This window comes from Ruditapes philippinarum, unplaced genomic scaffold (assembly GCF_026571515.1).
Source record: "Ruditapes philippinarum isolate M1 unplaced genomic scaffold, ASM2657151v2 ctg123_1_1_1_1, whole genome shotgun sequence".
Taxonomy (NCBI): Eukaryota; Metazoa; Mollusca; class Bivalvia; order Venerida; family Veneridae; genus Ruditapes; species Ruditapes philippinarum.
Genome location: NW_026864861.1, coordinates 339,246 through 464,526, shown reverse-complemented (window position 1 = coordinate 464,526; position 125,281 = coordinate 339,246). Strand labels below are relative to the sequence as shown.

The following is a 125,281-nucleotide window of genomic DNA, read 5'->3' as shown; positions in this document are numbered from 1 at the left end:
AAATGTAATATATGCAGAATATTGAAATAAATATGTTTAAACTTAAAGTACCTACAAGATACCGTTTAGGACAAGAACCATCAATTCTTGACTTAATTTTTACAAATGAAGATGAATAGATCAGTGATCTAAAATATCAAGCCAGTTTAGGAAAAGGTGACCATGTAGTTTAACTTTTAAATTAATTGGTTGTTAAAAAAAACTAAGACTGATATAAAACCAAACTGCAACAAAGGTAACTTCAACATAATGAAAATTGAATTTAATTTAATGGACTGGTCAGTCATTGACAATATGGATAATCAGTTGTCTTGGAGATAATTTGCAGATATCGTTTCCAATTTCATCGAAAAAAGTATACGAAAAGTAAAAATATCTCCAGGACAAAAGAATCACTATGTCGACAAGGAAATCGTCCATGCCATAAGAAAAAAAGAGAGAAGAGAATGGATTAAATAGAAATACAACAAGAACCATTACACATATAATGATTACAAAATAGCACGTGGCCGTGTGGTTAAAGTCGTTGACTTCAAACCACCTACCCCTCACCGCTGTGGGTTCGAATCCCGACAGGGACTTTGAATTCTTTCATGTGAGGAAGCTATCCGGTTCGTGCCTGAAATAATGCATAGAAGGGCACCTTAGGTCTTCCTCCACCAGTAAAGCTTGAACTTCGCCAAATGACATACTATACTGTGTCAGTGTGACGTAAAACCCAATAAAACAAACAAAAAACAAAATAGCACGTAACAAGGTAGGGATACACCTTAAACGTTTCAAATATAAATATGAGCAGAATATTGCAGATAATATTAAACAAGATCCGACAAATAATTGATAATATATCCGTTAGAAATCAAAATCGGTATCTGGAATCAACATTATCGATATAAACGGTGAGAAAAGTTCAGATGACTTAAAAAATGCTGAGGAATTTAATAGACATTTCATTTCTGTATTTACAATCGAAACAGAGCCAATACCAATAGCATGAAAAAATATAAATAATTTATTAACTGATACTGAAATAAATGAAAACGTCACAATGAATGCCATTAAAGAAAATAATCCCTCAAAATCAGAAGGTCCACAAAGTTGTATTCGAATGTAGAGAAGTACTGTGTTGAGCTTTGAATAAACTCTTTAGGAAATCATTGGACACATGTAAACTACCAAAAGAATGGGAAAAAGGCAAATGTTACGACAATTTTCAAAGTAGTCCTATTAGTGTAACATCAATAATATGTAGGAATATGGAAAATATAATCGGAAATGCTATTGTAAATCATTTAGATAAAATAATCTACTGTGATCAAAATGGATTTAGGAAACGAAGGTCTTGCACCACACAATTCTTATAATGTATTGAAGACTGGTCTATAGCAACATACGAAAGGTATGATTTTGATATAATGTACCTTGATTTCAAAGCTGCATTCGATAAGGTCCCTAAAAGACAACTAAATAATGTCTGGAGCTTAGGTATAATTTATGAATGGACCTTTTTTTTTTTTTTTTTTTTTTTTTTGAAAACAAACAACAAAGAGTAAAGATAAACGGAACGTTTTCAGGATGGCAAACGGTAACAAGTGGTAGTGTCCCTCAGGGACTTATTATATTCCTAATATTTATAAACGATATTCAAGATGCAATTACTTCTACAGCGAAAATCTTTGCAGACGGTACTGAACTGTATTCTTCATTAATCGGCACAATGGTGAAATTCAACTCCAGGACAATATATTTGAAGCGTGTAATTGGGCATGTAAATGGCAAATGATCTTCAACACAAAAAAAAATGTAAAACTACGCATATTTGAAAAAACATATATATACCATGTGATTATTTTATGAAAGACTCTAACAATAATATCTGAAAAATTCATCCAAATGTAATCAAATCTCGGAAAAATATTTTCAGTCCTGTCGTGTTAAAAATCCTCAGTTGAGTCCTTTTAAGGTTAAAATTTCGTAGATATATGTATTCTATTCTGTTATGTTTGTTTGTTTGTTTGTTTTGGGTTTTACGCCACATCGACGCAATATAGGTCATATCGCAACGTTCCAGCTTTACTGGTGGAGAAAGACCTCAGGTGCCCTTCCGTACAATTCTGTTATGTACAGTAAGCTAGGTCATACAGACCGTAAAGAAAAAATACAACATTACGTAAAAACTTGATTGCATCTTCTCGCCCTATTCCTTAAAAAGCAAAACACTTAATATTTTATAACGAAGGATGAACCATAAAACGATCATTGTAAATACCGGATCCGCCCCATTTAAGTTAAAATATTACATTGTTGACAAAGACAATGTGTTTTACCCAGAAGGTATTGTTTTTATATCGTGACTATAAAATTCAGCACACCCTGATCGTTTATGATAAAATGAAGACATCATAAGTTAGTAAATGTGAATGTCAGATACAACATTATTGCCTAATTGAGTGTTTTTTTTCTCTATCAACTTATACTCCCAATTTTGAATGATTTTGTGTTTATAGCCAACAACGAAACAAGATTTGGTTTAAACATATTAATTTAAGAAGTTCTTGCAACTTATATTAATCACTTTCGAGTCCGCTCCCTGGAACCAACCTTTACTGGTGTCATATGAAGAAACATGATCGTGACCCATGGGCTCGAACCCGTGATCCCCGGGTTGAGAGGCAGACACATTAACCACTAGGCTACCGCTCCCCATAGAAACAAGGTAACCATATCAAAAAATCTTGAAGAGATTAAAGGGAAAAGAAGACATTTCAAATTAAAAAAAAAACACGAGCATTTCTTAAACATTTGAAGAGAAGAATGTATTATACGTCATTAGAAAACAGCAACATTACTTGTTATCAATACTTATGACAGCACCTGTCATCAAATGACTGTTAGCAGATCCCCGATCGATCTCTGACCATACCCCAACCTGTACTCAAAATACTGAAGACTATCAATAATTATACCTAGAGCTGTAAAAAGTATGCTGATAGAACACAAAACGTCGACAGTCTGAAAATAAAAGGTTGTGAGATAATCGTAGAGTAATATTCTAAAAGCTTGACGAGGTTAAAACTTAGATAATTTTGATAATATAATTTCTACTTAAAATTATGAAGACTAAGCATTCTGAAGGTATTTATCATACAAAAAGAGCGAAATGATACTTATTCAAAGAGGATTGGGGCTAAATTCAAGAAAACGAAATAAAAATATAAACTCTACGCTCGTTTAAAATTTAAATCAACATATTTAAAAACAAATGACCCGTATGAATCGCCCTACCGAAATTCACAAAAAGGACAGTATTGAGCAAAAGGCAGTGTAATTATGCAAAACTGACTGCGATAATTTGCCCATAAAGAGCCCATCTAGACAAAGATCTAAGTAGTCCTGTTAATGTCTAACATCTTTATCAGGTCATTGAACTTCTTTCGGAAAGATGAAATAGGAAATGATATGAGTACAGAGTAAACTCGGTACAACATCAACCTTTACAACAACAACAACAACAACAACAACAAAAAAGTATTAATTATTGTCAAAGTTAGACTATGCAATATATTTCACCTCTAAAGAACAACACTTCTCAACAACAACAAAAAAATTGTTGTGCAGATTGAATGCGTCCATTTTCGTTCTTTTTCAACTAATTACCATATCCTTTTTGAACAGAACTACAAAATATGTGCTAGAATCTTTATATTAATCTTGATTTGAAATCACGTAAAAACATACATGTACTAAAATCAACTACTGTCCAATCTAAATATTCTCATATTCTTATAATTATAACCATTTCTGTAGGGTTTTAACAAAACTTGCCCCTGTTACGCAATTCTCATACATGTAAATTATATAAGAATAACATATTCTCTGGCGAAACGTTTGAGTGTTATTGTAAAAGGGTTAGCGTTGACTGTATCAGATATTTACAAAGTTAGGTCTGTATGATTTTAAATAAAAGAACTCCACTGAGGAAAAAAGCCTAATATCATAAAACTTTATAAATTCTTACATTGATCAAGTAAAGCACTTAAAATGAATACAGAAAATATGCAAAGGATATTTAAGAAATATACACAGTGGGATTCTTACCACGATTTGAACAATAAACGTTACAACGCCTTTTTTTTGTCCATTTTTGGATCATATTAACAACTTTTTAAAAGCTTTTTTACCTAGAAAACGGGGCGAGGGAATGGACTTGAAAGAGTATACACAAGTTAATGGCCAATACCTTCGTCAAATTGTACAGATATTTTGGGGATATTATCTCAAGACCAATCATATAAAAATACCCCAGTCTACAGTAACTGTTTAAAGCTTTATCCCAGTCAGAAATTCACAGTTATTTTATTTAATACTTTAGACTAATATGTCAAGCACTTTTTTTTTATTAAGCACCCACATGCATTCTATTATTAGGATACAAAATAAATAACCAAGACACTCGATCTAATCTAGAGAAGTTTACATCATTTCATTTATTTTTAATTAGATATTTTCGTGTATAATTTTAATTACATTTGGAAAATATATTATTTACTAAATGTTTACTTCACAATATCCTTATTGGTGCTACACGTGACACTTATGTATTGAAAGGGCAGGTCTATAATTTGAAAACAGATTTAGATATTTCATCTGATATTTTTTTTTTTTTTCGTGAAACTGCGTAAAACATTCTGATTTGTGAAATAAAATTATTTAAATAGGCACAGTCATACAACAATCTTATATGGACAAAAAACTTAAAACAATGCAAAATTATCGTTTGCTACCTTTTAAGAATACATTAGATGACGTATAAAAATTGATCAGATTTTATCAGCATTTTGTAGTCACAATGAAAATATCCAAGTTGCTGAAGGCGCCTTTACTTGAGTGTTATTCACCGTTTCGTAACAATTTGATGAATAACGTTTATCAAAAAGGGATTAATTTTGCTCATGTTAATACACTCTTTAATTATTTAGAGATTTAGAAGTTTCGGAATTGTACCTCTGTCGGTAGATTGTCTTGTTTTCTAATTATTTAGAACTAGTAAAAAAAAAAAATAAACACTGTGAGGAGTATAAAATTATTTGATTTGGACTGGCGTATAAAACGAGGTAGGCTATTCCGTTAAAATACTTCGATGAATTTAATTATTTTAATTTCTTACTGATTATCATAATTAAAATAAATAACTGATAAGACTTTCAAATAAATATTATACATGTCAGATCATTTTGTTCTAGTGAATAAAAATGATATTATAAAAATATTTTGGAAGTTCAAAATTGTAGAACAGTGTAACCGGCTTGGTAACAATATAAACTAATAAAACAGCAATGAGCTGCTAATATAGTTCTGAAAATTCATAACAATATAATAAATAATATAAAGATAGCTGTTATTATCAATGGCAAGAAATTGAGTTTATTCTAAAACAAATGGAAAATAAATTAATGAAATTCCACATTACTATATTTAATTTGGGATTTAAATCATACAATCATTCAGAAAGTCATGCAGCCAGTTTTTCTGGCTTTACTTTAAGGGGAAGATTTCATGTATTCCTGTCCACTTTTTAGTAAGATTGCAAGATATCACCTGTTAGAGAATAGGTAATAAGTATAAAGCTTATACATTTTTGTTACATTTCAAATACATACTATGTAATGTCATGACTGTTTATTTGCGACCGTGGTGCTTGGTCGTCTACATCTCCAGCAAGCAGACAGAACCACAGTGAAAGTATATAAAACGCGAAAAAAAAAAGACACTTTGAAAGCATAAAAATCAAAATGAGCCGCGCCATGACAAAACCAACATAATGCGTTTGCGACCAGCATGGATCCAGACCAGCCTGCGCATCCGCGCAGTCTGATCAGGATCCATGCTGTTCGCTTAAACCCAATAACAAGTAGAGAAACTGAAAGCGAACAGCATGGATCCTGATCAGACTGCGCGGATGCGCAGGCTGGTCTGGATCCATGCTGGTCGCAAACCCATTATGTTGGTTTTGTCATGGCGCGGCTCAAATTACGAGTTTACCTATTTTTTGAAAGGACGTGCCGACGTTACATATGACACACAGAAAGGACATAAGTACTCCAACATGGGTAGACCAAATAAGCGAGGACGTCATAGTGAAAGATGCTGAGGACACATCTTGGTATTTGGGAGGCTACAATGGGGTAATTTTAAATTGTCATGCGTATTTAACTTCTTTTGTTACGTACACATTTGAAAGTTTTTTGAGAGTTTTATAAATACGATATTATATTTATATGCTTTGGATTCGATGAAATGTAAAAACAGTAATCTAATGGATAGTCTTGAAATGGCACAGGTTAACATGTCAAGGTGAATCTAATTACCGCCACTCTGTCTTTTGAAAAGAATAAAAAACAAACAATTTGCATTGTATATTCATTTTTACATTGCTATGTAAATTAAATGTATCTTAAAAAATTAAGTACACTTTTTAACGTGTGTAAAAGAATAAAGTATATTTTAAAATAATGTTAAGGTAGTTATAAAAAGTATGTTAAGATTCATTCATTCATTCATTCATTCATTCATTCATTCATTCATTCATTCATTCATTCATTCATTCATTCATTCATTCATTCATTCATTCATTCATTCATTCATTCATTCACATTCATTCATTTATTCATACATTCATTCATCCATTTATCTTTTTTTCTATCAATTTCATGTGAAATTAACTGTGCATCATTCAAGAATGTAGAAATAGGGTCAGAATCTCAAACTTTTTAATAAAAAATGAATGAATGAACGAACAAACGAACGAAAAATCGAATAACCAATATCTTTTCCTTTACGGGTGCCCCCGGGTTTCAGGAAAAGGAAAAAATTTTTCAACGCTTACACATTTGGTTACCACAGGAATTTCCCATTTTAACATCTTTGGGGTTCAAGGGCCCTCTTTTGACCCACCCGAAAACAAACGGAACACTTTGCTTTTTTGATTTTTTTCCGGGTTTTCCCGCAGTTTTAAAGGTCCCCCTTTGGGTGGGTTAAGTTTTTTAACTTACTAAGCCCAATAATTTTAATAAAGGAAAGGATATAAAATTAAAACAACTATTTAAAAAACCAGAAAACAAACACTTCTGCCCCCTTTTTTAATAATATTGGAAACAAAACAAATTATAATAGGGTAAATACTTCTCAAATAGTAAGCAGTAAAAGAAATTTGACGAAACGGTAAAAAACAACAGTAAAATAGAAGTATTTCTTTTCTTTACTGGTTATTTGAAATTCTTACGCACGAATTAAAAAGAAGTTCGTAAAATAAGTCTTAAAAATGAACTAACGTTGTACTGTAAAATGAGAATTTCTGCACAAAACGTGTTTTAAATATCTTATAACATCTATTTCAGATGGAACAAAATATCGTGAGTATAATTTATTTTATGGCAACGTAGTTTATATATATTTATTCTGTTTTAATGATTACTATTGTCTCAATAGCACACTATCCTTCAACATGTCACCCAGTATGTAAATCCTTGATAATTGCTTAACAATTGACTAACTGCTCGTTCAGGCAACATGTAATATATGTCATCGTCTCGTACCAGATTATACTTAAAATGCTACAAAATTAAAAAAAAAAAAACAAAAAAAAACCAAAAAAAAAACAAAAAACAAAAACAAACAAACACCGTTGTCATATTCATAAGAATGAGGTACTTTATATACACATATAGCCTGAACTGACACAGAAATGTAGCATTTGGTTCTATTTTTAGAAGCGAGAATTGCTAATGGATCTCTTCCTCTACTGAATGTCCCGTACACACAAGACATGATGGACCCTAATTCTGAGTCCTTCAAGAAAATACAAACATCGCTATGCAAAGAGGTAAATTTTACAACACAATTTGTCTTATTGTATAGGACCAGATCAAACCTGCAAGTTTTTCCTGTATTAATATAATTGGTAATTATGGCTGTAAAAGATTTAATATTTTGAGACAGAAATCACTGACAATAGCCATAAAATACTGAAAGCAATGAGTACATGAAAGAAATAGTCCATTATGAGAAGATAGAGATAAATAAGAAGCATGGGTCAGGTTTAATAAATACGTACATGTAAATACTTTTTCCACACCAATAAGAAACAATTCATATCACATGCATTTTCAAAACGTTTATCAAATTGCTGTATGCAAAGCATATCTGATGACTTAATTGAAAGTTACTTCTTATACCATATGTAAATATTGAAAAACATGGCTTGATTTTATTTTTAATTTAGTTCGACATGTCGTTCAGAAAGAGTGCATATGCCGACCAGTTACGAATATTGTCAAATAGAGTCATTGCGCTGTTAGTAACAAAAAATTTATACTTATACTGTTTGAGTAATTGTTATTTAATAATAATAATAATAATAATAATAATACATGTAAAAATAAAAATAATAATAATAATAATACATGTAAAAATAATAATAATAATAATAATAATAATAATAATAAAAAAAAAACTATGATGATGACGATGATGATGATGATGATAAGTCGTACATATATGTAACAGTTGAATAAAATTATCGTTATATTGAAAGCGACTTATATTGATAGTGCTTCATATGCACAGCTCAAAGATACTTCGAGCGTAAAATATAATGTTTATCAACCACATCAAAAATGATAACTTTGTAACCACGCAACCACATTTAACCCATTGACAAACAATCTTTGGCTTAATCATGGCAGTAATATCATTAAAAAAATCATTTTCGATACACAAAAGTACAATTAAAAAAACCCCACTAATTTCACATTAAAAGAATTTGAAATAAAAAGACATATAGGGTAATCTAAGATATACTTATTTCTCGTATTTAAGTGTTTGCCAGCGTGAAGTATAATTACATAGAAATATGATTAGGTATCTATATATCAATAACATGAATTTATATTTTTTCTGTATAAACTAGGCTTGATGTTACCCCTCTACCGTGCGCATGCTCAAACATCACCAGTCCCCTTAGGTAAGTTAAATATTTGCTGCTTTGTGTTGTATATGTTTATATTAATTAACAGTCATCTAAACTGATGTATATAGTTTATTTTTCTTGTACATATAAACATATAATTATATAATTCCTTCTATTACCCAAAGTGCAGTCTAATTATACTACAAGCACAACTTTTATTCTATAACGATTTCACATCTTCACATCTACCCATGAAAAAAAAAAAGATTCTGAAATAAAAAAAAATACATCGATAGCAATAAAATAAGAATATTATCGAAAATTGATAACAGGTTGGTTCATTGACTGTAAAACAAAGGCCACGATCGCAGTTCTAGGCAACATTCAGCCCTAATTAAAAATCATCGCTTTAAAGATGGGCGATCTTTACAATCGCCACATAATTTGTGTATGTATATTGTTTGAGAAGTACTGAAAGATATGTTGTTGGTAGCTATGGTACTTTTATTGAGCATTGCTTTAAAACATTGTGAGATACTTTATTTTAAGATCTAGCAACGTGAGAGCTTATATAAATTTTGGATTTGGTGATGAAATGTACAAAGAGGATATACAGAAGATAATAGAAGATCAAATTCGAAGGATATATGGCATAGATTATGACGTACTGATGATCGACGATTACGTCATTGATATTGCAAGTCACATGGTAGCCACTACGCTCAAACCAATAACTCCTGACCGTAAGTTACACGAAATTCATTGACATTTTCGTAATTTCTGTTGTTATTTCAAGCAGTGTACCATGCTCTAAATGATAAAGAAGCCAAAGAATATATACTAACTCGTGCTTTAATAGTGATTTATTCAAACCGTTATTTTGATTTAGCCTCGTGTGACTGAGGGATTGCCTTTGATGGCTGAGTCAAAATAATTGCAGCCAACTGTGAGATCGTAAGAGGCGACTAAATGGGTTCAAATTACTGGAGTCTATGCATCTCTTGGCTCCAGCAGATGAGGTGGTTTTGACCCCTGATTGATGCACACCAAATCAAAATGAACAAGCATAAACATTTTGATTTAAACTATTAGCAAATGTCATTTGTTAAAAGTACAAATTGTCTCTTTTTCCCAGTCGGATTTCTTCAAAATTGCTTATTTGACTGAATTACTGAAGTATATAATTCCCGATTTATACTCGTTACAAAATTTAAATTACCTTAGGTGAATTACAACTTCTATTAATTATGCTAATTAAAAGTAGAGCTATTTTATTTGTTTATTTGACAATATAGTTTTTCAATTTTCACAAAATGATAGCATGAAACGAGTACCGCTTTAACCATTATAAGATTATTTGTTGCTCTACTATTAATGAAATAAGCATTGCTAGTTTAATTTTACCTCATCTTTGCCATTACTTCTACGTTTTGTGATATTATTTTCAGCCGGTGTGCGGGCAAGTCTTACCATCTGGGTATACAACATGACCTACACCAGTGATCTTGCAGATTCAAATTCTGATAATTTCCAAAATCTTGCAAAACCATTTTGCAATGACGTAAGTTTCCAATCTTTTCGTCTTATTTTTTTTAGTTAAATATTCTTAGTCAATATAAAGTAATGTTTCTTTTATTTTATGTACGACAATCGGTACTGCAGTAACGTATGTGAAAGATTTTAGAGCTAATAAAACACATAGCTGGCTCTTTAGCTAAAGTCGAATATTTAACTATCATTTTATGCACTGCCAAATTCTGAATTGTCTTAATTTTCACTTACAAACTAATAAAATGAAAATTATTTGTTCTTTCTCATCTAACAGTTACGACGGATATTTTTACTGAGCTCTTTGCAGTCAAGATATTATAGTTGTCAAGTCAAGGAGTTCAGGTATTTTATTCAACCCAGTATATTATTATTTTTAAATTATATATTACATTAATTATAACTGCAAATAATTATTGTGAGGAAGCTACCCAGCTAGCGTGCGGAACGTCAGTGGTTCTACCAGGTGCCCGTTCGTTCCTGGAATAATGCGGTCTTCCACCACAGTTAAAACTGGAAAGTCGCTACATGGCTTCTGCTGTGTTGGCCCGACATAAAACCCAACTAGTTGAGTTCTTTTCTGAATTATCTAGCTATCGGACGTACCGTTATATGTCCCAACGCCGCTAAATGTGGCAATTGCCACTAAATGTCGCCAAATCATATGCTTTAAATGTCGCAATGGTAACTTTATAAACTAATTAGATTTATTATGAGTAAAAATTTCTTAAAAGTTATAGTAACGTTTTTATCGCTCGTTTTTATGAATACAAAGTCCTAATTACTAGGCTTTTATAACTTCCTATGTAAGTGAAAACTAACTACGGTCTTAAAACTCCTTAACAGAAGAAATTAAGTTCTTAACTCTTCACATTACAAGTTAAACAGTTTTAAAGAACGGTTCGGTACCAACTCACTTTTGCAAAATTGTCATTTTATTAGATATTCGACCATGCGACCACATACATGCACCGAGGACATGTTGTTAGGAAAATGACCGCGCGACCACATACACGTACCACAGGATTCCCCTTCTTTTACGAGAAATGGACAAAGACCTGCTCGCCCTTTTATTAAAGGGCATACTTCATTTCCTTATTATAATGTTAAGGAGGCTTATTTTCCCACATATGTCTTAAACTCGTTGATATACACAAACGGTTTCGTAAACCAAGCGAGTGGTCAGTTTTCGTCCTTTTAAGTTCGCTTTGACATTTTTTTTATAATTTTGCAATGCTTTACATCCAAATCGCACAAAATACGATTTTTTATTTATTTCTGAGTATAATATTTATCATCATTTGCATATTTTTCTGTTTTAAGTGTCCCAGCTAATCCATGTAACAAATTATATTTTTATGTATTTAGGCCTTTGACCTCATTGGAGTCCCTATAATATATTATCATATATACCTGTGTGTTTCTTTTCTCTTTTGTAATGTGTTCGTTCGATTCATGAATGTATATGGTGTTCAATAAAAAGAAAAAAATCCACAACATTTTACTATTCTTTCTTTTAACAATCGAATTATTCTCAGTCCAGACGAGGCATTTCTAACAAACTGAAAATTGTTATTAATACTATTAATTTACAGAGAGGATCCAGACATTGTCAACACAGATGTGTGGTTCACCGGTAGAGATGTGTTTGGTTTACAGACGTCAGTTAAAAAGATTATTCTTGACAATGCCCGTGTTGTGAACGTGTCGAACACGAGTCGTAAAATAATTGGAACGCTTCTGATTACACCAAAATCTGGAAATGATTCTAACGTGACAATTACTATCCCAGTAAACCCGGAGACCACCATATCACCAACTCCATCAACCCGACCTCCTAAATGGAAAGGTAAGAAGAAGTCAACATATTTGAGGATATGATTAAAATGTATTTTATATTTACATATCCACAGGGGATCTACTTTGGTGGAATTTAACATTGCAAAGATAATGTAATTCATGTCTCTTTTTTTAAAATAAAAAATGCACGTTAACTGCACATCATTATCTATTTTTTTTAGATGGAATGCCATATGTAGAAACAGTACTGAACTTCACTGGCGTTGATTATAATGCATCACTTTGGGACACAAGCAGTTATTTCTTCAAAACACACGCCAACAAGTTTTGCAAAGACGTAAGTATCAACTATAAAATCTTCAGTTGTCCATAGAAACTCACAAAGTCAAAACTGCGGAAAGGAAAACAAATTTAACTGTTTGAATTTAGTTAGAATATAACCTGATAACAGTTTGTTCTTCTTGTGAATGTATCAAAATCAATTCGTTTCAGAATAATGTATACATATAAATGAATGACATTTTCACTAATTTTAGTGCTTCCTAAATTATTCGTTAATCATTACCATGCTAAAGATCTTAAATGTTATTGACCATCTTTCAGTCTGGACCAAACAATTCACCATTTTTAGGAAAAAATTCCAAAGATGTGCTAACTGAATAGTGAACAGTGCAGACCAAGATCAGACGATACGGAAGTGTCTGCTGATCTTGATTTGCACTGCTTGCATGGGTAACTTCAGTGACCAACAGCAGACTAAAGATTAATTAGAAAATTAAAAGGAATCACTTTACAGAACACTGTAATCATTATGTAAAGTTTTGTTTTGTTAGTTGGAGAGAATGATATTGCAGAGCAGCTGGAAGAGAGATTTCTACGATTGCAGTCTTGTGAATATATAGTAAGTAATCTCTTATCATTAACTGACAATGACAATTTCAATAATAATAGAAGAGCGCATTGAATTGTTATTGTATTAAAATGAAAATTCCGATTCAATGAACAATTCAGTTTTATCCTCAATTAATTTATCTTCATTGTATTCGTTTTTGTATTTTCTGATCGAAGATCAGTAAAATACAAAGCAGACATTCAATCTCTGACACAGAATTTCACGACAGACCTAACAACAAGTAGTTCTCAAAACAGCTTAAAACTATCGATTTAAAAGAAAGAAATATTTTAATTTTGTTACAAGTATCCAACAAAATACAACGCATTCAAAGTTTATATTATAGAATTGCCAATAAATACACAATCACAAATTACGCGGATGAATATGATTTTAATCAATGAAAAAGCTATTTTTAGCGATGTCGATTACCGAATACAACACAAATAAATCTGACTGCCGAGTAGTGGAGTATATAAATTCTACATGTCGGTCTGTTTGGGCGAGAAGATTTTCGCTAAATTATTTACTTCAATTTTAAACAGCAGGTTTATCCTGAACAAAATACCTCGAAAAACTTATAAGGATTACAAACCCGAAATGCAATGGAAGTTCTAAATTTAGAATGACTTGATTTTAGTATAATAACTTCTTCGTGGTGCAGGGGTAACGCGCTCGTTTTGTGTGTGAGAGGTCTGAAGTTCAAATCCCACTCAAGACAATTTAAAAAAAAAAGATTTTAAGTGTCTTTGTTAAAGAAGTGACCATGATATATAAGGATAAAGTGTGTCTGTCATAAAAAATGAACATAAATGATTTTTTGTTGCAACTCTAGTTATGCAAATTCCGTATGTATCAAACTCTTTTGCCTTGCAAGATGAATTATAGTACATAAAAATAATTTAACTAATACAGGAACATATATACAGGACGATTTAGATTACAAAGATCAGAAAATACCACAGAGCTTGCAGCCCTTTCATTACTCCATTTGGTCCTCTGTTTTAGCAATGTTTCATATCAGTATTGTTACATTTTTTCCTGGTCATTCTTAATCATTGATATATTATATTTTAGTGTTGAGGATTGAATATCGCTAACGCCGGTGCCGGGGGGGCATGAGTGACGCAGTGCCAGTGCAAGAATGATGTTGCATTATCCCTCATACACAGACTCAATAAAACCGAGTCTACGATTTTTAATTTTTGTTTCTTGTCTTTATTGCTCGCAAGGGCTCTCCTTTTTACCAAAATTTGTTAAGCCTTTAAACACCAATGATCTTTGATTTATACATTGACAAATAATGATGAATGTATGATAACGTACGTTTCAGCCCTCCAGCGGTTGGTCAGTTACATCCAACTTTGAGGACAGTTATCCACATCAACTCCAATGTTCGAACCCCTGACGATCTGATTGACATAATAAAGACATATGGCGACAAGTACATCTTTCCCGGTAACCTTGAAACTTACAGAGTAGGGGATCTTTACATCATTCTTAAAGACGGCCGATTTGATATTTACTCATCTAGTTACGGAACACACACAACGATTGAATATCCGAAGACAACGGCGACACTGATGCCGAGTATATTTACAACATTTAGTTACAGTTCACCTACAATGACGTCAGGGGATACGACAAAGCCACCCGTTTCCACCATTGTTATTGTATACAGTATGTTGATTCATATTTATTACTTGGAACTTAAATATGTTATAAGTACATGTCAGATTGCTGTGATTAAAATGTTGATAACTTATTGATAACACATTTTAAGCATTCTAAGATTACAGTTCATTTGTAGATTATAATGAATATTGTTAGGAACATAACAGATGAAATTATGGTAACAATCGTGTTAATTTCAAAAAACAAAATCCAAAAAAAACAAAAAACAATTACCTTTAGCAATTTTGTAAACTGCAGACAGACAGCAGATATATAGCTATAAAAACCAATATAAGTGTATCACCTAAAAAAGTATGCTGAATTGAACATAATTTGTATTTAAACTTTCATACAAAATACTAAAACACTATAACTATGTGTCATGCAACAACATGCAAAAGAACAAACAATATAGTTTAAACTAATAATGGCCGATGAGTAATTTTTATGAAACCGTCAAAGTACACAAAAATAATGATTTGATTTTAATTTCTACAGATGCCACTGCAGCTTTTATTGAGAGCCAGCTGATTGACTTTACATACACGACTGATTTACAAGACACAACATCTAACAGATTTATGTCGCTGGAAAAAGCATTCTGTGAAGATGTATAAAATGTTTTATTTATTCATTGATTTATTAAAAACATAATATACCATTCTTCTGATGTAAATGTCACTTTTAGGGATATATAGTGACCTAGTGGTTGCGGTCGTTGAGTTCAAACCACTTTCCTCTCACTGCTGTAGGTTTGATCCGCGCCAGCGTTTCTGAATTCTTTCATGTGAAAAAGCTATCCTGCTAGCTTACAGAACTTTTGTGGTTCTACTCAGGCTCACAATTGTGCGTGAATTAGTGCATAAAGTGGCATCCGAGCTCTTTATCCGCCAGTAAAGGTTAAAAGTCGATACCCCCCCCCCCCCCCCCCCAATAAAATAAATAAACGAATAAAAAAAAATAAATGAATAAAAATAAATAAACAAATAAAAACAACAATAACAACAACAACACAAATAAGTTATTAGCTTTATCGGTATCTTTCGTTTACATTGTAACCGTTAAGTGATGAATGTATGAATATTATGACTAAATAATTGTTATGCCATTGTTAATTCGTTTATTTATTAAGCTTTTATAGAAAAACAATTTAAATATTGTTATTTTTTTTTCGAATATTATACATAAGAATTGTCATATATTAATAAAACACAAACATGTTCAATACACAAAACAATAATTTGGTTAATTGGTTTCTTTTACATATTTCAGATTGATAGATTTTTCAAATCTAGTACCCTTCATATGTACTATAGGAATTGTAAAATAACTGGATTTACGTAAGTTGTTGTTTAATGAATTAAAATATATATGATTGATATAAGAATAAACTTATGACCGGTACATATAAGTGTCAAACGAAAAATGAAGAAGAAAAAACCATGTTAAAGTATACCATAATTTCAAACAATATGATTTTGATTTTTAGTTGCAGTATAAATGCAGATTTCATCTTATTTACCTTTATACCTTGAAAGCATTTGTTACTTCTTTCTGAACATCATATTTTGAAAATGTATTTTCTATAGTCTATAATCACTGTTCTTGATTTGTGATCGACAAACTGATTTTCTTCTAGATCGGATCCCAAACTATCATTCGTACTTCAATTCACATCTCCATCAGGGAACCACCTACAGACTACCGTTCCTTCAGTGCTAATTCAGAAAGCCCCAAAGGCTGAGATCAGGCAGATGACGGTTCTAAAGATAGGTGGCCTCAACTTGTTATACCAGCAGATTGGATTTACAGTTTCTGTCACCAATTTTACGTTTGACAGCACTCCAACTATATCTCCTACCGGCACCATTGTTGTTCCATCCACTAGAATTCCAATTATATACAGTAAGGACAGTTACCTTTTAGATACTTTATTATTTTTGGTTAGAGATAAACAAGCAATACAATACCTTTTTTCAGGACAAAGTGTTTGACGATGTTAATTCACAATCGCATATGATAACATGACAACATGCAAAAAAGTAGCTAAGGTTTTTTTTCTTTTCTTTTCTTTTTTAAACTTGATTAACCAGCATTGAATGCAGATAAGAAATTCGATGTTTTCTTGAATTGATTGATACATCTATAGCATTGTATTAAGAAATTGAGATATATTTTAGATATTTCATAAGCGCTCGTTGGCACTCATCAATATAGCAACAAATATTTTTTTGAAATAAATTAAATCATTTTATTTAAATAACTAAATTAAAAGTTAAAATATAAATTCATATTCTAGTATAAGTCTAATTTTCTAAGGAAACAATCAATGGAACAGTTTTAGTGATAATATTTCATTGAATATACAGTTGATAATTATTTGGCGATGTGTTTCTTGTATACAACTTGACTTGATGTTCTTCAGCTGCGGTCCTTCTGAATGTGTTTTGTGATGTCGCCATGGATGTCAGCGGTGGTCTTCAAAACAAAAATTCTCAAGTTTTTCTTCGTCTGCAAAGAAATTTCTGTCAAGAAGTAATAATGAAATTGCCTTTCCTTCATATTTCTTGTCTAAATATAATTTTGGATGATACTTATGTAACTTTAATACATTGTATGGGACATTTGAACTTGTGTTTATAATTCAGATTTTACGTTTGCTTGACATTAGAATGCAAAGCAAATATCTTTTTACAGAATATTCATGTTGAAACAACAACAACAAAAAAGCAAGAAAAAAAAACATTGTTCATTACATCACATCCTTTAAGAAACACAAAAGTTCTTAATTTATATTTTATTTAAGATAACGGTTGAATAGATAAAGTTATGTTAGCCGGTTAATATTTACACTAAATGCATTACATCTATATTCATAAAAATATGTTCATTTACACTTTTCTTTCAACCTAGCGTATTTCATTTCAACTTGTCATTTAATATGTTTTCTAGATAGACAGGTTGTTTGCATTAGAATCTACGACAGCTGATTCTTATCTGGACTGCTATATTACAGAGTTTAGGTAAATTAGATTACGATTAATTCATTGAGACAATACATGTATATATAAATTATGCTAATATTACTGTTACAAATTGCTGATGGGATATATACGGGAGAACATACCCTGAATGAGATAAATATGACATGATATATGAAAATGTCATCATAGCTGTGTAATTTTTGTCTATCATTTTAAACTAACGCAATATGCCATAAAAAACCAAACGGAATTTTAAATTGCACGTGAATTACCCCCTCTACAATGTAGGAAATATTGTTTATGCTGCAGGAAAACAAGAACATTTCATTTATATTTTAACAGTTCTGATGCATCAACGATTAACTTCCACACAATATTTGGTATAAAACCTACAGACTCATTTGGCCAGGCTGCAGTTAATTTGATCCACCGACTAGCAAACAAGGTTATGTTTCAGCAGATAGAGCGTTTAGATATTGGCGGTGTCGTCGTAGAAAAAGATAGCTGCAGCGCGAACATTTACCCCGTGAATTACACACATCCGCAGACGACACTATTTCCAACGTTAACCCCAACATCTCAGGTCATCCTTCCAACAATAGGTAAACCTGAATAATAATTTTATATTATTTCATAATTGGATTCTTTCGTTCAAATTTCTGAAATATTTTTTTTCCTATCTAATTCTTTGATTTTAAGTGTTTAAAATATTGTATTCTATATTTTTTAAAGCTGATTATAGCTGTTACATATCGGTAGAATGTGTGTTTGTATCTTTAATGAAAAATCATACCAAACGAATAAAAAAATAAAAAAATGGTATTTGTTTATCTGAGATAAACTTAGTACCTACAAGAATCCACTGCTAAATTCATACAAAACGAATAAATAAAAAAAAAATAAAATGGTGTTTGTTTATCTGAGATAAACTTAGTTCCTACAAGAATCCATTGCTAAATTCAGATTAATATAAGCTTAATAATATGGTATTTGTTTGGCAATTCATTTTTATTATGCATTATTATATAAATGATATCGGATATATACAGAGACAGTGCTATTAATATGAACATATGCATATTCTAACAACGTTACTGCATCTTTTAAAGAACAAATCCCAAGAAAACAAAACTGTTAATACTACAACCTTTATTTCAACATACTGTAAATATTCACCATTTACTAGTACTTCAATAACGAGTAAGTAATAATGAGAAATCTAAACAGTTTTGACTTAAAACTAAAATTTCTTGAAGAAAAAATTAACAAAAATAAACAACAACAACCACAACAACAAAAGCCCATCCAATCAAAAATGTATACTCTTCACTCTCATATTTTCCTCAGGTCCAGATCATTGTTTACGAAACCCATGTGCAAACGGAGGGACTTGTGTTGATGAACCTTCGTCTTACTCTTGCTTGTGCGTATTAGGTTTTAGTGGTCGTGATTGTGAAACAGGTAATCCAAGTTTTTTTTTTCAAATATATTTTATGTATTCTTGAACTTATTCATATGTCGCCTATTGCGCTTAAATATGCTTTTTTGGAGTTGAAACCTATCCTTAAGTGTACTATAATTTACATTTATGAAATTGTGAAATTAAACAGAAGAGAAAGAAAATCGAAAAGTTCAAGCTTTTGATTTGTGTTTGTGTCTCCAATCACAATCAAACGCTATGATTTGATTGAGCAAAACAGTGTGATTTTATTTTCAACCATACATAATAAAAATTTTTAAATGTGGTTGCTGTAAAATAATTTTAATTATTACATTGCCATGACTATTATATTGCCAAAAATACACAGCAATATTTTCTCAGTGAAATTTAAATGATATTTAATGATAAAAAACGACCATGTTTTACTCAGTTGTACCTGTTGACGGTGGTTGGTCGCAGTGGTCAACTTGGACAACCTGTACTGCGACATGTGGTGGAGGCCAACAAGATAGATTAAGATTCTGTTCAAACCCTGCACCTAAACATGATGGTAAATTGTGCTTGGGCAATCCAATAGAAGCTCGTGATTGCAACACTCAATTATGTCCAGGTAAAAATAATCGTTAAAAGAAATATGTACATTCATTCTTCATGACAGAGAAAAGAAATGAGTTTAAAAAAGAAACAAAACGAAAACGAACAACACCTCTTAGAGCAACAACCAAAAGCATTGTCATTGAGTTTCTGCTCTGCACAGGTCTGATTGTCTGTTTTAAAAACAGAGTGTTTACAACCCTTTCAAAATAATATTGTTGTAAAAATGCCATTCTACAACCTAATAGCTTGCAGCAGCCTAATAATGTTTCTGTGCAATTTTGTTGGATAATAAATTACTAATTTTTGTAGATAGTTCTAAAGAAATGTTGCTTGCGCAGATTTAAAGTAATGCGAAATATTTGTAACAAATTGAAAAGAAACAATAAAGTCAAACATTGTAGATGCCATGTGCCGTGTTACAGCTGTATAAAGTTACCCGTAATCACCTCAGTGTTGTTATATATTTCTGGTTCTTTGGAATCATTGGGCATTGAACATTGAATACCGATTAAGACGGTGCTAGGTAGAGTGAGAGGTGTTGCATTTTTATGAACTGACTCATTCAATTAGAGTCTGCAATTTTTATATAATATTGATGTTTTCATTGCATCCAAGGGATCACCTTTTTCTAGATTTTTATGCTGACATAATGTTTTTTTTATGTCAGATATTGATGAATGTCAAATAATGCCTGATGCATGTGAAAATGGTGGCACGTGTCGAAACACACTTGTTGGTTATGACTGCGACTGTTACCCTGGATACATCGGAGATAGATGTGAAACAGGTAAAATATGAAATATATGTACCTAGTTAAAGACAAGCGTGGTTTCATACTACCGGTAAGAGACAAAAACCATCGTATCTTACTGAACAAACCAAGACCAAAGCGTTAGATGAAAAAAGAACACAATTTTCCTCTTTTCTTTAAAGATGGTGAAGCAAAAAGCGTAGAAATGCCTATAACATTGCAAAAGTCCGATAGGTAGACAAAACACTGATTATTTTTACTTAGTTGTCTGATTCTTCAATATCAGAACTGAAATTATTTTCTAGACATTGAATTCATTTTCTATTTGCTTTCTCGCTTTTTATTTTACTCAATTCGACATGTAAAATATCAATCGTCTAAATTAATGCCACCTTGGAAATTGTCGGTTAATCATAAATATTTCATAACCGTGGAAGTATGATTTGTTTTAACCATAAAAAATCCACTGAATTTTTACAAAGTGGAAAATGTCAATCCATGTATTTTAAGTAACCCTCGAAAATGTCTATCATCTGATATTTTGAAAAAAAATCTTACCAAATTTGTGTAAGTAAATAAAGTATTTTTTTGTGACGAGAGTGCTTGCTCTGTGATAACATTTCATTAACGGTTATGTCCGCATAAGAACAATTATATCTCATATGTTTATGTGCTGAAATATAATATATTTTGTTGTATTTTCTTGTCTAGTTGTGGATCGTTGTGCTTCAAATCCATGTAAGAATGGTGCTTCTTGTACCGGAAGTCAAACTAAACTTTGCGTCTGCACTTCCGGTTGGAGTGGAGATACTTGCGAAGATGGTAAGTCTTAAGACTTAACTATTCAAAAGTGTTCTTTATGTTGTATTTAAAAATAAATTTTTGATAATGATATGATTGTTGTTTGGACAACAATTGTTAGCGCAAAAATACATACATATTCGTTCATCACTCCTAACAACTAATCATTCTTATGTAAATCACAGATGAGGATGAATGTGGACGTGTTCCTAACATCTGCAAGTTTAACGGAACGTGTATCAACGAGTTTGGATCATTTAAATGTGATTGCGTACCAGGGCGAAAAGGGACAACGTGCAACGAAGGTATTTATAATAAGTTTATATACGTAAATTTACGAAACTTCTTTGCAATGTTATGATAATAGGCATACAAAGTAATACACCAATATTCATGATTGAATTAAAAACATAAAAATAGATATATTATCAAACTAATTCAATGCATCATATTAAGTTACCGATTTTTAAAAGGACTTTCTAATTTTTACCTTTTCAAGTATTTAATGATCTTTTATTTTGACTCTAAATAAAAGTAAGATATATCAGTAATCGAAAGGGTTTGGTATTAATTCTCTACATCTTTATGTAATTCTATGATACTTATCAATTCTTCAATAACTTTGATTATACTAAATATGTTTCCATTCACTATGGCCTTGATTGCGAATGTAAAATAAGAAATATGCAATCTGACTAAAGTTCAGATCTACCAATTTCTTACATGTATCGTAGCGTTATTTAAGAGCTATTTTAATCAGATTGAGAAATATGTATCAGTCTTCAAAAATATATATATGCTGGACTTTCATTGTCTAATAACTACAGTATTGTTTAATTTCATGCCTTTACTTTTGCTTGTAAGTTTGATATTATCTATTAATTTCCTAGTAACAGATATTGTTGCAAAGAGTAATACGACTGCGATTAGTAGCATTTAAAGTCGTTTACTTTTCTACATTACAGGTATAGATGAATGCATAACAATAAGCCCATGTCAAAATAATGCCCGCTGTCTGGACACAGATTATTCATACACTTGCGTATGTAAGAACGGCTGGATTGGCAAAAATTGCACAGAAGGTATGATATAGTTAGAAAACGATGAACAACTGGCTTCGGCTTGATTATATATTCAAACGATAGTATTATTAAACCGAAACTTAGAATATAGTTCTGCTGTTCTATATATGTCAATGAAAATGTTTTATGCAGTAGATATCTCATTTTGACGATTCATTATATCTCATGAACGGAATGACTAAAACCGTATTTTTAGTTATCATTTTTGTTTGTTTTCATTGAATTTGTTGAAAACTCCAGTATTTTTCCTTTTATAAAAAATCATATATTCGTATTGCTTTTGAATATTGTAGACTTTACTGCTGTAAGACCATTGTAATGCATGTCCTTATGTACAGCATTAGACCAGCTCGTTTAACGGAACGTGTATCAATGAGTTTGGATCATTTAAATGGGATTGCGTGCGAGGGCGAAAATTATAATGTTATAATGTTATTTATAATGTTATGTTTACAAAATTCAAGATTTTATTCTTTCATCAGGTATATAATATGCATTTGATGAGAACATAAAAGATAACATAAATACAAGTTGCTGCGGTTGTGTGAGATGTCAAAATATTCACTTATCTGTTTTAGATGATGATGAATGTAGTCGAGACATATGTGAGAATGGTGGGACCTGTAGAAACACGGTCGGAAGCTTTGAATGTACTTGTCCGTCTGGATGGACTGGGCCAACATGCGATCTCAGTATGTTAACATGATAAAAGATTTTGAAAATAACTTTGAAAATATTTGTCGTAAATCTTTAGCGAAAACGTAAACTTTTTGAAAAAAACAAAACAAACAAAACATGAATTAAAACATTTTTGGAAAATTAATGTTTTAGATAAACGATTTTGATAAAACTTTGCTGTATAGTTAATAAAATCTTTGACAGAAGTTTGAGATAGAGCTGTCAAAACAAATGATAATACAATATTAGAAAATCACGTTTTAAAAGTAAAAAAATATCAGTATGTAACTTCTAAAATAAGAATCTAAATTTTGTTTGGACAACTCAAATATATCTGGGTTGCACCAGACAAACATATTCTGAAGTCTGAGTTAGTTATTGATGGACAAACTGTTTCTAGTGATACGGACAATCAAAACCAAACTGAAACCAACCTGATTAAAATTAGTTACTGAATAAAACCACGTGTGTATGAACATAGGTCTCAACGTTTGTCAGAATGATTCATAACTGTCTTGGCACTAGTACCTAACGCAATTTGTGTTTTTGCAGGATACAATGAATGCAAAGGAGTTAACCCATGTTTAAATGATGGCCTTTGTGTTGATACAACCACAGATTTTCAGTGTCTTTGTAAACCGGAATATACTGGCAAATTTTGTGAAACTGGTAAGTTTACCAAATGGCCTTGACCGAGAAATGATGAAATTGCAAAATATATCATGCAGGAAAAATTAAACTCTTGATCAGGTCTTACTAATAGATGATGTCTATATGTAGCTGAAATTTGATATGATTATAAATGTGTATTGTCAACCTTAACCCTTTATCCAATACAATTATATGAAGTACTAAGTTACTTCTATGATTACTAAAGCCATTTGCTTTTAACTCTACAAGTCATTTTCTTATATCCATAGTTTTGCATTATATATTTGAAAGAAGGAATTTTCGTAAAAGTGTACTTTTTTCCGGAAACAATGATGAGCCGTCCAATAGTTGCGGATTGACCAAAGCGCTTTGTTACAGCAATATAACACATAGCTCTAGATAGGATTGACCAGTGAAATAGGCTTAAAGCGCTTTGTTTAAATTGTTACGGCAATATAACACATAACCCTAGATGACAAGATAGCAAGCATTTGAGTTTTAGCCACTAAAAATGATCTGTCCTTTCACTTTTTGTTCGTTAATCTAATATCGCGCTTTTCGTTTTCCCTTATAGATGTCGACGAGTGTGAAAAAGATTCAACCATATGTAATGGTCACGGGTTATGTGAGAACCTAGTGGGGGGATTCGAATGTATCTGTGAATTAGAATGGGAAGGAGAGAGATGTGATATTGGTACGTAAAATGCTAGTTATTAAATGTCATGAAATACGCTAGACATTGTATCTTGCTTTAGTTCTTAAACAAGCTATATAATTAGTAGAATCTTTTTAATAAAGTTTTGTGTTGCTTTTCCTACTTGTCATGATAAAGTATTTCTTATTTGTTATGAAATATAAATTGTAATTTTACATTTTAGACAAACGAGCTATATGTTTGGTCCAAATGTTTTGTATTTTGCGTTATTGTTTCCTACTCGGAATGATTAAGTACTGTTTTCTTGAATTATGCCTTATCAATTAATAAATAAAATTGAATAATCATTAAAAGTAATATTATAAAGCCCATACTAGAACATGTTTCTGTTCATTGCACAGATAAATGTGAAATGTCAAGGGTGATGGAAGCACTTTATAGTACACCAGCACAATCTGTTAATTTATAAGCGAGATCGTTAGTAACTAACTCAGTCTTACGGATGGCATTTTATATGCTACTTATAACATATAAACATAATTTATTCTTATTTAATAAGATCACAACGAATGCTCAGATGTTGATCTTGGCCAACTTTGCTTTAACAACGGCGAATGTATCAACCAGTGGGGATCTTATAAATGTAATTGTGCAAAAGGCTGGACTGGAGTGGACTGCATGACAGGTATACTGCAATATATAATGTTTACTTTTAACAAGTTATTTAAATGTTTAGACATGTTTGATTAACATGAATTCAGAAAGTGTATAGATGTAAAAAGGGACACAAACATCTAATTCTGTATTGGTAGACAACGAACAGGTAAAAAGTCAATACACTTAGTTATGCATGTGTAAGATGTTTGATCCAGTTACAATTTAACTTCAAGTTAAGGCCCATTATGCCAAATTTTAAATGCTTTTATTTTTGATATCCAGTTATATTTTTCAAAAGATTACTCAATGGCCAGTTACCTGAGCCATCTTTACTTCTGTTGCTTTTTTTGCAATAAGTACATTCATAGTGATTTAGTATTTTGTACTATTTGTTTATATTTTCTACTTTTATGAAGAATAAATTTTTTACATTTCACTCTTAGTCTATTAACTAAATATTATAAAACTAAAGTTTGCCCTTTGTACAGAAGGAAATATTTATACATTTCTAAAGTTTTATGTGCCTTCAAGTTAAATCAAACTTTCAAGTCTGAAAATATGAAGATATTTCATTTCTTTAAAATTTAAAGTACAGTATTGTAAACCAACAAATTGGCTCTATGTCTGACTCTTATGCAAGGGATCCTGCATTCAGGTCCTATGGTCCCACCTTCATTTTTGCATTCTTTTAAATTAAATCGTTAGAAATATTTTAAGCTGAATCCTGATGTTTGAAGCCCCTGTTAATTAAAATATAATTCATATACTTGGGAGAATTTAGTTTTATTTTCCATTTTGATTGCTTCACTAGGTTATTCAAGTCAAGTATCAATATTGCATGCTATCATTTATTTTCAGATATAAACGAATGTGCAGATACTCCGTCTATTTGTTTACATAATGGAACATGTACAGACACAGATGGTGGATATACATGCAAATGTTCTTCTGGGTGGACAGGGGATCGCTGCCAAATAGGTTCGAATGAAAAGAATTATGTACATCATACAAACTGCACGCACAATGGGGAGGGAAATCATACGTTTTACATAAATCAATTCATTTTATCAATAAATTTCACAATGCTCAAATTGTTGAGCATGATCATGCAATTTGTAATTATCGCCACTATAACGTTGAATTGTAAGTAATTATCTTAACAAAGTTTAATGAGGTAAAAAGTTTAACTCAAAGTCTTAAAATATAATGTGATAATATAAATTACGCTTGGTAAAAAAGTATAATAAAATTTGAAATCAAATAATTTACAAAAGAATACTCAAATAATAATAATAATAATAATAATAATAATAATAATAATAATAACTAAGCCCGATATGAAAGATAGAAGCAAACTTAGAACAATACTATAAGATGTATCTTTTTTCTGGAACAAGCGATTTAATAAAAAAAAATCTGGTTTGTTACTCTCTGATTTTTCTTGTGTTTGATTAACGGAATTATACAGTTTTCGTTGCCGGTTATATAAATGCGCGAATGAGAGAATGAAAAATATGTATAATCGTAAATGGTTTTTTTTGTACTAGAACTTAACTGATAATTTTCCGTTTATAGACGTAGATGAATGCAACACTACATTTCCATGTCAAAACAATGCTACCTGCACGAACAAAGTGGGCTCGTTCCTTTGCATGTGTACCTCCGGGTGGAAAGGATTGCTGTGCACCATAGGTAATAAACATATAAATTTTGTCGAGCTACAACAGAAGGGAAGAAAAAACAAAATCTATGATTTTTTTAAAATTTCTAATTAGTATTCAACTTTTGTAACTATGTCTTTTCTTTCTAAATGTATGATTTGTCTTTCCTGTCCCATTAGATGATTTGTCTTTTCTTTCCATTTGGTTGATTTGAACATAAATATCACAAAGAGCATCAATTTCCCACTTATATCATCAAAGATCTCATTTTTCCCCTCCAAAATTGGATTGTTTTAAGTAAAAATATCTATTTACATTGTGGATAAATAAATTTTCCATATTGATGTCAAGTTTTTTCTGTTCCTAAGGCTTTGTAAATTTATAGTATTTTGTTTGGAAATGAAATTTTTTATCACATGATAAAGCATGACTTTCCAACAAATTTCTTCTTATACATAAAATTCGAAGTTAATTTCTACAAATTCATACTCTTCAAAATGTTACATTACGACGTTGCAGACAGGAACGAGTGTGTAGAAACTCCGGGTATATGCAGGAATGGAGGCACGTGCTATGATGAAGAGGGTGATTACAGATGCGTGTGTCCAGCTGGGCGGGGAGGCAAGAACTGTGACTATAGTAAGTTTGACTTTTATTAATGTAATTGCATTTTCACGATCGGTGTAAAATATCCATACAACAAGTTTAGCTTTATTCGTTACAGAGCATATATTTGTTCTTAACATATATCTAGTTAATGAAAATATAAGGAAGGAAATTGATATTCCACATCTTTAAAGACATCTTGGCGGTTAACATATTTCTGCACAAAGGTTTTAAGCAAAGAAAAATATAATTTTTTGCATCATTGCGATTTGCTTATAAATTACATGTAGTCAATTTATTTCTTTTGGAAGATCTAGTTTATGTTCATGAACCTGCCAGAAAAGTAATATGCACAAGCGTTATACAAGACCTTTCATTGTTTGGCATTTGGTCTTGACAACCTCTTTCACTTTATTTAAGGAAAATTAATATTTAAGTATACATTTTCTTTTCAGGCACGGATCCATGCAATGACATCGTGTGTGCTCACGGAGGAACCTGTTACATAGATTCAAACGGGGATGCTAAGTGTGATTGCACGGCGCTTTTTCAAGGAGATCGTTGCGAAGAAGGTTTTGCTTTATTTAATTTGAATAACAATGCCTCTGATATTTTGACATATTTACTCCTTACATATACATATCAATACATTTCAAGAAAAGAAAGGCTGGCGGTAGCTAGTATACTCATATTACCGCAAGCGAATAAAGTAACGCATAGGGTGACAGACGTGGTCTACCAACATCGAAAGAATTAACTCGCAAAGTGTAGTTGATAATGTCAGTGTAGCCAACCAAACAAAGTTACAATTTATTATCTAATTCCTTTATAATATTTTGAAGTTCGAAAGAACGTGGTTAAAATGTATCTGATTTATTAGCGTTTGTTGCGATGTTTTGTTTGCAGTAACAGTTTTGAGTATATATTACCTAGTACATGTTTCAAATATTACTTCTCTGAAATGAACAAATATTTATAACAGTTGAATAGAAGGCCACTTTGATTTAAACTGTTATTTCTGTTATATGCCGTCGTTTCCGTGTGCAAGAAACTACACTCGTTGCTTAGTCCTAATATAATTGGATCTATAAACAGATTTGAGAGTGTTTCAATAATCTTGTATAGCTTCTAACTTAATCAAACTAAAATGAATGATTTTAAACTAAAACTGTTATTTTTTGCTATGTAAGTCTATAAGTATTATGTTTGATAAACTTGGATTTTAATATACATTAGTTAGTTAAACGAAAACGACCATGAAAAGAGAAACTAAAATGTTTCCTCCCAATTTTCAGATTTTGACGAATGCACTTTGAACCCTTGCTCTGAAAATGGTACATGTCAAAATCTACCAGGAACTTTCTACTGTGATTGTGACGTTGGATATATTGGTGACTATTGTGATATAGGTATGTATTTACTTCTGTTAATTTTACTTTTTAATGTTTTTTTTTTCGTTTTTGCTTTTTGCTTTTGGTTTTGTTGGGTTTTTCGTCTCACTATATATATATAAAACACAGCTTTACTGGTGGAGGAAGATCCCAGGTGGCCCTCTTTACATTATTTCAGACACAAACAGTACCTGAGCATGACCACGGACGTTCGATGAGCTTGCTTGATAGCTTTCTCACATATAAAATCCTACGACGAAATCGCGACTAGAGCCTACAGAGGCAATTGATTTAAAGTCATTTAAAAGCATGACCGAGTAGTTAACGCGTCGGACTAGTAATCTATAGAACTAGTAGTCAGGATTGCTGGCCGGGTGGGTTCAAATCCTAAGAGGGGCTAGACGCTGTTTCCGTGAGCAAGAAACTTCATCCTCATTGCTTAGTACTGTTTGGTTACAGGAACGGATTCGAAAGTGTTTCAATAAGATTATAGCTTCGAACAATACCGAACTAATATAAAGTCGTATTAACTAAAATCATAACAATCATGAATGGTTTATTTCTTATTTTAGATGAAGATGAATGCAAGTATTACCCGTGTGTGAACGGTGTTTGTGTTAATACACCAGGGTCATACCACTGCGATTGTCCTGGATGGACCGGACCTTCTTGCAATATTGGTAAGGCAAACTACAGACGGGTCCACAACAATCTCATGATGATTTTTTTGTGTAATAATTGTCATTATTGTGACATTGGGTTCAATTTTATATTCAACTTTGCAAAATTATTCAATTATCTGCCTGAACCCAAATATTTTTATAACATATTGTTCGAAATGTATTGGTGACATTCAAATTAAAAAGAGTGAGCCATCTTTTTATAATTTAGGTAGTTTTTATACCTTGCCCTTTTCATTTTCATTATCCATTATTGCACAATCACCATTATAAAAGTCGATCTCGTGAAATATACTCAATTTCGCATGACAGCGATAAAAGCATAATGTCACTTATATCTTGAAAATTTATAAAAATTTGACTTGTTTGTTACTTAAAGTATAAATGAGCTTGTCACGACAAAACCAACATAATGGGTTTGCGACCAGCATGGATCCAGACCAGCCTGCGCATCCGCGCAGTCTGATCAGGATCCATGCTGTTCGCTTACAAACCCTATAGCAAGTAGAGAAACTGATAGCGAACAGCATGGATCCTGATCAGACTGCGCGGATGCGCAGGCTGGTCTGGATCCATGCTGGTCGCAAACCAACTATGTTGGTTTTGTCGTGACGTGGCTCAAATATTTCTATTTAGTGGATAATTGACCTTGAATTTTACAGCGCTGCCAAATGTAATTGAAATGTGTTTATTGTAACAATTTATTAATAAAATAATCATAAAAGTTTCTTATCAAATTATAGATATATCAGAGTGTTCATTGTTGAAAAATCCATGCAATGGTAACGGCAGGTGTCAGGAGACTCCTGGGTCTTACAGATGTTTTTGTTTCTTTGGTTACGAGGGACAATTCTGTCAGAATGGTACGTTTTGTTTTAACAAGGATCTTCAGTTTTGAAAATCCTGGTTATTAGATTTTTTATGTGATAATTTACTTATCTTTTTAGCTATGACCTCCATGACTTAGTGAGTTTGGTTGCTGAATCCAAATCACTTGCCCCCTTCCACTGGTGGACTTCAAAACCAGCCAGGGAGTTTGAAAATGTTCACGTGAGACAGCTTTTCAACAAGGAAAGTCGTTGTTTCTAATTAGGCGTCCGATAATGTCTAAAATTAAATACAAAGGGGCAACGAAAGCTCTTCCTTAGCCTCCGTTTTAACTTGATTTCCTTTTTAGAGTTCAAAAATCCATATCAAATCTAAATATATTGCATTGGAAGCTGCATTTTTTTTTTCAAAATGTAAAAAGTTGATGTTGTTAAATAAAGAAGTTATTGCACATTGTGGAATACAATACAGATTCTATTTGACTCTAACACTACCTACTGCAAAATATATATTTTGACTCGGTTAGCGCCTCATCCGTTATACGTTTGACAGCTGTACACTCGTCAAATAGAAAACTGTATTGTATTCAACACTGTATAATAACCGCATGATATATTGACAATTGATGTGAGATTCTTTTTATCACTGTACTAAACACATGAAATTACTGAAAATCAACCTGTTTTCACATTTTACGCGCAATGCCATAATTCCGTGTGTAAATAAAGAACTACAACTACGTAATAGTTATATAACATAAAACAAGCGACGTTATGACATGATATGAGGTTATTATACATTGGAGTACAATACAATACTTATTCAAATATTTAAATGAACGAGTAAACAGATGTCAAACCTATCTTGGACGAGGTGTTATATTTTGATAGTTTGTCATAATATTGCTGCTTAGAGTACAATATGTATTTGATATGGAGTTACGGACTGCGGAATGAAAAGGAGGCTAAATTGATAAGATTTGGTCAGAAATTAATTGTATTAAAAATAATACTGTTCACACGCTGAAAGGTCATTGGTTACTTTTAAAATTTATTTTCCACTACAGTCACTGCAGTGAAACGTGTTTTCCGTATATTCTCTGGTGTCTTGCTGTACTACTTTCTTCTAAATTCAGCCAATAACTTAAGGGAAAGTATTTGGTTTAAACATATTTTATTCGATATATTTACATTCTGATGAACAATATTTACACAATACATTTGGGATTGGACAGAAAGCTATGAAAGCTTATGAGTGTCCTGTCCCAGTTTAAACAATTTACATATATACAGTTCATGGCATTATCATGCACAAAATTCATTTGGTTGAAAATATATCAAAGACATTTTCAAAAAATATGTATTTTGCAATTAATAAATACATGTACTAAATAAATGGTCATGAGAAAAAAAAGCAAAAGAAAAATGAAATAAAATTTTTCAAATCGTAATGTAAAAAAGAGAAAAATGTATATAATAAACAGAAAATTCAAGATTTTTTTTTATAAATACAGGATTTATTTTCATCTTGTTGTATGAAAAAAAAAATCATATTTCACTCGTAGCTTCTGCCACTCATGAAATATTTATTTTCATACCAGTCTATTTATTTCAGACGTCAATGAATGTAAAGAAGAAGATCATTGTAAGAATGGCGGAGTCTGCTGGAATTTACCCGGAGGATACATGTGCAACTGTACCCAGTACTGGACCGGTCCATATTGTGATATTGGTATACAAGATATTCATTTGTATATTATTCGGTACAGAATTAATGGCTAGATAAGAAAGCGACGGTCGCAGATGCGGCTGAAGTATTTCATTTTATCTTGTTAAACCGAGTTCTAAAACTTAAGTTAATAATTGAGATATGTATTTCAGTCTTTTTGTAAAGACACTTAGTTTGTGCAGGTAGTTGGTACTAGCATTATTTGATAAGATAAATCATTCTTTTATGAAATTCAGTTACAATTGTTTCTCTGAATTTGATAATCCAAACGAGTAATTCTCTGACCAAAATATGAAGAAAATACAATTATATCTAAATAATGGTCGAAAAATAATATGTATTTAACATGAATCACAGTTTTATATTGGCAAATTTGAGTTATAAATTACAGATTTAAATGAATGTACAACATTATCGGCACCATGTCTTAACGGCGGAACTTGCAAGAATAGAGATCTCGGATATGATTGTACATGTCCGTCACAATGGAGGGGCCTCACCTGTAATGAAGGTACAGATGTTTTAACCTAGTCTTGTCTTATCTTGTCATGCCAGCTAGGTTAAAAATAAACATGTTTATTCCGCATGCTTAGTCATGCCATCCGTTTCACAAGACATTTTATAATTGGTTATTTGACGAAAGCAAGAGTAAATAGCCTTGCCACCAGTAAAGAGCCGGTCACTCTGCATATCAGATCGATAATAATGTAATCATTTGTACTGTTTGTCTAAACTGTTTGTTATATGATTTAGTTTATTAGTCATTATCTTCTCTCATGTATGAAATCCTGTTTCAACTTAGATCAATCCGTTTTGTATGGAAGCATTGGGAGGGTCACTTTTGAGTTTCGACTTACGGATATTTTACTTTTGACTTTCGACTTTTGACTTTTGATTTGTGACTTACGTCTTATGACTTTTTGCTAACCCATTTTACATGTGCTCTAGAAGCTGAAAGCAGCAACTTTGGTTTCAGGTATGTTTTTAAACGTTTTAAATAATTTCATTCAGATTTGTCATGGAGGAGAGGATGTGTTAAGGAGGGAATTTAATCTTATTTGATATAATCCCATAGTGGTAACATATCACAGACTTTAATTCCACAAGTGTGGCTGTGTGTTTTGTACAATCTTCTATGTTTTTAATATGTTCATCATACTAGTATTAGTGCTTATACATTTTTTGTCCTCATCAGTAAATCTGTTCATGAGTAACAAACAAATAACTGTTTTACAAGTAGACAGGGAATACAAGTTTTACGTCTTAAAATGGCATGGTGCACAATATTAAACATGTATCGCAATTCAGCATTTTATTGAGCTAACACGGAATTAGTAAAGAACGGCAAGTGCAATGTTCATACACAAAAGTACAAAGTTAACTTAAAATTGTAATCGAGCACCATTTGTATTTAGCATATGTCTAATTTTGTTGTATATTTTAACAATTGAGAAAAGAACACTTAAGAATAAACGTTAGAACAAAAGATCCTACTAGCATTTAAATATTTTTTTTTCGCACTTATCAATCTTAAAAAATCGGAGCTAAGAGATTTACCCATTTTATATAGTATGAATGTATAACGATTTAGATAAAAGATAAACCCTTATTTCAGACACAACTACTGGACAAAAGGTAACGAGGATGAAAACCTTGATGTTGATCTGTGTCTTCATCATTATACTGTTCATCATTACCAAAGCTACCGTGCCAAGATACCTACCCACAATCTCTATAACTAACAAAACTCTGCTGATAATAGAGTACTTTCCGGTACAGCATGGCATTACAACGTCATTTAGTACAGTGAATAGACTTTTTAAACTCTTAAATTTAAAACGGCGTAATGGAATATATACTCCTTTTGAGACTGTGTCTGATGTTATAAACAGAGAAATACAAACAAATGGACAACGCATAGAATACCGTACAATATGGTGTAGGTTAATGCTGAATAACCACATGTACGTCAAGGGAGACGACGTCATGGAAATAATGGGAGCGCTTGAACCGGATGGTATTGAGATGCGGAAAGCTCATCGCTTATGCCGACGCGTATACTACGCCATGACATATGGACGGTTAAGACAAACTTAAACCATAAGGATTTTATATCCATGGTGCTGTGAATGGGTATAAACATGGTTAGAGGTTTTGGACTCAAATAGCGACCCAAAGACTTAAGCGATATTTGTGTGTATCTAATGATCTGCATCCGATACAATGTGAGAACTTAAAATTTTGCTTCATGGACCTCATACAAACCGAGTTTGATCGGATTGCACATGAAATAAGGCAACAAAAAAGTTTTTTCTGTTATTTGTGGTAAACCTGACACACTGTTTTTTGTATCAGGTCTGTATGAAACTCACGACTTCGGCAATGCAGTTAACTTGAGAGACGTATATATTTGCAAAGAACATGTTTTCACGCCCAAAAAGACAATGTGAGGAATTCATAGAATCAGCACCCCTTCTTAAGGCAGATCTACAGATGCCATTGGACGCTGATTCAGCGCTACAACTGTGTTACGAGTTGAAAGATTTAATTTTGAGATTAGATTTAATATAAATACGCTTTGAAACGACTAATACTGATTTTTTTCGTGTTATTGATATATACTAGGTTACTATAGGTTAAGTTTAAAAAAATGATGTTTTAAAATCAAAAAGACGATAGTCTACGATTTCACTTCATTATATGGTTATTTTAAGATATTGGTTTGTAAATATTGAGCAAATTACAACATATTTGTAAATTATCATTTCAGTTATAAACACTATAATTTGCACTATAAGGCATTGTAAAATTGACAAAAAGGACACCTGTATGCAAAATTTAAGCAAAATTTACCGCACGGATTTGGAGTTGTAGGCATTATTATGACTCAGAACATATACATTAAAAAGGCTTTTTAAAAGATATACATGTATTGAAAGTCTAAAAAAAATATCCGAGTAATCTCATTTAAACATGTTTTGCAAGTGTTGTTTGTTTAGATGCAAAAAATAACATTCTAGTAATAAACTATGCATGTTAAATGCATGACTATTCTCGACACGATAGAAATATGCATGGTATTGTTTCTCTACCTCACCAATTTGAACATTTTTTATCATTTCCTTCTAAACTTAAAAAATTCAAGTCAAAGGGCTTGTATCAATTTGCTAAATTCTTTCTACAAGTATATTGATTCACTCTGTGAAATATGGACGGCTTTTACCGGCTAGTTTGTAATATATAAAACATTGAAAATGTTATAATTGTAATTTGCTCTTAGATTTTTTTAGCATTAATTAGGCAATGAGTATCTTTAGAAAAAAATTATAATAATAGAAAACGTGCATATTTTTCTATCTTAATATAGCTAAAGAAATCTAAACACATTTATTGTACAAGTTTATCGTCCTTTTAAAGATTTCCAACTCAGCAGCCTGTAAATACTAATTTGTAAAGTTTTTACATCACAATATATGTATGTGCAATTTTGTGACTTTGTACGTTAAATACATGCTGTATTTCTTCTTTTGTTTTTGGCATACGTATTACGAGATTAACTGCACTATATGAATCGACTTCTGGTTGTATCTCTTCTATCAAGCCCTGGTTACAAAAAAAGGCTGCCCCACTAGGGATAGATCCTCGGTCTCCGCCTGACTGGCAGGGACACTTTTCTACTATGCCAAATGTCACAGGGGGAGAAAAGATATGCAGCCATACCGGGATTCGAACCCGGAACCCCTTACAGGGCTAGCTCTGTCCCCACCGAGATTGCATATTATGTACTGAATAAATTCGTACCGTGACATATAAGTTATACGTGTAATTTCAAGTATGTGTAATTAGATTCTAACGTCTTATTCATTCACAACAAATAGCAACCATACTTTATAGGATGTATTATGGTATTTAAAAGGAATATAATATGATTGTTATTTCAAAAAAGTAGTAATTGATCTTTGTAGTAAAATGCTGACTTATTTTTCTCGTTAGGTTTTGCCCTAATGACTTTTACTTATGATTTATCACTTTTTACTTATGACTTTTATCTTTTTGACTTATAACTATTGGCATTTTGCTGTTACTCTTTGCCTTTTGTATAAACATTAGTTTTACTTGATTTTAGATTAATGCAAAATAAGCAAATTTGTGATACAATCACCAAACGCAAGGGAGGACATCAGCCGAGAGTGGTGTTGAAGTCATATGATGTTTAAAATTAGAATTATTGCATTCATATGTTTTTACCATATTTTGATCGTTCTTACGTGAAGAGAATCAACACCAATTGTTAATGTGAAATCATACATGTATGTATAGAAGTTTGAATTCGGGACATTCATTTATACATGCCGTCTTAAAGTAAATAAACTATTCTTGATAAATAACGAATTTTTTTATTCAGATAAAACAGTTTCTTAGCTATTTTCTAGATGTGTACCTTTATTACAAATTTTTATTAACATTTTACATCTTGAAATAGATTATTTAATTTTACTTGTTGAAGTTAGTTCACGGTTGACTGGTATGCTATTTTTCCGTGTTGACTATTAAAGAGGGTACAAGCGTTAGGCATTATAATACATTAAAATAAAGGAGATATATGTACGGAATAATATGTAGTAGTAGCTTTTTAAGGCTTTGTATTTTGCTACAAAGCAGTGATGGAAAATTGATATCTCGCGAGACCGAAGGTCGAGTGAGATATCAATCTTCCAATGTTGCAAGTAGTAAAATACATAGCCTCAGAAAGCTACTACAACATAATTTTTACTTTTGTTATATACCTTTTCGTTTTTAGCAAAAAATGATTTTCATTAAACTACACTTCTATAAGAAATTTCAGAAAATAGAAAAAATAAATTTATGACTGACGGATGAATACGTAATTTATGCAAAACCGGCGACGCCTCTTATAATTTTGGTTTCCGTTTTCTAATGCTATGTAAGACACAGCCTAAGATCAATGTCAAAAATATCCGGCATTTCCATAATTATATGGTTCCGTATTTGTCACTAACATAATACGGAATTTTCTATCCGTTGGAAAATTTATAGGGTATAAAATAAGAATTTAAGAAAACGGTTTTGACACAAATTGACTTGAACTCTCGTGATTTCTACTTCAACTTTGTACTTATTTACATTATCATATTAAATCTGGTCCTGAATGATAAAAAGACATTTTCTCAATTTGTTGACATTTATTATTGTGTTATAGTAACTTTGTTATAACCAAAATAGACTTGCAATTTCCAACACGGAATAAACAGTATTTAAATGTTACAGAGAATTTATTTAATCTATGTTTAGAGATAGTGATAAGTAAGAGGTTGAAATGAGCAAAGTAAAATAGAATAGAATCACTATAGAAGTAAAGCTGTGTGGAAACTAGCCAACTTCTCTAAACAGACTACTCTAAATATACCTCTACCGCAGAGACCACACTACCAAAGGCTTTTACCTTCACGGTCTTGACCGTGACAAGTTGGCAGAGCTATCAATAATTGTTTGGAATAAATATGTTTAAACAGATAACACAAACAACATTTTTTATTCTACAACCGTTACTTTAATTTGTGTTTAACAAAAGGTGTTGTGTCTTACTAAGAAAACAAAAAATGTATTAGATAGGAAAAACAAACTGAATTTGAGCTTCAATTATATTCAATTTTAAAAACAGAGATAAGAACTACAGAAGTATTTTTTTTCTAAAATAGCACACATGCCTACTTAAAAGCTAACACTATAGAACAGCTAAAAATAAAACATTGCCATCCAACAAAAACATCAAGTATTTATGTCACAGAAGACATATATACATGCAATATGTCTACAAAACAACACATGTTGAGTACGTTACTGAGATGAAAAACTAAGAAAAGAATCATGAGTTGGATCTAAGGAAGCTTTTGAAAAACATAACATAAAAATAAATTAGGTTAACTAGCAACGCTAGAGTGACTTTTATTGTTATTGAAGTCAAGATTTTTTAAATCATTGTCGTTCAAAAGAGAAGAAAAACAAACACAGTCTCTAGCTAAAATTTCCTAGTTAACTTTAAAGAAAACTGTATACATTCGTATAATGTGTATATTTAATAACGTCCAACAAGTTGTTTGTTTGTTTTTTTTGTTTTTGTTTTTTTTCGAAGAATAACCGACTTTATTATGTAATGTATAAATATCATAGTCCTTTCTTAATGACATACCTTAACCCACAGCAGCATGTCGAGAAAGGGAATGTGTTTAACTTAGAAGAACTATTAGAAATGTTATAATTTTAAATTGTTAACAACACAAATGCACTCCTGTCTCGGCAAGGTAAAATTCAAGTTGATGCCTCCAACAGTTCTTTGAGATAATTATGAGTTTAACCAAAATCAAAGTATGAAAAAAAGAGAGAAAAACAATCATCTAAAGGGGACTTTTTCTAAAATGTAGCTATGATAGCAAGAAGTATGTTTTCTTTCTGCCTCGCCAAGCTATATGAACATGCAAATTTGATTTCGATACCTTTCTTTTAAGTTTTTAAAATTTACAATGGGCAAATACTGAAAATTATGAAAGTCAGGAATTATTGAAATGTGCATTGGATTTTTTCACACCTTTTCCCTGTCCTCATACCTATGAGCCTGTATATGCGAGGTACCAAAGATTTGTAACCCACCATTGGAGGTATTGGAGCATGTATAAAATAAACGTGGGCGGGACGTGACATTTTGCGTATTTCGCAATAGAACTGGTCGGGCAGCGAATAAGTGGTGGGTTAATGAAACTTGAAAATCATCGAGGCGTCTGAAACAGAGTGTGAAATGGTAAGCGCTCGTTATTCCCAACAAATGTCTGAAAATATTTCCATTAGACAAGATAACGAAGAAAGAACCAAATCACTGAGTTGTTTTGTGAACACTTTTGGCATTTTTGCTAAACTGTACTACATTTGTGTAGCTTTTCGCCGCACTCGGAACGGAACGGCTGGTTTGTGGCGCCATGAAACCGTCTTGTGTGCCTTCTAAAAACTGGCTCCGAAAAACTTGACAAAATATGTTTATTGCTGATGCTCTTGCAACTGCTTTGCAGTTGAAACCATTCGACAGCACGTCCTTAATTCCTACAAGTGCTTTAACTAAGAATTTAACTGAAATACATAAAGTATGTGTTATCTCAATTTGAAATGAAATACAAAAAAAATTCCTTAATGACAAATAATGATATACAAAAGTTATATACAAATAAAATGTACTTTGTACTTGGTAGTGTTGACCTAAGTTATTGATACTGATCAAGTGAATAAAAGTTTCAATTAGTTATATCATAACTGGTTTTATGGGACCTGAATGATTTCCATAAACCCATCTGACAAAACATTTTGGCTTTAAAAATGTACTTTGTACTTGGTATGTGACCCTAAGTTATTGATACTGAACAAGTGAATAAAGTTTCAATATTATATCATAACTGTTTATGGGACCATATTTCATAAACCATCTGACAAAACATTATAGCTTTAAAAATGGGCATAAGTATGTCCAGTTGTGCGCCACTCATACGAAACTTGGTCATTGATCTTTCGATGTCAACACTTAATATGTGTTCCAAGTTTCAAAGGAATCGCTAAAATAGTGTTTGAGAAACCATTTTTCATGAAAATTCTAAACAATGAATTCAAAATCGAAAAAAGAGGCAGAATTTGATAACAATGCAATTCAAATCAGAGATTTCTAACTTAGAGCGTGTTCTAAACAAGTGTGTGAAGTTTCAAAGCTGTATGATTTATTGTTTTTGAAAATACCATGTTTCATGAAACTTTCTTAACCACAGATTTCTTCTTTGTCAAAATAAAGGCCTATAATTTGGTCTATATTCAAAAATAAGATGGACGAAGAATGAAGAACTACGGGTGAAAACCGATTGTAACTGCAGCAAACAACAATGCGAGACTGGTTCATATAAAAATAAAGCGTTTGATTCATACGCTGTATGTCAATTTGAGATTATATATCCCTGTTCCGGAAATTTAAAATAAAAAATAGATACCCAATGCAATGCAAAGCAATGCAAGCAAAGTATTTTCTTTTCTTAATCAATTTAAAATGCTTATATAGGAGTAACATTCTGTTCTTGCATATGTGCCCACATATTTTGTTTTTTAATAAGTCTCCAGGAAACTTAGGTAAATGAACTTACCTCGTCAATGTCATATTCTACCATATTTTCCTTGGAAATTATAATTAAAATGGCAAGCACGTGGGAAATAACAAAATCCATAAGTCAAAAACAAAAGTCATAAATCAAAAGTCATAAGAAAATAGTTAAATAAATGTATAAGTCGAAACTCAAAAGTGACCCTCCAAGGCTTCCATAGTTTTGTACCTATTTCATCTTGACTAACAATGACGTCACTCCTGTCTTTCAACAGATGTCGACGAATGCAAAGAGTCGCCTGGGCTGTGTCAGAACGGCGCCAAGTGTATGAACGTACCCGGCTACTTCCGGTGTAATTGTACTGACGGCTATATGGGAGAATATTGTGAAATTGGTTTGTGCCAAAATTATCAACAATACATGATGATATCCAAATTAGTTTGTTCACCGATATTAACCTAAATTAATACTCTTTTATGTGACATATAACTTTATAATAGCTTTGTTTCTTCGAATATTTTGTAGTTGACAAAAACACTTTTTTGAGAAGTACTTGTAGTTAAAAAACAAATGGATGTCATATGTAATGATTCATTTCAAGTTCTGATATATGGAATAGGTATAAATTATTTTGGTTCGGGCGTCTGTGGTTGAATGATTAAAGTAATTGACCTAAAACCATTTGTACCTCATCGTTGTGGGTTCAAATCGTCGCAAAGGCTTTGGATTTTTTTAGTCCCCTACCGGTTTAACCGGAGGGGACTTTAGGATTACCCTCCGTCCGTCTGTCCGTCTGTCTGTCTGTCTGTCCGTCTGTCAGTCGGTCTGTCAGTCTGTCAGTCTCTCCGTCCACAAAACTGGATCCCGCGATAACGCAAAATGTACTGAAAATATTTTAATGAAACTTGATATATGGAAAGATGGCAGTATGGAGATTATGCATGTCTTTTTTTGTATTCCTATGTTGAAAATTCTGGTTGCTATGGCAACAAATAGCCTGAAAATATGGCAAATTGAACACATAAACTGGATCCCGTGATAACGCAAAAAGTACTAAAAATATTTTTATGAAACTTGATATATGGATAGATGGCAGTATGGAGATTATGCACGTCTTTTTGTTTTCTTCCTATGTGGAAAATTCTGGTTGCTATGGCAACAAATAGCCTGAAAATATGGCAAATTGAACACATAAACTAGATCCCGGGATAACGCAAAAAGTACTGAAAATATTTTTATGAAACTTGATATATGGATAGATGGCAGTATGGAGATTATGCACATCTTTTTTTTCTTCCTATGTTGAAAATTCTGGTTGCTATGGCAACAAATAGCCTGAATTTCAAGATTTCTGATTTAAATTTTTCAGCTTTTTCACTATAAGTTCTTCATTTCTTAAGGTGTTTACTTCAAACTTTAAATATAAGTTTCTGGTCATCAACCACATCATATGTGACAAGGTTTGCAACTCTAGCACAAGAATTATCAGTATTTAATCCCTTGAACTTAGAATTTTTATGAAAAAAATGTTGTCTTTTTTAAATAACTTCTTTATTTCCTAATGTATCTACTTCAAACTTCATATATATGTTTCTTATTATCACTCAACATTTTTGAGAAGGTTAAATACTCTAGCAAGACTATTTCCAGAATTATTATCCAAAATCCCCTTCATGGGTGGACATAATCCCCTTCATTCTTTTGCAATGCTGGACAAAATCCCCTTCACTACCCGGACAAAATCCCCTTGTTTCATAGGTTTCTAATTTATTATGATGCTCCATAAAAATTGATGAATAATGTATTATTATACTCCCTAAAATTGATGAATAATGAACTTTTGTTTTTTTTATTTATAATTATGTATCAATAGTTACCTTTATTTAGTTTAGAAGTTTTCATTAAAATTATGGTAAATTATCAACTGCATAACACATATTTGATTAGGCAATTTCTTTAATAGTTTTAAATTGATTAGTATGAGAAACATTTTTATTAGCCAATAATTGTTTCATTGATTGTATAAGTTTATAATTCTAATTGATAGATACTATCCATTGTTACAATTTCACAAAAGAGTGATAATTTAATCAAACCAAGATCACTGCATTACTTGATTGATTGATATGAATGCTTTAACAAATTAATTTTAATGTGATTTAAATGTTGCTAACTGAATGTGCTTTTCTGATGAAATATTTTCTACTCATTTATACATTAAGATATTTACTACACAGCATAATGCAGTATGTGGCTCTCATACCCACTTAAAAAACCTAAAATTCCTCTGAGGGGGATTTTGTCCTAGGTAGCAATTTTATGAAGGGGATTTTGTCCACTTCTAAATTTCACACATGAAGGGGATTATGTCCACCCATGAAGGGGATTATGTCCGGATATACAAAAATACATGAAGGGGATTTTGTCCGAAGGGGATTATGTCCGTACACCCGTTAGTGGTTCTACTAAGAAGCCGTTTGTGCCTGAAATAATGAGCGGAGGGGTACCTCAGGTATTCCTTCAACAGTAAAGCTGGAAGTTTCCATAAGATCTTCCTTGATGGTGTGACGTAATACCAACCTACCTTTTCATTTGTTACCATACCTATTCCGCTATTAATCTTATTTTACTTCTTCGCTTTGTGAAAAAAAGTCATTACTTGAGTTTTAAATGAATTCTTATCCAATCATAGACAAGGATGAATGTTCCACGACAAAGCCATGCATGAACGGAGCGACGTGTACAAATTTTCGAGGAGGCTACGAATGCAAATGCGCGATGGGTTTCCAGGGAAAGAACTGTGACAAAGGTAATATTTCTTTCATTTTAGTGAAACCAATTTGATTGTGACTTGCAATGACCAATACAAAAGTAGCAGGAAAACCCGTTTTTAATGTTAATATAATATTGTTGGTTACAGGATAGAACATTTTCTGCAGATAACGTCGAAACACGAAAATGCGCTTTTTCGGAGACACGTTATTCCTTTGTTATGACTCTTTTATAACAAATAGTTAAACAACATAATTCGAACTGATAAGTAGCGAATGGCCAATATTTTAATTATCGTGCCAGAACAACTTCTAAATTGATACAAATGTTCGCAAAAATATAGATTTGATAAAACAGTATCAATAACTCGACAATTGACGTAAAAGGAGATCAAATATATGTGGAATTTAACGGGTCTCTGAAAATTGTCCGACTTAAGCGGAAATTCGAGTAAAGCAAGTTTGAGTTACTGAAAAAAATGCTGACTGTAAAAGGTATTGTATTTCAAAAGTAAAGTGATATTAATAGTTAGATGTAATTGATATACAGATATTGACGAATGTAATGCGACAACTGCACTGTGCAAGAATGGTGGCACGTGTGTCAACGGACCAGGCTCTTTCCGGTGTGATTGCATTAACGGTTACATGGGAGAATATTGTGAAATAGGTGAGTAATGTAGTAATGCCTGAAGGTTTCGTTGTAGTCATAAATTTATTACATTAAATGCTATATGTGAGTACATATTTTGTTATGTTTACTTCATGTATCACATGCATAAATAGTCTTGAAAAACAGCGACTGCGTATTGGGCACGACAGTTAACCGAAATGGTGCTTAATTCAAGGAGATATATGTAATAAGAGGGTCCATGAAGATTTAACTTTAAAGGACACACTGAGCATTACAAACAAACTTCTTGTGTGGTCCTTACCAAACATAAATGGTCGAGTTCCATGTACTGTTTTCAAGACACTTATACATCAAATGACAAAATCAAATTGATTAATAATTCAATCAGATACAGATTTTATCTGCAAGATCTCAAATACTAGCATAATTATAGCAAGATAAACATGATTTTTTCATAAAAAGTTGTTAGGTCATTAACTTATTATCAAATCTTAGCAGAAGTTTATTTTTATCATTTTGTTGAATTCTTTTTTGTGTATTATATTACAATGTTTAATTGTTCAGTAAAATATGTTACTTTGATTTTTAGATAAAAACGAATGTATAACCACAAAACCGTGCATGAACGGTGCTACATGTAAGAACATTCCTGGAAGTTATGAATGCATCTGTGCTATGGGATTTGAAGGACTGAATTGCGAGAAAGGTTTTGTATTCAAAATTAATTAATAAAGTGAAAAAGGACATACTGTTTATTCGTATGTGAATATAAATCTATATTCCCATATTAAAACATATGGTCAGATTTACTTAAGAAGAAAATTTCAGTTCTCATTGCATTGTTGTTGAATAATGCACGGTTCAAGTTCAAATGCGTAGGCATATAATCACGAAGGACGATAGACCCGCGTGATTCAAAACCTAGATGTTTGATAGGGGAATAGTGTGAAGCGTGTTAGAAACTTTCATAATGCATGCTTCAATCTCCCCATCGCTTAAGAATATCTTAAGGTAATTAATAACTGTGTTTGTGGCGGAGTGGTTATTAAGGTCGATGACTTCAAAACATTTGTCCCTTACCACTGGGGTATGGTGTCCTGCCAGGGTCTTTGTATTCTTTCATTTGATGAAGCAAATAAGCTAGCTTAAGGCTTTTCGGCGGTTCCACATCTTGTAAAAAGGTACCTGAAATGAGGCACCTAAGGGCATCTTTGGTCTCTTCTCCAGTAAAGTAGGAACGTCTTCTTATGACCTTAACTGTGTTGGTGCGACGTTAACCCAAGCAAATAAAAAATAAGATTAATAATAATAATATATAAATATTTTAAAAGAAAGCATCATATTCTTTTCATTAAAATAACAATGAGTAATTGGATTAAAGATTCTGAATTCGTATAACAATCTATGGTATAAAATTATCTAATGACAACTATAAAAGCCTACCTTTAAAGATGTTCTATGTTTTTTTCTCTGCATCATATTGCAAATTAACATTGAAACAAAAAGGTACAAATTTGAAACTGAAAAATAGAATTATATATTGATTGAAATTCAAATGAGGAATTGTAATTTTATAACATAATTTCCGTTATTTTCATATACGTTCTATTATATACGCTTTATCAGACACGGTCTATAACATATTTAAAGCAACATGTCTCTAGATAAGCCAAAATATTTTAAGAAAAAGCAAACTTGAGAAAATAGTACTAAGATTTTAAGAGAACGATTTAAGTCATGATTAACATGTTATGTTATTTTGTGGTTGTGATTTTCATAATTACTGATTTTGCAGAATATATCACCATATTACTACTGCGTTCCTAACACAGTAAGGACGATTGACGCTTATTTTAACCTATTTTTAATTTGCACCGTTTTTAATATGTAAATAAATAGCTTTGTCCATTTAACAATATTTTACTTTAATCTATGAAAATTAGCATGATTCCAGACACACGCTGCTTTAACATAACTTTTCAGTATTTCCAATATATGCTACACATTTATTGTAAGACATGATAATTTTTTAATTGCCATTTTATTAAAGATATCAATGAATGTCTTGATGACCCCTGTAAGAATGGTGCAACATGTTTGAATTCTCCACCTGGTGATTACAGATGCGACTGCGTTGATGGATGGACGGGCAAAAATTGCGATATTGGTAAAAAATTAACTCTATTGATTTCATTAATGACAATAAATCTTTTTGAAATTAAAGCCCGATTATCTTTTGTGAACAAATAAAAAAAACCAAATCTGCAGCTTTCACCTTTACATGTTTGTCTTTATTTTTCTTAAGAAATCCCTTCTATTGATTTATCATTGTCATGCTATATTGTAGAGGTTGAAAGGTGTCCAGATTGTGTGAATGGTGGAACATGTGTAGAAGAAAATGGTGACTTCAGATGCATGTGTCCGTCTGGATGGAAAGGCGACGTTTGTGAGGAAGGTAGGCTTCCTACTTTTACAATTTTACATTTTTATATAATAATAATAATAATAATAATCTTTATTCACAAAAGGTTACAAACCCATGAGTGTCATGGTATACAATCAATCATTTAATAATAAATATAGGTCAATGGTGACATATAACAATGACATATAATAGTCTCTAAAAGACATGTAATTACACATTTTATGTAACAATTCTTAATATAATTAATTGTGTTGCATACATAAAGCTTTTAAACACTAAGAAACAAAAAAGTAAATAAAATAAATTGCATTATGTTCTAACCGGAAGAAACTTAATAATTCACAATAGAACCTGAACTTGTGATTTAATACATTACAATCACATATAAATATGTATGTTTTACTAGAAGAAACTTAATATTGCATAATATAACATGAACTAATAATCAAATACACATGTGCATTACACTTACATATAAAATGTATATTTTTAAGTATTGAATGATTAAACAAAACAGATTATTAATATATACTTGTAAAAATGACGTTGTAGGAGAAAAGTGTGAATGAAAATATTTTTAAGAAAAGTAAATCGGTGTACGGATTTCAAAAGCTTTATAAATAAAAGTGGACAGTTTTCTTATTATAGTAGTCGATTCATTTGACATTAATTCGATAAATTTAGGTATGTTTGGTCTTTTCCAGTAGTACTTTGGTAAAATACTTCGTTCTATTTCACAATATAAAGTACATTCTAATAAAAAAATGGTATTCATCCTCGAGTTTGTTACATATTATACATTTTCTTTCATTTCTTGGAATTTTTGTTTGGTTTATGCCATCTCCCTGTTTCAATTAATAACCTATGTGCTGAAACTCTAAATCTTGTTAATGCTATTCTAAATTTCTGAATGTTAATTTGTTCAAGATACAATTTAAAATCAAAGTTTGAAAAAAAAATGTAAAGGGAAGCTCTTGATGAATTGCGTAGAGATTCAGTCCAGTTTTGCATGTAGTTATCTTTAAGTCTCTGTTTTACCAAGTTCAAAAATAAAATTTCATTTCCCACTCCCTGATTAACCCAAACATGATAAAACCCTAGTCTCTGAAGTAAGTGTTTAATTGAATTTGCCCAACATTTATAATTTGGTTTTTGTTCTATATTAAAGATCATCATATTGTAAACTTTTTTAATGTACAAATGTTGTTCCGATTTCAAAATTTTAAACCAAAATTTTAAAATTCGTATCATTCTAAGCTGTATTAATTGTTAGAAATCAGTATAAACAACAGATGAAGACAATAGTTTTTTTCCTAAGCGGCTATTTAGTAAGATAATAATATAAATTCATTGGTCTAGTAAAATCACAATTTGTACACACTGTTTGGTTATACAAAAAACACTAGTTTACACAAAATATTTGTTAATTTTCTTTGCTTTGAATATAACTTTGTTTTTTATCTCTTCATATTTTACATACATCAAAATTAGATTTTCTATATTTCTTCAATAGCAAAATAGTAAAACAACACTCGGTGTTATACAGCCTGAACGGCAAATATTATTGTTTCTCAAGTGAATACTGATAAAGTTAATTAAATTTAGGTTGTTTCTACCTATTTTAACATTTCTGTTTTCATATAATGAGACTTTACATTTCTTTATCATTTCTTTAAAATTGACAGATATCAATGAATGCGCTCCCAAACCAGGCCGGTGTATGAACGGTGCTACATGTAGTAATGAACAAGGGGACTACAAGTGCGATTGTGTGCTGGGCTATGGAGGGAAAAACTGCGAAACTGGTACCATAACTAAAAGCCTTAATAATTATTAATCAAACTGATACATATAGTTATTGAGATATAAAAGGAGATGGATGTAACCTCTTGATGTATCATAGTAAACAATATGAACTGATAAAGCAATTAATCGAGTTTATTTGAAAAGAGAGAAAGACAGAAAGAAAATACTGTACCTAATGAAAATGGAACTGAACCGTTACTGAACGCCTAATACTTAGTTCTTGTAAGTATTTGAAAAATATGTGTGAACTCAATAGGAAAATAATTGTAAATAATTGCATACTTTAAGTATTCTTGTTACACATGTTACTATGTTTATCATCATCATCGATTAAAATAATTTGTCTTTTATGTTGTCACCAGACTTGGACGATTGTATGCCAAATCCCTGCTTGTTCGACGGGACATGTATTGATGGAATAAATTCTTTCACTTGTCAGTGTCCACCCGGGAGAATTGGTGACACCTGCGAGGGAGGTTAGTAAACGATGATAAGCATTTAGATGACATATTGTGTAATATGGCAAATATCAAGAAATTTATTTCAATAAAAGCGTCACTAAACCAATGTAAGACTTCTAGAATGTATGTTTTGACAATGGCATAGTTTTTGTCGACTCTAACATTTTATTAAATGTATCTGAAAATTGCTCATGCCAGATTTTCTTTTATTATCATTGAATATATCAATGTTTTTAACGAATCCAAACTCCAATATAACTGTTTGACAATTGGACAGAAAAGTTCACTCACAACACTGTGAATCTTATCATTTATACATACACTAACACTTTTACAGGGAAGTTCTTAATCTAATGTAATGTTGCTAGAACTTGTTCCTCATACCACTCGCTCTTTGTTACATACTTATCATTGACAAATATCATTTGTACATATTTTACATATTTGATGCAATAAATATTTTTAAACCAAACTAACAATTTTGATTTTGTTTATATATATTCTCCAGATAAAGACGAATGTAAGATAGTGCCATCACTTTGCCAAAATGGAGCAACATGTTCTAATACCATCGGATCTTTTGACTGCGAATGTCCTGATAACTGGCAAGGAAACTTGTGTGACACTGGTATGCTATGTCTATAATATAGAAACAATTCATATTTTAAATCATAATTGACATCATCTCATTACAATATTATAGTAAAATCATTGCCCTGGTATTTAATTTACCTAAGAAAAAGTAAGAAGATTAAAAAAAAACAAACAACGAATCATGTATAAATAACATTGCTATTTCTTTTGCAATTAAAAATTGTAATACCTTTAAAATGATCATGTTTTATGACTTGTGTTATCATTGAAAAAAGAAGCATCACTTTTCAAAATATTTGTTATATTTTTAATCTTACCAGCCCGTTCATTGATAAGTAACATTTCCAACTGAAAATATCAATTATTGTCCTTATCCCTAAGTTCATATTATTGTTTTGAAGACAAAAACACCAAAAAAACCAAAGAATCTTTAAAAAAAAACGAGTAAGAAACATGTTATTCGTAATTATTCATAACTTTTCCCTGTTTTATGTTCATGCTTGTAGATAGAAACGAGTGTTCGACTGTGACATGTATGCACGGAGGAATATGTAATAATACGATTGGTTCTTTCAATTGTGAGAACTGTGATCAGGGATGGGAAGGTCAACTTTGTGACAAGGGTAATACTACATATATCTGAGCCGCGCTATGAAAAAAACCATCATAGTGCGTTTGCGACCAGTATGGATCCAGACCAGCCTGCGCATCCGTGCAGTCTGACCAGGATCCATGCTGGTCGCTTACAAACTCTATAACAAGAAGAGAAACTGATAGCGAACAGCATGGATCCTGATCAGATTGCGTGGATGCGCAGGCTGGTCTGGATCCATGCTTGTCGCAAACGCACTATGATGGTTTTGTCATAGCGTGGCTCATTTATTGAACATTTCCACCTTTTATATTTGATATTTTCATAAAACTTTGGCAATTTCAGTTAAGGTGATAAAATGCAAAAACAATATTTAATGACAAGTTGTTTCATTTTCGGAAGATGTCTGAGATTCCTTTATTTTGATGTGAAAATTCGCATATTCTTTAGTCATACTGAATATTCAACAAATTCAAAAAAAATGAAACATATGAAAAATGAATGTTATGAGACTGTGTGTTTTATCATTTATATGAAAAATCAACAGATATGGTGACACTCATTAACATAATTTATCATACATTTTACTTGGAAACTGAATTGTGTTAATACGAATTGCTTTGTTGTTTTATTTCGTCAAAGGAAAGAATATGACGAATTAAATAAGTTCAGCAATTAGTTCTGATTTTATTTTGCCAGAGTTTTATACAAATCTTAACTTACATCAATTTAAAATGGCTGTATGATTTAAGAATGTAAATTAGTTTTTAAAATTCTAATATGACGGTTAACCAAACCGACAACTTGTCCCATTTAATTGACCACTAACGTCACTTTAACGGCGATTCTCCGCACTTTAATAAATAACTTTAAAATTGTAATAGGCTTGATGATACTGTTTTTTGATACACTTATTAGTTAAAAAGAGGAAGATAATTTACTTTTAGATAAGAATGAGTGTCCTACCGTTCAGTGTATGAATGGTGGTACATGTGTCAACACCGAAGGTTCATATTTTTGTGACGGCTGTGACAGCGGCTGGGAAGGACAACTTTGTGAGAAAGGTAACATATTTTTCTCACATATTTTATTTATTTGCAATTTAAAATTACAAGTTTTGTCCTTTGTTGTACATACCTATACGTTTTCTGAAGAAGATTTGGTCATTTTCGACTGATGACAAACCATACATCAGGATCGTTTTTCACTGTTTGTATTTTATTCATTACGTCACCAAGTCTTTTGTTTTGACACTGTAATCTATGCCAATTAAAAGAAATTTCTTTGCTCGTAGGAACTAAACTGTATACAATGAACTCATTTGAAACTTAATTTTCCTTTATATTGTAACCGAACAACAGGAACGGATTAAAGTTTACATTTAAAGTTGTGTCACACAATACAAATATGACCCGTCAAACTGTGCTGTGGCCATTTTCGGCATATAATTATCATATGATTAAAAGATGATACTTTTGAAATAATTTTATGTAGATTTTCATAAATAATATGCTAAGATAATGTTATTTAAATGATAATTATGATAATTTTTAGATATTAACGAATGTCCTACCGTTAAATGTATGCACGGAGGAACATGTGTCAACACTATGGGTTCCTATTACTGTGGGGACTGTGATGACGGATGGGAGGGACAACTTTGCGACAAAGGTATACGTAATCATAGTATTTACATGCTACTCCATCTTCTGATCCTTATTTAATTTTGCAAAGACAACTTTGTGAAAAGCTTACAGACATTAAGCAATAATTTTGAAAAATCAGATCAGAAACAGCAAGACTAGGAAAAAGCCAGATGAAAATGCCATTAAAACAAATCATTGTTTTGAAGTTTCTGATAGTATGGCTATTTTGAATCAGTTATTGAAAACATAAAACATATGATTAAAAGTACATTTCTAATAAAATCAGTTAAATATTGCGTAAATAAATATAAGTTTTCTAGTATTATTTAGGTATCTGACTTTATCATATTAAATCGTAACATGAAAGCACTGAGACCAATATGTTTAATTAGACAGAAATAGTGGATACATGCTAATGGATCATTTGCACAAGTCTAGCATAATTTTTGGTACTTCAGTGATTGATTTAATATGTTAATGTTGGATTACAAACACGAATGGTAATATATGCAGTAAACTGGATCTCTCAATCGCATAATAAGTCGGATTATATCATTAAAAAACATGCATTGAAAAAAAGTAAAAGCAAGCAAGCAAAACACAAATGTTTAAACATGATTTCCGAATGGATTAGGAATGCACAAGATCTAAGTTCTGACTCATATCACATTGTATATTGCAGATAAAAATGAATGTCCAACAATACAATGTTTGCATGGCGGAACATGTGTCAACACTGACGGTTCATTTTACTGTGCTAATTGTGATGAGGGATGGCAAGGAAAACTTTGTGACACAGGTAAATAAACTACTAGAATAAACCCTATGAACCTGTGGCATTTACACAAACAAAAACATTGCAACACTATGATGGTCAATTAATTTGTATTATCTACTTCTTTTTTTCATAAACAAATTAGTATCGAACGCTACGCCTTTCTATCTATAGTTTCTGCTGCAGGATTGCATTTACAGACCTAAATGTTGTAGTTTTATTACTAAAAGCCTTATATTGGATGCATAGAATTGCAAAGGAATTGCACATGGCATTCACAACACTGTCACGCAGACTTCAAGTAAATAATTTGCATTGTAACATGTAACTCTGCCTTTTGCTAAGCCGTATACTTTGAATTTACATTTGTCATATGTTTGAAGATAAGAATGAGTGTCAAAATGTAACGTGTGTGCATGGTGGAACATGTGTTAACACTGATGGTTCCTTCAGTTGTGAAAATTGTGACGCTGGTTGGACCGGACAATTCTGTGAAGAAGGTACTCAATAAATCCAATTACAAATAAAGTTTTGCATTAATATATATCTTCTGAAATTATTTTCAATAGACTACTGATTTGTACTAATAAAGTATTACATTACACGATTTTCAAATGGATGGTCGAGAAATCCGAAACCATAACTTTGTTCAGTATGCAGCTACAAGATATATTCTTTATCATGTAACAATTAAGTTCATAATACCAAGAGGGCTTTGTTATGTAGATGGGACAGGATTAAAATTTATGGAAAAGAAAAGAACGTTTACAGTAAAGTAAAAAAAAACCCCAAAACAAGAAATAAACAAGATTTTACAGATTTATTCTAACAATGACAAAAGATTTAGTAAAGATCATTAAAATATATTGAACAGATATTGACGAATGTAACATCTCCATGGGATCTGATATGCCATGTAAGAATGGAGCCTCCTGCCTCAACCTTGAAGGTTCATTTGAATGTATATGTAAAACTGGATATCAGGGTACAGATTGCTCTAAAGGTAAATATTTACCGCACCATATTGATTTGTAAAAGCGATAGGAAAGTACATATATTGACAAACATCATGCATGATTTTGGACATTGTTCATAATGCCTTTTGCATTAAATATTATAATTTGGCTGCATGAAACAAGACATCAAAAACCAAACTAGGCAAGACAATATGTCAGACAATATGTTCACGAGTCTATTGTGTGATTAATAATTATTTTATACAAACATTACAGACAAAGACGAGTGCTCCTTATCACCACCAGTTTGTGAGAACGGAGCAACGTGTATCAACACCATTGGCCTTTACACCTGTGAATGTACGGATTTCTGGAGAGGGATCCGATGTAATATAGGTATATCATCCTTTTTGCGCATATGTTTACATGCTATTTCACTGGAAAGATAACTAAATACAGTCGCGAGTCGTAGTCACTCCCAATGCAACAATTGTAAGCAATAAAGTCAGTAATCACGGTTTGAGCCATATACCAATGATCTAATCCTGAGTCGTTAACTAATAAGCTGAAGGAAATGTCTCTTTATATTTTTTGAGTTTAATGGATATCAGCTTTATATTAACAATTATGATACAGTACACATTTTTTTTCCGTAAGTTTGAGTTTACATGTAGTGAATATGAAGAAAAAAGGCTTTTCTAAAGATCGAATAAGCTAATTTTAAATGGACAAGTAAGAGATGCTTTATGTTTCTTTATCAATGACATGGTTCTATACCTATAAAACGGTTATATACCAAGACAATACTGATGTCATTTCAATTTACAGATGTAAATGAATGTGTTGAATTTGGTTCGCTAGCCTGCTATGACAACGGTGTATGTACCAACACAATCGGCGGTTACGTGTGTAATTGTAGCGCTGAATATACCGGGAAAAGATGCGATGAAGGTTGTACAATTCCTTTTACATTCTTGAATGTTACAAAATGCTGTTTTTTTATATAGTTGATATCGTATATCTTCGTTGTATTATTTGTGGTGATATTTAAAGGAGTCGCATATTACATTGAATGTGAACACAATAGTATCATTAAACAATCTTTGAATTTTTCTCGGGGAAGAATTAGACCGACTTCCTTATGGTATGAAATAGAAACTTCATTTTTCTAACAATAGATAGACAATTCGAAGTTATAATACAATAGATATTTGATTTTTTCAGATAAAAATGAATGTGGGATTACTCCACCAATTTGTTTGAATGGAGCAACATGTAACAATTATTTTGGATCGTACGATTGTGATTGTGATACTGGTTTCGAAGGACTTAACTGTGGCACAAGTAAGTCAAAGGAACCTCAACATTTCATAACATATTGCTGCCGTTCTGGAATGTTATTTCCATATGAGCCGCGTCACGACAAAACCAACGTAATGGGTTTGCGACCAGCATGGATTCAGAACAGCCTGCGCATCCGCGCAGGTTTGTAAGCGAACAGCATGGATCCTGATCAGACTGCGCTGATGCGCAGGCTGGTCTGGATCCATGCTGGTCGCAAACCCATTATGTTGGTTTTGTCGTGACACGGCTCATTTATACTTTAAGTAACAAACAAGTCAAATTTTTAATAAATTTTCACGATTAAAGTGACATAATGCTTTTTTCGCTGTCGTGCGAAATTGAGTATATTTCAAGAGATTGACTATTATAATATTGTTGACGTTCTGGAATTTTCTCCCCAATGTTATTTCCATATATTTAAACTAAATGGTATACATTTATTATAACATTTGGCTTAAGAGAAGAAGAGAAGCATTCTCTTGAACGTATACCTTTCTAAGTACTGACTGAATATTCTTTATGTACGCTTAAACTATATTATGATTAAGCTATATTAGTTGTAACTCATGACTGTTGTATTTGACCTTGTAGACATAGATGAATGCAGCCTTGGTGTTTGTCTAAATGCGGTTTCGTGTGAAGACACAATTGGGTCCTATACGTGTACATGTATTCCTGGGTGGACAGGTCCAAATTGTGATACCGGTAAATAAAATGTAACCTTAACCGATCAAAGTAGTTTAATTGAATTAGAAATTGGTCAGACTACACGATATAGATGCTGACTTTAAAGTCTATACTGGAGCCAAAGGTCATATTGGACCAACGGCTTATCACTTTCAATTAGAACAGAGTGATGGGGAGATACAGGCAAAATCTTCATTTCTTCGTTTTGATTTTTTCATTCATTATTCTGTAAATGTCTTCAAAATGAATACACTGGACAGTCACAGGAACAAAACTTCTCTAATAAAGATATAAAATGGTGAACTCTGGAAACGTTAAAGAACGTTTCAATGAATGACTTAGACTTGGTTCATTCACAAAATATCCACAATATCATTCTGTTATTGTAACTTCCAGAGTTTGTTATATGACTTGATTTAATAATACTAGCTGATTCTGTCGGCGTCTTAATTATTTTTTTAACATAAAGTGTATATAGATATATTTACGCTTCAAACCCAGAATAAATAGAAAGTCATGCTGGGACTTTAAGAAATGTCATTTTAGCGTGATTTGAATACAAAAGATCATTTTAATATTTTTGATATTGATTTGCTTGAGTATTCCTTTTACAGAACGTACCAAATTAGACTAAGTAACATTGATCAATTTAATTTGGTTACAACCACGACTTTAACACAAAAGTATTTCATGAATTTAATTATGATTTTTTCTTTTGGAAGGACATGGGTTTGACAAAAAATGCAATATGTATAATATCCTTATCGAACTACAAATTGTTCTGAAACTTTCTCATTCGTCTACATAATAATAAACTATATTTTAATGTAATTAACCAGTCACTTTCCTGCAGCAATTACTATTATTTTATTCTATTATTTAGTTATAATCATAATCATTGTGAATTTCAGATATTAATGAATGTAATGACAACTTGTGTATGAATGGTGCAACATGCTCTAATAATGAAGGGTCTGTAGAATGTATTTGCGCGGCAGGATGGGAAGGAATTGTCTGTGACAAAGGTTCAGATCATTATTAAAGTGTCCTCCAGCTTTCATTTTTTGTCGGAAAAGCAATCCTGTATTGTTTTAAACAAAGTTTTTCAATAAATTAATCTTAAAAAAGTGCATCATATTACTGTTAAAATTGATAAACAAGATCAACAAGGAAAGGCGGAGTTCAATGAAAGCCTTAAGCCTTCTTCCAAACAATGCCAAAAGAGCTATTTATTCTCAAAAATCATGCCCGCTTTTTTAATTTACAATTACGTTAGATTACAGTTATGGGGGTATGTATTATGTCGGTTGCAAATTTCATTTTCCATCTGAATTCTTTTGATTTGGCAATTATATCAAACGAGGTATCTCGAAATAACATATTTAACCTTTAGAAAAGCTGGAGGCCGGTTTTATGATTATTATGCAGTGTTTCTATACTAGATTGAATTATGAGTATATTAAAGTAAAGATTTTATGATTATGTCGTATGTTGGTCTGACTATTTTGGTCATTCGAAAGACAATCACAGTCTATGACTTCAAACCTTTAACAAACGTATCTAGAATATACAAAGTAGTGTTCCAAATATGTTTACATCTGATTGGTTACATCGTTTAAAGTAGATAAACTCTTTTTACCATTTAAAACAGTAGCCAGACTAAGGTGATGATACTATTTGAAGATTACATGTATTGTCTTGTATTATATAAAATAGTGTTAGATATGTATGTATTTGTAATGTTTACGTAGTGTTTTCGCCATTCCGTGGCATGCATTTTGAGCTAAGTGTCCCCTGGTCAGTGCAGACATACGTATCTCCTTATGAACGAAGCAATTTTTGTTTCTAAAGAAAGGCAAGGCCACCGCAACATACGTTTACATGAATTCTTATTTCTTTTGTTACAGATATCAACGAGTGCCTTGTGACAGGTATCTGCAAGAATGGAGCAACATGTAATAACAAAGATGGGGGTTATTCATGTATATGTGCATCTGGTTGGCAAGGATTGAATTGTACCGTTGGTAAGTTTTGATAACATTTCATACTAGTTATGAGCCATGCTTTCTGAAATTCGTCATATACTTTAAATGATATAAAATATAAAAATATAGTATAGCGGTGAAAAAAAAACAGCAGAAGCTTGTCGACTCAAGCTTTGGTCAAATGTTTTTTTGTATAAGCAGTTGACCAATTTACTACAGTTAGAGAATACCTCAATTATAGATATGTTAAAATACCTTCAAGGTATAATTCCAAGTACGCAACTTACAAAGTGATCCGTCATGATACATTTTAGTCCCGTTTTCAATGTAAAATATTTATTGAACATTTTATATGGAACAGAGTTGGATATATTGTCATAGTAAAAATGTTAAAAGAAGATGTTCAAACTAATAATGTAATTTATCAGCTTATTTGTTCATCTAGTTTGTCACTGAACATATATGGAGAATTGTGTGATGTTTTAAAAATATTTTTAAGATTATCGTTTGAACGCAATATAGCACACTTAAAGTCAGCTAACTTTATTACATGTTTTCAAATGAATTCCTCCATCCGTGGATTTATCAAAATCATGTTGCAAGTTAATATTTATCCAACTTTCTGGTGTCACTTGTAACAGATATTAAAAAATGAAAACAAAAATAACAAAACGGTCAAGGGATAAAAATGACACACTTAGTTTACCTGTTCAGATATAAACGAATGCGTGGCAGTGGATATTTGTAAGAACGGAGCAACATGTAATAACATTGATGGAAGTTACGACTGCATATGCTCACCAGGATGGGAAGGTCAAAACTGCGAGAAAGGTACATTTATCATATATCCTATTGCCGGTAACATGACGTAACCTATTACCGTTTACAAGGTAAAACCTATTACCATAAACTAGATATAAACACTTAAGACCGTAGATATTTCCAGACTATTAACAGACAGAAAGCAAGCGAATATTGGTATCATATTTGGCTCAAACCTTTGTATGTATATTATTATCTGGTTAAAATATTACAATATTAAGTTTAATAACATACTCGTGCTCCTTTTGCGACTCAATTAAAATGTATTACACGGCCGTGCATATATTTTGGCGCGATGTCATTTTCATTATGTAATCATAGGGTGTAGCCACGCTAAAGTTATACTAAATGCATGCCAAGAAAAAATGTTCTTTTTCACTTCAAACGATTTTGTTTTTTGTTATGGGATAAGTAGAATATTAAATTCATGTCAGTTAATTAATTAATTTATTGAAATCGTTGATCGTTGAATAATATAATGTTATGTTCGGTTCAGGTTCAGATAAAATAATGTTATTCAATTTGTTCAATAAAGTCAGTATTAAACTTACACCCATTTAATATTCTCTATTTACTAAACTAAGTAATAATGTAAATCTATTAACAGACAAAGATGAGTGTGTGACAGTTGATATCTGTGAAAATGGTGCAACATGTGCAAATAATGATGGAAGTTATACTTGCACGTGTGCTACAGGATGGGAGGGGAAAAACTGCGGCATTGGTAGGCTATTGAATTAATATAATCTGTTTTCATATTTCATTTAAGAAGTAACCAAAGATAAATTTGTTCAAAAGGCAATTGAAAGCAGTCGACTTTACCTTTGTCGTTATGTTAGTTTGAACACTCATTACCAAGGTATTTTGCAAAATGAAATAAATAAAAAAACTAAATAATTTATCGAAAGTAGAACTAAGTTCATGTTTCAAGTTACAGAAAGAGTAAAAAAGTGAATAAATTGATTATAATATGTTTTTATCCATTTGTTTAGATATAAATGAATGTCCAGATGTGTGTGAAAATGGCGGGCTATGTAGAAACACCCCTGGTTCTTTCAACTGTACATGTATTGGTGATTGGACTGGACCCACTTGCGCACTAGGTATTTAATATTTAAATAATACCTAATCATTATATTGAAAAGAATCTTAAAGAGAAACATTAAATACGGTATGAGCTGTACAATTTGACATGCCGGAGTAAAATAGGACGAACTTGCTGGTTACTATTCAAATCTAGCATTATTATAATAATCTTAATTATAAAAAAATAACACTTTTCATGGATGGTTGGAACTTTCTTTCTAGTCGGAGGTAAAACATTTGAACTGGATTTCGAAACAGTTGGATTGACAATAACACCGGAGTTACTGAATAGACAGTCAGATCAGTTCATCAGAAAACAGACTTTACTTTGTGACGACGTAAGTTGTTTATTATTATTTTTTTAATTTTGGCATTTAGTTTGTAAACATTTTGTTCACAAGATGATTGAATATATGTGTATTTGTTGTTTTTGTACAAAATGGTGATCCCGCTCGTGTCACATCAATTCATATATCATTTTCACGTCGTTTCAATTAAGACAAGTTCTACAAAAATCAATATAACATAGGTCTTTTAGAATCATTATAGTTTGTGGTCACTTAAATGTTAAAATCATGTGTTGCATTTCATGACCATGAATTTTGTAGTAAAGACAAATGAGACTTTTAGAAAATCATTCCAATTTACTATAGACTAATGAGACTACTTGAAAAAAATCTTTATAAAGCTAGGTATTAAATTGTCATATTTACATTGTATGTATAAAAATGCTAGAATCAGTAAACCCTTGTGTACATTGTGTTACAGATCGGATTTTTTGTAGTTACAAATTATAACGAGGTATACGAAAGTTGTAGAATCAAAAGCTTTGTGTAAGTATTTATAATTATATGTCTTGTGTATGTCAATGTATGACAGACTATAGTATACTATTGAATTGATTGTATATAATGCTTAATAACAATGTAAAGATCTCTCTTCAATGCCAGTATCATCACGCACTAAATTGTATTTACACATTTTAATTATTTTCTAATTCCTAATTGTGTTGGCATACTTTTTCAGACCGTCAGTAGAGTAGAAGAATTAAAGTAGTGATTAAATGTTATTGAAGAGTTTGATAGAAAATGTTCATGCTTACTTCAAATATTATAGATAAGAACTGGAATCCTTAAATATGTCAGTAACTGATTTATCAGAAAATTTAACCATTTGCCGGTAAACTGGAATGATGTGTCTCCGACCCCCCCCCTCCAAAAAAAGAAACAAAAAAACAAAAAACAAAAAAAAAAACCAACCAATGAATGCAGCTACATACTATTGCGCATATTATTGATCTTCAAATTTAATCAAAATATTTGTGCATAAGTATTTTTCACCTTTCTATATCAGTTTTTCTTAATATTAAAGGATGATCGTCCGCACTTAAACTATCATATGCTTCAGGAATGAAATTTAGTTTGAGAAATGGACTGCAGATACCAGTTAGTGCATTTGAGCAAAATTGTCACAGTCATTTGCAAAGAAACTAGTGTATCAATGCTTAATGGATCGTCATTAAAGTCAAAGGAATAGTTTGTTGGAGCAAAATTGTACTTATTTTGTACATGAATTAATTGATTAATTGTATCTTTTTTACAAGTGATAATCCAGCAGGTTTTACTCTTCAACTGACTTTTGATGTTGATCAATCTGACGATCTGGGTTCTAACATATATGATTTGCTGTTTGAGCGTAGAAAAAAAGAGAGGTAAACATGTCAGATATTTAATAAATACTAAATTTAATTTCTAATCTACGATTAAAGATTTCTTTCTTCGATTAATCTTCCTATATCAACAATGGTATAGTATTGTAATGTTTTAGGTTCTTTAACCATATTTACATTGATTGTTACTCCTTCCTCTGCAAGCGCTGATATTCAGGAAATATACAACGTGCTTCTGGCATATATGTCTTTTTTATCTGATCCGATATTTTGTGATACTGTAACTTTGAATTGTACATAGGAAAGTAATTATATAATTTGTGATTGAGTTATTAACTAAATCTCTAGAAATATAATCTATAACGGATGAAGGTCAATAAAAAAACGCCTTATGCAAGTAAGTGAACGGATATTAGCTAAGCTACAGTTTGTTGTTTTTCAAAGACCAAATGCTGATTGGTATTAATTACACATCAACACATGTTTTGAATACTTTTTTGAATACACTTTTTCTTTGTCATGATCAAAAATCTTCAGATCAACCTGAAATATGAATTTTATTAAAAACTACTGGTAATATTTTTTTTCAGATATGGGGATGTTTATGGCATTCCAGTTGGAGATATGATCTTGAAGCACTCTGACTTTATTTCCACAATGGTGACAATGACGAAAAGGCTGGTTAATTTCACATTCACAGATGCTTTGAATAACGAAAACTCACTTTCTTTTCAACGATATGAAAATGCTTTTTGCACTCAGGTAAAATCTGTCTTGTTTTGGTGGTGTTCAATTTCATATTTTGCTATTTCTAAGTTATATTTTATAAAAAAAACTTTTGTTGAGGTCGGTATGTATTTTTTGGATCTGAGAGAAAAGTTATTAAGCCATTGGGCGATGTATCTTTTACCATATCTGAAAAACTGCTGTGGTGACCAAACATAAGTCTTGATTTTTTTATCCTGTACCAACAGTGCATGCATATAGTTAACATCTCTTTTTCAAAGATTATTTTAATGTCAGAACACAATACTGTTATAAAATTTGTATATATTACTTATAAACAAAACTGTGTTCTAACAACTGGTTGGATATAAAATTAAACATAATTTAAATGTGCAATAAGAGCCTTGTTAAAATGTGTCTAGCGGTCTACATGTCTTTTTTGTAACTTTTACATCTTTTTTCCTGGCATCAAAGCAAATAAGCCAAATCGTGGTGCTTTTATAAATGACAAAACAATGCATAGCCTTATATCATGTATACGCTTATCATGTGTTACGAGGTAAAATGTCTTTGATGAAAGGTAATTTTTTATCTGCAGGTAAATCAGCTGATGACGTTAAGCGCAAGCGCAAATTTGTTCCCCGACTTCATTGAGTGTGATGTACTAGGTTTCAGGTGAAATGATATAAAACGATATGATGGCTTGAACGGAGCAGTCACCGTGTTAACACAATCGAATAAAGGCCAGGCAATATTATCTTTAAGTACATTCCGTCTTGATCGTGAAATGTTTAGTTTATCTATTTATATATCATATATTTGTGCCCTATTTCATTTCCTACCTTCGGTCGATCATGAAATAAATCGATTAAGTATTATGCTAGAACAATGTATGTCTTTATTTATTTATATTTCAGTTATGATCCCAGTAGTGACGAAACTAGTGTCGACTTTGAGTTTGAGTTTGAGGGAACCAAAGATGTTGCTAGAATTACGACAAATTTTGACGAATATTTTGAACAGGTTCGGTTACGAATTTAATTAAACATATCCTATGCTCATGTTTTTGTAAAATACTTTAATCACGGAATGTTTTTGAAATCAAGAAACTCTCACTGTATTTGTCTAGTAATTTGAAAAAAGCAACAAGAGAATGCACAAACTGTGTTTTGAGACTGTATTCCCTATTACTTGTCATGGTGGCCCTTTCCTCTTGAAAATTACTTCTATGCTTAATGCTTTCATGATTATATTCCTGCGCATTTGAAGTCAAACCGTTGACAAAATTGATATCTATTTCCTAAATATTTATAACTGTAATGCATTATTTTATACAATGTACTGGATATTTCAGTAATTTGCCAATGGTCCGTTTTGACCGTCACGAAGCGGTTATGTTTGGAGATTTCTACATCTACATCAGAGACTTGCCAAACTTCACCAAGGTGCCTCTAAGCTACCAATTACTGGATGTAATGTGGGAGCAAGATCTTGGTAATAACCAATCTACTTTGTTTATGGATAAAAGCGGTCCATTCTGCCAAGCGGTAAGTTAAGAGAGTTTTCTGACAATATTTTATAATCAATTTCGATATAATGGTCATTTTCTTATTTCATTGTATTATTATATCTTTGAAAACAATGTATTTAACATTTCATATTCAAATATCTTAGAGCAAAATTGTAATATAATATGAAAATTAATAGAGATTAAGAAAAGTACAAAATATCTCTTATCCGGTTTAATCAAAATCGTTTACAGGAGAGAATCTACCTCTGATTTTCACCAAAATCTAAAAATACTTTTACATTGTCAAGTATTATAACTTACTTTTGAGATATGATATTACCATGTAAAAGTATGTTAGAAAAGTATAAATAAAATTAACAAGAATTGCTATGTTGTTAAATGACTGACAGAATGTTCTTTTATTATTGCTTCAAGATGTCTGACCTCATCAAGCAACGTTCCCAGTATGCTGGTAGCTTCGACCAATGTAGTGTTCAAAGTTACAGGTATGTACCATGTTTCTTTAATAAATCGGTAATTGAAAACAGGATACCCCGTTGACTATTTGAATAAGTTTAGTGAACTTGAAATCTCCTCTATCCGTTGGCTTGGCATTGTCAATATTTAGTTTTATGGTCTGCTGATTGCTTTTGGACAGGTTCATCTATATAATATTTCGTGTAACGAAGAAGTATACCTTTAAATATATTTTTTTTCTTATCGTTCTTAACTATGCATAAGCCTTTTCAACATTTCTTCTGTATTGTGGCCTCCATCAGAATAAAAACATCGTCGTGTAAAGAACTTGTATACAATAAGTATTCAGAGATTTAAGCGATATGCTTATTTATTGGTTGATTTGTTATTGTGATATTTTTGTAAAAACAAAACATGTATGCCATAGTTTATCATGATATGATAGTAGGCCATTCTGCCAAAGATGAGTCCACGGTTATAAAGACATTTTCGCAGCTCAAACTCAGATCTCAAGTCGTTAATTGGTCAGAAACCAGCAAATAACATACGCTAGCAAATGCACATGTTGAGTTTAAAGAAAAAGTTTTGATACCCCGGGGCATGTGCTTTGTTATTTTCTTTACATTAGAATACCCTTTAGTTTTACACTTGCTGGCAAGTTACGCATTGAACAATTATCTCTGCTTTCCTAAGGCATTATGATTTACATACTAATTGCGCAATAATTGAAACGCATAATGCACAAATATGTGACAGTTTTTAATTTATTTCAGTGATACAGATTTTGTGACCGTTAACTTCACGATGGATTATTTCGAAGTGTTGGATATCCCGATGATACAGTCTGAAATATCAAACATTATCTATAACTTTACACAATCAGAACGATACAATAACTACGTTGGTTATAGAGTCGAGGATCTCATTTTGTATGACTCCATTGCAACTTACTACAAAGTTCCATACGGTAAGTAAAAAAAATGTTATTTTGACATTACGTATAACACTGTTAGACCCCGAAAATGAACACCACTAAAGTAAAATCGCATGGCGGCTTTTAAAATATCACGTGATTATCTGGAATTACGGGAACGAGTTTTATGACGTCAAAAATGGTTTTGTAATAGTAAAGATATTAAGTGCAACGTAAAAACCGATATTTAAGAAAGAATGGCCACATTAAAAGTAACGTTATGCGTAACTCAGTAACAATGTTATTGTTCTATAAAAAAAATCACATGGATTAATATGAGCCGCGTCACGACAAAACCAACATAGTGCGTTTGCGACAAGCATGGATCCAGACCAGCCTGCGCATTCGCGCAGTCTGATAAGGATCCATGTTGTTCGCTTACCAACCCTTTTACAAGTAGAGAAACTGATAGCGAACAGCATGGATCCTGATCAGACTGCGCGGATGCACAGGCTGGTCTGGATCTATTCTGGTCGCAAACGCACTATGTTGGTTTTGTCGTGACGCGGCTCATATATGTTTTTTTTCTGAATGAAAGCAAATGAAAGAAAAACTTTCATAAACCTGCATATGATATGTTTGATACGACAGAAACTGTTACTGCTAAAACCTAAATTTTCTTTCTTCTTTATTTGCATATATATTACAGATGGATGGATAGCAAATTTCACGTTCAATTTGTTTGACTACAGTTCCTATAAACCGACATTAATGAATTCATCTTCTGAGGACTTTAAAGAAAAGCAGAAAGCATTTTGTGACGGAGATTTAGTCAACAACTTTCAAGGGGTATTTTCTGTTTTATTATCCTTTATTATTTCTTTTTCCAAACGTTTTGTTTGTGTAAAAGTGAAAATGACTGTCAAAGCATTCATAACATAAGTAAAAGATTAACTGATGGTTCGCGCAGGTGTCACTCGCTTTATAAGAATTGTTTAATATTATGTATTTAGGTTTAGGTTCATTAGTATGTTTTTATCCTATATAATAATCAAATCTATGAATATCTGTATTCGTCGAAAACACACAGATGGAATTCTTGAATTAAATTGTTCCTTCTTTTATGAATATACAGATGAATCCTGAGATACTGGCAAGCCAATACTATGGTTCTAGACTCCTGAGATGTTTTGTCCACAGCTACAAGTAATGATACATATTTTTTCATTCTATTCTGTAATATAAAACATGTCGAGAAGATAATTGTCCTTACACTTTAGTCACATACCCGTGCCACCTTTCAGATTCCATAAATAGGATGCTGCCCGGCCGAGCATGTGCATGTGATATGCAAATGAGCCATTGCGCATGAAGTGCATTTAAAGCTTTATATTCTACTTTAATATTTTGATTTGATTTAACATTTGGACTTAATTGATTAAAGAAACAATTATAAATCGCAAGATATGATCATACATTCTTCTGTGATCTCAGTATAACTTTATAGAAGGAGGGTAAGCAGAAATGTTTGTTTTTCTCCGTATGTTCATGTATGTGATTAACAGAATATAGAATGAATGCAGGCTCCATATTTATTTTATAAAAATCGTCAGAGGCTCTCTTCGTGCAGTTATGTTTAACTCGTTCAATGAATTCATAATAGAAGCCACCTACATTTAATACCCTCTGTATATAATGGACAGTACATATTTTATTTCAGATTTGATGACCTGTCGTTAACGGACAAACTGACGTCCACCGTTTCATTCCTGTTCCTGGGAATTGAACCTATTTTCGGCGAGGAGTTAAAAGATATCATACGTAATAATTTTGTTAACATTGCCGTCGGTACAGAAGAGGATTACTATTTCATTGGTTATGATCTTGTACTCATACGCGGGACAGACGAAATCAAAGTTAACATAAGTGATTACGTTGTAGATACGACGACAACAACTCCGATGCCAGAAATAGGTAACACATTATCAAACATATCCGGTTTATTTTTGCTAGTTTTAAGTCGCAACGGCACCTTTGCTCAACAGTTCATTGAAGTAACCTGCTATCGTCATATGAAACATATTCTAATTGTAATTTTGCATAAGGGAAATGGTGTTTTAGCTGTAAATAGCGAATGAATAAACTAAAAATAACACACTAATAACACACCCAACTATAAGATTGATACAGTACGTTTGGGCTGTGTCCACCCATCTTTATAAATGACAGATTGTATCTTTGTATCTTCTTCAATGCTATAAAAGCATAGCAAAGACATGAACACCCGACTTGATAGAAGTATATGCATTTTAATACATCAATTGACCAATGTTCTTTTTACGTTTAGATTTGCTTTTACCAATTTTCAATAATATCTTCAAAATGGGATGCCATTGTTCATGTATTGTTCAGTTACAATGATTTCTTTCTTCATACTTCATTCTCCAGTCGACACACTTCCGATGAGATTTCCACTACTTAACTTCACCTTCAATGAAGACTATTTGGATTCTTCCTCTGCACTTTACAAGAGCCATCAAGAGTTGTTTTGTTATAATGTAAGTAAGAACGAAATGTCCAAACCATGCCGGACATGGCCTTGAGGGACATGTGTTAAACGTTAGACACGCTTAAACACTGAATGGTATCACTTTAATATTAGACGGGTACACACAACCATGTAACACACGTTTATTTTAATTCAAATATAACTCTTTATACGTATGTCATACCGACTTTAGCACATAAAATTTCTCCGGAATTCTCAAAACATTAATGAAATAATATTTCAAACCAATTGTTCCTCTCGCTCAATATTATCTTAAAATATATCCAATTCTCCAATGTGTCTTTTAACTAAGATCTAAATGACTCATTTTTATTGTCATTTACAAAACATTACATAACGTTTTAAGCCTATTATAGCATTCGACACAATATGGCCTGTTATGTGTTGAGTTGACGTGCCGTAAAAATCCACAAAAAAAAGAAAAAAAAAAAGACAGCAATACTCCCTAAACCATATATGAATAGCCAGGTAATTTAGATACTATTAAGTAACACGGAATATTTCTGTTGTAGATGAGTGTATTACTCGGAAAAGGAGACAATGAGCTTCCGAGATTTGGCGGATGTGGCAACATGAACTTGTAAGTATAATCTTATCAGTTTTTGTTTATAGTTTTTATTTCCAAATAACGTACGAACGGAATTTTTAACTTCCCAACTCATGATCAATATATCAAAGATATGTTCAGGAATACTGGTCAGCCCGGATTCTGTACACAACAGTTTCAGTAACTCGTCTGAGTATTCGGTGAATGTGTTTTCGGAATGATATTTCCACGTATGATTCAAAATAGGTAAAATTTATTGGCATTTTTTTGCAGTGTAACACTACATGACAATAAAATTTTACTGCACCGAAACATAGACAATATACCTAACCTTGTCTCATACAGGTCTACATCAGTCAGATTAGTCTTCTTACCCTGATCCCCTTAATACTAAACAAAACAAAACGAGAATGTTCATTGGACCGTTTATGCATCTCTTGAATTTTGTTTTATGGAACTATCAACGAAGATGTTTTTCTGTTTAAATACTGGTTCGAAATTATATCAAATTTTTATAGTTTACAACTAGCCGCATTCAAGTCATTGTGGTTGGGAAGTTTCTCATGATCAACATAATAAAACATGTTTATGTGTTGAAGTTGAATATGTACACTTTAATACCTTTTAAATGTTCAGGCCAAGTTACTTGAATAAGCATATTGAATAAATCTATCTTTGTTTCTACCTAAACTGGCTGTGTTGATCTAGCTATTTATATCTTAACAGTACGACAGAAGGTGGCACACCGTATTTGACGTTTGACCTGGCATTCGTAGATAAGATTCAAGATGCCCAGAGCACCGTTAACCTTATTCTACAAGTGATACGTGAGAAAGCCAAGAGGGACAATATTGTACCAACGGAACAGAACCCTGATGTCACCGTTGCTATTGTTATTGGACCGTTTCTGGTGTACCAAGATCTGCTGCAACCACAAAAAACAAACCCAAATCTCTTCAGCAGCACACCACCGCCGCCGGTGTAGACACTTCAAAAGGTTAGTATCATATTATCATGATGCTTGTTTACCCTATCTGATTCATGCATATCTCTGAATAAGAGTAATTATTGTTTATGTTAAGGTCTTTAAAACAGTAAATTTGGGCAAACGAGACTGGTCAACATTTGAATGCTTAAGCCGTCATTAGTAGTACTGTCATTATCATTAAGAATGACCCGAATGTTTAAATTGTAGACCTACTTTATTGTGCTGATGGTCATTGTAAATTTGATTTTATCATTTTAAGTCCGAGTTGCATCGATATAAATAATGATCCACTGAATGGCACCCTAGGTCATCATACATGGAACTTTTCGGTTTTTCGTAGCGGAAATTAAGCCACACATTTTCCTTTCATTGCTAGGTCAACTGCTCACAAACAGTATCACAAACATAACCATGTGTTCTTTTGTGCAATCCAGGTCAACTAGTGACTATGTATTATCTCAGTGTAGCAACTGGATAACAGGTTAGCCAATTTACATAAAACTGTAAAACTGGAAAGGTCCATACCAGTTTAAGCTGGAAAGTCGCCATATGACATTTACAAAATAGTACTAAACCTCAACAAAAAACCGTTAATACATATTATAATTTTGAATAATAGAATTATATATTTATTTTCGTTACAAAAATTAGATATGTGTAGGTATTTTTATTATGATCACTTCTAATATGTTATTTATTTTAAAATTCCATTTCAGAGCATCTAAACGGACGTAAGAAAGTATCATAACGCAGTCCTGTAAATTAATGAAAACGTTAACTCTCATGTTGTGAAAATATTCCACTCATTTGATTAACATCGTGACATTTGTGAAGCTGTATACATGCCTGATTTTTAAAACAGGACATTTTAATTCATTGATTTTTAATACCTTTGTTTGCAAGTTTTTAAAAGTTCTAACCGTTATTAAAACACATTTTTTTTATCTTTATACTTATGTAAACCACTGAGTGATATCTTGTTTTTGATATTTTTAGACTGTTTTGTTTGTTCGCCTTGTTACTTCAAATGAAAAATATTAAAATGATATTATGCTCATGTTCAATTGAATGAGATATGTTATTCAAAAGATTGACTATCATAATAATAATTGATATCGAAATATGTTCGTGTTACAATGTGAAAACGATATTTTTTTTCGTTGGTCAGCTGAATTATTGATTTCTTTATACATATACATAAAGTTTAACACAATTATGGCAAAATGTCAAGTTATTTAGATTTTTACCTGTTCACTGATCATTTCTACTCTGATGGACATAATGTCATTTAATAAAAATTTTCAAACATGCATTTATCCCTAGCACTTTTCTTAATCGTTATTAAATTTGTATACCTTATCATGAGTTTAGTTAGATTTATTTTAAACAGTCTTTTTTATCATAATATCTGATCAAATGTTTATATATCAGTTTGGTATAAATATTTAGGTACAGTTTTCAACTGTGATGTATATTGTTAAGGAAGTTACATAATGATTAATTTTGTAGAAATATCAGTAAATATGAATCCATTAAAGTGGCTTATTTTTATAATAATAATAATAATAATAATCTTTTATTATAGTGACATGTGTTTTCGTACATGAAAATTACATTTATACAATGTAAATAAAGAACACCCGGCCTTATAGGCCTATAGGTCACCTTAACAACAGTGTAAAATGCACGTGAATATATACAAATGGACAATTGAAATAATAAGAGTCTGTGTAACATAATTACATATAACAGCTGTTTAGAGGCAAAATTAACGTTTAAACATAAATAAGAAATGACTACTTTAAACATTAGGAATAATGGTTCTGTATTAAACTTAATTTTTATATGTAAGAATATTTGTTTGCAATTTACCATGATTTAACTATGTTTTATTCTGGCATAATATCTTTCAATAATATCAGTTAATTAAACGTGTCATGATTTTCTCTTTAATCCGTATATTTATCTTTCCGTATTTGTGAAACAATAAACCTTTTATGAATATTGTAACTAATTTACATGTTTTATGTAGTCTAAACAAAACAACCATCCGGAAAGGGAGCCATGAAAAATTTAAGAACTCGATTTTTTGTTGATACCATATAATGTCAAGTGCATCATCTCTTATGCCCTCAGCACAACTAAATTAGTAAAACAAAAGAATAAAGTGTTCCCTTTCAAAGTGCCCGAAGAAACTACAAGACTTATTATGGTATGGCTTTGCCCGTTCGCCTGACCGTTAGTCCGTATACAATTGGTTTCGCAGGTTAACTTTTGAAGGGTTTCATTAAATGTGTTTATATTTGGCATCATTGTAATTATATTATGTCAAAACACAGGTGTAGTTCGATTTTTTTGCCGTAATTAACTAATTATTGATAGAGTTATGACCCTTTTATATGAATTTTTCTGTGAAATAATTGCTTTCCGCAGGATAATTTTTTAAGGATTTCAATGATATTTTGCATATGTGTATGACATATCAAAACACAGGACAAGTTTAATAATACGAGTTGCAATCGTAGTTGCAATCAACTTTTAATTGAAAGAGTAATGCCCCTTTTAGCGAACCTTTCTGTGTAATTATTGCCTTCCGAAAGATAACTTTTGGAGGATTTAAAAAATTGTGTTCATATTTGGCATGTAAGTATGTAAAATAAAATCACAGGCCAAGTTTAATTTTTACTGCTATCGATTTTTTATTGAAAAGGCAGAACCCTTTTTAACCAAGTTTTCTATGAATTTATTTATTTCCGCTGAATACTTTTGAAGGATATTAACGATTGTGTTTATATTTTGCATTGAAGTATGTTATATCAAAATACACGTGCAATGTAATTTTCGTTGCAATCAGTGTATTAGTTTTTGTCTACATTTATGTTGGAAACAGCGGTTAGGACTTGAGCTATCTGTTTTACCATTTATAACAGAATGTACGCTAGAAAATTAAGAAAATGGCGAGGTTTTTTTTTTTTTTAAATAAATTCATTTCATTTTATTTTTTGACACTGCTGTTTGTTATCATATAACTGTGTTTGAGTAAGCACATAAGCACCCACATAACTTTTACGTTATCTTTATTGTTTTAATTGTGCACTATCATAATGATACAGTAAAAAGTACAATTCTTTATGTCAGTGTTCTTTAATGTTCAACATTATTGAATAACAATTTAATAATGCATAAAGTATGAACTGCATTTACATATGTCTTCGTTGCATACATATACACATATACAAAATGAGTCCAACGCAACATAAATATGTGGCGGGGTAATCTTTTTTAAATTGTTGGTACATTAAAACATACACACTTAAGCAAAACGTGATGCTCTTCCAAAAATTTCTTGCACTTCAGTCATTGATCTTGGAATTATAAAGTCAGTCATAGCAGTATGTCTTCAATACGCAGGTAATAAATTTACCGTGTAGATATCGATATACAGTTGCGCCAAGCGTTTTTAATTTTAAAGACATCTGTAATTATTTTTGTTCTCCTAATATAGTCATAAATAAGCGTTCTTTTTTTAATTTTCAAATATGTAAAAAAACTAAACTCATGTGTGCAGTTCCTCTGTGCAGCTATTACAACATAACTGTATAACTGTAATTGGTATTTAAAACTTTGTATCTTTCTCGACTTTTGATAACGTAAATGACGTTGATTTCGTTAAAAAAACATTGGTCGTCCTATAAAGCTGTCCGTCTTATAAAAGAGGGCGTCTTATAGAAGAAGGCGTCTTATAATTGCATATTATAAATCGATAACATCTTGATGTTTTTATGTAGTTCTATAATATATCTTAATAATAGAAACAGGGGCGAACGAAACAATAATTGGTTAATAACTGTATAATATACCTAACATCATTTTCATTATGGTTTTGGGTCCAATGGACATACAATTTCTGGGATATTATGCACACAACTGTTCACTTTTGTACTCCATCGAAGACCTTTCTGACATTCCAGCACTTTCTCTTTTTTATTTTGACACTGAATAAATTTTGAGCAATCATACGGATGAGGAAAATAGCCATCGTCTTTCCCTTGACAAGGCCTGATGTCTGGACACAACAGTTCTATTTCCGTCGGGTAAATGCATGCGCTATTGATCGGTTCAAAAACGAGATCTTTGGCGCAGTGCATATGCCGCACCTGACCGTTGACGCACTGTATAAACATGGAACAGTCTTTAGGGTGTGGATACAGTTGTATATCCATTTTATTCGCACAGGGATTGGCGGAGTATTCTGAAATAGCGATTTTGAAATGATCAAATACTGGCCATAATATGAAGATATATTGTGTTTGATTTAACTTTACAAGAAAGAATTGGACATACCCGTATTGACTTGATTTTCTTATTTAAATATATAGATTGGGAAAGCAAAAAAAATGAGAGAAACCACCGTAAATGTTATTAGCTAAATTTGGGAGAAAAACCCCTATCACTGTAACACGTATAAGCTAAAATCAAAAGAAATTCCCTATCACTATAATTAGCTAAAAGTCGAGAAACCCACTATAACAATTATTGGCTAAAACGATTATTCAGTCGGTCAACATCAAATAAACCTCTAAATTATAAAGACACAGTTTAAGAAAAAAAGAAATAAAAAATACATTTGTGTTGCAAGATAAACTAGTGTCGTCGCATTTTTCAATCATAATAGCAATTAAAACGATTATTATTAGTCTGATTAAAATATCCAAATGGTATTAACCATTACAACGCAAAATATCGTAAATGAACTTGTTCATAAAACCATCACATTCGGGGAAATTTCCCTAATATGTACTGACTGAATAGCTAATGTCAGTGCAGACAATGATCAGACAGTGTGCTGACCTAGTCGCATAGGTACAATTTGTTGCCGCCGTCTATTGGCATTAATAAAATATCATACATACTTGGTCTCTCTGAATATTGTCCCGCAATAGCTGTCAACTTTACACCGTCTGGTAGTAGTCTTTTTGTTGTAACGGGAACCTCAGAAGTAGTGTCTACCATCCAGTGTATTGTGCTTGGGGGTGTTGAAGCTGAAGGCGTGACATTGGGACTTGTGATTCTCGTGCTTTTTGTAGAGGTGGTGGTCGTTGGTTTAGGTGGAGCTTTGCTAGGGTCAGGGCATATAACATCTCGTGTAAATCTTAAAAGAAGTATCACCAATATATTAAATTATAATTACATGTATTAAAGTTTCTGTCCTGAATAAAAGTTGAGATTTGTTTATTACTTAAGATGAGATGATATTGTAATTTCAAGATTAAAATACAACTATAATAGGCCAATGCTGACGTGTACAAAATTTCGAATTATTGAATTACATATAAAGTAACATATGTTTTCTATGTTATTTAATTTCAGTTTTTCTTTATTACATCCAGTAATTCATTTTTTTCTTGAGCTCATATAAATAAAAAGAAATATAAATATAAAAAAAAGCGAAATTTTAGGTGAAAAAGGCCAATTCATTTGCTCTGCTCAATCCATTTCCACTGATAAACACAAACTGTATTATTATAATATCATTATAAATATATTGTATAAAGATGAAAAAATAACCCCTAAACATTAATTACTGAACATTTTGTTGTTTTATCACTTGGTGTTTACTTTGATGGACACATCACTAAGAAATTTACGTTTGAAGATATTAAACTGACCGTCACCATCCACATCAAGTTTATACTTAAGTCATGGACCAGACGGTCTGTTGCAGACAGTGTCTCGCAATAAATGTTCAAACTAACACGAAGTCATTATACCATCTATTTTGACTTGTCTAATGAAATATATGGCTATTAACACTAAACGGGAAAGTCTGCCTACCAGAAGCAAATCATATTATCACAAAAAAAATATCTTAGATGTGTATGGTGAATGGTTTGGAAAACTTTTTGTGCATCGTGTTGTCGCTAGCGACATCACGACAAAGTGCCAAACGGTGCGTTGTCGCACTTACGTCTTGTCGTTAACGATGCACGCCAAACGGCGCGTTGTCGTGCGCATGGTATCACGATGTCACATTGTCGCTCGGCTCAAATCGAAGGATTAGCTATTTGTATATCTATAAGCCAGTGACAGGGCGACATCGCGCCGCACGACAACCGCGCCGTTTGGCTTGCTTCGCCAGCGATAAGACGACAAGACGATAACAATATAGGTTGTATGTTCGCTATCGACAACGCAAAACGCAAAGTGTACCAAATCAACCATCATAGACGTGTTTTATAGGAAATACATAGTCATTTGTTTCGTGCGATTAATATAATTTTTGCATCTTCAGGTTTTTGAGTCTGGTATAAAAACCAACTCAAATCCTCTCTCTGGATTGAGAATCATTAGGTTTGTATAAGAGACATGGTTTTCAAAAACACCCCAGAAAACATTGTTTTCATATTCTTATTGCAATATGTGTGATAAGTTTCGGCAGTGATATCTCTGTTATTTAACGTGCATGAATTTTATATTAAAACGGGAAACGCAGAATTAAATGTTAAATTAATATTTGTGGGTCTTAGGCGGTGAGTTCGTACATGAACCAAACTCTTCTTGTCAAAACCACAGCTATTATTCTTTCAAAAGATGTTATCCTGAACTTTGACAATGTGGGTTTTGCCTATCTAATCCCGTGATACAACAAATCTTACAATTATAGATTCACGGTGAAATATCGTTTACAATGGAGTTGACAATCACGTTACACTTTTTATTGAAATACATGTATTTATATTACAAATGTTAAAGTATGTTTGTACCCCGAGATAAAATTGGAATAATCCACATTTTGCGAGTCCCTGTGTATCTCTATCTATGTCCTAACATCTATTACAAGGGGGGCGTCCGTAGCCGAGTGGTAAGGGTTGTTGACTGATATAATGCACGGAAGGGCATCTGATGTCTTCGATGACACGTCGCCAAAATTATGACTTATACTGTGTCGGTGGGACGTAAAACCAAATCAATCAATCAATCAATCAATCAATCAAACAAACAAACAAACAAACAAACAAACATCTAAAGCAGACATGATAATATAGGTTTATACCCTTTAAAAATAATAAGGTAGTCTTGTTAAGATTTGTTTTACCTTGAGACACATGTAAGTTGTTTCCAATGATACAGTAGTCCGTCTGTACATTTCTGTTCGATTGTTTGTTCATTTGTACACTGTATAAACATATTGCATTGTGTCGGATGTGGAAAATATGTTCCTTCATATTTATCACAAGGGGTCCAGGAATATACTATAATATAGAAAACAAAAAGATAATTGCAGATTCAGTATATTGATTGAATTTACAAAATAAGATCATTCGAGTTGTGAATTTGGACCGATTTGGTATATTTTACGTTAATCAGATGGACAGACTAACGCAAAGACAGAAGATATTAATTTATATAAGTCACACATATTAAAAACATGCAAAATGACGCGTGCTTCGTTAACGTAGGGTTAACTTTCCTTTTACGTTCAAGAATACATGGTAATACCTAGACTGTAGACAATATATTGTCAGACATCTGATTTGCCTATTTAGAGATATCTGGCTCTATAGAACATTTTCAAATATGAGTTAAATCTCGAGTACTTGCATTTTAAAAGGGTGTGTTACTTATTCATAGCTAATTGGTGGTTGTTAAAAGTTATGGTGTCAAATTAAAGGTTTTACCAGGTTTATCAGACGGTGGTTTCTTCTTATTGATTGGTATATTTGGCGGAGGTTTAGGTGTAGGTTTTGTTGTTGGAACTTGTTTCGTCTTGGTCGTTGATTTCTTCTTTGCACTTATATTGTTATCATCTGTAAAATGCATTCATAAAATCTCATTGAAATACCAGTAAAAGCTGCACAATGCCATCATTTCTGTTATATGATACTACACCTATTTAGTACAATTACAGTTTGTCACGCAGTCGAAATATAGTGAAAAAAACAAAACAAATACAGAATTCCTAAAGGACGTCTTAAACAACACATTTGCAAATATGATGGTGGCAGTTTGACTGAGCGTTTCAATGAAACATTTTGTTAAATGTAAGCTACAGTCCACGTCATCCAGCATTGGCTAATTAAAAGCAGAATTCAACATAAAACCTTAATATTGTGATATTTTGAATTAATAAACATTCGCTAATGCAAATTTAGATTACAGGTATTTAGAAAACGGTCAAAGCTTTCACGGAAATCGAACTATATTGAATATGCATTTAACTACTTAAAGACAACATAGCTGACCTGGAGTTGTTTTAACAGGTCTCTCAGTCGTTGCCGGTGTGTTGACAGTCCTTCTGTTAAAAGTCTCGGGTTCTAATTTTCGGTCCATCTTCACTTGTACTGTATCCAACTCTAAAGCAAACTTATCAACAACAGCAAGTTGAGAGGTTTTGTTTGACACTGTTGTAGCAGATGTTTCTATAACTTCTACAATCTGAGACGACGTCGCTTCTTCTTCCATGAAGAATAATGTAAAATTGATGTAGGAATTTCTGTAAATAAACAAAGCGGAACTTGTATTGATAATCCTGTTTTGGTTTTTATTTGTTTGGGTCGTCAGACCAAACAAATAATGGTAGCGAAATTTCAGAGTCTAATGCTGTTAATTGCAAATGCCGAAAGTAGTCCACTTTTTTGAATCGGTTACTTCCCTTTATATGTACACTAACGCCGAAAAATTCAGGGGAGATCACTGCATAAAGATGGTCAAAGACAGGCGCATTAATTTTCAAGCAAAATAATTCCCGAATGGTCGAAGATTTCTAATATTGTTTTATTATATTTTCTGATCGAAAATAAGTAAATACAAAGCGGACATCAATCTCTGACACAGAAGTTTCCAACAAACCTAACAACAAGTAGTTCTCAAAACAGCTTAAAACTAGCGATTTAAAAGAAAGAAATATTTTTATTTTGTTACAAGTATCCAACAAATAACAACGCATTCAAAGTTTAAAAATAGCGTTGGCTTATAGAATTGTCAATAAATGCACAATCACAAATTACGCGGATGAATATGATTTTATCAATGAAAATACTATTTTTAGCGATGCCGATTACCGAATACTACACAACCCGAGTAGTGGAATATATAGATTCTACATGTCGGACTGTTTGGGCGAGAAGATTTTCGCTACATTATTTACTTCAATTTTAAACAACAGGTTTATCCTGAACAAAATACCTCGAAATTAATAAGGATTACAAACCCGAAATGCAATGGAAGTTCTAAATTTAGAATGGCTTGATGTTGTTCAGACATTGTTTGTTTAACTTCTCCGTGGTACAGGGGTAACGCGTTCGCTTAGTGAGTGAGAGGTCTGGAGTTCAAATCCCAGTCAAGGAAACTTTTTTTTTTTAATTCTTTTTTAAGTGTCTTTGTTAAGGAAGTAGCCATGATATGCAAGGATAAAGTGTGGCTGTTAGACAGGACTGATTTTAAGAAAATATGAATGCTAGAGGCATTTTATAGTACAAGTTATATCTTGAGTGTTTTAACCTAATATGGGTATGCTGAAGACGATGAGGGTGGATACAAAGAAAATAAAATTGACCTTGTCCTTCAAAAGTTCAATTCAAAATGGCCGCTTAAAAATTCTAAAATAGGTCATTAAAACTATGATACAATATGATGCAATTAATTATTCTTGTCAAAATCAAATGATTATTTAATATGATCAGATTTTAATGAGATTGGCCACCAAATATAGCGATTATAAGCCTAATGGCTCAATTAACAGTATATACAGTATTGTTTTACTAGCGCGTTAAGGTATAATAATCAGATTGAAAAAATCACTTTTATTTTTTTTTTACTTGACTTATATTTAACAATAAGCTTAGTTTATAAATATTACCAAAGAATAAATATTTCGTAATAACAAATTAATATTCCATAATTACGAAATAATATTTCGTAATAACGAAGTAATATTTCGTATTTACGAAATAATATTTCGTAATAACGAATCAATATTTCATAATTAAGATTTTATATTTCGTTAAAACGAAATAATATTTCTAATTGGGAATTATTATTTCGTAAAAACGAATTCAATTCCTGGAGAAAGTGTGGAAAATATCACTTCAGGTGTTCCGTAATTTTCAACATTATTTGTAGCTATGATATTTTAAATGATTGTGTTTTCATATATTTTGCACTTATTATGGTATTTAAAAAAATGTCATTTCAATGCCATAAACACAACACAAACCGAGACAAAAAGTGTTTTAAAATATATACTGCACCCCCTCCTACCAACCCCCCCCCTACCCCCAAAAATAAAATAGGATATCTTAAAGTAACAGCAAAGTTATCTATAAAAATATTATTTGTTGTAAATCGAGTAATATTTTCTTTGACCATATAAAAGTCACGTGGGTAGGCTACATAGTAGAGGTGTTAAAATATAATTGTTATACACCCTTTGTTAGCCATTGAAATAGTATTTAATGTATAAAGGATTTTCAAAAATGGTTATTATTCAGAGCGGGCGCTATGGTGCAGTGGTAACACTGTCTGCCTACAAATCAAGGGGTCGTGAGTTCGATCCCCCGCTACTCCACTGAACGAATAAATGACTACGAGATTGACATAACCAGGACATAGACACAGAATGACGGCAACGATAGAAACAAGAGAAGACCTTAACGGAACAGGAAACAAGTACCGAAAGTACAAGACCGAAGACGACGACCGATAACAGAAGGAAAAACGGAGACAAGAACTGACAACAAGCGAACAAAGACGAGGACCGATAACATAAGAACAGAGACAGGGACCGATAACAGAAGAACTGACAACAAGCGAACAGAGACGAGGACCGATAACAGAAGAACAGAGACAGGGACCGATAACAGAAGAACTGACAACAAGCAAACAGAGACGTCAACCGATAACAGAAGAACAGGACAGGGACCGATAACAGAAGAACTGACAACAAGCGAACAGAGACAGGGACCGATAACAGAAGAACTGACAACAAGCGAACAGAGACGAGGACCGATAACAGAAGAACAGGACAGGGACCGATAACAGAAGAACTGACAACAAGCAAACAGAGCCATCGACCGATAACAGAAATAGGGACCGATAACAGAAGAACATAGACGATGACTGATGACAGAAGAATGGAGACGGTGATCGATAACAGAGACGGGAACCGATTACATAAGAATTGACAAGAAGAAAACGGAGACCAGGACTGATTACAGAAGAAAAGAGACAAGAACCGATGTCAAAAGAACGAAGACGAGAACCAACACGACAGGGACCGAAGAACTGACATCAAGACAACGGAGACGAGGATTGATTACAAAAAATAGAGACCAGGACCGATAACAAAATAACACAGACCGGGACTGAAGAAGAAGAATGATATCGGGGATCGATAACAGAGACGGGAACCTATGACAGATACCACTTGTACAACAAGAAAACAGAGACCAGACTCTGATTACAGAAGAATAGAGACGAGAACAGATTACAAAAGAACGAAAAAGAACGAAGACGAGAACCGATAACAGAAGAACGAAGACGACGACCGATAGCAGAAAAACAGAGACGAGAACCGATAACAGAACATCTAACAACAAAAGAACTGAGAAGAACGAAGATCACGACCAATAACAGAAGAACTGGCAACAAGAGAACTGCGACGAGGATCAATAACAGAAGAACGAAGACGACGATCGATAACAGAAAAACGAACACCAAAACCCAAGAGTACTCAGAGAAAAATGCCTTTAATTAATGTATATTTTGCATGCACACGTTTTAACCCCCTCACACATCTTAACGCTGAAGGCATCCGAGTAGCCACTCTATATGCTTGCATAGAGTGCCAGATAAAATCTAGCATATAGGGCAGGAAAGAGTGTAGTGTTCGCTGCGTAAACCTTAAATATGTTTAAATGCCTTAAAATTTTCAGTACTATCTTTAATATTACTTCTATATTACTATTATATTAGCCTATAGAAAAATGTCTGCCATCTTGGATTTTTCGGCCATATTGGATTGTTTTGTGCTTTTAATTCTGTTTTGGTGTCTAATTTGGTTTTACCTAAACATGCTTTGTGACAAATTTCAGGCTTTTCCTTTCTTTGATATATCATCCATTTATAATAAAGAAATTTGGCGGCCATTTTAGTGGTCATTTTAAATGGCCATTTCAATGGTCAAATTCAAGTTTTTCAATTTGGTATCCACCTTTATCGGATTCAGCATACCTTAAATAGGTAAAATAGACCAAGATACCACTTGTACTACAAAATGCCTCTAGCATCTTATAGGGAGCCAAATTCTCAAAATCAGTCCTGTCTTTGTCGTAAAAAATGAACATAAATGATTTTTGATGCAACTCTAGTTATGCAAAATTCCTTATCTATCAAACTGGTGCCTTGCAAGATGAATTATAGTACATAAAAATAAACTTATACAGGAAAATACATACAGATACACAGTACGATTTAGATTGCAAAGATCTGAAAATACCACAGAACTTGCAGCCTTTTGATTCTTTATAAATATATATGCTTATAGTAAGCTCCAGGATTATTTACATCTGTGTTAAACAACAGTAAAAGTCGTTACAAGCCCTATTTTGGAATAATATGGTTTTCTTCAGGCCGTTCTCATATAAATTCACTGTGGCTGAGGGGTTTTCGCGCTCGCTTAGGAAGCGAGAGGTCTGGATTTCAAATCCCAGTAAAGGCAACTCATTTTTTTTTCAAATTGTTTAAGTCAAATAATCATTGGATTGAATATCAGTGTTGCAATTAGTCTTATAGCCAATTTACTACAATTAAAACGCTGGAAAGCGTTGGTGGCACTATATACATATAATCTCATAACCTGTACCTTTCTTACATCCTGAGACCCAAACAAATTCAGCGCCTTCTGTGCTTTGAAATCATATTGTAAACAACAAATAACATAATTATATTATTGATGTTGAATAAAAGATAAATTCAATATTAATATTGTTATAAAGTAGATATAGGTATTCCTTTTTGTAAGACGACAAAAATACACCGAGGTAAAAATAATATAAAACTTCCTGTAAAATGACAAAAACGAATAAATAACTTATATAAATGTTAAAGCATGATTCCTTTAAGATATAAACTATATTTCAGATGTAAATAGAAATAATGCTAATGAAGTTATCAAATGATTAAGATAGAGTTAAACAAAATATTAATGTATGCATATTTGATAACAATTCAGTCGCAAGGACACTTCATAATTTAGAGTAAAAAGTTACTCATTAATACTAATGTAGTGAATATTTTATTGATGATTATTTTATTAATATCAATATATTTCACAATGTATATGTCTGGTAATTCAAACAAATTATTGTTTGATATATATTTCCCGAATGACTTTAAATGTTAAGTTAGCCAGGAAAGGAAAACATTCCTTACGATTTTCGTGATACATTTTTGCAACCCATACAGATACTGAAATCACCTTTCTTCTTTGCCATGTTGATCGATTATAAATTTAATTTAAATAAATAGTTCATCAATGTAACCAATATTTTTTTTATTTTGATGGCACACAATTATGACAAAAAAAGTTTTGTTAATTTATGAAAGTCATTTGATCTCAAAATAAATTAGTTGAAACAACAAACAAATTACATTGTATTATCTTAAAGTTTGCGTAATACGTTCTAAATAGAGGACAGTGTCTATTTGATACAAAAGTATTAAAATGACCCCTTGTCAATCGATCATACAAAATTAGACATGTATGTCAAGTGACAGATTGTTATTTGAGGCGCGTCACGACAAAACCAACGTTATGCGTTTGCGACCAGCATGGATCCAGACCAGCCTGCGTATCCGCGCAGTCTGATCAGGATCCATGCCGTTCGCTTACCAACCCTATTACAAGTAGAGAAACTGATAGCAGACAGAATGGATCCTGATCAGACTGCGCGGATGCGCAGGCTGGTCTGGATCCATGCTGGTCGCAAACCCATTATGTTGGTTTTGTCGTGACGCGGCTCATATTGTTATTTCATTATTCATCTTAATATTGCTAATATGTAACTTCAATAGGCCAACATGACCAGAAAATCCAGTGTGACACACGGTTTTGTTATAACGCATATATTTTAGGTCGACCAAAAGTTTAAAAAAATATTAATCTTTTTATAAAGACTACATCTTGGAACGTACATCCAGTTATGTTGACCTTTGTTTGACTGGTCTAAGAACGTTAAAGACATTAAAAATGAATAAAATTTGTTCATCTTTAGAAAGGGCAAACATGAGTTTTCAAATGATTAAATAGCAGTTTTAGAACATGTTAGATAGTGCGTACTCATCATCTGAAGAAAGTAGCACAGAATGTGAAATAAGTTGTCATAAAAGTAGCAAAATGTAAATGACTTCCATACAAAATACCAAATCTGTTTAACTATAAAAATTAACAAAAGTAACAGAGGCAAAAGATGTCTAAGGTACTTGGCCATTGAGTGAATTTCTGAAAACGATAACAGGAGTCCAAAAATATAAAAATAGAAAGGTTTTGAGAAATAGAATTTAAAGCCTTTTCTGAGGTCATATAGACAGGTCTATTACCAAATTAAACTTTTGTTCAGAGATCATGGTACTCAACCTGACAACGTTATTTATATGTGATTTCCTTTCTTTGCTTGTTCGAAACAAAATTCAATATTAGCCGCGTCATGACAACACCAACATAATGTGTTTGCGACAAGCATGGATCCAGACCAGATCAGGATCCATGCTGTTCGCTGTCAATTTCTCTACTTGTAATAGAGTTGGTAAGCAAACAGCATGGATCCTGATCAGACTGCGCGGATGCTGTCTAAAATCTTCGATTATTTCAATACTCGGGAAATATTCCAAAAATACTCGTAAAGTTAAAACTATAGTAAACCTGGTCAACAATTTTTTGCGACAACCTTTCTTCTTCAAAATGGTAATCCCATTTCCCCCATTTTTTTATACTAAATAGTAAGACACCGAAGGGTAATCCCATTTCCCTCATATTTGTACTAAATAGTAAGACGATTCTGGAAGTTAACGAAGTAACGTTTTCGTTTTGTTTATCAACTTCTTCTTCTTATTTTTTTTTGGCTACAACTTTCACTCGGAAAATTCACACAATTTAATCTTAAGAATACAATTGTATTGTATTGTATTGTATTGTATTGTATTGTATTGTATTGTATGGATATTAATATCATGACATTAAGTAAATTTAAATTACTCACTTTATTGAAAGAACCTCACAGCCTCTGTAAGTCTTTCCAAATTTACTTTTTGAGTAGAAAAGATCCATCTGAAAACAAAAGTGTAGATTTTTAAAAAGATGAATACGAATGGAGGTGAAAACGAATGGAGGTGAATACGAATGAAGGTGAATACGAATGAAGGTGAGTACGAACGAAGGTGAATAAAAAGTACTGAATTCATTTAATGTTTTGGCTTCCACATCGTGTTTTAGTATTAGAAACTTTATTCACGTTGCAATTAGCTTTAAGAGTTCAATTTTGAGTTACATTTTGAGGATGAAAAAAACATACTATTGTTTTCGGAAACTCATTTATCAGATGTTAAGATTTTAGTTTGCTTCACTTCACAGAAATATGGATCTATTTTACGGTTAACTTGTCACGGTTCACTTGTTGAGAATGATAATTATACAAATGATCATTTCATCTCGGCCATTTCGTAATGTAAACTAGCCAAGTTGCTCAGAAACTTGAGGAAGAAAGAAAGAAAAAAAAGAAAGAAGGAAAATTTCATAAATTAGCTTGATAGCTTATAAACACGAAATAATTGAAAGTCCATAGTGAAAAATATTGTAAATGTTTGTTAAAGGCACATTATGCCTCAGAAATCCACATATATGATTCTCTTGAAATGTCAAGCATGTGTTTAATAATGTTTTGATAATGAAATTGGAGCAAATTAGATGTCAAACAGCTGAAGAAAGTAGCACTGAACGTTAAGTAATGTGTCATTAAGGCAGCAAAATGTCAACACAATAGTATTTTTACTTCCATACAAAATACTAATTCACTGTAATTACTAATTACTAATTCACTAATTACCAATTGCCAACAGAGCAGAAGAAGCAACAGACAGTTCAAATATATGGCAAATGTGATTTCTTTTTGAAACTGTATCAAGATACCAAAAATAAAAACGTATCTGATTAATGGACATGATTGCATTTCTAAGGCATAATGGGTCTTTAAACAATATTTATTTATTGTTAATTTGTATTCCTTTTAAAATATAAGTTTGTTCTTTAATTACGTGAAAGATAAGACCCATTTTAATATGATAACAAATTAATGTATCTCTCATTCATTCACTTTTAATAATCACATACGGATACCATGCATAACGCATTATATTTTAAAATTCTAACAATTCAAAGAATAAATTTATATATAAAAAAACAATCGTGATAAAGGAGAAAAAGTTAACGAGCCGCAGATAATTCTGCTTTTTTGTCTTTTTTGCATTTATTAAAATTACAGAAATTTGCTATATGAAAGTTAATTTGAATTTTGATGTAAATTAAAATCTTGTTAATCAGTGTCACATAGAAATATAGCGTTTTTAAACATACCATGAATTAAACAAAGTATTTTCTTGTTCATCAAATTTTATTCTTATCGATCATGTGTGTAAGTAAGCAACTTTTGGACTGTTTAAACTATCTGATAATTTATGAACTTTACTTTTGGCAAACATATACATCATTTTACAACACACACAAAATGCAATTACTGTACATTTATGTCTCATAAATTTCTAATTCGTGCATATTCGATCAACATTATTACAACATCATATTCATCAAAATTTAAAAGTCATTTCTTCAAAGATAACGAATAGAAATTTATTGTTGAATTGTTTATTTTATTAGCTTTAAAATAACAATTTTCTAAAATTACAATGTTTAACATCTAAATAAAGGCAGCTTGCTAGCTTAATATAAGAAACGAACATTTTTTTATTCAAAATGATTAAACGATTTCTCTGCATTTAAGACACTAGAACCACCCCAAAAACTTCTGTTTTGTATTTTTATTATTTTATTGGTAATTCGTTATGCAGAGCTACCACAATAGAAAGTTATAAACTCTTACAATTTATGAAGAAAAGAATATTATCTTATACTGCGCATTCACATTTTGATGTATCATAGTTTTGAGACCTTTCTGTTGAAAATGTTTCATAAGTTAATTAATACCCACACATGAACACTGCGTTAACTGGGGTGCAGGTTTTAGTTATCCGCACTCCAGAGCATGCTCGTTGTTTGGCTTTCTAGGGAGTGAACAGGGATAACAATAGAAAATTCATATTTAGATGCTCTTTCATTGGTTTCTTTTTTTCTGGGGTTTCATATAGTGATGACTCGGGCGTGCTTTTATTTTTGTCAATGACACAAAAGAGAAAGAACATCAAAACACTCGGCAATCTGATTTATACTCGTGGGCTGCTCATCCTCCTACAAATCAGATAGCTTCGTGTACGATGCTCTTTCTATTACTTAACACTAAGCTCTTTGAATGCCTTTGATTATGTAAAAGAGGATACATTCATGTATCAATATTAAATTATTTATTTAATCATGTCAAGGCGTGCTGATGCATATTTTACATGCTTACATCAGCGAAATACAGTCAAATTAGCAATTCATAGAAACAAATATGTAAAGCATTGCATAGCTTAAATAATTCAAATAGTTTGATTATTTTCTTGTCTTTACGTTAACCAGTACTTCATTAAGATGTTTACATTATTCTGGGAAAACCAATTTATAGTTTTTCAAGACTAAAACTTAGATGTTTACATACTTTCAAGACTAATAATACACGTTTACATTATTCTTGGAACAAGTACATTTTTAAAGTTTTTCATGACTAATATTTACATGCTAACAAATGTCAAGACTAATACTTACATGTTTACGATATTGTCAGAATTAATACTTACATGTTTACAATTGTAAGGATTAATACTTACATGTTTACAGTATTCTGATGACAAATCTTCAAAATCATTCGATGACAAATCTTCTATGTTTTCAACATGGTCTATATTACGTATTTTCATTGCTAAATTTGCTCTAAGCATATCTGAAAACAACAACAACATCATCGTCATCAACAACAACATCATCAACAACAACAACATTTGATGTCGAATAAAAAAAGAGTACGTGTCTGCATATATAAGTTGCTGATATATTCAGAACGTCCTAAAGTGTGTTAAAGACCACTCTATAAATAAAGACCACTCTATAAATAAAGACCACTCTATAAATAAAGACCACTCTATAAATAAAGACCACTATTTGACAGTCAATAATTCATTAAATAGAACAATGTGTAACCCCCCTCCCCCCAAAAAAAGGCAACCTGTCTTTAAAGGGCAAATTTCGGTCTCACCCTCTAATGACCTTTATTCAAGTTGATTTAAGTTTGACAGCATTTCCTTTATCCTGATAAATTATAGCAAATTTATTTGAAAGTCATGATAGACCGAAGATATCATTGTATCATTCAAACTTAATAAAAAATATACAGAGGATATTTGTTTAGTTCAGTGTAAGATCGGAATATATTTCACCGAGTGAGCACCAAAAGGCGCAGCCAGGAATGAAATTTGAACTTTTGGTGTTCAGGAGGTGAAATATATTTCGATCTTACATTAAACTAAACAAATTTTCATTTTGTTATATGCAAAGAAACGTTTAAAAAGACATTTTAACCTAGTACTAAATGAAAAGGGCGCCATATAATAATACAACGTGACGTCATTTACGACGTCACGTCATTAAGTTGGTTTCCTGTACTGTTAACGCTTGTATTTCACTGAAACAACGTAACGGGCTCAAATATTCAAAACAGTGAAAATATCAAATTGATATTTTCACTGTTTAAAACAGTGAAATTATCAGTTTTTATTTCACTGATATATTTTTATAAACCACCGAAAAGCATGTATTAAAAATAAATTAAAAAAAAACACACTTAGTAACCTACCTATCTGTTTTTCTTGCGTCTCTGAAACGAGAAATACAAAATGATGTTAGCATGTTTTATTCGAAAACATAAATTTTGATTAGGGCAGTTTGAAGTTTACCATAAAGTTAAAACGTTATGAGATGTTTCACGAAAAATGCCAGGATTTTTGCAAAGTATTTGAGATGAAAAACGAAACTTATTTTTTTTCCATATTTGGTAAATTGGTATGGTTAAAATTCAGGTCAATGTAGAAAAATGTGTATTTCATTCTGTTTTACTATTAAAAAATGTCTTGTTATTAAAAATTGCTTTTAATGTACAAACAAGTATAAAATATTCGACGCATTCATTCAACGTGAAATATAAGTGTTTAAATGTACGAGTATATAAGTATATTTATTTGACTTTGGTGGTAAATTAGTACAGTATCAAAAAATGCTAACCTACCTTTTAAAGAAGATGCAAAATAGATGGCAGCCCCAATTGCAGCGGCTAAAATAATTAATAACAGAACCGCCATTACCGGTCCCAGACATTTCCGCACCTTTTTATGAAATGGTAAGTCTATAGGTTGGATAAAAGAAAAAGGATCATTCGGATCGTATTGTATGTTATTTGTCACTGTCACTGATACATTTCCGATCGTTGGCACTTTGTGTGTCTTTTGTTCAGCATTTGCCGTACTACTTTTGTCCGTAGAACGTTTTTTGCCTTTGCTAGATCCGGACAAATCACTTTCCGCAACACTCAGTTTTGAATCAGAACGTTTGTGTGTTACTTCTAGAATTTTATCTTCTATCACCCTTGATGTTTTTCTTGGATATTTGGAATATCTATCGTTCTTTTCATTGTCACTTGAGGAATCCCTACCTCTATGTTTTCCTTGTTTTTCATCACTACACTTAGAAGCGTTGCCAAATTCGGATAACTCACTATACGAATTATATCCGGAAGAGGTACGAGTATCTTCATGGGATTTATCCCGGCGTTTCCGGCGTTTCTTTTCGTCTGATCGATCTAATGTACCCGGTGGTTCTGAGCTGCCCTTCCGGCCTCTTTGATTGTAGTAGCTGCTGGAAACTGAACTGTCTTCAAAATCTCCACAAGACACGCTGGTGTGAATCGACGGCTGAAATATAAACCTTTATTATGAATTTTATTGTTGAATAGATGAGCTTAATTTTATGAACAAGATGAAAATATGGCAATTGGTGTATGGTCTATTGTTATACTGTATTTATCTCCAAATAAATATTGGACTTGTTGCTCTACAACAGATAAAGCACTGTAGGAGCACATTTGTCTCGGAGCACATTTGTCTTACGTAAGACCGATGCGGTCGCATTTGTCTAACATGAGACAAATGGGACCTCAAATGTCTACCCCAAAAAACTCATTTGTGTGACAAATGTGCTCCGATCAAGTTTTTTAAGGGACAAGAAAGCACATTTGTCTCATGTGTTTTTAAGGGACAAGAAAGCACATTTGTCTCATGCCATTTTTATGAATTATTTGTCACATATTTCCCCACGGCAGAAATTCTTTTTTAGAATCGAGGTTCGCCGTTTTACCTCAAGTGTAATCATCAATAGGTTTGCTTATGCTTTTTTTATGAAAACCTACAGTGAACTATTAATTATAATATTTCTAATTCAAGAAATTTATTGGCTTAACCTGAAGGCGTACACTGAAACATACTAAATTCCGTTCACGATGGTACAATGGTGACAGCGCGATGGCACGATGGTACCTTGATGAAAACGCGATGATGCGATAGTGAAAACACAATAGTACGAACGTGAAACAACGATTGTACGATGGTGAAACAACGAAGGCTTTATGATGAAAACGTGATGGTACTATGGTGAAAGACGGTGTTACAATGATGAAAATACAATACAATGGTACGATAAGATGAAACTGCGATGGCATGATGATGAAAACACAATATTATTTTTCTCGATCGTGTCATCGCATCATCGTGCCATCGTGTTTTAATCATCGTACCATTTCAATTTCACCTTTGTACCATTGTGCATAGCTGTTCAGGGAGACAAAAATGTTACTTATGTCCAAACAGAACACCGTAATCGGTTGATATTGAATGATACAATATCGTGACTCGTTTCGCATCTCGCCGAAATCTCGCGTCTCGCTTCGCATCCCTTTCGTCGACGCGAGACAAGAAATTGATTCCAGATCATATACCGCTAAGTAGTCTACATAAATCACTTAAAGGCCCATTATGCCTGAGAAATGCTTTTATTTGTATTCCTCAAAAGCTTTTTATTTTTGGTATACTTTTATAGCTCCAAAAAGTTACTCAATGGCTAATTACTTGAAGCATTTTTCATCTGCTGCTTTTCTGCAGTTTGTACAGTGGAAGTGATTTAGAATTCTGTGACATGCAGAACAGGGATATTCTTTAATATAATATATGACTCCTATGCAGATGCAGGAAGTTTTTGACTGACCGGGAGTGACCTAAAAACGGTGTTTTCTGTATTTATAAATACAGAAAACACAGATCAATGGCTGGTAGCCGGTATACAGATGGACATTATTAATACCTTTTAAGAATTTTATGGAAAAAATGTGAGACAAATGTGCTTCGAGTGTCCTTTCTATTGTGTGTCGAACACATCTGTCTCATTTCCAATTTGTCGCAAATATGAATGTTTACGAACACATCGGTCACACTTCGTGAGACAAATGTGCTCCGAGACAAATGTGCTCCTACAAAGCACGGTCTCCCAAAGCTTTATTCGTTATTTGTGAACGAATTCATGTCCTATATTCACTCTTTAAAGGCACACAGGGAAGATATATTCGGTAGCGGAATTTATACGGCGTGTAAATGCTACCAATAACGATAATTCATAACAACTTACAGAACAATAAAATGTTTTAAAAATTTTATGTTTCGTTGAATTACAATAATTGACTTCAGACATTTGAGCCGCGTCACGACAAAACCAACATGGTGCGTTTGCGACCAGCATGGATCCAGACCAGCCTGCGCATCCGCGCAGTCTGATCAGGATCCATGCTGTTCGCTTTCAGTTTCTCTACTTGTAATAGGGTTGGTAAACGAACAGCATGGATCCTGATCAGACTACGCGGATGCGCAGAATGGTCTGAATCCATGCTGGTCGCAAACCCATTATGTTGGTTTTGTCGTGACGCGGCTCATTTAAGTATTTCATGTATATAAAAGAACACGGTATATGATAATAATTACTTTTTTAAAAAAAGGCGATAAAGCATAAATTATAATTATAATAAAACAAAATCTTCACGGAGATAACATCAAATGGAACAAAAAATAAACAAAAGCAACAACAACAACAAAAGAAAAAAAGCGAAAAATATTTTCGAATAACAAACTTTCGTTTGCACTATTTTGACTATTATTATAATAATGATTTAAATATATCCTTGCTAGAATATTTCAAGCAATTAAAACTGATGGAATTTTAACGAGAATATCATTTTTGCCACATTAACATACGTCTGAAAAAAGAGATAATTAAGATTGAAGCACGATGACGTCATTGACTTCTCCAACCAATGTGGGCTTGAATCCCGACGATGAATTCTGATTCTGTCACGCAGATAAGCAAATCATTAAGCTTACATAAAACTATTCCATAAGAACTTGTTTCCTGAACGATTTGAATTAGCAGTATAGATTAAAGCTTCATGCCTCTAGATTAGTCAAATATTTCTTAAAAAATCAAACTAGAGGAAAATGTACTAAGACTTTAAGAAAATTTAAAAGATTCTAGATTCAAGAAATAATTTATGTACAATTAACAACTGATTTTTGTCGTATTTATCATCATATTTCTATTGCGTGACTAACGCAAAAAGAGGTATTTGTGCATATTTTTTTGCAAATTTTGACATCATTTTGATAACTTACGTGAATTTTGAGTGCCTTGTTGTAACGTGTGAATTACCTTCTTTGTTCACTTAACAACATTTTACTTTTAAATACATTTTTTAAATTTTCATGAAATTAAATTAGAATCATGAATTCTAGAAGCAAGCAGCTTTAACCTGGTGAATTTCTAGAATCGACTTGTCAATTATTTTTGGAACTATCTGTGATCAGTTTTGCGCTTATCAAGATAAAATTATTAAGCTAGTTGAACAACTGCATGTACAAGGGGGTTAATCCATGCGCGCGCATCCTTAAAGTTCTGATACCGCAAACACTTCATCGGCCGGTATTTCGAAGAAAAGCGAGTGGTGTGAAGAAATCAGAAAAGGTATGAATTCAATTTCTTTTGCAAAGAAGAAGTCCTAACTTCTAGTTTTTATATACAAAATGTCTTGAAGTAACTCTGTCTTGTTTTGTCAGTATTTCGCGTTGAATGCGATTTTGATTCTGGATAGTGCGTACACCCGGCGTTAAAATGTTACAGAAAATGAGCAAATATCCATTAAACTGGCCGTTTTAAACGGCTGGAAGTTATTCTGTTGTAGAATCCTTTTCAAAAATATATTTTCAGCCTTCGTTCCAATTCATTTGTACTCAAAACGTATTTAAACTCACTATTTACAGAAGACAGAGATTATGATATTGCGTACACTCTAAAAAAATCCAGATACTGCGTACACATAACTATGCAGTTGATAGAAAGTAGGTATGTGAAGTTGGCTTGTACATTGTACATTGTAGTTCAGCCTGTAATTCCCCAATTTCAAGCTAGTAGTTGGGTATTCAGCTTGTAGCTCGGACCAGATACAACAGGATACGTTAAATTTGAATTACGAGCAAGTAGTTGGGTATTCAGCTTGTAGTTCGGACCAGATACACCAGGATACGTTAAATTTGAATTACGAGCTAGTAGTTGGGTATTCAGCTTGTAGTTCGGACCAGATACACCAGGATACGTTAAATTTGAATTACGAGCAAGTAGTTGGGTATTCATCTTGTAGTTCTGACCAAATACATCAGCATACATAATATATGAATTACGAGCTAGTAGTTGTGTATTCAGCTTGTAGTTCGGACTAAATACACCAGCATACATAATATTTGAATTAGAAGCTAGTAGTTGGGTATTCAGCTTGTAGTTCAGACTAAATACACCAGCATTCATAATATTTGAATTACAAGCTAGTAGTTAGGTATTCAGCCTGTAGTTCGGAAAAAATACATCAGCATACATTATATTTGAATTACAAGCCAGTAGTTGGGTATTCAGCTTGTAGTTCGGACCAAATACACCAGCATTCAAAATATTAACTAGCTGATGTATTTTGTCAGCTGGCATGTAAGCTGGTGTATTTGTTCAGATCTACAAGCTGAATACCCAACTACTAGCTTGTAATTCAAATATAATGTATGCTGATGTGTTTGGTCCGAACTACAAGATGAATACTAGCTCATAATTCAAATCTAACGTATCCTGGTGTATCTGGTCCGAACTACAAGCTGAATACCCAACTACTAGCAACTACTACAAGATGAATACCCAACTACTAGCAACTACTACAAGATGAATACCCAACTACTAGCTCGTAATTCAAATAATGTATATGCTGGTGTGTCTGGTCCGAACTACACGCTGAATACCCAACTACTAGCTTGTAATTCAAATATAATGTATGCTGATGTGTTTGGTCCGAACTACAAGCTGAATACCCAACTACTAGCTAGTAATTCAAATATTGTATATGCTGATGTATTTGGTCAGAACTACAAGCTGAATACCCAACTACTAGCTTGTAATTCAAATATAATGTATGCTGATGTGTTTGGTCCGAACTACAAGCTGAATACCCAACTACTAGCTAGTAATTCAAATATTGTATATGCTGATGTATTTGGTCAGAACTACACGCTGAATACCCAACTACTAGCTTGTAATTCAAATATAATGTATGCTGATGTATTTGGTCAGAACTACAAGATGATTACCCACAACTAGCTTGTAATTCAAATATAATGTATGCTGATGTATTTGGTTAGAACTACAAGATGAATACCCAACTACTAGCTCGTACTTCAAATTTGACGTATCCTGGAGTATCTGGTCCGAACTAAAAGCTGAATACCCAACTACTAGCTAGTAATTCAAATATTGTGTATGCTGATGTATTTGGTCCGAACTACAAGCTGAATACCCAACTACTAGCTTGTAATTAAAATAGTATGTATGCTGGCGTATTTGTTCCGAACTACAAGCTGAATACCCAACTACTAGCTTGTAATTGGGGTATTACAAGCTGAACTACGATGTACAATGTACAAGCCAACTTCACATACCTACTTTCTATCAATTGCATAGTTATGTGTACGCAGTATCTGGATTTTTTTTAGAGTGTACGCAATATCATATTCCTTGTTTTCTGTAAATAGTATGTTTAAATACGTTTTGAGTACAAATGAATTGGAACGAAGGTTGAAAATATATTTTTGAAAAGGATTCTACAACAGAATAACTTCCAGCCGTTTAAAACGGCCAGTTTAATGGATATTTGCTCATTTTCTGTAACATTTCAACGCCGGGTGTACGCACTATCCAGAATCAAAATCGCATTCAACGCGAAATACTGACAAAACAGGAAAGAGTTACGTCAAGACATTTTGTATATAAAAACTAGAAGTTAGGACATCTTCTTTGCAAAACAAATTAAATTCATACCTTTTCTGATTTCTTCACAATACTCGTTTTTCTTCGAAATACCGGCCGATGAAGTGTTCGCGGTATCAGAACTTTAAGGATGCGCGCGCATGGATTACCCCCCTTGATGTACGTGCAAGCTGGCCATGCTATTTACTAAATTAATGGCGAAGGCTAATCACTTTTTGGTTCCAACCTGGTAATGGTGTAAGTGTTGTAATGTACTAATAATCTTAGGCATAGTGATGATGATAATGATGATGATGAAGAAGAAGAAGATGAAGAAGAAGAAGAAGAAGAAGAAGATGATGATGATGATGATGATGATGATGATGATGATGATGATGATGATAAATATTATTATTATTATCTATTTTTATTTTCACAATTTTCACGCTGGTAACTTCAACTTTGTTCTCCAGCAAGCGGTCTAAAATAGAGATATCAAAAACCTGGCGTCAAATATGCATGCGCATTGTACACACGAAATAAATATATAAAATTGTCTAAACATAAGAACATCATAATTACAATAGTTCTACTATACAAGAAAAATGTATGTATATATTTGAGTAAGACAAAATTCATTTAAAAATGATAAATTTGCAGTCATATAATTAAAACAACATTGAATTGAAAAGGGAATTTGATATGATTATGATAATGATGATGACGACGACGACGATGATGATGATCGTGATGATTTTCGCGCATGTGCTAATATTTCAACAATTGACGTATAAATCGAGACAATAAATTATATGATAATTTCTTACGCTATATTGTTCAAATGAACATTTTATTTTGTGTAAATCGATGCCATAACAATAAAATACTATTTTCATTCAACGATATGACATTACGAAACACACTTTTTTATTGTTAAATGAATAAGTATTTCACAAGAGTGATACGAAAACCGTAATAAAAGCTTGTGAAAAAATCCGAATCTTTACATAACATACATCGATATATCATGTGCTATCTACTTTAATATATTACAATACATCATGTTATAACTAGAATTTAATTCATCATCTTTAACCATGTAAATATATGTTAAAATAAAGTCTTATGAATATTTAATGGTGTCATTTTTTTCTTTGATTTTATTGAAGTTATTAAAGAGAACAGTCCACCAGCTTTACCTTTGTATTTGCAGATGTTCTGTGTAGATACAGAACATTGGTCTGAATTAGTAGGTAATAAGTTATTACCAGTAACCAAAATTTTAATGTGTATTTAAAGTAATTGGTACAAATATGTGACCTAAGGCTAAACATATTTTCAAATTAAAATAAAGTTATAACATTTTAGTTTTGTAACCATCAGCATGCCCGGTTTCGTCCGTACGTACTTTTCGACTTCCATAGAAACGCAATTACAGAATGAAAGAAAAAAATAACCATTTTACAGGCCATTGCATTATGAATATGTCCACTCATTTATTAATACTAGATTTTGTATTTCTCGCAGTCACATTTTTACCTGATAGTTAGGTAATTACTATCTCCTATAAATAGTTAAAGAAGATATATGACTATTTAAGCATTTTTGTTAATACATTGCACTAGTTCAGGTTAATTGATGAAGTGTGACAGGCCGGTCATTAACCTTCAAATGCCAGCTGACATGGACTTGTCCGCATTTCCCCCCAAAAACCCAAAGCGTTCGGCCATAAGTACATAAAAGCCAACAATCTTAAATGCCTCCCTTATTTTCCCTACTATGACTTATATCATATTTTCATCTACATGCCGACTGATCTTTTGTTTTACTGAATGACTAAATTACAATATGGGTGTTGGCAATCATTGTAATACAACCATAAATGTATCGACATAAATATATCGACATAAATGTATCGACATAAACACGCTATGCTCTGATCAATACAAGCCATTTAAACAATACATAAACGACAGCCCATGAAATCATAATGTAGCCAAATATATAAGAAATAATACATTAATGTTCATTTCAAGCTGAGGCTAGTTATGTTATCGTATTGTTACTGTTTTGCAATTATGGCCATTTAGTAAAACGTAACATGATTTAGTTAATATATTTCTTTGCTTTTGTTGTTGTTGATGTTTTAACGCCAATTTTAACACAATTCATAGGTCATATCACATCGGTCAATACAAATAACCGACTTTCTTCGATTACTAATAAGTTATTACCAATTTCTAGGCAAATGACCGACTAATATACGTAAAATAATTTCTGAACCAGCAATCAGATCCAATGTGTGAGATCAATTGTCAACAAACATTAAATGATATTTGAGCCGCGTCATGACAAAACCAACTTAATGGGTTTGCAACCAGCATGGATCCAGACCAGCCTGCGCAGTCTGATCAAGATCCATGCTATTTGCTATCAGTTTCTCTACTTGCAATACGGTTTGTAACCGAACAGCATGGATCCTGATCAGACTGCGCGGAGGCGCAGGTTGGTCTGGATCCATGCTGGTCGCGAACGCACTATGTTGGTTTTGTCATGACGCGGCTCAAATGATGTATTCATAATAATCATCAGCAACAGGCACAATAGTCAAATGATTTTTTAACATGGAAGAGTGCGTTTCCAGAAAAAATATTTTAGATTGTAAATTTGTATTTGTATCTAGCATGTTAACATGGTAAAATATTATTTTCTTTGTTAAAAAATGAAATGGGGGTTTATTTTAAAAAAAATCCCACTACGTTTTTAAAGGAAAAACAAGTCCAAAATGTTATCAACCATTTAAAATTTTGAAAACCCCACGCTAATTTTACAAAAAACGATAATATGGTTTTTCCCTTTATAATAAAAAACTTTTAAAAAGAGTAAAAGGGAAAAACATATTTTCTTTATTTTTTTCAAAATTTTCAAATTTTTTTAAAAAAAGTTCAAAAAAAAATCATACATGTATAAACTAGCATTTCAAAGGAGTTACAGGATGCTTTAGTTATTTCTTAAATTGAGAATGTGTTGAAGTTTCTGTAACTGTTATTATATGGAATCATTTCAATGGAAAAATAAAAAATATTTTTACTCATGAAAAAAGATCTTTGAAAGTAAATGCAAAAGTATAAGGAGGTAAAGGAGATTTAGGAACAAAAACCGCCGACGGCGACCGCTAGCAAGAAACGAATACTTAACCTTGTAAATTTCACAAATGGGTTTGTGCCAACTTCAATTTTTGGTCGTGTCTTTTATCATCAATTTTGTTTTTATGGCGATACAACTTTGTATAACAATACGGGGTCTGTTTAGAATGAAGAGACGTGAAATCTGGCTTGCCACTATACTGATAGCTTTCGGGACACTGTTTTGAAGAGGGCTTAACATGGATATGTGGCACCTTTCAATGATAAAATTATTATTATTATAAATACTTAGTTTAAAACAACACAGAAGTGCTTTTCCAACAACAACAACACAAAAGAAACTTATGACCGCTTTTAAACAAAGAGATTGACATTAACTTTAATCTAAATATAAATCAAAATGCGTGTATATCGAGAGGCTTTCAACTCACGGACTGATACATATAGAAAGTGTGCACAACATAAACATTAAATTTAACTTCTATGATCAATCAAAGCGAACCTGTCTGACAAGAAATTATATAAACATGCAACCTCCATTAATCTAACAAAAAAAAGACAAAACATTCAATATTTTGCTTATATTACACACCCACAATAATTCACTTAATGATATTTCTGGTGTGCGTTTATTTTGAGTCACCTGGCATATTAGATACAGATAAAAGGTGCAATTGTAAAATTATAATATTAATGATGATGTTAAAAAAGAAAGAATGATATTTGTTTGAAGGGTAAATACGTAATGGTAAATTATAAAACCATGCTTCATAATGACAATATTAATCATAAAACATGCCGTTTACCATTAAAAGTATAATATATAGATATATTAAAATATTAAAATCTGAACTATAAAAATACATATATGGCATTTACTTGACGTAATCATTGTCATACAACAATTTACTTACTTGCTTTTCGTAGTAATATAAGAAAAAAATGTTTTCCGTTTCTAAAATAAAAAAATGTCCTATATTTATAAGATGACAGTTTAATTGTAATGAAAATACTACATTGTATTTATCAATGACTAAATTTTCGTTGATTTAAAATATAAAACAAAAGCTTTTTGATAATGAAACCAATATCACTTATTTCATATTATAGGCAACAATAATACTTGCAAGAGTTTTCCGTGAATAAAATTTAATACTATCAATATTATTCTCAAAACATATATATCGTATTGACAGAAAGACAAGAATAATTTTACCTTTCGCAGGAAATACACTTACATGAAGTCTTTGACTTCCTTTCCAATCCTGTACTATATTATTTATTATTGTACATATTTCTATATGTTTGAACTATATGAACAAAATACTGTTAAAACCAAGAATAATTTTTCTGGTAAACGTTTAAAGTATTTGTTATAGTAATGAACACATTTTTGTATTGTTTTGTGCAGATTTGACATTTCAATATTTATTCTAAAAGAGCGATTTTTCCAAATATCAAAAATTGTCATTATATGACTGAATAGCCGTGTAATATGTGACATTATTGTATATTATAAATAAAAGCGTTTAAACAGTTATTTGTATTTCTTGTTGCATTGCAATGTACATTTTGTCAAAGAGGGTTTTTTCTTCAAATCTACCAACTTCCACAATGACACAATTTCCAGAATAAAAAATAAAGTGCCATCTACATCACAGAACCTTTAGTTGCAATGTAATACCCGTGTTTTAATGGTGTGATTTCATATTGGTTATACCTATTAACATGCCGTCAAAATTCTATTACATAGAATACGTCTTCATGATATTTTATAAATTCAGCACAGTAAAATAAATATTAAATTTATCAGTGCTTGAATATTTCGTTAAGTAACATATTAAAATAGAAATACAATCAGAAATGTGTTAGTTGCATAAAAATCTTGTCTAAACGATACGATTTAGGAAATACATGTATTACAAAATCCGCTAGTTTACATTGCTCTTTAACCTCTAACATGTTTTTGTGGTGTTTTTTCTTTTCTTAAAAATACAAGTTTACATTCTCTTCCTTTGTGATGTATATCAATTGATTGAACAAATTCAACTACAGTTATAATAACTTACATCATACATTTTCCACGCTGGCAAATTAAACTTTGATTTCCAGAAAGTAATATAAAAATGTCCGTCACTTGAAGGTTTTATTCAGCGACAATATATAACATATAACGTCAAATGCGCACCTTTTATATACGAAATAAATATATAAATGAAACGTATTCTTAACATACGAACATCATTCAAACATTCCATTATACAAGAAAAATGTATGTTTATATTTGTGTAAGACAAAATGTATTTTAAAATGATAAATTTGCAGTCATATAATTAAAACAACAATGTACTGAAACGGAAATTTTATATAATACATATAATTTTAAACTGCAAATGATTTAAACTGCATTTAATATGTTTACTGTTGCAAGATAACAAATTGTTTCATTTCGTTTAATTAATTTTGTTTCTTGTTAACGCAACAACATGCAGTTTTGTAGTTAAGAAATATTTCACTTAAAACTGAATGTATATATTACAATATAACAAATACATTTTGAAAACATGATTTCTATCTAAAAAGTTTGTACCTTCTTTCAATAATGTTTCTTTATATTTTGGAAAATCTGTTACATTACAATGTAAACATATTACATGTAGACTACAATGTAAACATATATATAAACTTAACATGAACATACGCCTTTCTCGGAAATAGATACATAATTTGTTGAAACATTTAAGAAATATTTAGAGACGAAAAATAAAAAAAAATGAAATATTTCGTTCTTATTCATTTCCGCATTGTATCTAGTTGAATGTTTGCATATCCTGTATCGTGTATGTCCTGGAATGAAATATGTTTAAACCAAAGCATTTAATCTATCTTCTCACAAATAAAATGTTGAGACGGAATCTATGGATCCACTAGAACAGGGAGAAATGAGAAGAAAAAATGTAACACGTGTTATTTGTCTGATACCGAAGACGAGTTTCATTCTGTGATTAAATGATTAAATGTTCAGAATGTATCATTATATATTACATAAGGACATAGTTTTATTGCAAGATATTTCTTAGAAAGCCCTATTGTGTTTTAATTTTCTTGAGTTAATGTCATAAGAAGTAATAAATAGATGTTTTAACCAATCAAACTTGTTAAAAGAGATCATGTCATACTACCAAATGCTCTAAGTTCACCACAGTTTGTGTCGGTAGACTTCCACTTAATATCGTCATGATATTTCAATCGCATATTGTTTATGTTGCTATATTGTACAGAGATTTAGTGACGCCAGAAAAACAATGCCTTTTTTAGAAAACTAATCGGTTCTCTCATTTTATCATAGACTTATCACCTTATTCATTTTACGTATATCTGAATTTATCTTTCGTTTAATATATTAACATTAATTTACTAGTTTAAAGTTTTTAATATAGGTAGCAATGTGCTTAAGCCTCCATATAAAAAAGTGTTTTGCAGATACAAAACGATATACTTTGTAAATATGACAATATGTTACATGTGGAACATCAAAGCAATTCTTTTATTCAAATAACTGTTTTGTCAATCATTATTAAAAATATCCAAGCTTAAAATCAAATCGGTTTTCTATGCATTCATGTAAAGTGTTTCAACAAAGAATTTTTTTTACCAATTACAATTATGCGACTTGAAATGATATACATGTTGTACAGAATGATATTTCAGTTATCATATATTGTTATCAATCATGTGTCATTCAATGCCTTTTTGTTCATAATATCATAACGCACTCACTTAGGCGGTGACTTAACCGCAACATTTGCAACGCGTAAATTCGACAGCATCTAATAACCATTCAATTTGGCGTGGTTTCCAAAAAGAAAACATGACAGAACAGTTGTAAATACTTTGCGTCATTTTGGACCAAGACAGATTAAATAAATACTCCTTAAATTATCTAAATAAAAGTGAAAATACAGCGATAGCTTACAAAATGCATTTGTTTACCAAAATAATGTTGCCATAGTAACAAATTAAAGGCATGCACATCTTAAATAATTATTTACTTTTTAGGCTATTCAAGCCAAATGTGGTGGTATTTCTTGGTGTAAGTATTTAAACTTTGGGTGTCTTACTTCTTTCATTTCATTTCACGCAAGGTGTCCAATGACTAATTTTTTTATTCGAATAAATTGGCATAAAAATTATTTATGTGGTACTTTTCACTTTGTATTTGTATATATGCAACCTGAGGTTTTAATAATACAAACAGAAATAGCAAAAACGTTTCTTTGTCGTCTAAAATGTATTGTCTCAATACATGATGCTCTAAGTCTACATGGTCTAAGCTTAAAACCTTTGAAAAATGAGAGCCTCGTAAAAGACAAATGGTGTTATGCATTACAGGTTTTCTCAAACATTGTATTTGTCAACTATCTTTATGCAGTTTGTTACATTTTGAATGGTTAATTTAATAATAAATTATTATCCAAAATGAGAAAAAGCTGCTTTTTATATGATTTAAAACAACGTGAAAGCAACATTTCTAGTTTCTGATTCAATCAGTTAGTTGCGTGTTCTAAGTTAAAGAAGAGGGTTAAATGTTATGTATGCCTATATCTGTTTGTCTTAAATTGAATTATTTTAAAATTATGTTATATTACGACGTCAAAACATATCTGTTAATTCCCTTGTCAGCATCTTCTCATTTTAGAAAAATTGATTGAAAGGTGCATTACGCCTCAGAAGAAATAAATGTTTACTTCTGTAGAAAAAACAACCATTGATTATATAACGTTAAAATGAAGGCATGTTAGATGCTTGTTATGTGAAGAAAGTAGCTCTTAATGTGATATAATTTGTCATAAAAGTAGCAAAATATAAACATAGAAGCGTTTTGTTTACTTCCATTCAAAATACTTAATCACTTTAACTGTCCTAATTGCCTAAAATCAACTGAGGAAAAAGATAGTTCAGGAAATTGGCCAACTAGTTACTTTGCAAACAATAAAAGTACACCAACAATAAATAAAAATAAAAGCATTTCTCGGGCATAATGAGCCTTTTATTAACACACAAAAACAAAATATAAATTAAAGTAATATATTCAAACTTTTACCTTTGAAATCGTCTTTGGCCTATGTTTTGATTTTATCTTAGTATTCATTATAAATACACGTTTGACACTCTTTTTATTCTAAATTAATTATTACTTAAAATCCAATTGTTACTCTTTGTACCTACTTCAACGAATATATTTACAACACAAGGTTCAATCCATAATCATTTACAAACTTTGAATCAGTAAATACGGTTTAAAACTTTCAATGTGCATTCATAAGCACGCTAATCATATCAATTATGCAATTTGCATCGCCTATAATCATTCTTCTTTCAGATCTACTTAACACTCGAGAAATATGTGAAACTGCATGAAGGTTTTTGCTAGTTTCTACAAGTTATGGTGCAATAAAAAGGTGCAATTTTGACAAGATATTGAGGACCGTATAAGAAATATAAAAATCATAAAATCATTGTTAATGGGCGATTAATTATCAGTATAAAACCTTTTTATAACAAGAACGTAATACGATCCTACGGACGCTTGGTAAGTTTGTTTTTTTCAAATGCATATGACGTCATATGTTATAATACCGCAATGTTATTCTTTTTTTTTTTTGTATCAAGTGTGACATTCAAATTATATTTTGTTGATGCATTTTAAAGATTTATCATTACTTTAAGAAAAAAAACTGTTTTTAAAGGCGAGATTCGCACTATTAAATGGGTTTGAGCCAAGTCATCATTTTTCCGCCGGAACAAAAAGGTTAGGTCGATATATCATTCTATAAAATTTGTGAAATAAATCACCTTTTATTAGGTTAAAAGTACGTAAAATGAAAGAAATAAACTCATTTTATGTGTTTGTACATAAAAATAATTTTAAGTTGTTTGTAATATAAGTTTATTTCTCTAAAACAGTAAGATACAATTAATCGCGCAACGTTGAAAGTGGCTTTATGTGTCAAATTGAGCTTAATTGATTATATATTTCAAAAGACTTACTGTTATATTAAATGGTGAGTGGCCAAACAGTTGATATTTGAAAATGTTTCGGATTGAATATAAATATGCCTATAATACAAAAAATATGTCTGCCCCACTTTTTTTTTATAAATTGAACATTACAGGTAAATTCCACTTATTTACAGAATGTCTGTGTGGGCTACGCTAGTTATTTATTGACCATGCGAAATAAAATTATAAAATTGAAAGGAATTATAGCCAACATTTAACCTTATTTTGACTTTCGCCTCTGCTCACTCACTATACACTCTTGGAAGGACATAATGTCATCTTTAAAGGAACAATGCCTTGCTTCATTTTCATCCCTTGTTTGCATTTAAATGTTTATGTTAAAGGGCAATGACAATATATTGAATTATCATTAAACACTGTTAAAATGTTCATATTTACAAATGATGAAAAAAATTCCCAATGCACATCCCATATACACAAATGGTGAGCACTAGTGCAAAGGCAATAATACTTCTCTATCTGTAATCAATAAAACACTGATTTATGAATTTCATCTTCAGTAAGTATTTTAAATAGTCTCTCTATTCTGAAACAAGGGCACTATCCTATTTTAATACACAATTGCGTTTAGTTAACAAAAAACTACATAAAACAACAACATAAAAAAAATCCCTTTGATGACAAATCGATACTTGATAAACGATATAAGCGGTTATTAACATCACAGAAAGTAGTTTTTAAGTTGACTAATTAGGTAAGCATTTTACTATATAATGTACTTTTTGTGTGTGTAATTTGTTCGAAGATAGCCAGCCATAAATATTTTGTATTACCATTTGTTCAATGATTAAGTTGTTATTCATCATGAATATTGCTGTAAACTTTTTAAATAATAAATATTTTGTAAGTTTGTTAGTTGATTGTATAAAACCAAACCATTGAATCATTGAACAAAAATCTTCTTTCTTTCTTTCTTTCTTTCTTTCTTTCTTTCTTTCTTTTTTTCTTCTTTCTTTCTTTCTTTCTTTTTTCTTTCTTTCTTTCTTTCTTTCTTTCTTTCTTTCTTTCTTTCTTTCTTTCTTTCTTTCTTTCTTTCTTTCTTATTTCTTTGACAATGAGAAAACTAAAAATGTGTACCTCTCTATAACCATCTTGCACGTTTTCATATGACTTGATTCTACGAAGATTCCAATCATTATTTTCCGTTTTATTTCTATTTTCTATATTCTTTTCATTTTTAATAAACTCAAAAGTACTTTTATGGGATTCTGATGAATCTCTGGCGCAGCTGGTCCCTTTATGTTCTTCATAAATTCCGTTTAACGAATTAGTACAAGAAAACCGTCTTGGCGATTGTTTGTTTTGAAGGTATGATGTGTCCGAAAGTCGTCTTTTTCCAGGTCTTTCCAACATTCTAAGTCAATTAATCCATATGTTATAATAAGATATATATTTTATCAAAATAAAAGTGGTGTCAAAATAAAGTCCTTCGATATAATGATGTTTTAATATTAGAATTATAAAATTGATAAATAATATCCATTAATAAAAAAGGTCCCTTTACTACTAAAGTCAATATAGCGACACTGCTCTTTGCAAAATGTGCATTAAAATATAATATCCAATTCTTACGGCCATCCAATTAGATTTTAAATGGCTTTACAATTCTTTTTTCCTCGGTGATGAATGTATAAAAATGACGAATGGTCTATTTGACATATTAGAATGAAATGTTTAAATTAGCAATTCGCAACAGTCCAAATATATATATTTAAATTTTATTTCGTTCGATGAAGCAGACGACAATGGCGTTACGTAATGATGTCTTTAGTGTATTAATGCAATATTATCACGTAATATTTATATTGAGGGTCGTTACAAAAAACATATGTCAGCCTATTATTGTATGTGAAATTTATTTAGGGCAATATGAAATGTGTTGAGGACAATCGTCGAATGTCATTTAAATGTTACTGATAAATCAAACAGGTGTGTCGGAGTTAACGATATCTCTTTTTTATTTTTAGAAAAAAGAGAAGATTTTTACTGATGACAAGAGCTGAATTTGAACCTATAACTTTCAGTTCTTTTCGTCATTTCAGACATCAAAACGTCAAACCGACAGTTTGCGTTAAACACTTATCTATTTTGTACGCGGATATCACAAAAAAGAAATACAAAGAAGGGAATTATTTTTAAAGGTCCTTGCATTTTTTTACAAGAATTTCAATTTTGTTTCAATATGAATGGTTTAGGAAATAAATTTCTATAATTTATTTTATCATATTGTCAGATATAGTAAGCATTAAAATTATAAACTATGCGTCAAAGTAAGATATAACTATGCTACAGCCATGTACCCCATTGTGGCTGAGGGATGACCTTAAAGTTGACGTTTCAGAATTGCAGGCACTATATATCCGTGCGTGATTGAAGAGGCGACTAAATGGACTTGAATTAGTAAAGGTTATGCATCTCTTAGCTCCAGAAGTGAGATGGTTTTGACCACTGGTGTTGCTTACAGTTTAAAACATTTGAGGTCAGCCAAAATCATCTCTCCTGTTTCGGCGCCATATGACCTAACTTGTATTGATGCACTGTAAAACCAAACAAAAAAAAATAGCCATGCGTCACCCTCCCCCCTCCCGCTTCCACACCCACTCTTTGCTGAAAAAACGGAGACTATTGGACCAGAACACCTCTGGTAAAACCATCACCCTATCAGCCCAACTAGATGATAAAATCCGTTATCATTCAAAACCGCAAGACATTTTAACAAATTGTACAATAACCCCCGCTATTATTGATGACAAAATATGAAACAATTCATTGATTCACTAGTACATGGACAACGAAGACGTAAAAACACGACTAATTTCAACATTAGGGTAGGGACTCATGTATTACTGCATAGAAGAATATCCGCTGTTTAAAATATATTTCTTAAAATATACATAATTGTATCATAGTTTGGGGACCTTTCTGTTGAAAATGTGTCAGAGTTAAATCGTATACATATATACATGCACCGTGCGTTAACTGGAGTACAGTATTAGTTACACGCACTCCAGAGCATGCCCATTGATTGGCTCATTTTTGCTGACGGCAGAGAAAGGGAAAGCGACAGAAATATCATATTTAGATGCTCGTTCATTGATTACTTTTCTCCGGGGTTTCATATTGTGACAACAGGGAACGTGTTTTTATGTTTGACTTTGATACAAAAGAGAAAGAACTTCAAAACACTTGGCAATCTGATTAATACTCGGGGGCTACGCCCCCTCGTACAAATCAGATAGCCTCGTGTTTCGATACTCTTTCTATTACATATCCTACTAGCAGATTTACAACTACATCCTTACCAGATAAAATATGTTCAAAACACTCAATTTGTTTACACTTTAAAACAAGTGTCGGATCAAAATCTTTTGCGCAATCGTCTAACTTCAGCCATCGTTTACTATACATATCTTTCGTTATGTTTACAAAATGATTTTAATACGTATATTTTTTACTTTCTTGTACATTAAGCATAACTATTTAATGAAAGAAAACTAAAATGATATAAAGTATTCTATTTTAAATTAAAAGTGAAAAAAATATATTCGGCTCTCTGGCGACCGAATTTACTTGTGGTGGCACTGATTTCTGTACTGATCAAGGGAAGTAACCGCTGCGGGGAGTTTGAGGAAAGCGATAGAAATATCATACTCAGATGCTCTTTCATTGGTTACGTTTTTTCTGGGGTTTCATATTGTGACAACAGTGAACGTGTTTTAATGTTTGACTTTGATACAAAAGAGGAAGAACATCTAAACACTTGGCAATTTGATTAATACTCGGGGGCTACGTCCCCCTCGTTTAAATCAGATAGCCTCGTGTTTCGATGCTCTTTCTATTTCTTATTAGATTAAAAAAGTGTATGATTTGAAGGCTTTGACATACCCCGTTTCTTTTACATTTTTTTTTATTTTGAAAGCGTTTATTGGAGAAGATTTTTGTAATGATCCTGGTCATGTTGTATACGACGCATTAAGTCGCGAACTAAGACAGATTGAGTGCTCCCAAATTATATATGAGTGCGCAATCATTAAAAAAGAAAGTTCCTCTGTGAAAAGCAATTAACAAAATAAAAAGGATAGTATATTAAGATTTATGTAGAAAGGGTATTCCTGTTTGCACCTATATCATTAATCAAATTTAACATTTTAAAAATCTAATGACTCATAAAAGCTCCACAAAAAGCTTTTTCTATCCCAAAATCTAAATTAACGAAACTGATTTTGTTGCATTTTAAATAACTAGGTTATAATTATGAATTTGATGCTGTCTTCAGTGAAATATTTGCATAAATTCCGATAAGTAGATGCCCTAATAAGTTGAAAACACAGCTATGAACAATGTGTGTAGCCCGCCAGATACTTTAACCATGTCATCTATACAAAAAATATAGGGCCCAAAAATACAGTGCTTAAAATCAGGGCCTAAAATATAGGACCTAAATGAGGTTATTTTTATGTCAACATAATGTATGTCAGCAGAATTCTTTAAAAAATCCCTGAGAGAAATATGTTTTGAAATATGATGAGGAACAAAACATTACTCTCTATATTACCGATACCTTATGAAGTGATATATTCAATGGAACAACCTTCATTTAAAAAAAAGCAGAAAAAAACATCTTAAAGGGTCTCAGCTGACGGTTTCGTTATGACGGGATTGAACATGTTTTTCCGAGATTTTTGTACCATTAGATGTAGGCCTTAGCAAATAACTAAAGAGCAAATTTTCAGATCATTCGGTCACCCTGTTTTTTTTCCAGAAAGATCATTTTATTGTGCAAAATGATCTAAAAATGCAAAGCAACGCTTGACACTCAAATTAACGAAGCATCATACAAAAGTAAATAATCAATTTATTTCTAAGCATCCTTCTTTGTTAACCTTTTTAAGAGTTTTACTTTATCAAATAAAAACTATATTATAATGCCTGTCAACTCAGAAGAGCTCGGGAGAACGGAATTGACAAGAAATTCCATTTTTATTCGGAATCAATGGACATTCAGCACTGTTGTGTTGCAAATTATTTTTAATACTTTTGTAAGTTTCCTTTAAACGAAAGGAAGCACTTTTAAAAACTATTAAAAAGTGTTGGCGTTTACGAGAAAAAAATAATTGTTACATGACACATAATTTATTTTAAGGTCGCTAATGGTTCGGAAGTGTATAATTTAAACGTTTTGTGACAAGAACATGCGTTCCCGTAAATTAAGGAAAAAATCGTATATGTATTGTTTTTCATTTTAAATATCAAGACTTTTAGTTCGTTTTTTGTAGATAAATCTAGAGGCAAAAGTTCATAGCTACAGAAAAAATGGGACCCAATATTTACATTGTTTCGGAAATTCATTTCGTCTATAAATATGTTTTAAAAAAAGTTCTACCACGACAAAAAATGTTGCTTGCTCGTTATATATTAATGAATGTTTTAAATTAATGAATTATGTTTCGTGTACTATAAAATCTTATATAGCTTTATAACGAATTTGTATTGCTCAGTGAATTATCATCGCCAAAACGTGATGCTATACTGAACGAAAAGAATGCTATAAACGAAAGGTTAATATCATGCACAATTACGTATTCGTTCCGCTAATATTGAATACATTCGCAATTATGTGTCAATAATAAGGAAAAAAGGCTATGTAAGAAAAGAAAGAAAAGAAACTAGTCCCACGTGCATGCCCAATAGAGCTTCCCACTGTCACAAAATAGGTTCATTTATTTATTCACACTCAACTTAGTTTATGATTTTCTTTTTCAAATATTGTAACTGGAACGAGGCTGTATTACGATCAGTAAATTCAAATAACATAACAAAGGGTGTACCATTACATATACTCGCCATGAGGACAAATTTAACCTTACCTTTAAGAAAGTAAAAAAAAACAACACATTAATATCAACAGTTGGTGTGCACAAATAACTGTTTGATCACTATAACCATAACATTTTGAAAAACATTGTTCGTTCTTACGGGACTCAATATTTTAGAAGTGATACTAGTATTTCTATTTTAAAGTATACATCACACTCATATATTTACTACGATTGCGAGGAACAAAAAACTGTCAGTATTGTTTTATTTCACTGTTGACAAGGAAATACAATGTTAATGGGGGACATTATTGTCAATACCTCAAAAAGTGTCGTTAACACCTACACTTGTGTTGGTAAGGAGTGTAAAATCGATCAGTTGAAGTGATATCAATCACTAAACATGTACATTGTGATTTATTGCAATGTCTTATTAACCTACTCCGGTGAAGCATTATCTTTAGGTTGGTATTTAGCCATATTAACAATGTATGTGTGTCATTAAGCGATTGTCTGAAAAAATTCGGAGTGCTTCCAATACATGCCTCTGCGACCCCATCTCAGTCGCGTGTGGGAGCCAATGCTTAAGCAACAAGAGACCGACAATCGTAAAGTCACTTATAATCAGATATAATTATATTTTCCCCTCGGCATCCTGGGAATCGCATCGACTGTACAAAAGTCGTCTGCTTATTATTTTCAATTATATTTCTTCTTTTCATTTCACAAAATCAGCCAAATTTAAAGGGTGGCTGTCTAAAGGATTTAGTGTACTTTTGTTGAAATATGTATGTACAACAAAGAGCCATTAGAATTCATTGTCAAAGATTGATATTTCCTGATCGCAGGATCAAACTTTATTACCACTTAACAAAAGCCGAAAAGCGACAAAAATATAACATTTGGTAAAGAAGTTTAAAACCAAATAGCAATTAAAGTCAAACAAATCCGCCCAGCCCTCATTACGAACGATTGATGACGATATTCCTGTAAATGCGGAAAGGTTGCACGAAACTTTTTCTCAATATTTTTTACCACAAACATTTAACATTTGAACAAAATTACACATCGAAAAAGTAAAGCATGTCAGAAGAAAAGTCGTTAAAGTAAATTTCACAATTTCTTTTTCGCATATTAACTAACCCTAACACCTTTAAAGTTTGTAAATAGCAATTGCAGTTTAAAATGTTCAACTGTGCGTGACATTTTGCTGATTTATGACCCACACATGGATAATAGGAAAAACAGGTGTATATTATGTAGATTTCATGTTGTGTTAGTTGTCAAACATGTCTGGGGCGTGCTCACCCTGACTCGTCCTCGTACAGAAGGCTACCGTAAAAATCGTAGAGTTACAGCCGTTTTCTGTCGAATTCCGTCAAATTCCGGATGAACGTACATCGGCCGAATATGATATTTTGGATAAAGGCCCAATTATTCTTATACAATATATTTTTATTTTCGACAGATTTTCAATTTTGGCGTACGCGTCCTGTTACAGTTTATTGGCCCCTTAGGTAAGCCATCTTTTGCTTTTGGTTGTACAGTTATATAGTGTTTATGAAAGTAAAAAAAAACCATTTTGTTAACATTTGCTACCTTGATAAAATCAAAGTGCTGCAGCACTGAATGCGACGGACATGCAACCGGAGAGACATTAAGGCTTCTTTTAGAAAAAAAAAACAAAAACAAAAACAAAACACAAAATATATAACAGAGAAAATTTGTTCCATACAAGTTCGAGATTTGTAGAGCAATATATTTTGTGTCCCAAATTGATATAATTCAGATTTTCTACTTTCAAGCACTTAAATACAGAATGAAATTTATGCCTAAAAACTCTGGTCAAACTTGTAAATCAGTGTCCTTATCGATTTATTCTAAGAAATGATATGTAAATAGAAAAAAAAACTATCAACGAAATATTTCTAGAATAAATCCAGGCAAATAAACTTCAAACATAATACATTATACATTTGAGAATGCTATTTAGAATTGCTTCGTGTTATATCATAGTGGGCATACAGACAATAAAATATAAGTCATTTGTATTTTTATTTCTCTTGGATATGTCTCATTAAAAAAAAAAATTGGTTAAAATCATCAGTAATTAATAGTGTATTTCTTAGATTTTTTTTTATTTACAAGGTAAAGATGTAGAGGCCAGAGCACATCGTTTTTATTTTAATTTAAATGTCACTTAAGCACTACAGTGTTTAGTTGTCCTTTTCAACTTCACACTAAATTCCATTTTCAACTTGTTTGCTTCTTACAATTGTATAGCATTTCTAAAAGTATTGCATTACAATCCGCTGGTTTATTAATTACATGTTTAATGTGTACTTCCTAATCGCCTGTCCAAAATTCAGAACAGGGGAAGCAGAATCTATTTTTAGAATAGCGAAGGTTAACTCATATCATGACCTAGTAAAATATGTAAACAAACCACAAGAATCGGAAGTAGAACTGATATTATAACTTCCTTACCATGAAAGACTACATGGCGGTAAAGTGTCTTACATGCATTTTCAAAAATAGATATTTATACTAGCCATTGTACTGTATCTAATATATATTCAGCTAAACCCGCGGTATGAGTCACGAAAATAGTTCTTCTTTTATTAATGCGCGAGTTATCCTAGAGTCACGAAAAACTTTTGATTTGTTAATAATAATGTTTTGTATAATGTAGAAATATTTATTTCTTACTAATAATGTCTTGGAACTCAGAGGTTACACCTTTATTGTAGTATAATTTGCTGTCCTACTTTTTCGACAGCGGTAAATCGTTTCAGCAGTAATTTGCATATTGCGCAATAATACTACGGGACTACAACGTTTTTATCAATAATATACGTTCATATTTTAACTTGGATAACTTAATTTTAAATTGAAAAGGCTAAATATGGAAGACGTTAAGATATCCAGACAAAGTATGGGAGTTTTGAAGGATCAAATTCATGTACTATTTCTTGGGCTGTTAATTGGTTTAGGACACATTGCGCGATTGTAGCCAACGAAATCCCATGTGTAGATGACTTAGCTCTGAACGCGCCTGAGGGCGCGTCCGTCGCAAAAATTATTGCACATTCAGCACGATTTTTTCTGGTGATAAGCATCTAACTTACTGAAATTCTATTGTAAGCGGAGTTAATGTTGATTAACATGATGTATAAGAGAAGAAAGTAAAATGTTCGTAGCTTTTGTTCTTATTACTATGTTTGACTTACAGATAGGGTGTATGACAAAGATGATGACAGTTTTTTTTAATTCGGTTTAACGTTATATTATACCAGTGGTATTTCAAAGTGATTTGGTCCAGTAGGAAAGGTCTGTTATATTAACATAAATAATTGAGCCGTGTCATGACAAAACCAACATAATGGGTTTGCGACCAGCATGGATCCAGACCAGCCTGCGCATCCGCGCAGTCTGATCAGGATCCATGCTGTTCGCTTACAAACCCTATAACAAGTAGAGAAACTGATAGCGAACAGCATGGACCCTGATCAGACTACGCGGATGCGCAGGCTGGTCTGGATCCATGCTGGTCGCAAACGCACTATGTTGGTTTTGTCGTGACACGGCTCAATTATGTTGATAGTAATTAGTATCATACGTGACAATAAATCAAGCAAGAATTACATATGAATGTTTTGGCATGTGTGAGATACAATGTCTGATATTCAGATCTACTTATTGTTCTAGAACAAAATATTTTATCATATAAATGTTAAGAACTATATCAACATTTATAAAAATATTGTTTTATATTGATCAAAATGCTACATTAATTTTTTGTATCAATATCTGGAATACCTATGGAAAATGTGCCCAGTGTGGACCAATTCACTTAAAAACTGCACGATCCTTGAATATGATAGCAGAAATATTTTTAAATTCAAGGGCAGTGTACTAAAAAATAAAAAGCTTAACCATCATTATTTTGGCTACAAATATTAGATAAGAGATGTTACATAATGATTAAACATGATAACTGTACGCCTTATAAGATCATATATACCAAAACTATGTATTTGTTTGTAATCGAGTCTTTTATGCAATATCAGGCGGAAACAGGTGCGCGTAATCCAAAACATAACTGCGTATGTTTTCCCGAACACATTAATTTATGCTCGAGTTCTGAAACAAGTGAACAAGCTTTTGCAAGTTACATACGTATTTTAACCACCCTTGTAGATAATGCCCTAGTCCAATAGATTTTGCATCATATGAGGTACGGGGTCGTGTCCTAAGAGAGGCTTTCAAACCATGAATTCATGAGTTGAGAGACAGACATTGACCATCGGCCACCAACCCCTTCGTTCTAGTCGCAAAACGATTACAGCTATTAAATGTCTCTATTAAAGTTAAATCTTTTCATCTTAGTTGATTTTGTTTTGCTATGGCATAACACTTTCTGGAAATTGCCGTTAATGATCCGTGAACAAAAGATAGTCTCCCTGTTTACAAATGACAATAACCATTATTGAGTCCATATGTTAATTTTTCAAATCTACTTAAGAAATACATACATTTTTGAGGTTAATTATTATCAAGGAAAGAAGAGCCGTATAATGGACAAGAAATCAAACGAAATGATTAATAGCATGTATAATAAAGCTTTTACATGCTGAGACAAATTTTGATGAAAAGCCTTAGTATAATTTAAAATCTTAAATCTATTTTTGAATTGAAAACATTCTTAAAATAGCACAAAAGTATAATTAGCATTTAAATGATGCGCCACGTGGCATGCCTGAACGATAAATCAGTCAATCATACCCACAAGCAGATACACAACTGATTGTAGATATTGCTTTCAACGCCCTAACAATTCAAAATGACACGTGATTAGTAACAATGATCACTGTAACGTCATGTAATTATCATTTAGTTACGTAACGTTGTCCCACACACGCTGTAAATAAATAAACCTTTCTATAATCACCGCCGCCAGTCTATAACAGGACTGTGTATCGGTATTCTTCTATATTTTTTGGTCAACTTACATGCGGACTTTTTTAAGCAATTTAAAGGGTGAACAATGCAAAATAACTGGCCTCAGTTCTAGCAGTATTAACTAAATATATAATGCGCATGCGTAAAACACGGTGTCTTTATAAGAAATACCATCCGTTACCTCTACATCTACCTCTAATTTCTCAATTTTACTTTCTAAATCATTTTAAATGTAATAGTAATATGAAAAGGCAAAGCCTCAAAGCGAGCTCGATTTTCTTTTACGGTGTAATAGTATAAATAATCGTTCATTTTTATTTTACATTTTCCGCTTTAAAATTTTCATTCGGTATTTTATTTACTGCTTCCGTTAATACTGATTCTCTGTCCTATTATGGTTCCAATAGAAGTGCGCAGGACACCAGTCTACGCTTCCGTTTTCAATCAGAATACCTCGACTTTTATCGTTATCTTGCAATTCGAAAAGTTGCGATGTGTCAATTCGGTACTTCGGACGAAAGTTTTCAAAACCATCAGTATCTAGCAGGTACTCGCGTTACCGTAAAGCTCGCTTTGCCAGCAGGCCCTTCGGGCCAGCTCTTCGAGCTCGCTGTTAGGATAATACGTATATCACGTGCTCGTGTCAGTGACAGAAATAAACAACTATGCATTATCTGCTGTCCCCCCTCCTGGACAAATGAACTTACAAAACAGTGACACATCTGGACACTCGAGGTGTCAAGTCTGTCACATTGAACACATATAATGACAAGATGTTACGGTAGTGTATAACATTTTTAAATAGATACTATGTATAGCAACAAATTAACATGAAAAAGGCAAAGCCTCAAAGCGAGCTCGATTTACTTTTACCGTGAAATAGTAAAAAATAATCGTTCATTTTTTATTTGACATTTTCCGTTTTAAAATTGTCATTAGGTATTTTATACACTGCTTCCGTTTTTTCTGGTTCCCATTCCTATTATGGTTCCCATATAAGTGCGCAGGACACCAGTCTACGCTTCCTATTTCAATCAGAATACCTCGATTGTTTTCGTTATCATGTAATTCGAAAAGTTGCGATGTGTCAATTCAGAACTCCGGACGAAGGTTTTCAAAACCATCCCTATCTAGCAGGTACTCGTGTTACCGTAAAGCTCGCTTTGCGGGCAGGCTCATCGGGTCAGCTCTTCAAGCTCGCTAAAAGCCTGACAATTTTTGAGCTACTAATATACTTTAATAAGCTTCAAAGCAAAATGACGTCAGAATCCGAGTCATGCGCAGATCTAACATCAGTATCAAGGACTCTTTCTGAAGTAAAAACTGGGTTTTGAGGACATTTTGGTTCTTATAAACGATACCAGACGTCCATCATTGTTTGTGTTGTATTAGATATGATAATTAACTAAAATTTTAAAATGTTTGTTTGTATTTGCTAGTTTTTTACATATTAATTTTTCAAATACTAAACATTTATCTTTTAAAAAAGACTTCAACACCTACGACACGAGTTTTTACAATAAAAAACGCGTGTGTTGTATTATAAATTCGTTATAAAAAACTATTTCAGGTTATATGGACAGTTTTTAGTTTATATCACCTTACAATTGTCTGTAATCGGTCATAATTAAAACCTGTCAAATTATATATAACTCATAATATGATTTTTAAACTGGCCCTGGTCTATTTTTTTACAACTTGAAACGCGTATTGTTGAACTGGTCATTTCAAAAATGCTAAACTCATTTTGAAAATCAATGAATTAGACGGGGAGTACATTGTAACCATGGCCTGCTAGTATTTTATAAGTACAATGGATATGCATAATATGCATAATGCATTAGGAAAAAAAAACAACACCTCGCCGATATTGGATAGTTCTTTCCCAAAATTTGACGGTAAGGGCCGAAATGCTGGGATCTTATTCGGGTCCACATGTACCGACTTTGGTTAATTCAAAAGTAATTATGCCAGGTGAGACTGTTTAAATGACACTGGTTGGAATAAATAAGAAATCTTCATCACTCATTTTTGCTTAATAGGATTTTCTTTCTGATAAATGACCGACATTTATTCTACAAATGTACCATTTTATTGTGATTGTAAAATTCTTTATCAGGGGCGACAAACGGAATGATATGCGGTCACGATGAAAACGTTACCACGATACGTACATCAATTTTGACAACTGAATGCAAAAAATAGAATGCCTTGCGTATTAAATACCACACCAAATTGTACGCCATAACAAAACAATCTATTTCATCTAGAATAAATTTGATTTGTGACGAGATTGACTGAAGTCACGTATTTATATGACAGGCATGACTAACACGGATGCTGAGATTTCCGTTACATGTAAATCTGATATATGAGAGATGCCACGAAAAGGGTGCTCCTTTTAAAATGACGTCAATGAAATATTTTTGCCGTTTTTTTGTGTGTGTGTTTTTTTTGTTAATTTGTCGAACTCCGTTTTGTCGCATTGTCGAATTCAGATATAATGATTTTCTTTACATTGTATTTTAATGATCGTACACCGAATAATTATAAATCCGAAAGGAATTTCGTATTGTATATGTATAGCGCATATAACTTTATTTATGAATCTTGAATATCACTGCCGATTTTAAATGTAAGAAATATACAGTTAAAGATAAAAAAATAAACATTCATTCATTACATTTAATTTTTCGCAATCTATATCATGTTTTACATGTATAACAATATGCAATATGTCCGAACTTACTGTATTTATCTCCAAAAGTTCCACCCTTTACCAACGTATCTTTGAAAAATAATATATAAATTATGTGGATAGGAAGTGTCTTATGCTATATTATGCTAGCTTATATAATAATATTTGTCCACTTGATGATTTTCTAACATTTATTTTCTAAATGTTCATAACAATCAACATGAATCTGAAGGCGAACCTTAAAAATACTTATTCCAAGTATCATTCAGAGTAAAAATAACAATTTCCGCTCATTTTCTTTGTAACATATGCCCTTTATTCTTATTTTCCTGATAAACTTAATTATAAGTATACAACATTAATAAAGAAAATAAAAAGCACTTTAAGTCGGCTTATAAGATAAATAAATCACTGGTATACAACACTTTTCACACTTATATAGACAAAAAATATACTTTTCATCTTGCTCATTATTTTCTATGTCGTGTAGAATTAGTAATATATTACACGAGATTGACTACTATAATGGTGATAGACAAATAATTGATGATGAAAAATGCTCCGGATAATATATCAAAAACTACCTAAATTATCAAAAAGACTGTCCCACTCTGCGCTTCCACAAGTACATTCCGAACAACGATATTTATAGAAATTGCAGTGGGTCACGTGGTTTGATTGTGTTTGAATATTGTAATACATGTATAGAATTGAACACATTTATGGAAAAATGTAAACTTATTTTGATCTTTACATGTGCACCCACCATTTTTTTAAAAACACTTTGATGGACATAACGTCACTTTAAGACTTACCTTAATGGTAAAATCATAAATCACTTATAATTTTTACAAGAAGACATATCACTGAACTGATAAATTACACGGACATTCAGACAGACAAAGGTAATTGTCTAAATGGAAAATGCTAAGTCAAACCATGCAGAAAGGATGTATTTACATAAGCCAACAACGCGTTATAACGTATTATGCAATGAAATTATTTGCAACAGTAGAAATTCGAAATGACACACAGATCAGTCAGGGTGTTCCATCCATTAATTTTATACTTTGTATAAATTCGTCAAACTCCGTCACTTTCCGTTTACACAGAAAAATATTTTGTATTACAAAATGATAATTCTTTCTTTATTTTAAGAAAACATTTTTGAGTTCGGATTTACCTGTGGGGGTTACTTAGCTAACATAGACGTTTATAGTCTTAAATTATTTTTCATTCCTCCGAAAGTACCATTACCAGATCAAAAATATTTGGCATGTGACATCATTCTATAGTCTTCAACAAAAGATATATTGATTATTCCCCAAGAGACAAAATATAACCTCGCCCTTGAGGTCACTAAGCTTATGGACGTATATCGGAGAAGTCCTCTGATGTAATAGTACAATTCTAAAAGCTTAGATATTTGACCTGTTGTATCGAGTAGAAGACCTCCCCAAAAGCAACATTGCAAATTAATCATACACCTAGGGACAAATACCTAAGGTCATTGCGTATCATAAGGATTATTACACAAAACATGTTTCAGCCAAGCTTCATGAATGGTTCTATTCCCTGATTAAAATACTATTTCTGATGACTGAAACAGGTATACATTCAGGGGTATATTGCAACATCTTTGCAGGGTTATTTATTGTGCGTTTTACTACATTTAAAAATGGCGAGATCATGATGGATTTACTCCCTTAAATTTCATAAGCAACCCTTTATTTACGATTGCATATGAGTGCAACCATCACTTTTACGTAAATATCATCGTAAGTCACTTAACATCATTTCTACAGGAACGTCGCTTACCGCAGTCAATAGTTTAAATATTGACATCAAAATTATCTTTTTTTGAAACATTATTATTCAAAGACACTACCAAGCATCCTTCCCCAATTGGGATACAGCGGTCACTCGATGTTACACACTTCTTAAGCCTTTCCGTTAGGTTTGGTTGTGCTTCAGTTCTTATTTCTTCATACAAAAATGTTGCCCACTTTTAATTCAAATATTGACAGGACAACATGCAGCGTGACTTTTTAAATGACATTTTCCATATATAGAAGGAAAAAGTATATAAGTCGGTTAATGAAAGCAAATTAAATATATACGCCATTGAGAAACCCTCCCATTTTTCTGTCTAACATTAATTATCAAGTGACTATAAATCACCAGCAGCTAAAAGATATTTTCATTAAAAAAGAAGAAAAAAACACCTTAATTGTATAAATCAAAGTATCAGGTTTAACTTCCTGATACATTGCTCGTATTTAAAACACATCGTTGTCTTAGAGAGAGGGTGTTTTTCTTTCTTTTTTTAACATCCCGATCCCTTTAACATGTATGAATGATGATTAAAAATCTCGACTAAGGTTCAGAAGATGTTTAGAACGCAGCAAAATAAGTAATATACGTTATACATGCTTTCTGAAGTATGACCAATAATGCATGAGATGAAGCACAAACTTATAAACGTCTTTTAAAGGTACATTCACCGGACAATATCTATGTTAAAATCACCATATTAAGTAATGAATGAGTAATACATCTGTTTTTTTCTTCATATTTCCAGTCGCTTGATTGTCAGATTTATCAAGGATGTAGTCATTATAGCCATCGAATGTAATAAGAATCTGTTAGCATATACTTACGAAAGACCGGTAGGGCCATTTCAACTTCATGAATTCCCGCTTTCATCTTCATGAATTCACACTTTAAACTTCGTGAATTCCCGTTTTCAAAATACGGAATTCAAGAATTCACGATTCAGCTTCATGAATTCACGACTTCAACTTCACGAATTCACGATTTCAACTTCATGAATTCACGATTTCAACTTCACGAATTCACGATTTCAACTTCATGAATTCACGATTTCAACTTCACGAATTCAACTTCGTGAATTCACGATTTCAACTTCACGAATTCACGATTTCAACTTCACGAATTCAAAATTTCAACTTCACGAATTCACGATTTCAACTTCATGAAGTTGAAATCGAGAATTCGTGAAGTTGAAATCGTGAATTCATGAAACTGAAATCCTGAATTCTTGAAGTTGAAATCGAGAATTCATGAAGTTGAAATCGTGAATTCGTGAAGTTGAAATCGTGAATTCATGAAGTTGAAATCGTGAATTCATGAAGCTGAAATCCTGAATTCTTGAAGTTGAAATCGAGAATTCATGAAGCTGAAATCGGGAATTCATGAAGTTGAAATGTCCCTACCGGTCTTTCGTATATACTAGCATTTTTATTTATAAATCACTGACGTAGACTTCACGTGACTGCGATTTTGTGAACGGAAGTAAAGTCTGATTTGTATAATCAGATCTTTATGAATAGTTTTAGCTGTCTTTCTTACGACACATAGGAACCAGAAATAGACATGTCAGCTACAAATATGATGACAATTCTTATCATTTACATTCTCGTAGATTTTGGCGGGAAAATATAACTTACCGGAAGTCGTGCGTATCCTTCGGAGTCGACATACGACCACGAATCTTCTCGTTTCTTTTGCTGCCCTGTCATACTACGACCATGTTCCGTGACCTCACTAATTGTATCATCAAAACTTCGGTTTCGTCTTTTCTGGTACATGTTTTTGTTTAGTGTGTCACCAGAAACACGAGGCGATGTGTACCTTGATGATATACTTGACTCGAGGTCAAGAGTTCCGGTACTGTAGGGGTTAGAGGTCAAGGTCGAAGATCCGGAAACATATCCCTTGTTTGTGACACCGAGACGCGATTGGCTATTTCCATTATTGCGCCGACCAACAGTCTTTGAGGCGTACAGTTCGGGCTCATTTCCTTTACATTTAGGAGTGTCAATACTTCTTCGTGATTGAGATAAATTCTCCATAGAAATGTTCGAGTACCGCGACAGACTTGCCTGAGAAGCAAGTGATGAGGTTGACGAGTATAAGGAAGCCTGCGGTATCTGATAACTCAAACCCCCCGTGTCGGCCGGCTCGCTCAAACGCCTGATCCAGGACGGTGCAGCCATTGATTATTTCATCTTATCCAAAACTTTATCAAACGATATTTATCAACATTTTCAATAAATATGTCTTAAATAATTAATTGTTCACATATATATTTATAGAAATATCCATATAAAAACCATTCGATATTTATAAAAGCAGACCATATTCGCAGTAGTTGATTATTTAACAACTTAAATTTAAGTAAATTGTCATGTTATTCAGCTCGCTTGATTTCAAATGAGTTCTCAATGGCACAAAGATCAATTACCTATACGTATACATTTGTTTAAGGACGTTTTCATACAAAAAACGCCATTATTGTATTTTAATTTACACGAACAATCAATCAGGCCTTTGTTTGAACCTGGACGGTTATATATTATGACAAAATGCATCTAAATCATTTAAAGGCACACATTCGATACGATTTATGCACATTATATCCATGTTCCAAAGTACACAGCACGAATTTTTTCGAATAATACATCCAATTTAAACTCATTATCCTTCATTTGATGTATATTTTTTATAAGAATATAAAAAAACCAACATTCAATACCGAAAAGAACGGAAAGTGACAAAAATATCCGAAACAAAACAGACGGTGCTCCGTGAAGATTACAATTGCGGATAAGACATAGTATTTCGGACACAACTGTCAGTTTATGACAGCCCTGGGCTGTCTTACCTAATAAAGCCACTGAGTTTTATCATAACCATCTTGTTATATCTGGCAAGGATAGACTTGTATATAAATAAGTATATTTATGGTGACAATCAGCGGCATATAACTATGCTAATTTATGACCACTTTATGTCTGTGAAAAATGCATGAACTCAGTCTAGTTGTCGCAAAAACATATTTTCTGTTCGGCCACTTTAACATTCAAAATTAATCACACTATTGTTGTTTTTCTTTATTTTTCCACACGATCTTTTTACACAACATAAAAATTAGTTCAAAAATATTTACCATGGGAAAATATCAGTTTATTACCTAATTAAACCATGACGCCTCATAAAAGTGCACATAAGGAAAACACCAAATATCCAAAATGATTTTTTTAATAATTATATAAAATTGGTCAAAACATGTTACCAATGTAAAAAAAAATAATTCATTACTTTAAAATTTAACCTTGTCGCTATATAAAGTGCACAAAAATCAAACAACAAATATCCCAAAGCGGTTAAAGTTTACAGTGTAGCGAATTCTTACCCGTCATCACATTGAATAATGACACTATCATTTCATAGATGTCATTATAAACTTATAAACTTACACGATTGTGACAAAAGGTGTACGTCCGCGTCCTTATACCCAACACTGGTGCCATAGAATTATTCAGGGTCTCGAACATTGTTTGACTGAAACCACTATGCCTGGATTTTGAGTGTACGTCGCAGCAACCACTTTACTCTAAACTAGATTTTAGTATTTTCACTAAAATATTTCTAAATTCTAGTATTTTCACTAAAATATTTGCGCTTCAATATTACCATACCTTGTTAGGCGATAGCTTATATTTTATACTTAATCGTGACTATAGTGACAACTTTATGTGGAAAATGTTAAGAGATTTAAAGCTGATCATATTTGTGTTTGCAATATAATATGTTTTACATTGATTTACATTGATTTACATTGATTTACATTGTTTAATTAACATTAATTTACATGCTGACGTAAACAATAGAAATTTCAACAAAAACCAAACAGTGCTATATCATGAACTTAATGAATTAAATATACGATTAATTCATTTTAAACTTAACGCTATAACTTTTTAAAACTTATCATATATATACTTACAAATCACAAACGAATTTGCTTTTATTGTTTTATTTAGGGGAGATATTGTTGAAATGTGTAATCAAATGCTGTGCTAAACTTTTTATTCGGTGCTGGGTAGGAAAAGATTGGTGAATAAAAAAGTATACCAAGCTTAAAGTGAATAGCTTTTATAGTTTCTGAGAAAATTATTATTCACCAATAATTCTACCTTATATCAGTGTCCTTGACTTTTAACCAGAAATTTAAAGCTGCATGCCTTCAGGCGAGCCAAAATATATCTATAGAAAATCAAACTTGAAAAAAAAACCCACAGAAACATTTTAAGAAAAGTAAAAAGTTTAAAGATTCAAGTATCAATTTATATGTTATGTGTTATAAAAGTGTTATGTGTTAATCACGATATTCTATTCCGTGACTCACGAAATATGGGCTAATTTAGCATATTTTGATCTCTTATTTGTGATTGACGTGAGTTGTGAGTGCCGTTTGCAATGTGTAACTAACTTTCTTTGTTCCCTTCACAATATTTTTCACTTTGAAATATATTTTCAAAATTTTCATGACAATTAGCATGAATCTGAACACGTTAGTTCTATCCAGATTCCCAATGTCACTATACATTACAAATAAAGTATATCTTATAGGTACGTTGATGTGTTTATTATATAAACTCTAATGATTATGCTACAATAACATTTTGCTTAGAAAATTACAAATAGATTAAAGTTCATGATTCTTCATTTACCATTGTAATACAAATATTATTTAATATTGCATTGTTTACTTGACACGAGGGTAAAATATTTATTTTGAGGACAGTTTTAATGAAAAAGTTTACTTGCAATCCACTGCATGACAATCAATAAGAAAATACTTGTGTCTGTCTGAGACTGAAAATCTATTAAACTACGGAACCTTGCAGTGATGTTTATCTATATGCATTTAAATAATTACGGAAAAATTATATGAAACAATAGATTTGCAAAGATATTTCATTTGTCTGCTGATAAATCTTGTTCAAGTTAGTTACGCTTTCTTAGAGATAAATTATTAATCATACCAGTATTATTTACTCTGTGACAAAATATGTGCTCGTTTTTTTTTTTACTTTTATTGCAAGAACCAGATAGTTAGCCTATTGATATTGTGATATTTAATTACCCAAAACACTGTCAAATGTACGTCCATGCATCCAAAGCTAGGGAACTTTGATTGTTCCTTTAGAATGGCTATTGCATGAACATATGAAAGTGATGCGTAGTTTTAAGTTGAAAACTTACCCTGTGATTGACATGTTTTCTTCTTCACATATCGAGTTATAACTTACATCTGGATGAGGGGAAATTCACATATATGTTTGACCGATGTTCAATTTTGAGATCCATATGGGGTTCCACCCCCGTTTGTAGGTCTAGCTTTATAGTGGGGCTGTTACCTAGAGCTAGCCTTAACGTCCTTGTGCAGGGATTAGTAAACATTTACCTAGAGCTAACCTAAATGCCCTTGTGCAAAGAGTATTAAACATTCACCTAGAGCTAACCTTAATGCCCCTGTGCAAAGAAAGAGTATTAAACATTTACCTAGAGCTAACATGCAGATACTATAAAATATTTACCTATGGCTAACCTTAATGCCCTTCTGCAGAGAATATCAAACATTTACCCAGAGCTAACCTAAATGCTCTTTTGCAGAGAGTATTAATGCCATGGCATGCAGGGGTTTAAGAGAAGGTATAAAATTTCGCATATCGTATAACAGTATTCGTAGTTTATGCAACACTTGACAGATTCTACTTATTTTAATTATCATTTTGTACTGCTTTACTAACAGAGTAAAGGTTAATTTTGCATATTTAACGAATTATAATACTGCGCGTTTGTAAAGTCGCTTTCATTGGAAAATCTTGACGTTTGTATAGAAAAATATACAAGACGAAAAAAATCTCACTTTCGTCTCAAGAAAAAGATACTTGCTGTATAAAAGATTCGTTACAATTATGTCTGACCAAAACACAACTGGAAAAATATAGAAAATGATCGGTTTTTCTAAAGTAAATAAATCGTTGTATGAAAAGTCAAAATGGATTGAAAATGTTGGTAACTGAATATATTTGTTATATTGAATGTAAAAGAGTGCCAATCAAATAACAATGCAATAGTACATTTCCATTTCATACAAATGGTTTTGAGTTTGGTGCTATAACATAGTATCGGATCTGCAGATTCTTTTCCGTTTGTATATTTTAGTCTCAAAGATGTTTCCGTTTAATTTCGTAAAACTTTTTTTTTGTTTTATCGACCTATGAAAATGGTTCTTATTGGTCAAATCTGTTATTGTTTTTTTCTTCAATTTATTCTTTTTGGCCATTATTAACGTTTTGATTAGTGAATTGATCTTGAAAGGGTATAGGTCTACAATTTGCATTTTTTCCATAAGTATTCAAAAAATTGATTAAAACAATAGAAATTACCATTTGGATATTCTTATAAAATATTGTTAGGAAAAGAATGTTGATAAAGTTTTAAGTGGTGTAGTATGCACATTTATATGGTGAATGATGATATTTTGTTCTAGAACACTTCATTATCTACTATATACATATATTATGTAATATCGGACCATGTTACCCACATTTGCCAACAACATACATACACGTATAATTATTTCGCGGTTTGTTTTATGTCTTATATTAAATAATGTTAACATAATTATTTATTATAATGCAAACCTTCCATTATAGACCAATTCACTTTAATGAAAGGTCTGCAATACAGTTATTAATTCATTAGTTATATAATTACGTTCACAGTATCATACGTTACAACAAACTATAGAATAATTATATATGGATGTTGTTGTCAGTTGTGAGATACACTATCCGATATTACATAATGTATATACTAGTAGCAGATTATATATTGTTCTACCACAAAATATTAATATTCATGATATAA

At 31.9% G+C, this 125,281-nt stretch overlaps 3 protein-coding genes across 3 annotated transcripts; 2 read left to right on the top strand and 1 right to left on the bottom strand.

Annotated features, from left to right (window-relative positions):
• The first annotated feature begins 8,973 nt into the window (after window positions 1-8,973).
• LOC132727065 (neurogenic locus notch homolog protein 2-like) lies at window positions 8,974-62,240 on the top strand. The gene is made up of 63 exons (XM_060712475.1): window positions 8,974-9,022; window positions 9,518-9,711; window positions 10,417-10,529; window positions 10,794-10,861; window positions 12,112-12,365; window positions 12,538-12,653; window positions 13,150-13,217; window positions 14,542-14,888; window positions 15,381-15,493; window positions 16,155-16,222; window positions 16,522-16,787; window positions 17,308-17,417; window positions 17,835-17,905; window positions 18,209-18,468; window positions 19,214-19,327; window positions 19,738-19,917; window positions 20,572-20,691; window positions 21,367-21,477; window positions 21,642-21,761; window positions 22,422-22,538; window positions 23,117-23,230; window positions 23,769-23,885; window positions 24,442-24,561; window positions 25,082-25,207; window positions 26,038-26,157; window positions 26,755-26,871; window positions 27,360-27,479; window positions 27,902-28,018; window positions 28,742-28,855; window positions 29,410-29,517; window positions 30,261-30,380; window positions 31,960-32,076; window positions 32,465-32,584; window positions 40,495-40,614; window positions 42,913-43,029; window positions 43,542-43,661; window positions 44,215-44,331; window positions 45,676-45,792; window positions 45,973-46,080; window positions 47,736-47,855; window positions 48,219-48,332; window positions 48,826-48,945; window positions 49,418-49,534; window positions 50,451-50,567; window positions 51,058-51,174; window positions 51,832-51,948; window positions 52,308-52,424; window positions 52,799-52,927; window positions 53,157-53,276; window positions 53,709-53,831; window positions 54,105-54,224; window positions 54,816-54,929; window positions 55,823-55,936; window positions 56,819-56,935; window positions 57,611-57,727; window positions 58,326-58,442; window positions 58,711-58,821; window positions 59,027-59,142; window positions 59,573-59,637; window positions 60,408-60,515; window positions 61,064-61,235; window positions 61,798-61,874; window positions 62,117-62,240. Exons 2-63 carry the CDS (start codon window positions 9,564-9,566, stop codon window positions 62,238-62,240), a joined length of 7,776 nt encoding a protein of 2,591 aa, XP_060568458.1. The 5' UTR covers window positions 8,974-9,022; window positions 9,518-9,563.
• Window positions 62,241-62,556: 316 nt separating this feature from the next.
• On the top strand, window positions 62,557-69,515 carry LOC132727070 (uncharacterized). The gene is made up of 10 exons (XM_060712481.1): window positions 62,557-62,746; window positions 63,145-63,215; window positions 63,960-64,153; window positions 64,809-64,948; window positions 65,235-65,305; window positions 65,820-66,073; window positions 66,548-66,657; window positions 67,181-67,248; window positions 67,942-68,212; window positions 68,920-69,515. Exons 1-9 carry the CDS (start codon window positions 62,564-62,566, stop codon window positions 68,198-68,200), a joined length of 1,350 nt encoding a protein of 449 aa, XP_060568464.1. The 5' UTR covers window positions 62,557-62,563; the 3' UTR covers window positions 68,201-68,212; window positions 68,920-69,515.
• Window positions 69,516-69,641: 126 nt separating this feature from the next.
• Window positions 69,642-121,223, bottom strand: LOC132727071 (uncharacterized). Its single transcript, XM_060712483.1, has 10 exons — window positions 120,004-121,223; window positions 87,688-88,369; window positions 87,259-87,279; window positions 86,237-86,349; window positions 83,461-83,528; window positions 76,447-76,697; window positions 75,883-76,011; window positions 75,300-75,456; window positions 73,117-73,355; window positions 69,642-72,455 (listed from the first exon to the last, which is right to left on the bottom strand). The coding sequence occupies exons 1-10, from the start codon at window positions 120,550-120,552 to the stop codon at window positions 72,079-72,081; spliced, it is 2,586 nt and encodes an 861-aa protein (XP_060568466.1). The 5' UTR covers window positions 120,553-121,223; the 3' UTR covers window positions 69,642-72,078.
• Between the last annotated feature and the right edge of the window lie 4,058 nt (window positions 121,224-125,281).

What these genes read in the sequence shown, in the direction of transcription:
- LOC132727065 (XM_060712475.1), top strand. Translation starts at nt 9,564, where the DNA reads ATGTACAAAGAGGATATACAGAAGATAATAGAAGATCAAATTCGAAGG. An exon ending in GGGTACAGATTGCTCTAAAG is followed by an intron (nt 52,928 to 53,156) that starts GTAAATATTTAC and finishes CAAACATTACAG; the next exon opens with ACAAAGACGAGTGCTCCTTA. An exon ending in TGTAGAATCAAAAGCTTTGT is followed by an intron (nt 59,638 to 60,407) that starts GTAAGTATTTAT and finishes CTTTTTTACAAG; the next exon opens with TGATAATCCAGCAGGTTTTA.
- LOC132727070 (XM_060712481.1), top strand. Translation starts at nt 62,564, where the DNA reads ATGGTCCGTTTTGACCGTCACGAAGCGGTTATGTTTGGAGATTTCTAC. An exon ending in TGTAGTGTTCAAAGTTACAG is followed by an intron (nt 63,216 to 63,959) that starts GTATGTACCATG and finishes AATTTATTTCAG; the next exon opens with TGATACAGATTTTGTGACCG. An exon ending in TAGTCAACAACTTTCAAGGG is followed by an intron (nt 64,949 to 65,234) that starts GTATTTTCTGTT and finishes ATGAATATACAG; the next exon opens with ATGAATCCTGAGATACTGGC.
- LOC132727071 (XM_060712483.1), bottom strand. Translation starts at nt 120,552, where the DNA reads ATGGCTGCACCGTCCTGGATCAGGCGTTTGAGCGAGCCGGCCGACACG. An exon ending in AAGGATACGCACGACTTCCG is followed by an intron (nt 88,370 to 120,003) that starts GTAAGTTATATT and finishes TTTATATTTCAG; the next exon opens with CCGTCGATTCACACCAGCGT. An exon ending in TTTTGCATCTTCTTTAAAAG is followed by an intron (nt 87,280 to 87,687) that starts GTAGGTTAGCAT and finishes TTCTCGTTTCAG; the next exon opens with AGACGCAAGAAAAACAGATA.